Genomic DNA, 116,262 nt, shown 5'->3' with positions numbered 1-116,262 from the left:
GTCCCTGACTGGGGACAACAGGAAAGCAGGAGTCCCCGACTGGGAAAACAGGAGAGCAGGAGTCCCTGACTGGGAAAACAATATTATCTTTGATGGAGTTGATAGCTCAAATTTAGAAAGAGCACAAGTCTCTGGGGGCTCAGACAGAGCACATAATCTAGAGGGCTCAGGCTGAACACATTACCTAAAGGGCCCAGGCTGAGCATACAACTCAGAAGGCCCCGACTAGGCCCACATCTCGGAAGGAGGCCTGGACTGGGCAGACAGCTCGGAAGGAGGCCTTAACTGGGCAGACAGCTTGGAAGGAGGCCCAGACTGGGCAGACAGCTCGGAAGCAGGCACGGACTGGGCAGACAGCTCGGAAGGAGGCCCGGACTGGGCAGACTCTCTGGAGCAGGCTGGAGGGACAGGGCCCTCTCTGGAACAGGCTGGAGGGACAGAGACCTCTCTGGAACAGGCTGGAGGGACAGGGACCTCTCTGGAACAGGCTGGAGGGACAGGGACCTCTCTGGAACAGGCTGGAGGGACAGGGCCTTCTCTGGAGCAGGCTGGAGGACAGCCATCTTTAAAGAAGATTTAGAAAGTAATTCCGAGCTAAATATATTTTCTGAGTACAGAGAAACCTTGGGATAACTTAGTGGTAATTTGAGTCTGCGTAACGGACATCAAGAAGTGCTCTGAGCTGGCACAGTAGAGGGATAGATGGTTAACAGATAAAGAGAGATGTGGGTGGTCTGCCAGTCTAGAATCTTCAGAGGCAGGGTTTGCAGGTATTAGAACAGAGGCAGCACCATTAGAATCTTTATGACCAAGAAAAGGCTCTGGAGGATGTGCTGCATTCAGGACATTTTCTCTGCTGGCATCATTGCTCCTGAAGAAATATTTGTGGAGGAACCAAACAAAACAGAGAGCGGAAGTTGTTTGAGCAACTCGATTAGTAGTGTAGAGACTTGTGTAATTTGAGAACAAAGTTGTAGTATCTCATTCTGAAGCATCTGAAATTGAGGGATTTCAAACATGGTGATATATTTACTAAACCTCGGGTTTGAAAAAGTGGAGATATTGCTTATAGCAACCAATCAGATTCTAGCTGTAATTTTGTAGAATGTACTAAATAAATAACTAGAATCTTATTGGTTGCTATAGGCAACATCTCCACGCAATCTATAAATTAAATGAGATTAATTTAGGGGAAACTATAATGGAAAAGGATTTGGGACTCGTAGACAGTAGACTTAGCAATAGTGCTCAATGTCAAGCAGCAGCTGCAAGGGCAAATAAAGTATTGGCATGCATAAAAAGGGGGAAAGATGCAGGGGAAGACAGTGTAATTTTGCCACTGTATAAATCGTTGGTAAGACCTCATCTTGAATATGGAGTACAGTTCTGGCACCACTCTATAAAAAATATATTTTGCAAATAGAAAGGGTTCAGAGAAGGGCGATAAAATTGATAAAGGGTATAGAATCATTAAGTTATCTGTGTTAAACCTCATATTCCATTTAGCCGCCCAATCCTCCAGTTTATTTAAGTCCCTCTGTAGAGAAGCTACAGAGGGACTTAATCTCTGATTTTAATCTCTGATTTTATTACCTTACAGAGTTTAGTGTCATCTGCAAAAATAGAAACTTTACTCTCTAAACCATCACCAAGGTCATTAATAAATATATTAAAAAGGAGTGGTCCCAGCACGGAACCTTGAGGTACTCCACTTAAGACCTTTGACCAATTAGAAAATGTTCCATTTATCACAACTCTCTGTTCCCTATTCTCTAACCAGTTTTCGATCCAAGTACAAATTTTGATTTCTAGACCCAGTTCCCTTATTTTGTAAACCAACCTCTTGTGTGGCACTGTATCAAAGGCCTTTGCAAAATCTAAGTAGACCACATCTACTGTCCTGCCCTGGTCTAAGTTCCCACTAACTTCCTCGTAGAAACTAATTAGATTAGTTTGACATGACCTATCCCTCACAAATCCATGTTGATTCCCGCTAATAAATTTATTACGTACCAAGTAATCCTGAATACTGTCCCTTAAAATACCTTCCAGTAGTTTCCCCACTATTGATGTCAGGCTTACAGGTCTATAATTCTCTGGTTGTGATCTCGTCCCCTTTTTAAACAATGGCACCACATCTGCTATTCGCCAATCCCTTGGTACTGAGCCTGATGAGATTGAATCTCTGAAAATTAAGAATAGCGGTCTAGCTATTTCCAAGTTTAACTCCATAAGGACCCTTGGGTGTATCTGGACCTGGAGCTTTATTTATCTTAATATTCTTCAGTCGCCTTTGGACTTCTTCCTCTGACAACCAAGTATTAATTAATGGCATGGTTTCATTTCCATTTCTATGTATTACTCCTGCCATTTGTTCCTCTCTGGTAAATACTGAAGAAAAGAACGTGTTTAATATCTCTGCTTTTTCCTTAGTATCATTTATCAATTCACCCATCTCACTTCTTAGGGGTCCTATATTATCTTTTTTAATCCTTTTGCCATTTATATACTTAAAAAACTTTTTGGGGTTTGTCTTACTTTCTTTTGCAACGTGCCTTTCATTTTCTAATTTAGCCAATCTAATTTCCTTTTTGCATGTTTTATTACATTCCTTGTACCTATGGAAGGACTCCTCTGACCCTTCAGACTTAAACAATTTAAATGCACGCTTCTTCCTTTGCATTTCTTCCCTTACCTTTTTATTTAGCCACATTGGTTTAGACTTAATTCTTTTACATTTATTTCCCATAGGAATTAACCTTATACGTGTATGTTTCCAACAACATTTTAAAGACAGCCCACATTTCTTCCGTATTTTTTCCTTCAAAGGCTTTGTCCCAGTCTATGCTCTTTATAGACTCCTTTAGCATATTAAAATTTACCTTTTTAAAGTTTAAAGTCCTAGTTGATCCCTTATACTGTTGTTTCTGGAAACTAATTTCAAATGAGACCATATTATGATCACTGTTTCCCAAGTGCTCCTTTACTTGAATATTTGATATTACGTCTACATTGTTTGTTATTACTAGGTCCAGTAAAGTCCGGTTCCTAGTTAGTTTCTCAACTAATTGGGACATGTAATGGTCTTTTAGCGTGCTCAGAAACCTATTTCCCCTAGCTGTACCGCAGGTCTCAGTACTCCAATCAATGTCCGGATAATTAAAATCCCCCATAATTAAAATTTGACCCAGTTGTGTAGCCTTTTCAATTTGCTGTAGAAGTTGGGCTTCCTCAATCGTACTAATATCTGGCGGTTTATAGCATATCCCTATCAGAAACTTCTCTGAACTTTTTCCTCCGCTGGATATTTCCACCCACAATGCCTCTATATTATCACCAATATTCTCATATATAACTTCCTGAATACTTGGTTTTAATTCTGGCTTAATATAAAGACATACTCCTCCTCCCCTTTTATTTACCCTATCCCTCCTGAAGAGAGAATAGCCTTCCAAGTTGACTGCCCAGTCATGTGTATCATCCCACCAGGTCTCCGTAATACCTATAATATCATACTGCTCATTCATTGCTACTAGTTCTAACTCCCCCATTTTACCTGTCAGGCTTCTTGCATTTGCAAGCATACACTTAAGTCTATTGCCTCCCTTAGGTATTTCTTTTTGCTTTAAAAAGGGCCGCTCCTTATCAGCTATGCTTCCCTTTCCCCCCTCTCCACCCCCTTTACTCTTGTTAAATTCCTCCTTACTACTCTCAATGTCTATCCCATAAATACTTGCTTGCCCCTCCCCCCCGGAGCCTAGTTTAAAATCTCCTCCAACCTTCTAACCATCCTCTCCCCTAGCACTGCAGCCCCCTCCTCATTCAGGTGCAATCCATCACGACAATAAAGATGGCAACTGACCGAGAAATCAGCCCAGTGCTCTAAGAATCCAAAACCCTACTAATACACATACTCTGTGTTATTAGAGCTTCCGTTGTGACCCTTGTCTAGATTCCTGGGGGTAAATGTATCAAGATGAGAGTTTTCCGGCAGGTTTGAAAAACCAATCAGATTCGTGCTATCATTTATTTAGTACATTCTACAAAATGATAGCTAGAATCTGATTGGTTGCTATAGGCAACATCTCCACTTTTCAAACCCGCCGGAAAACTCTCAGCCTGATACATTTACCTCCTGGACTTTGTTTGTTTGCTGATTGCCCTGACCTCTGGATCTGTATCCTGGATATTCTTGTTTGCCGCCACCCTTTACCTTATTGCCTATTCCTAACCAGGCCTGCCTCCAGACTTCTCGCTACTTTCTGGATTGGCTCCTCCTACCTGTCGACTGTGGTGTTGTTTATAAACTTACACTACATTAGAGTTAAGACCTGGGGGCATCCGAGTACCTGTGAGAACATCAAGCTCTACAGGAAAGACGGGTGCTATACGTGAAGACCTCTACAAGCAATTCTGTAAGTTTATGATAAGACCCACTAGCGTAACACACATGTGCAGTGCTGATATGTGTATTAGTAAAAAAAAAACAAAAAAAACTTCCATACAATTGTAAATGAAACCCATAGTTTCAGATAGTCACAAAGCACAATTTATTAAACCATTGACAGCTCAAAAATGTGCTAATTTACAACTATAAATATCTAGATTGACATAATGTTTAAATGTTTACTATAGGTTAAAGGTACTAATAGAGAAAACAAAGGATACAATTTTAAAATCATGCACTCCTGAACTCGATGTTATACATTTTGATGCTTAATTACCCCTATTGAAATATTAAAAGGTAAATGAAAGATGATGTAGTTTGGTGATTGTAATAGAAATCTATAACAATCTCCAAATTATTTTATTGTTTTAACTACTACGTTTTTAATATTTTTCTAGACGTAATTATACAACATGTGATTTATGTCCACTTTTTAATTGTGATTAATAAACTTTATGTTTTTATGAAATAATCCCAAAAATTATGGAGTAGCGAGTCCAAGAATACTTGGTAAAGAAAACCCTGTGACAGGGTTGACTTACTTTGCATTCTTTTTGGGAGAGTCTACAGATTTGTCTTAAGGTGCCTTCAGCCACCAGACACTTACTGACTGTAAACAGTAACTGCTCACCACCGCCATGCCCTGAATTGTAGGAGAATTGTCATTGCTGTCACCAGGATCCTTCACTGGCACCTGGAACCATTTACTGCTGGGTGGTATATGTAACTGCTGCAGCACCTTTTTGCTAGTGACTGTAGCTGGTTCCTTCTGACCGCTTACTATGCATCAGGACTGCAGGGTAGCAGGTATTGCTTTGACTTGGAATGCTAAGTTCAACACAGGGTTTCCAAGGGATGGATTAAAAGGTTCGCTCTGTAAAGTACAGGAATTCAGCAGACATAGATGGTTTGCAGGAAGAGAGCATGATCTTTAGGAATACTAATGCCCAATTCAATAAGCAGCATAAATGGTGATACGTTGTGTATTGTGCGCACAATTACTCTGCGCATGCCCAGAACTGGACCATATGCCAAAGAACGCAGAAATTTCCAATTCATCTTTGAGCTCAATGATTTCAGTGGCAAAACGGGGAGGGGACTGGACATATGCACCTAGTCAATATACAGTAGGAGTGCGCCAAGCTCGAGCTTACACAGCAGCGTCAGATTCAAGCTTTGGGCATCTTAAAAGTACATGATTTTCAGTCTTAACACTTGCACCAACTACAGGTCTGGTGTAAGTGCTGATTACTAGTGATGACAACTGTGTATGCATGCTAGGACATGTGTTTGTAATTAGAAGCAACTGTAAAAAAGTATTATGTACAGTAGGAATTTATAACATTTGTTTATTTTTTACTGTTTTGTCTTTGTGACTTCATAATCCATATGTATTGGACTTATGCTGAAGTGCCTTGCCTGCAGAATGGACCTAGACCCGTATTCATCAACAGATGTACTGTATCATCACATCCGCTCCTTGTTGCTTAGGACGTGCGTATACCTAAAATAACGCACATTACGTTCGTTTGCTTGTCAAACCGCATGGAAAATGTCATGGGCTTTTTTAGGCCTGCTCTATTACGTAAAATATCTCAAACTGCATGCAGTATGTGCCACCTCTAGAGTCTACATAATCAGTTTTTCTTCTGGTGGTTTGGGAATTTCCAAACCACCATACATAGCATGCGGTTTGAGTTTTCAGGCTCCAAACAGCAGGATAGTAAACCCTGTGGTTTGGGGCTAAAAGCTGCATGCAATGTGTAGTTGTTTTCAAACCACACACACTGCTTTATACATTTCCCCCATAACAGGGACGCACGCAGGATTTTTAAGGGGGGTCTCCCCCCACCAAAAAACGAGAGCGCAGCTGCGCCTGCATCCGCGCCTGCATCCGCGCATGTGCAGGTGCTCCATTTCGGCAGCGCTGTACTATACAGCAGCGGTGCTGTATACGGACGCTTCTTTGACAGCGCCGTCGCTGCTATATAGTACAGTGCCGCTATGTAGGGGTACTTCTTTAGCGGAGGGGAGGGGTTTCTGGAGACCCATAAACCCCCTCCTGCGTGCGTCCCTGCATAATTGCTTAAAGCAGTTATCCCTCAAATTGGGGTGCACTGACTTTGTGATCAATGTTCCCTAAGCCACCTGCATTTTAATAGCATTAATAGCATTGTGCATGCAATCAGCATATTATTACTGCATGTACAGCACATATTAACTTAGGCATTTGAATGAGGCATTATGAAAATACCATCCTCACTGCACTTTAATTTTGACAAACATGTTGCTGTCTGAGCCCTTGGTATATATCCCCAATACAACTTCTATTTTACTCTATCAATATCCCATTGTAGAAGGGTCTACTACAATCCTGTATATATGACAATTATACATGAGGAATTCATTTCATTTCCCAAGTGAAAGAATAATAACAATTAAGTAAATGACTATAATCCACCTTGCCACATGCAACCAAATCTGCAAGAAAAACACAAGATGCCAAATGACTAAAGGAAAATAAAACATAAGTTAGTTACAAACTCAATGCATGTTTCTTTTTTTTCTTCTCCTGATTCACTAAGCAGGCAGACAATATAGGAAGGATGTAAGACCGCAACATAATATTCAAAAACATGTGGTTTAATTAATTTTATATCATGCTATTATTGTTATCATTTATTATTAATAATAATAATAATAATAATAATAATAATAATAGTATTTATAAAGTGGAAATATTGTACATAGCTTTGTAGCATTATATTTCGAACATTTTAAATAAATGTAGATACTGCATTTACATATTATAATATTTTATTACATAGAAGAATGACCCTGTAGAGGAGTTGCTGGCATGAAGCAGCTGTTTATGTCCAAAGATGTTAATCAGAATTAACACAATACATCTAGCAGACGTTTATTCATTATAGCACAAACAAAGAGACAAATTTTAAACCAGAGCCCACATTTTATAAATAACTGTTACAGGAACATGGATACAATTTCACTAAATCTCATTACATTGTTGCAAAGTTAAATAGTAAAAGTATAACCTGTACTAAATTTTGTAGTCTCCAACCTCCATGCAATGTTTACCAAATATTTGTTATTTTATATTTTTCAGTTCCTACATAAATATTTACTGATACCTAACATTTAATATTTAAGTTCCAGATCATGAAATCAATTGAATCTATGTTATTCTGTGAGGTTTCGGTGCTACAGACAACTCACTACCAGCTCTCTGCAAAGCTGAAGCTGAACGATTTGTGCATCAAATTAAGAAGAACTTGCAGGGGATGAGTGGGTGTGAGGGAGATAAGGGTATACTGTACATTGATTAAACCTAAAAATAAAGGTGAAAAGTGTATGTTTCACTTACCAAAGGTGGCTAAGGTTTTCACAAGGACAGTGAGCAGCAGAGCTAGATGGCAAGATGACATGTCTGCACTGAATAAAATAGATGGCTCTGGATCTACCTCTCTCTCTGGTGCTGAACAGGTAGTGAGCTCCACAGCTTGCTGAATATAAAGCCTCTTGCAGGAGACGAAATAGGAGCCCAACAAGTCTGTTAGAGGAACTGGAGGCATCTCAAAATGTAAAACAACACTACAGTGTGTGTCTGTGCCCCTTTTTTGTTTCCTTTTCAGTTCTTTAAGATTTCTTAATTTTTGTCTCCTGTAGCTGCTTCTTGTTTCTGATTTGATTTCCCCCCCCCCCTCATTGTTTGGTTTGTTTCATTATTTTATACACTGTTCTACCTTTCTTACTCCTCCTTCTGTGATTGAGCACATATTAAATGATGGACACAACTAGTCTGTAAGTCCCATACAGGCGAAAGGAGATAACAAACGGGATTTTATATTGTGGGAGAAGATATTTAAATAAGCTTGAAGTTATAGAGAGTGGGCATACATAGGAGACTTCTTACTTTACCACTCAAACAACCCGATCATTGAATGTTAGCCGGTACTTCTCTTTCCTATGCATTTTATGTGGAAAGTTGTTTTTTTCTAGGGAGCTATTCTACCGATGAAATGAAAATATTACAAACTACAAAGGTTGCGCATGATATGTAGACAGTCCCAATGTCCCCATAGTCTTAGGATTTAATACATTAATAAGCAGTGTCTTAGAAGAAAAATGTTAAAATGGAATAGAATTGTCCTGTGATATCATACTTGCCAACTTTTGAAAAATCCTTTAAGGGAGATTTTAGAAGTAACACCTAGGCCACCAAAGGGTGTGTCCTGCTCCAGACGAGTCGTGTGGTTATGTCCACCCATGGGTGTGTCCAACACCACCGGGTAGAACCTACACTACTGTACACAAAAAAATGAAGAAAGAAAAAAAAAAAGAATAATAATAATGACAATGTACTTACTTGTAATACAAGCCTTGGGTCTACTCACTTGAGACCCATGGATCTTCAATCTTCTTGCTGTTCCCTGATATATGGACATACTGGCTAGTGTTCCTGCGCTAATCCGGACTCATAGGCATGATGGCTTTTGCGTCATCATGTGGGTGACCTACTTCATCACATGTGCACATGTAAGCCAGCAGTTTGGGTGCCTCAGTGGCAATCTGCAAACCTAGTCTACCTTGCCGGGAGTCCAGGAGGTCTCCAAATTTTCAGGAGTTTCCCAGACATTCTCGGGGAGTTCTAGGATGCAATGTTTCCACCAAGCATTGCATCCCCCTCTACAGAATTTCTTATTCCACTTCCATCAGATAGTGTTCCCTTACAGAAAACCTTACCCATATCCCACTAGATAATCCCCTCTTTACAGAACTCACTACCCCACTTTCACCAGTCACTCCCCCCCCCAAAAAAAACTGCTCCCCACCCTTACAAATATCAGAGCATTTTCACTAGACATTGCCCTAATTCTCCTCCCCACTACAACTCAACAGGGCTTCTGATACTAGTCCCTGCTTCCTGCCTCTGCGGAATCCACCTTCAAACTTCCACCAGTCCTCACTATACTCCATCACTCACTCACCTGGCTGCAAACACAATCAGAGCAGCCTGGCAGAAGCTTGTTTTCTTATTACAGCTATCTATTGATCAAGGGTGGAAAAGAGGATAGAACAGGTAGTCAGTGTGGTTTAATATGCAAATAATGGGTACTCTTCTACTATAAAGCAACTTCACTCAAGTTTTCAAGTATCTCCAACATGTTGTTTTGAGGGTCAATAAGCATCCAACTTTCTCTACAGAAAGCCTCAAACCATAACCTATTGAGAGTACTAGAAAACCCTGCTTTAAAGTACTCATTTATTAGCAGAGACGTAGTTTTCAACTCTTTAGTTTTTCTCATTGTTTCATGCAATGTGTTTCCTAAACATGTATTTTCCTCTTTAAACCTTCATTGTGGTTGCACTATTAGAACTTAAGAGCGATATTATGAGGAAAGCCAGAGGTTCTAGAAAACAGATTTTGACAGATTGTGTTCTTCCCTGACCTGTTGCAATACACCATTTGACCGCAAGCTTTATCAATGCCTCTATTAGAAATGCTGAGAACCAACTGGCCATAATTGTGAAATGTTCAGTTCCCCTCTGACATGGCTTGGCCACCAACAGATCCTTAATATTATTGTATCTTGTTTAGGGTAGTATAAATGTATTATATTACAGAGCCTGGGGATTTAATTACATTTTATGTATATACTATGTAATAATTTAATCAACTTTGTTTTATTTTGAAATCAGACATTGACTTTTCTAATGAGCAATGTATTTAATTCAATTGTGTTATGTAAAATTAATATAATTTACCTATTTAATTTATTTTACTTACCAGCTAAATTAATAGTTGCAAATATGTGTATTGATGGAGCTTCTTCTCATATATTGTGGTTTTCATAGTGCATTTAGCAGTCTATTTATTATAGGGAGTTTAATTTTATATGGGAGTATTTATTGTGTTTAAGGCTTGTCCCTATTTTCCAAAGCCCCTTGGTCGGCGAAGGCTACCACCTGCTGTAGCCAGCAATAGCCTTCGCTGGAGTCCCCTGGAGAAATTTCCTCACGCAAAGCATGGAGAAACCTAGCCAGAAACAAGCCTCTTTACCGTGGATAGCGCCAGTACTTGTCCTCCGATCGCTATCATCTGAGGATGGCAATAGCAGAGGGAGAATACATAAAGAAAGGCTTTATTTATTTATTTATTTATTTAAATAAGGTATTTCTTTGAATTAGAATGGTCTGGCTCAATTACATTTTTATTTTATTTTTTATTTAGAGTTATTTTTTTATTTTATTTTTAACCGATCTGTAATTTTGACAAGCTGGCTCATACAAAAGAAATCTTCTCATGAATAAATGTAGGCATCTGGAGGCTGTAAGAAAGCACTAATACTAAAAGACTTGTACATTTTTTCAAATCATTTATTTATCTTTTTAGAATTGATTGAATAAAATTTATTTTGGCATACTATATTAGATCTTATTTTTTTTAACAAAATTTTCAAGCAGAACACTTTGATCAAAATTTTCATAGCTATGAATGGACATTAATGGCTTATTCAGACATGCCGTTTTTTTTGTCTTACAAATGTAAAGAAAAATAAGAAAAACATGGTTGTAGTACAGCAGGATAGAGATCAGTTGATCGCTATGCCATGCTGCAATTATAGGAAAATGCAACAGAACTATGTCTACATTTACATTGCTTTTAGACTTACTGAAGGTCAATAAAGCACATTTCTCTAAAGCTATGCAGATAAAGTGCTATTTCAGTGTTCTTGCTGTACTTAGGTTGAGCAGCATTCATCTGCTTGTAGAACACAGAGGTCATGTTAATTGTAATCTATGAAAAAGGATTGTAGGAGTGTATGTTAACAACAAGAAATTTATATAACAAATATGTTCTTATAGTTAACATTAGTTTTGCATTCTGAAATTAGTTAACTGTATTTCACATAATGGGGCAGGGACTGATGTGAGAGTTCTCTGTACAGCGCTGCGGAATTAGTGGCGTTGTATAAATAAATGGTGATGATGATGATGATGATGATTATGATGTCTAGTGTTCAGCAAGTGGCTAAACACAGCTCAACAATACCATAGACACTGTAGCAACGCAACCTAAGGGCTAAACTTCACAACTTCACTTGTGATTTGTGGACTGCAACAAATAGTAACAGATTAGTTACATGATGTGTCCATACGGCTCAAGCAACAGACAATTGCTTTAACTCGTGACAGTCTGAGTGTGTAGAAGCTTGCTGCACCTTTGTTGGATCATTCTTGATTTACGGCAAATTCTATCAAACTTTAACAGGAGATGTGGTTTGTCACAATTCACATGCAGCATATTGCAATAAAGCATATAAAACACATGTTATTTTGTAGCATGTGACACTATTTGCAAAATACATATCATTAGTGTAACCCTACTTTGTGTTTCACATACCTGAAAACAGAGAATAGTTACTTTTACTCAGGTGCTTTTCAAATGTAAATAGAATATTAAATTATCTCCAGCTCTGTCAAGGTGTAGAAACATTTAACTACAATCATGTGAAAAGAAAGTGCACACTATTTCAAATATCAGTACATAATTAATCTTCTAGTATTCAACATTTTTTTTAAAAAAACTCTGTCATGTGACAAAAACCACAAAAGGTTTTCCTTTGTCTTTTACGTATTCAACAAAAAAAATAAGCCAACAGGAAGAAGTCATGTGTGAGAAAATACATACACCCCATGATTCAGTATCTGGTAGAACCACTTTTGGCAGCAATATCGTATCATAATCATAATGGACTTTAACTTGGTCATTTCAAAGCCTTAATTCTATTTGTAAAATTCTCACCTGTTCAGGGAGGTCGCATAAGTATAGCAATAGGAAAAGCAGCCGCTGGCTTCAGCGAGTACTGAAAAATATACTTCCCAGTATGCCTGAGGAGCGGGAAGTGACGTCAGGGACTAGCAGTTGCATAGAGATGTTAACAGTGTCGGAATGGGACATGAAGGGTCCACTGTGGAAACCAATGACTGGGGCCCACCTAATGTCATGTAGCGCTGCAAAGAGGGTGCTGGGGGGCCTGGTGCACTTCAGACAGGGGGTTTATCATTTTAGACAAATTAAACACAAATTCACAGGCAAAACTGTGTGCACTACTGCCCGTAATTATGCATTCACGAGCAGTACAGTGTGAAGCCGGACATACCTCCCAACTGTCCTTGAGAGGTACAGTCACCCAAATTTAGGACTGCCTCACCAGATTCAGGACAGTTGGCAAACTGTCCTGCTCTCTCCAACCTGTTCTTGTCACTTTCACCATGTGTGGCTGCTGGTTTCTTTAGATCAGTTGCTGCTTGTCTGGATCCTTGGAAGCCCTATTGGAAAAAAAATGGATATGTGAAATTTAGAAAACTCCAACTATCCGCGGCATTAAATCAACAGCACCTACATTTAATAATTAGGCCTCTCTCCAGCCCCAACATTAAAGTAATAGTATTCTCATTTAATAAACCTATAACCCTCCCTCCAAACAGCCCCAGCAATAAATTAGTAGCATTTACATTTAATATAACCATTTCCCACGACCATCCCGGGCATTAAATTAAAATTCACAAATATTCACAAATAGCCCTCCTCCCCAAACACAGTCCCACATTCAATTAATAGCCCCAAACCACCCCAGCAGTTAAATAGCCCCACCAATAAACTAAACTAAATTTCTTCACCATCAGCCCACACAAATAAAACAGCACCCATTAAATAGTTAGCTCCCACCTAAACTCCACCATTAAATTAATAGCCTACCTCCCACCAATGTGCTATTAAGACAGAACTCCCCTCCCTTCCCTCCTATCACACAATATAGTAAGACCTTCTCCCTATAGTTTGGTATATGCAGCCCCTTTCCATATAGTTTGGTATAGGCAGCCCCCCTCCCTATAGCTTGGTAGGTGCAGCCTCCCCTCACTATAGCTTGGTAGGTGCAGCCTCCCCTCCATATAGCTTAGTAGGTGTAGCCCCCCTCCTCCCTACAGCTTAGTAGGTGCAGCCCCCCCCCACTCCTCCCTATAGCCTAATAGGTGCAGTCCCCTCCTCCCTATAGCCTCCTCACTTACCTTTATTAGCACTGGCTAGCGTCGCTTCTCGCTCCTCAGATCAGCAGACAGGAAGTGAAGACTTCCTGCTTCCTGTCAGCCACACAGTAATGTGTGACCCCATACAGTTACAGGCAGCCTAGAGATTGGCTGCTTGTTGCTGTCCATCAATGTTTTTTATCATTAATCCACCTTTTTTTAAAAAAAAAAATAATGAGAAGTGCATTGGGGACCCACTGGGGAATTCCCGGCATCCCTGCGAGCCAGTCTGACACTGGATGTTAAAGATTCCTAGTGTGAAAACCACAGAGAAAGTTGTAGCACTTGAAAACAGAATGTCTTTATGACATCCTCGTACAGGGATCACACAGGTATACCTAGGTGCAGTCAATGGTTAAACAGATTGAATAAGTCCATAGAAACAGCAGGTAGCAAATTCAGAGTTTAATGGGATTGATAATATAGATAACAGCTGAATGAATTAGATATTGAGCAGCTCTGCCCAATCACAGGAGATAACGGAATACCAGGATTGCCAGGTTTAGCAGATGAAGCAGGATACCAGGATTACCAGGCTTAGCAAGGAATCTGGAGATGCTGGTCATGCACGACAGGTTAACTGCAGATACAGGATCAGACAGGATGAAGGTGAGGCATGCAAGGGTCAGAAGCCAGGAGATCTACAATAATACCAGGGAGAAGACAGGAGCAAAGTCAAATGAAGCCGGGGTCTGGGTCATAAGCAAAAGTGCAAAATGGTGGAACAAACAGGAGTGAGATAATCCGGACAAGATCACAGGAGTTACTCAGAAAGACCAACAAGAGAAACAAATGAACTGGCACCAGTCTGTTGGAATAGACAGTCTTAAAAAGGCAAGGCACAGTTGATCATGATCCATATCAGATGAATATGGCTTAACTCTTTGCAGAGAAGAAGAAACTGTCCAGGTAAAACAACAGCACCTCTAGTAGCACAGAGCTACAGCAGTCCTAATTCAGAGTCCTCACAAGAGATATGTGTCAGAGAAATAGAAGCATGTGAGTGCTGCCAGGTAGAAGAGAGATGCAGACATTGCCAGAACCGCAGCCATATTAAGCGGCGCCAATTGGTCAGTGAGAATAAGAGTCACTGAGAGAGTGGATAATGTGGAGAATGCTGCTGCAGAGAGGGCCATGCCATTACCGGGAAACCTGTTAGGGCTGACAGCAAATATCATAAAGTTGTAGAACAGACAGGAGAGGTCTTCACCTATAGCAGCTGCCTTTCCCGTAGAGCTGAACGCACTCACAGGTACTCAGATGGCCCCAGGTCTTTAACTCAGATTACTACAAGTTTATAATATTAATGCAGCGCAGGCGAGGGCCTAATAGTAGATAGTAGCAGAGTCCAGCAGACAGGCCGAGGTCAGAGGGGCAACAGCAGGCAGCAGAGTGAAGTCCAGGCAAGGGTCAGGGCCGGCAGAACGCAACATATGCGGAAAACAGACAGAGGTCAGGGTCACAGGCAATCCAACAAAGTCCAGTAAGCAAGCCAGGGCTCATATCCAGAATAACACAAGAGCAGGAGAAAGGAGCAGGTAAGCCATGGCAACAGGAAGCTAACACCTGCAGTGAGGCTCAGTCCTCACTGCCTTAAGTAGTGAAGTAGACTAATCACCTGCAGAGTGCACAGCTGCCATTCCCAAATCAGCCATGCTGCACTCACACACACCTGCACGCGCACGCCCGACTGTTAGACAGCTGGCCAGGAGCGGCGGCAGGGAGAGCTGAGCATCCCGGTTATTGCCTTGGCAACCGGGACAAAGCAGAATGAAGTGACGTCCTGGTCGTCATGGTGACGGCCGGGACGCCAGGGGCAGAAGGAAGCGAGCTGCAGTGGCCAGCCGTGGAGCTGCAGCTCGTGACAGAGCAAGAGATAAATAGGGCTGTAAACCCCTTAGAAAGAGTTGCCAGTTTAACAGAGAAAGCTGCAAGTTTAGGAGAGAGTTGCCAGCCTTACAGAGAAAGCTGCCTGTCTAGCTTAAATATTGACAATTAATCAGGCAGAGCTGCCCACTGTGAGTATCCCTATTGTACATACTGTAGATTTTGCAAAATACCATAGCTGGGGTTGATCATCAGTACTACGGCCCACCTGAGCTATATATCTGGTCTTGAACTACCAAACCAAGACAGAATTTTCCCCCTCTCATCTTCTATACACATTTATACTCATTATTGTTAAATACTATGCACATCATTAACTCCTTCCTCATCAATTCAAGAGAAAAAGTAATTTATTAATTGTTCTTGTTATAAAGGGAGTCTAGGTAACTCTTTATCACAGTCATCATATCACAGTTGTTTTAGTAACTCTCACTACTAAATGCTAGTTCCTTATCTATATGGAGATGTTGCCTATAGCAACCAATCAGATTATAGCTGTCATTTTGTAGAATGTACTAAATAAACTAGAATCTGATTGGCTGCTATAAGCAACATCTCCACTTCTTCAAACCTACGGTTTAGTAAATATACCAGAGTTTAAGTTTTCTGATTCTGGTGTTATTCCATTTTGCTTTGCTTGTGTGCCTGTAGGTCCAACTGTGAATATTGCTTACATTAAGACCACACCTTCATTTTGAGTGGTTATATGAGAGGAGTGAGATATTTAACAGGGTACTGCTGTCAGCCACACAGTGAAGTGTCTTAACATCATTGAGGCTCTTAGTTATATGCCATTGTTCTTTTTGTCATTTCTGATTCTACCATAGTCAATGGTTTTGCTAACTTCTCTCTTGAATGTTATAACCAAATGTCATCATTGAATGCTATATCATTGTGTTCAGCTAATATTTTCTTCAGCTATATCTTATGTACTGATATGGAAGCCATAGGGGAATGCTTACTTTTTCACACATGGCTTCTACATACTGGCCTAGTCTTTGTCGAATAAATAATAGTAAAGTGAATTCTATCCTAGGTTATATGTCACATGATATCAGATTTATAAAATTTGATGTAAGGAATACAGTAGATTATAGTTATAAAAAATGTGTAGGACCAGCAATACAATCTTAGAGTTCTGCTTTTACTTCAGCAATCTGCACTGTATTTGTGAATTCGCATTTCCCAGAATGTATAGTCAATTAGTAGAGTGTAAAAAACAAAGGTCAATTGATTCTGCTGTGTGTTGTAGTTGGGATAGGAGTGGGAACATCTAAGGCCAAATTCCACAGGCGAAGCAGTCAAAATTTCCCAGCCCAATTAATACATAATACTAAATGAGGGTGTGTAGCAAAAAAATTATTTTTAAAAATTATTATTGCAGTACCGTGTTATCCAGAAAAATCTATGTGATGTTACATACTTTTGTGTCAAAAAAGACAAAAGTATCATAGGAGTGATACCTTTATTGGCTAACCCCCCAAAAATATTATTATATTTGCTAGCTTTCAGAGCACAGAGGCCCCTTCGTCAGGCAACTTTACATATAAAAGTTGTAGGGGGGTATTCAATTGTCCGTGGTTTTTTTTCCCCCACAGCATAAAAAAAAATCTCCAGATGGTTTTTAACTGCAATAGCGACCGTTTTGAGCCAGCGCAGTGCGAAAACTTGTGCAATTCAGTTGAAAAAGAGGAAATACTGCCCCCGCGCATTAAACATTGTGTTCGCGAGTTTTTAGGGGAGTGAAGGGGAGTTTTAACGCGGTCATGTATAACACAAAATAAAGGTTTTGCATACATTTTCATACATTAGATTGCATTACACATTGATAATATCTACATTACAGTACTTTCTTTAGCATATTTTTTAATTGAACTATTTTTTACCATAGAATCATCTATACCGTGTCAAAACACATTACTACATACATATTTGTTCCAAAAACATACATAAATATAATTAATGATTTTATTTTTATTTTTTTTATGTTTATATTATGTCATTATTTTTTCACAAGAAAATCAACTTTTACATGTTAGGCATTAGTGATAAACATAAGTTTAACTTTTATCTCACATTATTCCATGATTTCAAATACTTTTCAGAGATTTTTTGTTTTTAATACACCCCAAAGAGGTGCGAGATAAAACAGCATATTTGCCTGTTTTTTAACGTGCCGCGTTAAAAAATAATTGAATAGCTTTTAACGCGGCTGCCTCTCGCACACGCTATGCTTTAAATAGACATTTTACTGGACTGCGAGAGGACCGTTTCATGAAAAAAAACAGCGTTAAAATGGAATTGAGTCGTGGGTAAAGTTAACCCGCTCGAAAATTATAAAAAACAGCGTTAAAATGACTTAACCCGGTCAAAAAAGAAACTCGCTAACAATTGAATACCCCCCATAAAGTTGTCAAGTTGCCTGATGAAGGGGCCTCTGTGCTCTGAAAGCTAGCAAATATAATAATATTTTTTGGGGTTAGCCAATAAATGTATCACTCCTATAATACTTTTGTCTTTTTTGACACAAAAGTATTTAACTTCACATATAATAAATGAGGAAAATATTTAATGGTGCAGTTATGAACATTTCACTCACCTCTAAGAATCAACATTTCTTAGATAAACTACATACATTTCTAATAACCTGACATTGTTACACATCTTTCTTCTGTTAAATAAAACACACAATGGTAGGCACAATACAGAAAATGTATACATTTATTGACAGATTGCAATTTTGAAAGCAAACGTTCTGTTCTATAACTCCACCACGCACTCTGTCCCAGGATATTTTGGTAGGTTTAAGTCAAATTTCTTCTGTACATCATAGGGCAGAAATCTCCCTGCTATGAAGTGGTGTTTCCCAGAAAACTGAACAGCGCACCTCTTGGGAGCGGACAACGAAATGAGAACCTCAGGATTAATGCCTTCCGTATTCCCAGCCTCGACGTCCCAACCTGCCCGATAGACAGATGTTTATTAGTATAGAAATCCTCATATAAACACATCACACATACTACAGATAATGCAAAGACAACAGAACAAAACATGGCAATACACAATGTGCAACATTTAGAAATGCAGTTTCATTAAATGTATTGTCTCTAGAAAATTTGTAGTCTGAGACTAATCTTGTTCAAGGATAGAAACAGTATAAGGTGCCAGTTTCAGTGTCGCATACTGTGTTGCACACAGACACAGAAAGGATCACTACAGTCAGCAACTAGTGGAAAGAAAACAACAGAGGTTGGTAACTAATAAAAAATTAGTATACACATGTGAGTCTTTATAACAATGTTACCAATGAGCTTTGGTACATTCTTAGCTGTAAAGCCACTGTTTTGCATTGCCACATCCATAATTTTTCGTGGCTCGACGCTCTAAGCCCATCCCATCCAATCTTGTTTGACTCTACTCCCATACCTTGCTTGTGTCCTCCTCAGTCTTTGCCATTTTGCAGAGGACCCTGACTTAGAACTTCCGTAGTTCTACTATTTGTTTACAAATCCATTTATTTTTGTTTGGGTTTAGCCTTAACAACCTAACTGTACCTTGCTATAATTGTTTACACTCTCATTTATTTGTATATTTTAGTTTTCATTTTATGTTTTCTTATGACTATAATTTAATGTTTTACAGATATTTATTAGGCCATGTAACTTAATTTAGTTACTCCAGAGTCTCAATGATTTTATGGTAAAATCTTGTTTACTAAAAGACCAGTACATTAGCTATGGGCCCAATCCCCGTAAACCTGGATTTCACACCAATTTTCCCCCACTTTTGAAAGATAAAAAGTAATTTTGAAAAATTACCACACGTATTCGTGTCTGTATACAAAAAACAATTATGACCCCTGGGGAGTACTGTTATGTGTATGTACTTACAAAAATCACTCTGCCTAAAAGAAAAATCTGTAAAGGAACAGAGCAAATCAACTAACACTAAAAAGATCAACTCAGGAAGTCTATTGAATTTACAATATATCAAATTTCTATGTGTGTGTGATCTAAGCACAATGAACTAAAAGCTTATGTTATTTCCGGGTCACCCTCTCCCCGCTTCTCCTGAGGCCCATGCTCTTCTCGCAAAAGAGCGGAGGAAAGGCCTCTGCCCTGGTCACCAAAGGGAAGGGGGGGGGCTGGGGGGCTAGAGCAGCATCACGGGGCACCTTCCCAAATTTTTCTAAGGAGCCTGCTAATTTTTTGCCCCTGGTAATAGATAACAAGTCACTTAACACAGTAAAACTTAAGTAGAAGGCTGTAAAGGATCTGTTACTAGAATACCAGCCAAAGCGCACAATGTGGGACATCAATTTGAAAAAAATATGTGAATGGTGATCTTGTTTAAGGTAACTTTATTTAAAAGATAATTACAAGTAATTTATGCCCTAAGCAAAGGAGATTTTTTTTTTTCATGAAATGCATTTCTGGTAAAAAGAGTACAGGGGTATTTATATACATTTTCGTCTGTAGTATACACAAAAAATACAATATATACATAATGTTACATAACCAGTAGGTTTAATCCCCATGATCCCTGACATCAGGTTACAATAACCACCAGCTAAGAATATTACACACTGTTATGATAAGCTTCTGTTTGGGACGCATTAGGGAGATATTTTCTGCCTGTAGTTGGTACAAGTTAGCAAGAAAGAAGAGGAATTAACAATCTATTTTCCCTAAGATTTTGTTGATCCATCTGCTCAATTCATCCTTTCTTCCTGCTGTTGAACGGATTTTCCAGATGTAGCTGGGCAGACGTTTAATGTTTTCACATGACATCATGTCTGCTGCCGCTCATCTCATAGCTCCTTACTCTAAAGAGACCCATCAAAGCCAAAAAAAGGTACAGAAACAAAAATCCCCTAATAGTGACCTGTGATCTTAATCCCGAAATGTGTAAACACTATAGGGCTTATGTCAAGTTGAACGCAAATTGCATTCTTGGCGTATAATGCGTTTTTTTTATTATTGGACAAGCGCACAAACCACCATTTCTGAAATTACTGGTTTGTGCGCATGCTCAGGGGTGAAAAAGCATATTACATGTCAAGGCAATTTGAGTTCAACGTAACATAAACCCCCATGTGTTTTTATGCTGCAACATCTGAATGCATAATTCAACATGGGCCATAGCTTTTCAGCTTTTCTGCTCATTAACAAGAGTAAGGTGGACTTGGGAACTTTGTAATATATAAAAGTGCTTTTTACACCACAATCAGCCCATGTTAGTTTGAAAGTAGTTTCACACATTACATCCTAACACTAGGAGCCAGGTCTCCAACAGCACAAACTCTCATTCTCTGATTCCCACTTGCCATAGTTCCCCTCCTCACATCATGACACTTCTTCTCTCACATGCAGCCCTGACTCTGGCTCAGAGATAAAGGTAGGTCACTGTCTACCACAGGATCGGTGCACCTCCTGAAATACTCTGTGCTTTGTAAACATTCTGATGATCTAATTTGCTACAGGTTGTTCTATCCACATCCCTTCACAATGGAGTTAATATGAACAAGCAGGAGATGATGACTCAAAAGCACACTAAAAATACATAGAGGGTTCAAATGAGGTAGATTTTTTTAAAAAATGAATAAAATAAAGAAAACAAAACTCATTAAATTGTCTTTGTGTGTTGTTGGCATGTGTCTGAAAGGCAGCACTTTTTTGTTCATGTTTACTCACTCCAACTGCTATGTTAGATACTATGATAGTTTGAATTGTGAGTCATAATATACAGATACTCATGATTTTAGTTTTGGTATGACCAATATATTTTAATGTTTTGGTTAATGTCGACATGCATCTAAGTATATTTAAAAATTTGTAGCTGTAATCATATTATATATTATTCCTGGGTCTCCAAATTTCCCTGATTTTCTTGAGTCACTATATTTTACTTTTTACATTCATTGGTTAAATGTTGTTTTCCCCTCAACTTATTTGTTATAGTAAATCTAAATCTCTTCCCCTCCGTGAACCCAAATATATATATATATGTTACTGGGATAAAAGGGTAGTCCCAGGGTAGCCCAGGCTACCAAGTAGTAGTGTACCTTCTAGACCTATGGAACATTGCCTCCACCTGAATCTTGATAGACTTGGAATTAGTACCTCACTGTCTCAGGAAAACACTTTAGTCAACAATGATCAAACACTATCTACTGTACCCCCGTTTACCTGATGGTATCATATGTGCCTGTTGTTATATAAAGTAATACTCCACTTCACCTATTACCACCCAATGTAAAATCCTTATACTTGATGGATTGATGGGTGGATGGATTGCACTGTGATCAGTCACCATTGTATAAATTTAATCTTCAATATATATAAAATGTATTCAACTATTTTCTGTTTAAAGGATTAAATAATAGCTCTTCCTACTACACTCTCCATATTTTTAGAAATACTCATAACATTGAGAAGATTAGTAACCTCTTAGGGCAAAAACATAACTATTTTAGTTGACCAACAGGATTCTGTGGTAATCCTTGCAACCAATTAATATTGGTAAACGGGTACTTAAATTAACCTGAGAATCAAAACATTCAAACCTTGTAGCACAATTGTACCTATACTGGAACACTTTATGGCTAACAATGTTTACCATCAACAACACTAGCACTAGATGTTACTCAATTTCTCTTGTTACATTAGCATACATATCATAGTTATTTAGCAAATGTTTTTGCGTGGACAATAACAAATGCCTCTCAGTCGTAACGGTCAATGAACGCTCTAATTTTAACAGATCTAAATCTGTTATGGTGGTGCACTTATTGTAACTATCAAAGAAAAGAGAAAGAGAAAATGGTACTGACGGAGCACTCTTTTAACCAGATAATTGAATATTGGTATAAATCTGTGATATAAAATCAATAATTTTTATTGGTATATATTAAAATAGTCAAAGCGAAATATTAAAAAGTGATATAATTTGTTGTAAACCAAGTGTTTAACTGTTAAGAGGTAGATACACTACCACGCTGGCTTGCTGTTTTAAGGTAATTAATTAAGGCTGATAGAGAACATTATTATAACCTAACTTCTTTCTAGATGGCTATATGATGTTAAATGGGGACCTACTGTTGTGTCCCATTTCCTAAGTAGGAATGGTCATACTTTATATATAGTAAACCATAAGATACTCCAGTAGTCTATCCTCATATATGCAGATAGGTCACTGCTAATGGATCTAATGGACTCCTATAGTAATCTGTTGTATTAGTAATGTTATATTGGATAACACTCCCCCTCTGTAGGTTAATGTTATCTTGTTTATATAGTTGTTCTTCTTGGTTGATAAGTAACTTAATATCAGTTAGCAGTTCAGTAACCCTCAATATTGTCAAGGGTTGCTGATAAAAAACAAGATCTTATAAAGTCTGGGCAACAGGTTTAATATTATAGTGTTAACCTGTGCAACCTTATTTATAACCTTGCTTGTTGCTAATGGATAATTCCTAAAATAGATCCAAAATAAATTGCAGTGTAATCGCTACTGGGTAGATTTCTATAATGACAGCCCTAGAGCTGCTACTTTCAAGGATAGAACATGGAATAGCGCATCTTCTAATATGTTTAGAAGTTTCTCATCAGCCTATTGTTGCATATTGTAAACCCCTAACATGCAGCTCAGCGTTACGCCGACGCGCATTTCGCTTATGAGCTTTTACAAGGCAATGAACCTTAAAACAGCAAGCCAGCGTGGTAGTGTATCTACCTCTTAACAGTTAAACACTTGGTTTACAACAAATTATATCACTTTTTAATATTTCGCTTTGACTATTTTAATATATACCAATAAAAATTATTGATTTTATATCACAGATTTATACCAATATTCAATTATCTGGTTAAAAGAGTGCTCCGTCAGTACCATTTTCTCTTTCTCTTTTCTTTGATAGTTACAATATTGACACATGAGTACAGGAGCACCTCCCCTTAGAGATCAAATTATATATAAAAAAAGAAATTAATTTAAAAGGGGTTCAACAACTTGGTGCGGAGTAAAACTGAATTCTGTATGGTGGTGCACTTGTAGTCAGAAGAGGTGCTAGCTTGTTTTGATGAGGAACAATGTTGGTACAAAACATTTCCTTTTTGGTTTATGGCTGTGCGCTTTATGTATTAATAAAAATCCACCTCTCTCCAACACCTTCTCTCCCCTATCTCTACATTCTCATCCCCTGAGATGGCAGTACCCCATTTTCACCAAACCTTAGCAAACGGTGCTTGATCAAGTGGCTCCAGCAACACTACATACAACACGTCGACTTCGATGTCAGCCGTGGCACACTAAAGCAACACGAAATCTTCAAAAACTGTCCCGTAAAGCAGAACGTCACTGACGTAAATCTCGCACCTCTAATGACTTCTTCACATATACTTCTGTCTACCACTCCTATCGAAATGCTCTGGACACTGCAAAACAAACATACTTCCAATCTCTTATCTATGCTCAGGCTTCTAACCCCAAATGCCTTTTCAATACATATAAATCTCTTCTCAATCCTCCCACCCTGAACCCTCCATCTACTATCAGTGCTCAGGATCTTGCTTCCTACTTCAAGGACAAGATTGACAAGATCAGACTAGAAATGGTATCCTCTTCCTCGACAAGCAATCAGCTCAATTCCTTCCCACTACCCTCTGACACCCTCTCTTCATTTGACCCCACAAATGAAGAGGAAATTTCTATGCTCTTCTTATCTTCCTACTCTACCTCCTGTCCTCTTGATCCTATTCCCTCGCAAATTGGTAGATCCCTGTCTTCTGTGCCCATTTCACCTCTACCTCAAATCTGTAATCTCTCGCTCTCTACTGGCATCTTTCCATCACTATACAAGCATGCAGTGATTACTCCTATTCTAAAAAAACAAGATTCCGACCCAAACTCTCTATCAAATTACCGTCCCATCTCTCAGCTGCCGTGCCCATCCAAGCTTCTAGAGAGACTTGCCTACACTTGCCTCACACGCTTTCTTTCCGCTAACAACCTGTTGGATCCTCTTCAGTCTGGCTTTCGTTCTCAACACTCCACAGAGACTGCGTTGACCAAGGTTGTCAATGATCTGATCACTGCTAAAACTGAACGCCATTACTCTCTCCTAATTCTCCTGGATCTCTCGGCTGCATTTGACACCGTTGACCACTCTCTTCTCCTACAAACACTGCAATCCCTAGGTCTTCAAGACACTGTTCTATCCTGTTTCTCATCCTACCTTTCTAATTGCTCTTTCACGGTTAATTTCTCTGGAGCCACCTCTGCTCCGCTTCCCCTATCAGTTGGAGGCTCAGTGCTAGGTCCTCTGCTGTTCTCTATCTATACCGCTTCTCTTGGAAATCTAAGAAGTTACTTTGGCTTTCAATATCATCTCTATGCAGATGATGCACAAATCTATCTATCCTCTCCTGATCTCTCGACATCTGTGTTGTCCCGTGTAACTGACTGTCTTTCTGCCATTTCATCTTGGATGTCCTCTCGCCAACTCAAACTCAATCTTTCAAAGACAGAATTAATAATATCCCTACCCAAAAACAGAAGCTTCCTGTCTGACATTTCTATTTCTGTTGACAACATGACCATAAATCCCATCCTTTATTCCCCACATCGACTCTATATCTAAATCATGTTACATACATCTAAAAAATTATTTCCAGAATATGCACATATCTTACACAAGACACTGCAAAATTCTTAATTCATGCACTCATCAACCCCTGCATCGACTATTGCAATTCCCTCCTTACTGGTCCTCCCAAAATCGGACTGAAGGGCCTAAAATATATTTTGCATGTAGTGGCTAAATTGATTTTCCTTGCTAACCGTTCTTCCTCTGCTGAGTCACTCTGTCAGTCTCATCATTACTTAATCTTTCTAAAACAGAGTTAATAATATTCCCACCCACCAACAAGAGCGTACCTGACATTTCTATCTCTGTTGATAACATGACCATAAATCCCACCCCACAAGCTCGCTGCCTATGTGTAATCCTTGACTCACACCTATCCTTTGTTCCCCACATTGACTCTATATCTAAATCCTGCTACATACATCTAAAGAACATTTCCAGAATTCGCATATATCTCACGCAAGACACTACAAAAACCTTAATTCATGCACTCATCATCTCCCGCATTGACTATTGCAATTCCCTCCTTACTGGTCTTCCCAAAAACAGACTCAAACCTCTACAATCTATTTTGCACGCTGCGGCAAGACTGATTTTCCTTGCAAATCGTTCTTCCTCTGTTGAATCACTCTGTATGTCTCTACACTGGCTGCCTGTTTTGTACCGAATCCAATATAAAATACTTTTACTAACCTACAAGGCCATCAACAAAGCTGCACCAACATACATCTCCTCTCTTGTCTCAAAATATCTCCCAACTTGGAAACCCTGTTCTACACAAGATCTGCGTCTCTCATCCACCGTCATTACATCCTCCCATTCCCGGTTACAGGACTTTTTTCGGGCTGCACCCACTCTATGAAATTCTCTCCCTCGCACAGTAAGACTCTCCTCTGGTCTACAAACTTTCAAGCGTTCTCTGAAAACCTACCTCTTCAGACAAGCTTATAATATTCCTCAGCCACCCTCTTAACCTCGCTACCTTTAGCCTGTTACACAATTTCACACAAAACAACTACCCCCTGACCAACATTGTTGTGTGACAGGTTCATTTAGCTTATGAGTCACTTTTACCTTTGCAGTCCGGCTGGGCCAAAATGCAAAATGTAGACTTAAACTCATGTGTCAATCTCCCATTGTCCCATAGATTGTAAGCTTGCGAGCAGGGCCTTCTCACCTCTATATCTGTTTTACCCAGTTCGTTTATTAGTTTATTATGTTTGTCCCCAATTGTACGGAATATGTTGGCGCTATATAAATAAATGATGATGATGATGATGAAATGCACCATATGTCTTATAGTATATGTGAAGCACAATCCCTTAGTAATTAACCGATAGTAAGGATTTATGGCCAGCCTTGTAATTTAAAAACTCCTTCTAAATATATATGAGAAGAAAGACTAGTATTCTTTAGGTGTGATGATGAGGTAAGTTATCAGACTTGCATAAGTTCCCTTATCACATTATCCTTACAGACTCATTTAATGATAAACTCAGGTGTAGTAACAGCCGCAGATGGAATTTCACTAATCTATGTCAAATACGATTCTCAGCGCTTTATACAAATTTTGATGCGGATATGGTTGTAGTGTTTCAGTTCCTTCAGCCGTTATGTTGTTGCAAGTAGGATTGTGATTTACAGATATGACAGGTGACAGATACTACACTCTTTGCTCCGTGTATTGTTCATATCGATCAGGTTCCCAATATTTTTACCAGCTCTCCTCTCTACCACCAATCATATATCAGTCACTCGTATCTTACATCTCTTTCCTTTTCTTCTAATTTCTGGGCACTGAACATTAACTCCCCATCTTGTCAGAAGCCGTTACTTCCCTCAACTCCCTTTCTCACCTGTCTTGTCCTCGAGTTTAACTATCAGTTATCACAGTTAATTAGTTGTTGTATTCTGATTATCTGCCACTTGCTCTTAACTTTAGCTTGTTCCTAATTCTCTCCTGCATGTTTTGTCCTGTTTGCCAGGCCGTCTCTCTATTCGTTTTCCCACTATATACTTTTCCAGCTCATCTTAATGTAATTGTCCTGTAAAATGAATGCCTATCACTTTCCTGGGTCGTACAGCTGACATATGATGACTGCAGCACTATACAGTAGAACCTACCTCTACAGACAGAGCAATATTTCTGTGGATGAAACACAGCACTTTCTAAACCAACAATAATGGATAGTAAGTTTGCCTGGATTATTTGTGATTTTGCAACATTAGGTAAACATTGTGGTGAGAGACAGGAGCAAAGTTATACAAATTCTAACCTTTCAGTTATCAAGCAGTCTGTGTGGGCCAAATGTTTTTAATAAAATTCTATCCAAACAATCCTGAACACTGTAACTGGAATGTCCTTCTTCATATTTCGGAGACCATGGCATCTTTGTTTATTTGCCTAGCAAAAGCTGTGTGATCAACTACATATTGTTTTAAAACACAGTACATGCCACGGAGATATTATTCCATGATATGACTGCTGACATTTTAATACCACACTATCCTTGCTGCAGACAAAAAGCTTTAGACACAGTCTGTGTCTAAGCTTTTTGTCTGCAGTGAGGATAGGTATCTATGTCACACAGATACCTGTGGGTGAATCTGGACAGGTACCTGTGCAGCACTGGAAATAGCTGGCAACTTCTTTTAATCATTGAACCTGGTTAAGAAGTCATATAACAGGCACCCGCACTTGCCTATGGATCATAGTAGAAGCAGATCACAGTCTCCTGTCCTACCTATTTATCACAGTGATAGAAAACCACCAATCACTATGATTTACCAATAAAATCTTGCCGATGCAGCCGAGTGATACTGGCTGGGAGTGGTAAGCTTTATCGCACCACTTTATCAGGCCAGTGTCAGGGGATCTGCACATGCATGACCTGGCTAGCCGGGTTCACACATGTGCAGTGGACTTGGGTTTTTAGTTCAAATTTTTGAAAAAATAAATACATTTAAAAAAATGTTTAAAAATGCACCTTTTGAATTAACTCTCTTTGTTTTTGTCAAACAGCAAATAATGTCTAGGGTAAAATCCTCAATCCTTAAGAGAATGTTTGAATGGTTACTTACAGGTGCACCCTTTTATCAGGGTCTCACATCTGCAGGCCTGGCAGGACAAAACTTGGACTGAGGAGAAGGGGCCTCCTATTTTACCAGAACTCACTGCATGGCCTGTTACATGTCATGTCATCCATATAAATGTATACTGTGGTCAGGGGGGGGCAGTATATGGTGGTATGCCATACTGCCACTTCTCCTAGTGCCTTGATTGTAAAACTGTAAAATGCCATTCACATACATTGGCCATACAGCCACTTCTAAATTTTTACTTAGACCACTGTATATATGCAGATAGGGCAGCATGGTCGCTTAGTGGTTAGCACTTCTGCCTCACAGCACTGGGGTCATGAGTGGATTCCCCGTCCATGGCTGTCCAAAAACATACTTGTAGGTTAATTGGCTGCTATCAAAATTGACCCTAGTCTGTCTGTCTGTCTGCCTGCTTGTCTGTCTCTCTCTCTCTCTCTCTCTGTATATTAGGGAATTTAAACTGTAAGCTCCAATGGGGCAGGGACTGATGTGAATGATTTCTCTGTACAGCGCTGCAGAATCAGTGGCGCTATATAAATAAATGGTGATGATGATGAACAAATATTCGCACACTGTATTTTTGCACTTTGATGTATTCTATGCAATTGAATATAGCTGAAATTATTATGTTGCATATACCAAACAGGGTGCATTTGCAACCCACTTATACAAATCCAGTGCTCAGTCCTTACAGGGATCTAAGCCAAACCTATAAACACTGATCTGTATAATAAAGCACTTATCTTAGTTACACACCTGATGGAATGTCAAGACTGATAATGGGTATTTTTATCTGTTTTAGGATCCCCAAAATATTCACCCACGGTTCTTTCATTTCTTCGTTTTCTTCCTCGACACCTAACACTGCATCCACCACTAAATTATATGCATCATTAATTAACTGCACCTGTAGGACACAAGAAGAATATAATCATTCTATAGTTATTCAGGAAGGCAGTATTTCTCAAATCAGGAGCATTTATTTTAAGACTAAGACAGAACATATTAAAAAGAAAAACACACACACACACACACACACACACACACACACACACACACAGATAAAGAGTAGTACTGGAAGGGTGAGGTTTAATCCATGCTGTAAATAGTACACTAATCAGTGTATATGTTCTTGACCAACACCAGAAGTCATCAAGCAGACCTCTTGAGGCTCTAGAGAGAATATAACTATGATTATCCTAACTCCACATTCCTTCCTATAATAACCTGTTATTGTAAACATATGAAAGGATACTAATATAGCATGGGTCTTAATTGTGCATGTATACCAGTCCAAACCTCTTCAGCCCTTCTATCTCAATGTTGGACAACTTGGTTAACCTCATAAAAAGATATCAATTATATTAATTCATCCCATTGCTTACTTCTGTTGGCAGGTAAGATAGAAATGGAATATCCATCTTCTCACATTGAATTGTGAAGTCCTTGTAGAGACTATCTAATGATCGCTTAGGGTAGAATATTGTAGGTTCATAATCCTAGAATAAAAGAAGGGGTGCTAATTAAATTTCATATGGTTATGACATATACAAGTTCATTTACTATCCGGAAAAATACCTTGTCTTTGGTAGGACCATCTTTACATCAATTTTTACTTTTCCGGCTTTCCTTCTAAAATATTGCTTGGTAGATAAACTTATGAGATACATCAAGACTGCATTCATTTCATATGTCACATTTGTAGTTCTTATGTTTTTATGTCATTGGTAGAATTGCACATCATATCCGAAATCTCTCCTGCATTAGGCAAAGTAACGCATAATATTATGGGGACTGTGGACTGGTAAAATGTATCAAGCTCTAAAGAGCTCAGTTTTCATTCAATCCTATGGGAAGAGTATAACAGGAGAGAGATCTTCGGATCCCTCTCCGCAGCCTTTGTGCTGTCCTATGTGTTGACTAACTAAACTGACCCTGCATATGCGTGACCTAGGGTCCCACGTGCACAGTAAAGACTCAGGGTCAGAACCCAGAGTTATATTTAGAACACAATCATCACTGGGACAGCCTCTTATCAGATGCACTGTCCTGGCATGACTTTGTTGATAAATGGCCCCTAAGAGTCTCCACCTTAATAAGACTTTGTACTGCTTTGGATGATTCAGACTGGTATATTATATTTTAAATATTCAGCTAACTTGCAGGCAATAACAGGTAAACTGAATACAGTGTAGGGTAACCTAGATAGAATGTAAAGATGCGTATTACTTTAGAGTGACCTGAGTATTAGCTCATGTATGTCATATATGGTGGTTTTATAACGTTTGTTAAATTTTGGACTTGGACAACCTAGTCGGTTTTAATCTGTGTAAAAGGGTGCTTCCACTACTCTTCATCCAACCATTTGTTTGAAGCCAAGGTCCCTGAATTGGATACAGTTAAATTTATATAATGCAGCAGATAGGTAGACGTTATAGACATGTGAAACTCGGCCCCACTGATACATTGTAATCCCTGCCACCTTCTGTTATGTATTGGTTTAAAGGTGTATGTTTTATAACTAGGTCATTATTAGTAAAGCTTTTTTATTTGTTCCTACATTTTTGTCCCATGCCTCTGCCTTGTAATGTTTTGCCTTGGTATTTTTAACATACTTAATAAGGTTAAAAAAAAATCTTAATAAAATATAAGAATTAAAAAAATGAAGTTAACTAGTGAGAACATGAATTTCTAAATACAAAGAACTAATGGGGACACTTGAATTCAGGTTAACCAGTGATGACTTACTTTTAATGCATACCCAATATCTAGTAGTACATTCAAAAGTGTTTGAATGTACTACTAGCAGAAAAAAGTGAAATGTGGTTCGTTAGTGTAATATAACATAATTTTATTTATTTTTAAATATTCCTCACCAGAAGTATTATTTTGAGAAGATACAGGGCCGGATTTACCACTAGGCCACCTAGGCAATTGCCTAGGGCCCAGCGGTCCCCAGAGGGCCCTCGCAGGGCCGGCGAGTGAGACCAACCTTTAAAAATGGGCCGCTACTTATGGGCCAGTGATATGTGCTTGCCTCCCTGGGCTAAAGTCTGCCAACCAGCCCCTTAATAGGGGTACATGTTATGCTAAAAACTATAGTGCTATGGATTTTTTCAGGAAGGGGGCCCCAAACCAGTATCTTGCCTAGGGCCCCATGAGGTCTAAATCTGGCTCTGAGAAGATAGGAGAAAGCCTAGAGCATCCGGTACCCTGGTGGAGAGATTGAATGCAAATCCGGTTATTAATAAAGAAGGTTTTTCCATCATATGTAATAATTAAAGACAAAAAGAATAGTAAAAAACTTTTTTCTTTTTTAAACAGAGCTAGAATAGTTTAATGTGCTTAATAAAATGCGCATTAATTTACAATCAACAATTAAAGCTTTCTGTGACAAACACCAAATAGAATGGAAAACCAAAATAAAAAACACACACAAATTATTTTGTGCACAATAACAAAGATGTAATAAAGCTTTGTTTTTAGTTAAATTTTTATCCATTCTGAAATTACTTTGAAAATGTGCGGCAATTGTAGAATGTGTCACAACCTCTTGCTCAGATATGAAACTGTGCATCATCGACTCATAGCAAAATTTAGGTAGGGGTTCGGCGCTGTCACTCTAGCCTCCCGGGGGAAAAGGAAAAATAACAGAAGAGGGAAGGGCTTTTCAACCTGATCAGTCAAATGTGCACTTATAAAGATGGGCTCCCTGTTGGAATGTGGTAATAGTGTTATTCCAGCCACAGGGTTAGAAGGGGCCTGAATAAATAAAGATGAGGGGATTATTCATAACTCCAGTCAAAATAAGTTTTCATTTAAAGAAATACTATTTTACTGTGCTTATACTTTATTTATAGATTATTTCTCCTGTTTTTGAAGCAGTGGTTTCACTAATAAATTTGCTGTGGTGTTAATTTATCACAGTTATATCGACCCTGTGTCTTGTAACATCTGAACCTTCCTAGCACCAATGAAACATGCTGAAATAAATGATGCCGTTATGTCTCACAATGTACTTTGGAGCCTATTTATTAAACCTAATTTTTATGTCAATTCCCCGAAAACAGCTGATTTCAGGTGAATAGACGTCCCCATTGAGGTCTATGGGGACTGCTATGTGCTGCCGTTTAACAAGTATTGAAAATGCTTTTAAACATATGGTAATGTACGCCAGCCAGGTGGCCTCTTTGCGGGAGTGACCATAGAAAAGATAAGAGAGGGGTCTTCACAGGAACAGCAGTTCCTATTGGCATTTTTAATAAATACACACAATCTTTCAATTCTTATCTTTGCGATAAGGATTGAAAGGGATAGTGTTACAAATGTCCTCTTTAATTAATATGCCCTACTATGAGAGAGTTTACAGTTAGAAACATATGAAGACACACATCATGTAATTTATCAATAGCTCCAGTAGGTGGCCACATTAAAGTGTTTAAGCAAATACGGTACTGAATTTCTCTTGGTCTAGATTTACTGAGTCAATTCATTTACAAGAAATTGGTTTCAACTTTTGCTTCTGGATGTTCTGGAGACGTATAATTTGTGATCTGTAACACAATTTTAATATTAGGCATCTATTTACCAAAGGGAGAAAAGCCCTAAATCCAGCAAAATGGGAGGTTCTCATAGGGCTTATCCTTATTTATCCAAGGCTACTGTCAGTTGCAGCTATTGCCATATTTCACTGGCAGCAGCTATAGCTACTACAAGTAACTCATGATGGTGAAAGCAGGGGGTCAGCTAAGACAAAAATGCTTTATTATCGATTCCGGGCTTCCGGTTCCAATGCACATTAGCAAGCCAGCTCAAGCATGCACAGAGGAATCCTGCACTGGCCTGGCGAGCCCCAAGACTCCTCTTACCGCTCCCAGCCAACATCGCAAAAGAAGCTTTGTATCGTTACACTGCCCCGTTGACGGTAAATTGAGCAATACAATTTTTTTTCAGCAAAAGCACCCCATATAAAGCATTAACCACGGACAGCGGCATTACAAGTACTGCTACAGTCATCTTATCGCTATTTACATCTCAGGATATAATAAGGGTAACAAAATGGAAACAGTTATTTATGTATGTTTTATATTTTTAAACATATTTTTACATTTTTGTTTTTTATGGAAAGTGGAACTGAAAACCCAAGTCTATCTTTCAGTTCCACTGTGCATGTGACAGGTTACACATGCGCAGTGGCACCCTGGTTGACTGACAAAGTGATGAGTTTGTTACCACTGTCAGGGAGTAATGCAGCGGAGATGAGCAGTGATAACAAATCTATGCTATCGCCACTGGATGATAAATAGAACCCTGTATGTGAATGCAAAAAAGAGCTGGGATACAGGTCATTTTGACATATGTCCTTAAGCAGTTTATTACCATAGCTGCACCAATGAACCCTCATTTCTGGAGACACTGACATATTTTTAAGATCCTCTGAATATTTTTGATGTAGATGATACCCATATCTTTTAACATTGAGCAACTACCCAGTATTGGTTTCCTTGTTTGAATTTCTGAATGCTTAATAACAGCCCTGCTGTATGAGTTCAAAAAGTATTACTTTTCTATTTAAAAGTCAAATGAAATATATCATTATCAGATCCAGGCAGTGGCAGAAGTAGACATCAGAGTGTCCCCCGTGCAGTAATAGTATTTGAGCCCTTTACTAAATATTGATTACTATTCACTGAAAAATTAAATGAAAATGTAGTGGAATTTGTTTATGATGTCAAACCTGACCTATTTTTCTTTAAAAACAATACTTATGCCACATACGTGTGCTTCAGCCAAAAATACATTATCTGAGTTGAGTGCTGAGATTGTTAGTGCAGTTGCAGGGCCAAAAGCAGGTAAGAGGGGGGGGGGGGTTTCCAAATGATCTATTTGGCAACAAAGCAAAAATATAAAAACTTACCAACAACAGACACTTAGTAAGGAAATCAAGGGAGCCACATACTAAGTTCTCCCTCTTTGCTTGTATACTGAGCTATTGAATGGGAGGGTTTCCGAGCAGGCAGACATCTCACACAGCGCTAGAGGCACATGGTTATGTGGGAAAGAGCATCACACCAGGGGCGGGCTGGCAAATTTCAGCCTGGGTGGCGCACAGGCCGGCGCATTACATGACACGCCGGCCCAAACAGGGGTTAGACTGAGCGGCCCGGGGGGGCGATGCCCCCTGGTCCAGCCCGCCCCTGAACCACACGGACATAGCACCAGCAGATTCCGTAGCACTTCACAATTGGGAACAAACATTAATAAAACAATACTGGGTAATTCAGACAGAGAGGTAATAGGGCCCTGCTCGCAAGCTTACAATCTATAGGACAGTGGTTTGATCAACAAGGGCATGTGCTACATCATATTACATATTTGTCCAGCTAGTATGTAAAGGTAAAAAGTATTCAGTGGGCTGTGTGATCAGTCACACAGCAATGTTGGTCAAAGGGTTGTTGTCTTGGGTTAGCTGTGTAGAGGCTGGTAATAGGGTAACCTAGGGAAATTAGGATGGTGGTTGAGGAATATCATAAGCTTGTCTGAAGAGGTGGGTTTTCAGAGAACGCTTGAAGGTTTGAAGACTAGAGGAAAGTCTTACTGTGCGAGGGAGGGAATTCCACAAAGTTGGTGCAGCCCGAAGAAAGTCCTGTAACCGAGAATGGGAGGATGTGATGACAGTGGAAGAGAGACGAAAATCTTGTGCAGAACGGAGGTGTCGAGTAGGGAGATATTTTGAGACAAGTGAGGAGATGTATGTTGGTGCAATTTTGTTGACAGCCTTGTATGTTAGTAGAAGAGTTTTATTCATACTTGCCGACTTTAGGAAGACGGTGTCCGGAAGCTGCCTGAGGGAGGTGGGTGTTTTGGGGGCAGGGCTATGTAAATCACCCATTTTGGGGCCTCCCTCATGACGTAATAACGCAATCGTGTCATTTTACAGTGGGGGGCATGGCCAACTGCCGCGATTCCCTGAGAATCACACCATTTTGGCTCTAATTCTGCCCACTTCCTAGTGAAGTGGGCAAAGGCGGGAGAATAGTATACTCTCCTGGAATTCCGGGAGACCTACCCGGAATCCAGGAGTCTCCCAGAATGTCCGGGAGTTGGCATGTATGATTTTATTTTGGATTCGTTGAAAAACAGACAACCAATGTAGAGACTGACAGAGTGACTCAGCAGAGGAAGAACGGTTAGCAAGGAAAATCAATTTAGCCACTACATGCAAAATAGATTTTAGGCCCATGAGTCCGATTTTGGGAGGACCAGTAAGGAGGGGATTGCAATAGTCGATGCAGGGGATGAGTGCATGAATTAAGAATTTTGCAGTGTCTTGTGTAAGATATGTGCATATTCTGTAAATAATTTTTTAGATGTATGTAACATGATTTAGATATAGAGTCGATGAGGGGAATAAAGGATGGGATTTATGGTCATGTTGTCAACAGAAATAGAAATGTCAGACAGGAAGCTTCTGTTTTTAGGTAGGGATATTATTAATTCTGTCTTTGAAAGATTGAGTTTAAGTTGGCGAGAGGACATCCAAGATGAAATGGCAGAAAGACAGTCAGTAACGCGATACAACACAGATGGTGAGAGATCAGGAGAGGATAGATAGATTTGTGTATCATCCGCATAGAGATGATAGTGAAATCTAAAAGGAGCTTATTAGTCTTGAATGAGTGATTTAATATAGCTAAAGGCACCATATATATTAAAATACTGCATTATACATCGACTATTTTAGCATAGATAATACACACAGAGTTAACACTTAAGCACTGACACAGCCTGCATTTGAAGACACTTTGTTGATACCATATACACAAGGATATATCAGTATCTACACATACACAGTGTCACAAATCGGGATCTTAGCCGCACTTACCTCATCCGCCGCTGTCATATCACGGCTACCTGGGTCCCTTCTGGTCATCTGCAGCATTCCCGTTCTCCACACCTTCATTTGTAAACAAACACATACTGTCTGTCCTGCAGCATGGGCGCGGCCATCTTGGATGCAGTCAGGTGATCATTCCAAACCAACCAGATTCAGAAGCTGTGATCACATGAACTGATCAGCCAATAGTTGTTTGGGACATCCTATTTAAACCTGCTGCTGTGATCTGTTCATTGCCAGAACAACACACTTCTCTCCAGAGGATAGTTCTTGGCTCCAGTGTTCCTGACTGCATTACAAGTGCAGTAATCCTGTCTGCACTCCTAAGTGCAGTGTTCCTGACTGCATTACAAGTGCAGTGTTCCTGACTGCATTACAAGTGCAGTGTTCCTGACTGCATTACAAGTGCAGTGTTCCTGACTGCATTACAAGTGCAGTGTTCCTGACTGCATTACAAGTGCAGTGTTCCTGACTGCATTACAAGTGCAGTGTTCCTGTCTACATTTCCAGACTGCTAATTCCCCTGCTATATTCTACAATCAGCACGAACATGAGCAAGAAGTTCATCCAGGCTGCTAAGTTCTGTTTCACTCCTGCTCCAGCTAGTCCCAAGGGTCCCGAATCGGATCAAGAAATTCAGACGACCGTGACAGTTTGTTCTGGCCTAATGGATCCGCTAGGGGAACATACCCCGAGGGAGGACTCTGTCCAAATATTAGCTGAACGCATTGAGAGACAAGAAACTAACCAGGGGCAAATTTTGAGATTGCTGCAGGATGTTTCTACACATATGGATACCTTGCAGTTATTCCGCAGTCAACCATCCCATACTCCGCCTGAGCCAGTAATACCTGCTTCACTACTTACTTCATCCAGACTCCATCTTCCCACGCCAGCTAAATACAATGGCGATCCGAAGAATTGCCGCGGGTTTCTCAACCAGTGTAGTATACACTTTGAATTACAACCCGGAAATTTCCCCACTGCACGTACCAAAACTGCTTATATTGTTTCGCTACTATCAGGGCAAGCTCTGGCATGGGCATCACCGCTCTGGGATAAATCTGACCCAATTTTATTTGACATTGATAGCTTCCTGTCTACCTTCCGCAGAATATTCGACGAGCCTGGAAGAACAACGTCAGCCGCTTTAGATATTCTGCGCCTTCGGCAAGGGCAGCAGTCTGTGGGCCAATATGTCGTTCAATTTCAAACACTTTCCTCTGAATTATCTTGGAATAACGATGCTCTTGTTGCGGTTTTCTGGCAGGGCCTGTCTGACCACATTAAGGATGTATTAGCGTCTCGGTACTTACCTACAACGCTAGACCAATTGATTACCACCTGCAATCGGGTTGATCTTCGGTTCAGAGAAAGAACTCTAGAAAAGAGGAAGCTGAAACACCCCAAGTTCCACCCTATTCAACGGGTCCGTGTACCGTCTCCTTTCCCTGAAGGACCCATGCAATTAGGCAAAGCACGTCTTTTACCCACCGAGCGAGAACGGCGAGTTAGAGAGAAACTTTGCTTATACTGTGCCAGTTCCGGACATCTGTTACATCATTGTCCTCGTAAGCCGGGTAAACACAACCTCCTAGCTGACAATGAGGAAGTGAGCCTAGGAGTGGCTCTTCGCTCCCCACAAGGCAAGGACTGTATTATCCCAGTCACTCTGAAACACGCTCAAGGCTCCCAATACATTTCAGCCCTGCTGGATTCTGGAGCAGCTGGGAATTTCATGTCTGCCAGATTAGCTGCTGAACTAGCCATTCCACTAGAGAAAATTCCAGTGACCATCTTTCTCTCTGCGGTTGACGGTAGCCGTATTCCAGGGGGTACCATTACGCATCAGACTTCTCCAGTGACGCTCCAAATAGGAGTTCTGCATTCCGAGTCTCTTACCTTTTTGGTCATCCCAGAAGCCACTAGCCCTGTGGTTCTCGGGGTTCCATGGCTTCAAACGCATAACCCCCATATTGACTGGTCGACTCCACAAATCCTGGCGTGGGCTCCAACTTGTTTCGGGTCCTGTTTACGTGTTCTTCCACATTGCTCCACCTCTGATAAGGAAGTTTTGCCAGTTCCTTCTGCCTACCAAGAGTTCACAGACGTTTTCAGTAAGCAGGCCGCTGAAACTCTACCACCTCATCGGGATTGGGACTGTCCCATTGATCTTGTTCCGGGTAAAACCCCACCGCGTGGCAGAGTCTACCCTCTTTCTATCCCTGAGACAAAATCTATGTCTGAATATGTAAAAGAGAACTTGGAAAGGGGCTTTATTCGCCCATCCTCTTCACCGGCAGGAGCCGGGTTCTTTTTTGTAAAAAAAAAAGATGGTGGATTACGTCCCTGCATCGATTACCGAGGTCTCAACGACATTACCATCAAGAACCGGTATCCTCTGCCCCTCATCACCGAGTTATTTGACAGAGTCAAAGGTGCGCAAATATTTACGAAGTTGGATCTCCGCGGGGCCTACAATTTGATCCGTATCAGGCGTGGCGATGAATGGAAAACCGCCTTTAACACCAGGGATGGGCACTACGAATATCTTGTCATGCCATTCGGTCTGAGCAATGCCCCAGCGGTTTTTCAGAATTTCATAAACGAAATCTTTCGGGACTTACTGTACCATACTATTGTGGTATATTTGGACGATATCCTCGTTTTCTCCTCTGATATCCAGTCCCATCGCAGACATGTTAAAGAGGTCCTCAGCCGTCTCAGAAGGAATAAACTGTATTGCAAGCTTGAAAAATGCACCTTCGAAGTTGAATCCATTCCATTCTTGGGGTATATCATCTCGGGCACTGGTCTCCGTATGGACCCAGAGAAGGTGCAAGCTATTCTTAACTGGCCTCAACCATCTACACTAAAGGCAGTACAACGATTTCTGGGATTTGCTAACTACTATCGAAAATTTATTCGTGGCTACTCTACTGTAGTAGCACCACTCACCGCCCTCACCAAAAAAGGAGCTAATCCTGCCAAGTGGTCTGAAGAAGCCCAATCTGCTTTTCAACTTCTGAAACAAGCATTTATTTCTGCTCCCATACTGAGGCAACCAGATTTAACCTGTCCATTCTACTTGGAAGTTGATGCCTCATCTGTCGGAGTAGGGGCAGTTCTCTCCCAAAAACCAGCTGATGAGCAATGGCATCCCTGCGGGTTCTTCTCCCGAAAATTTTTACCAGCTGAACGAAATTATGCCATAGGGGACAAAGAGCTGCTTGCCATCAAATTGGCGCTTGAAGAGTGGAGACATTTACTTGAGGGAGCTCGTTATCCTGTCACAATATACACGGATCACAAGAATCTGCTCTACCTTAAAACTGCACAGTGCATGAATCCACGTCAGGCCCGATGGGCACTATTCTTTTCTCGATTTGATATCCATGTCACCTTCTGTCCCGGTTCCAAAAATCGCAAGGCCGATGCTCTGTCACGTTCTATGGTAAAAGAAGAAGATTCCATCATTGTGGATCCACGGCCTATTATCAGCCCACTCAGCATCGCAGTCAGTAGACCCGACAATACACCTCCCCAGGGGAAAACTTTTGTTCCTGAGAATCTGCGGAAAAAATTGCTCCAATGGGCACATTGTTCCAGATTTGCCGGTCATGCTGGCATCCGCAAAACTCAATCTTTCATATTGAGAAGCTACTGGTGGCCTACGCTTCATCAGGATGTTCAGCAATTTGTTTCCGCATGTGGCAGCTGTGCCCAACATAAAAGTTCAAGACAATCTTCAGCTGGTCAACTTTTGCCTCTGCCTATTCCCACCAAACCCTGGACCCATATTTCTATGGACTTTGTTTCCGATTTGCCCAATTCTAATAATTTCAATACCATCTGGGTCATCGTTGACCGATTCTCTAAAATGGCGCATTTTGTTCCTCTCCGTGGACTCCCATCAGCACCTATCCTGGCTCAGCAATTTATAAAGGAGATCTTCCGTTTGCATGGGTGTCCTGAAGAAATCGTCTCAGATAGAGGAGTTCAGTTTGTGGCGAAATTCTGGAGATCCTTGTGCCAAGCACTACAGATCAAACTAAACTTCTCTTCGGCCTGTCATCCCCAATCCAACGGGCAAACGGAAAGAGTTAATCAAGACCTAGAAACATTTCTCCGTTTGTACATATCCTCTTCTCAAGACGACTGGGTAGATCTGCTTCCTTGGGCAGAATTTGCTCATAATAATCATTATCACGAATCCTCTGCTTCCACTCCATTTCATACGGTCTATGGCCTACACCCCAGGGTACCCTTGTTTACTCCACTTCCTACAGCCTCAGTACCTGCCTCTGAAGTTTTCCTAAAGAATTTTTCAGGCCACTGGCGCCAGGTACGGGAATCTCTACTTAAAGCGTCCCAACACTACAAAATTCAGGCCGACAAAAAGCGACGAGCCATTCCAAGCTTGAAACCCGGAGACAGAGTCTGGCTGTCTACTCGCAATCTATGCCTCAGAGTTCCATCTATGAAATTCGCTCCTCGCTTTATTGGACCGTTTAACATCTCCCGAGTCATCAATCCAGTGTCCTACAAATTACATCTACCATCTTACCTCAGGGTACCCAACACCTTCCATATCTCTCACTTGAAACCACTGGTGCTAAATCGGTTTTATACACCCAAACTGGTTTCTCCTGAAGTGCAGACTGAACATGGTGACGAATAGGAAATTAAAGAGATCTTGGACTCTCGGTTTCGACATAAAACCTTACAATATCTAGTCGACTGGAAAGGCTATGGTCCAGAAGAGAGGGCCTGGATCAAAGCTTCTGATGTTCACGCTCCATCTCTCATCAAAAAATTTCACCGCAAGTTTCCAACTAAGCCCCAATCTAAGTGTCCAGTGGCCACTCGTAAGGGAGGGGGTACTGTCACAAATCGGGATCTTAGCCGCACTTACCTCATCCGCTGCTGTCATATCACGGCTACCTGGGTCCCTTCTGTTCATCTGCAGCATTCCCGTTCTCCACACCTTCATTTGTAAACAAACACATACTGTCTGTCCTGCAGCATGGGCGCGGCCATCTTGGATGCAGTCAGGTGATCATTCCAAACCAACCAGATTCAGAAGCTGTGATCACATGAACTGATCAGCCAATAGTTGTTTGGGACATCCTATTTAAACCTGCTGCTGTGATCTGTTCATTGCCAGAACAACACACTTCTCTCCAGAGGATAGTTCTTGGCTCCAGTGTTCCTGACTGCATTACAAGTGCAGTAATCCTGTCTGCACTCCTAAGTGCAGTGTTCCTGACTGCATTACAAGTGCAGTGTTCCTGACTGCATTACAAGTGCAGTGTTCCTGACTGCATTACAAGTGCAGTGTTCCTGACTGCATTACAAGTGCAGTGTTCCTGACTGCATTACAAGTGCAGTGTTCCTGACTGCATTACAAGTGCAGTGTTCCTGTCTACATTTCCAGACTGCTAATTCCCCTGCTATATTCTACAATCAGCACGAACATGAGCAAGAAGTTCATCCAGGCTGCTAAGTTCTGTTTCACTCCTGCTCCAGCTAGTCCCAAGGGTCCCGAATCGGATCAAGAAATTCAGACGACCGTGACACACAGCAATGTTTAAATGCCCCATCTGTGTGACATGAGGAGGCAGCCAGTATCTATATAAGCAGATCTTACAGAATGCTAAACACACAGCTCTACGGGGAGGTCTCCTAAATAGCCGGCACATGTTTGTGGTTCCTCTTCTGTGTCCAGGGTGTGCAGCAGTGGCTTTGCTAGGGTCTGGAAAGATCTAGGGCACAAGACCAGCCAGACTTGGCACATAAATATTCACATTCACCATCATGTCTGCACTTGTCACCATTCTTGTCTCTCCTACTCGCTTATCCTCAAGAGGCCGCACAAAGATGACTCACTGTCTTTAGTTTTTACCATGGGAATACATCAAGATTAAAATCTTACTTCATTTTTCTTTCAAGTTTTATTTTACTTTGTAGAACAACTGTTGTGTTCTATTTTAAAATTAATTTCAGTTATCTCTCCCTGTCAAAATTTTGCACTTCCTAAAATGTTGCGCCAACCCCCAAAGTCTTGCGCATTAGGCTGCGCGCTGCTCAGCCTATTGGATAATCAGGCTTTGCTGTTATTACTTTGCCCACACATGCCATAATTCAAATTATCATTGATTTATGCAATGAATTTTGCAGCACTACAAAAGTAGGAGAACAATTAGAAATAAAATTACTAATGACAAACAATAAAATAGAAGGTGAGAGGACCCTACATGTAATCACGTGTCATCATATGTGATCACTAACACTATGCCTCCCAATTGCCACTCCTGATACTTGACCTCAATACCATCAATGTGCCCACATGACACAATATGCTCCCAAATGCTAATACTGTATCCTCACATTCCATCAATGATGCTGTGCCCCCAACATGCATTACTGACATTGGTACCCAACATGCTAGTACAAGGCACTGCACATTCCAACAACGATGAGGTGCCCACACATGCCGCTACTGAAGATGCCCTTCAATATGTCCCTCTGCCCCTACATGCCACGTTGTGCTTCAACATATTATCATTCATTACTGTGTCCTCATCACTGTACCGCATTGCAAAATTTGGAGGAGGTACCGGCAATGGCATGTTTAACCTCTGATGCTGATCATAAGAACAGCAAGTTATACCGGGTGGTAGCATGTCAGGAACATATTGTATACATACATTAAATAGATACTTTATATACATTCTGAATATTGATGGTGTTAGGAGTTTAAAATGCATTAGTACCACAGTCTAATTGGCATCTATTAAATCCTGGAGGCACACAGCTGCACACCATATTTACTGCAGGCTACTGCAGCAGAGCTTCATTGACAATTTGTGAAATGCGTGGATTGGAAAGCTCTCTTGCAAATACATTATATAAGCACTATACAATTTTGTGAGTGTTCAGTATTTATATATGTATGTGAATATTCCTGCTGGCAGTAAATTAATGAACTGAACATGTGCAAATCTTATTCTAATATGAATGGAGAATAGCCAAGAGTTAGGTGCAGACAGAAGATAATATTTGTCTATATGTTTCACCACTAAAACGTATAGACAGTACAGTAATGCATCCTTGTATCCTGCATTATTATTACACATTTGGGTACAAAAAAAAAATCTCTGACCTCTGATTTACCCAGTAATAGCTGTTATTTCTGTAACTGGCATCATACTTTTATAGAGTATTGTAATGTGAGAATAATGCTTTAAAATTCCAGAAACAGAGTTATTAAGCTGCCACGGCAATGTCCGCTGTGATAATGTTTAAAAACCTTCTGTCAAATAGTCAGGATTTTTTCAAGTTCGAAATTATCTGGTAAATAATTTAGTAAAGATAATATAATTATTCAGCGTAGTGCTCTTAGCACAATGCTGCATTCCTTGCACAAAACAAGACCTCCCAGCTGGGATCCCAATAAGTCTGCACCTGCTCCCTGAAACCCCAGGTGTTTGTCAGTCATACTGTGCAAAGCATGATTGTTGTCTATAATTCCCCATATATAGCAAGGGAAGTATAGGAATGTATGCAAAGACTATTAACTAGTTCCATAAATGTGTGCCATAACTAATAGTCATTTCAGTAAATGAAAGGAGTTTACATGAGTAGTGAAAAAGTATTGGTGAAGCACACATCATCATCATCATCATTTATTTATATAGCGCCACTGATTCTGCAGCGCTGTACAGAGAACTCATTCACATCAGTCCCTACCCCATTGGAGCTTACAGTCTAAATTCCCTAACATACACACACACAGACAGACTACGGGCAATTTTTGAAAGCAGCCAATTAACCTACCAGTATGTTTTTGGAGTGTGGGAGGAAACCGGAGTACCCGGAGGAAACCCACGCAAACACGGGGAGAACATACAAACTCCACACAGATAAGGCCATGGGAATTGAACTCATGACCCCAGCGCTGTGAGGCAGAAGTGCTAACCATTTAGCCACCGTGCTGCCTTGTGCTGCACACAGACTGAAAAATAAAACATTGAAAGGGCAGAAGGAATCTATACACTGATTATAGAGACAATAGAGAACATGTCGTTACTACCAGGCATTTTAAAAGCTTAAAAGAAATGTGTGTGTAGTTACATGAGCTCCATAACACAAAACTACTGATCTCACTGTAGAATGTTGAAGGGGCTCCACAATTCTCTGCTCCATTGTCATTTTAATATCTACCCAACAAGGGTGGTGTCATTTCTACAATGCATTAATTACATGTTTAGCAAGCCAACACAGTTGTCTGAACTGCAGTATGTATAGCATATGTTCCTATCTCCAATGACGTGTGATTGCTGCATTATGAAGAAGCATGTTCAGAGGCACATAGCAGTCACATGGGCTATTAAGGCAGGTTGCTTGTTTGTAGTTAAGGCATAAAATAAAGGATATAAATAGCTACAAAACGATTTTTAGACCCAGGTTTATTGTCATGTACTACTCAATGTTGGTTATTTGCTAACAAAGTGCAAAAGCATCAATGTGCAGTTCAACATAGCAACCAATCAGCAGATGGCTTTTATGGATGTAAAATGAAAGCAGATTTCTGATTCATTGTTACCACGATGTTATGAAGGAAAAGACTACTTATTTAATATAAGCAGACAGTAAGATTGGCAAGTATGTGGGTGTTCTCAGTGTTTGGAAAACACTGGCCCTTAAACTTAACACTTTAACCAATAGTTATGGCCTGTAATATTCTTGTGTGCCATCTGCCAACTGACCCACCCAGAATGTATGATGAGAAATAATTTGTAGCTCTGTCTTGTCGATTTATTTCTTTTTAAAAAGTTACTTACAAAGGTGCGCAGATTTCGGGCACAAACTAGGCCAATGGCACCATTCTGTTCTGAACCACAAATGATCAAAACAGTTGGCTGTTTTTTTGGAAGTCCTTTCAATGGATATACCTGCCAAATAAAAGAGAAAGATCTCTTACTCACACATAGCAGTACAGGAAAAATGATTATTTTCATGAAGGTGAAGTTAAAGAATGAAAATACTACAAATGATGATGAATAAAAATAATAATAATACATTAACTATTATTATTATTATTATTATTATTATAATTGTTTGTGCCAACATGCAGCAGGGAAGAATTTTAGAATTTGTTTACACAATAAATAGACAAACAGTTCAGTTACCAGAGATGTAATACACCAAAGACAATTCAGAGAGATGCCATAATGGAATTAATCTATACAAGACAATGGTAATCCCATTAGTGGTAGTGCAGTATCAAAAAATAATTACATATTATGGCCTTGAATTAAACTTTGAAAAGTCCAGCTCTGAGCAGCAACACTCTGCTTTGTTTCACTTAGCTAGTGCTAAATATAAATAAATATATATATATATATATATATATATATATATATATATATATATATATATATATATATATATATATATAAAATATATAAATGCTTAGTGGCATCTGTGTGTGGAAAAAAAAACCAAGTTGCAGCACCACCTGCTGGGCAGAGTTATACACTGACCTACTAAATTCTTAGTGTGTGTGGGGAAAAAAATTCAAAAAGGGCTGAAATTTGGTAGGGCTCAAACTCATTTTCGTGAGGTAATTTTACCTCATGAACACACATGTGTAGAGGCGTGCGTTAGTGTGTGTGTGTGTGTGTGTGTGTGTGTGTGGAAAAAACTATTTTCTCAGAAAGGGCTCATCCAATTGACCTGAAATTTGGTATACTGACATTATTTGACAAAAAAAATAGAATAGTCAAGTCAGTTACCTTCCATCATCCCCCCTTTCCCCCGTGGGAGGGGTAGTAAAGGCTAAATTTACGAGTTGAGGGGTCAAACTCATTTTCGTGAGGTAATTTTACCTCATGAACACACATTAAAAAGGCCGCTTGCGTCGGGAACTAACGCTCTTCCCCTGAGGAGGCCTGGGCTAGGTTCAAATGCATACTTAAGACCTTAAGTAGCTTGATTTGACTAGAATGCATGAGTATCATGCACGGGTTAACCTGTATATATATATATATATATATATATATATATATATGTATTGTACAATGAAAGATAGATAGCACTTGCTGCCCCTTACGCATGGAGAGGTGGATTGGGAGCTAGACAGTTATGTATGTATAGTAGGGGCATGCACACATAATTTTAGCACTGCTCTGGGAGATGCAGCCTATTCACAAGAGCCTGCATCTCCATATACGCCTGTTATGAGACATATTGTGTATTTGTTATGAGGCATATCTGTTGTGGCTACTGAAAGTCTGGTGTAAAGATACATACTGATAATGAAAGTAATTAGCATCTATCTGTTCTGTGTAGTAAAAACTAACTGAATAATTAAAAAAAAGTATGCCCCTCCCCCCAAAAACAAGTAACACACAGAATAGCATTGGGAGCTCTGGGGCAGTTGAGGTCTGGTTATTAGTTTCAAGTCTGAAAATCATTTAATACTTTTGTAGAACTAGCAATTCCAAGCAAGCCATGATGGTCATTGATTGTTTAGATATGCTGGCGATTGCAGAACTACCCTCAAAATATTGCCAAAACACTTTAGCTTACCCAAGATGCTACTAAATCTCTTATCCACTTCCTCATCATATCCCACATTGAGTACTGCAACCTCCTAATATGTGGCATTCCCTTTACCCATACATCCCCACTTCAGTCCATGTCCTCCAGAATCAAGTTCAAATTACTCGCCCTTACATACAAAGCCATCAACAACACCATCCCTTCATACATCTCAAAATACTCTCCTTCTCGTCCTCTTAGATCTACCACTGACCTGCAGCTTGCCTCGACTCTGGTAATCAACTTTCTCTCCAGACTTCTCCCATATTGCTACTCACTTATGGAATTCCCTACCACACCCCAATCGGACTCTCGTAAAGCCTTAAAACTTTAAACTCTCTCTGAAAACCCATCTCTTTAGAGCTTTCCCTACTCACACCTTTACAATCTACACTAAAGCACCATCACAACTGTCCATATCTCCACTCTGAGCCACACTCGCTCCTTTTGTTTCAGCTGTGCTCTCTTCCAAATAGAATCTAAGCTCTCTAATGAGCAAGGTCCTCCATAAGCTTTGTTTTCATGTCTGTATTTATTTTATCTAACATATGTCTGGTGCTGCAGAGCACTGTGACAAATTAATAATAATATTATTATTATTATTATTGATATAGCTTCACCAGATAGTATTAATTGTTTGTGGAAATTTCGATAGCTAAAAACAATTAAACTCAGTCTGGTTTAAAATCTAGTTAAGTGGTGTTTCCCTGGGCGCTAATGGGAATTGGAACTGCAACATGAAACATGAAATAAGCACATTTAATTGTAAAAATGAGTTGCAACTCAATTGACAATAATCAGTGACATGTCAACATGGCTCACAGAGTGAAACACAGCATCCAAAATGTGACACACTTGGTTATGCTAAATGGATAAATATTAAACATTAAACAAAATAAAGTCCAAATACAAAGTCCTGTGAGAAATAAATTCCCATTGCCAATCCTTGTATGGCTAAAAAATAAAAATATATAATAATGAATCAGTCCGTGGACAATAGCTGGATAGTAAACAAATTCCTTATTCGAGACCTAGGCAGTAGTGTCCAACGGATGAAGACCAGAGATTGAGGCTGGTAATCGGACTTACCCTTGAAGGTTTCAGGGCTACAGCTTAGCTGCAAAAGCTTCCGTATACCTAATCCACTTCTGTGTATGCCTCTAGCTGGTTACCGTGGGGACGCAAAAAGCGTCCTGCTGCCAGGCGGATGACTCAATGTTTCCGGGGTTCGTGTTTTGGGTCTGAGGGGGGGGGGGGCTTATTGAAACCTTCAAGGGTAAGTCCGATTACCAGCCTCAATCTCTGGTCTTCATCCGTTAGACACTACTGCCTAGGTCTCGAATAAGGAATTTGTTTACTATCCAGCTATTGTCCACGGACTGATTCATTATTATATATTTTTATTTTTTAGCCATACAAGGATTGGCAATGGGAATTTATTTCTCACAGGACTTTGTATTTGGACTTTATTTTGTTTAATGTTTAATATTTATCCATTTAGCATAACCAAGTGTGTCCCATTTTGGATGCTGTATTTCACTCTGTGAGCCATGTTGACATGTCACTGATTATTGTCAATTGAGTTGCAACTCATTTTTACAATTAAATGTGCTTATTTCATGTTTCATGTTGCAGTTCCAATTCCCATTAGCGCCCAGGGAAACACCACTTAACTGTATATCAGGGTTGAGCTACCCTTCTCCCGGCAATCTATCCCGTCCCCCTCCCCATCTATCCACCCCAATCCTATTTCCCGAGTGGCTTCTTTACATTATACAGGGAGCGCTGATCCAACCCTTACCTCCGTGGTTTAAAATCTAGAATAAATATGTGTTCCCAGATATTACACTAATATGCAGACTGATTGCCAAACAACCCGTCAATGAATGCCCATCTCTTTACCAGTTTGGCCACTTTGTGTCCTATTTGGACTCAGATCTGGTCATTTGTAAATCAGATCACAAACTATGTAGCCAACATTAATTATTAATGCTACAAGACTTTTAAAATATTTGCAGTGAGTCTATTTGTATATGGGTACCCGGGCACGCTTGAGCTGTCAAGCACTACCTAAGTAAATACAATTGTATGAAAGCCCCCACAATCTGTAATTATAGTCAGGACTGCCATAGGAGATGTGTGGTAAAGAGACACAGGGAGGGGAATGTGTGGTACAGGGAAGTGGAAACTTAATTTTCTTCTGATGTTTGTCAGACTATTGTTTTTTTTCACTTCATATTGCCCCCACTTCCTGTCCCCTGCCGCAGTACTGAGGGAGGTTGCCGCTGCAGAAACTTGCTCCAGGCTTCATGGGTCCATGCTACACCATCTCTGTCCACCAGGCCCAGAGAGACAGGATTCGAGGAGAGATGGGCCCTTGCTAGTTTAATTTGTACTGGGCCCCACATTTCACATGGCAGCCTCAATTATAGTACACACCTTTGTTACTGCTATTGCACAGCTATGTCCCAATATCTCAATAAGCTGCTGCTTTCCAAAGCGATAATCTTCCAGTAATTCTGCTTCTAAGGCTTCAGCTTCCTGTTTACTAAAGTGAAAAGAGGCAAGTGTTAACACTGGAAACCAATGTTTGAAATCAATCAGATAACGTAATGAAGAGAGAATATATCCTTTGCAGATCAACTGTTATATGAATTGTATGAGTATTATCTGTATTATAAACACATATTAATAAAAACATAAAAGTAAAGTAGATTTTTATATAAATACTGAACTATATTATTTAGCATATTTCTTTATCTTATATTATTTTGCTTTATAGCCAGTAGTCGAAAATAAAAAATTTGAGCTACCAGTATGTATCACCTCTATACATTTCATTAGAGTTGCAGTAAGATAGTGTGACAGGATGGACCGCCTATGCCACCCTGTCTGTTGTTGCTGGGAACAGACTGGGCTTACTTTGCCACCATACCCTTTCGTAATCCAAAAAGCGCCCTCTTTCCGCAGTAGGAGGGGCTTAAGCTGCTATCACCACTGGACTCCTATACCGGCTAGTGTATCTCGTTGCTGGTGTACCTGGGCTGGTACTCCTGACTTCTTACTATGGATCAGGGATGCTGTGGATGGATCCCCCCTGGCCTATCACACTAACCAGGGCTGCATGGGTAGCAAGCAGAGCGGTGGTACTGGAAAAGCTTGGGTCCAAACTACAGAGTCAGCCGGAGAACGGATTAGATTTTAGGGTCTAATTTGTAGATCACAGGAAAACAGCAATATTGAAGATGTTTGCAAGCAGGTATTTGAAGCAAGATGGTTTATTTGCTCACACACACTGGTGGAAGATACCAGTGTGATCAGGTCAGATGAAAATTCAGAAGAACACTTACATGTTCACAGAGCTCATCTTTTATACAGTTCAGAAATAGTCTATTTTTAGAACCAGGAAGTACTCTGCTTCCCAAAGCATAGATTTACATGCATTTCAAGGCTAACAAAATTTACACTTATCTGTGAAATTCACTCTGGCAAAAGGCCATACAATAATGACCCCCTGCTGGGCCTTTGGCCAGAGCAGACATGACACGTCATCACAAAACTTTGTTAGCCATTCCTGCTATCAGACTTCCTTACACATGTGCCTAATTAGAGGTTTCTACAAGCAACCTTATAAATCCTAAACAATGACACTTCCATACTAAATACATCCCAATACACACAAGACCTCCATCCACAAAGGCCTATTGTATCAGATATATACATCAGAAATAAGGCATATCCTTTAGTAAGGTGAAAACAGGAATGACCAGTTTGTAGCCGGCTCTCAGTAATAACAATTTCCTATATCACAATATAGACAATATCAAAAAAACTGGCATTGCCATACATAAATAAGTGCCCCGTGCTATTAGCTTTAAATACATTTTTACCAAAAGTTATTTAATAGTGATCCAGTCACAGATAGTATTGATCATTACATATAATTCATGCGTGACTATTTGCAGCATGTGTAATAAACGCACCTGTGTTTTACTGATCTTAGCACAATTGTTGCACTTCTTACTGGATAGTCATGAAAGTAATACATCAGACTGGCTAACATAGATCATGTCAGCCAGTATACCAATCATCATGGAGGTGTACTGTAGGTAATGGATAAATGATCTGTATATAATGGGAATTTGACTATATAAATATTGATGAAGATTCCTCTGGCAGAATCGAAACGCGTTGGTTGGAGCTGCAGTCATTTATTCATCTTGGGGATCCATGGTTGTCTGTCGGTAGGATCATGGACTTATGTTATTCACCTTGTTGTTTACTATATACTTTGAATCAAGAATTTTTCCGGTACGCGCATAGGAGTACTCAGCTCATGTTTCACATTGTTTTAATGATACCTTTGGTATCCCTGTTAATAAATGGTATTATACTATGCCTGTTACATTTCTCATTTTGTGAGGTTGCTGGACATTTTTGGAAGCAAGCATCATGAATCCATGATTTGATGTGCCCAATTCTAAGGGGAATTCTGTAAGCATAATCCATTAGGGGACTCCCTTCACGTAGTTCACTGAATCTAAGAGGACATTATATAATACTCACTTGGAAGAGGGTTTTCTCTTTGAAAGATTTATTCAAATTTGTGTTTTTATATTACTCTACTACTCTATGTAAGTTCTTTAATCGATTTTAGAAGCCTTTTGGAACATTCCATCTACTGTGAAAATTCTGTCTGAGACCCATTCTAGCGCTCTAAGGTATTTTCATTTTGTGTTTTGTATTTTGGGTATCTGTGGTAATCCCTTTATATCTTGGGCAGCTTTGGGTTATACATTAGCGCTCAATCCTGAATTTACTGACTTCACTGTTTATATAAATATACTAGACAGATGGTTTTGATACAGTCAGCATTCCAAATATTTGATTTTCAACTCGTAAAATGTATGCACTAGTGGCGTCACTGAATACGGACCTGCTCCAATTCTTGGCATCACAGAGCAATTTAAAAGAAGCTTTATTAACAATGATTGGATGGCTTTCATTGCTCGGGAGTAAATCAAATTAAACCCACATGCAAACAGATTTTATTTTGCATTAAAATATATTTAAAACAAATTAGGGCAATTCCATGCATGTATATACACACTAGTATAATGACAATGTAATAAAATACTTAAAGATGCAAAAGTTACATATGTAATAAAGACCGTCCCTATGTTCCCTCACTCTTATGATGAAGTGAAGACATAAACAAGGTTGGAACGATGAATAATATAGGATAAACCTTTAATGAAGCAAGTGGTCCAATAGTGGTGATAGATGGGACATTGAAGTGACATTTTTACTCTTTCTACCATACACATTTTTCAATGCACCCATAATCTTGCAATAGTGGGCATGCTTATTTTACAGGGGCAGTTCCAAAAAACAGTAAGATATATATGCATGAGGTAGATAAATAGGAGAATTTGCCCAATAGAAATGTTTTGCACAGATGCATTTTTGGAAAATACCTTTATTGTACTGTAATTGGGGTTGATACATTATTTCAGTTTCACCTAGATACAATGGAAGAGAGAGGAGACAATATTTTGCTAGTTAAACTAAACTGGGTCCACACAGCAGCTGTCACTTCTGCAGATGGGATCCCGGGGGCATCATAAATGGGCTTTTCCTAGGTTTGGAAGTCCTGCGTCTGCAATTGAGTGGCCAGGAACCATGAAATGATTCCTAGCTATGTCTCTGAAACCCTCATTGACAGCTGCGTACAATGTATGGGGTGGTGGCAAGCTGACCTAAAAACCTATGTATATTTTTAAGATTGTTCAGAACAAAGCACACTTTCTTCCATCATAAATTTATTAAACAAGATTCCTATGTGGTTAAGGACAAAGCAAAAAGTTAGTGAGAGAATGCTTAATGCTTGATAATGGGAAAAAGGAATACACCCACTGTGGACATCCTGCTTCTTGTTATTAAATCAATTCTATCATTTAAAGTTTTGGTTTAGTGTTGGTGCATCAGATATTCAGCCCTGGAATTCACGTTCTTCATTATGGACTACACTTAAACTTGCTACATGTAAACTTTCAAAATCCAATGTTTCCCTCCTGTGGCAAGAAACAGGAATAACATTCAAATGCTTGATAAATTACATTTTACTACAAAGCAAGTGTATAAAAAAAATATATACCATTTTGTATATGTGTGGTTTATTTTTTCCTCATACTTTGGCAATGTACAAAATGAACTTGCCTGAAGTGTACAAATAATAAGGCATCTCTGCAGTACACTGAAGCAGCTTACTCTCTAAATATGTCCCTGTGCAACTAGGACAAATCCTGGTTCATATTCCCTTTTACAGCTGGGGCCTACAGCAAATGTGTTGTGTGCACTATATAACTAAGTGTTCCAGATGTGGGCCCACTATGCCACTAGCTTCCTATATCTATCTCTCTGCTGTAATACATAGTGGTGAATCACGTGGCTACACACAGTCATTTCTGGATATGATGGCTTCTGTCATACAGTCTTTCCCAGTCAACAGCTCCAAGCACATCGATTGGTGAATGACTGGAAATCTCCACCAAATGGAGTGTTAGGAACTGTCTGGTTGGTGTGACTGACAGCAGAAAGCTTCTCCAGCACTCCAAGAGCCAGTGTAGGAAGGGTAAGTAATTCATTTGGGTCAGCACCAAAGATCTGAGATCAACATTCTTCCGCCAACAAAGGTTTGGGGCCTGCATTATAAAGCAGATATCTAGGATCTGTAAAGTAAAGCCCACCAGAGGTCTACTCTCTGTATTGCATAAATCAATAAGATGCTCCTGTATTGCATATCAGTCACTTGAATGCTCTCTGTATTATATGTGGATCACTCGAATGTTCTATGTATTGTATTGAGATCAGTAGAATGCTCTTTGCATTACCTAGAGTTCACTAGGATGTTCTATCTATTGTAAATTGTTTATTAAAAATCATCTCTGTATTGTACAGAGGCTCCTAGAATGCTCTGCGTATTGTATATATTTACTAGAATGCACTCTATGTTGTACATATGTCAGAATGCTCTGTATATTGTACACACAGATCATTCTTTGTATTGTATGAAAGTCAGATGGGGCTGGTAGATGTAGCACTTGATTATAGCTCTTGATATAACAATTTTTCTTATTTAATTTGCTATATAAAATCACTATGCCCACACAGTTTTTGTCATGTCCATTTTCCCATCACAGCACTTCACTTTTTCCACATTTTGTTATGTTACAACTTTATTCCAAAATGGAATAAATTCCTTTTTTCCCCTCAAAATTCCATAATGGCAACGTGAAACGTTTTTTTGGGGATTTTTGCAATTTTATTAAAAATAAAAAACTAAGAAATCACATGTACATAAGTATTCACAGCCTTTGTCATGAAGCTCAAAATTGAGCTCAGGTGCATCCTGTTTCCACTGAGCATCCTTGAGATGTTCCTACAGCTTAATTGGAGTCCACCTGTGGTAAATTCAGTTGATTGGACATGATTTGCAAAGGCACACACCTGTCTATATAAGGTCCCACACTTGACAGTGCATGTCAGTGCACAAACCAAGCATGAATTCAAAGGAATTGTCTGTAGACCTCCGAGACAGGAATGTCTCAGGGCACAAATCTGGGGAAGGGTACAGAAAAATATCTGCTTCTTTGAAGGTCTCAATGAGCACAGTGGCCTCCATCATCCGTAAATGTAAGAAGTTTGGAACCACCATGACTCTTCCTAGAGCTGGCCGGCTGTCTAAACTGAGCGATCGGGGGAGAAGGGACATAGTCAGGGAGGTGACCAAGAACCCGATGGTCACTCTGTCAGAGCTACAGCATTCCTCTGTGGAGAGAGGAGAACCTTCCAGAAGGACAACCATCTCTGCAGCAATCCACCATTCAGGCCTATATGGTAGAGTGGCCAGACGGAAGCCACTCCTTAGTAAAAAGCACATGGCAGACCGCCTGAAGTTTGCCAAAATGCACCTAAAGGACTCTCGGACCATGAGAAACAAAATTCTCTGGTCTGATGAGACAAAGATTGAACTCTTTGGTGTGAATGTCAGGCATCATGTTTGGAGGAAACCAGGCTCCGCTCATCACCAGGCCAATGCCATCCCTACAGTGAAGCATGGTGGTGGCAGCATAATGCTGTGGGGATGTTTTTAAGTGGCAGGAACTGGGAGACTAGTCAAGATAGAGGGATAAATGAATGGAGCAGATTTTCACCCAGGATGTCTCTGTACATTGCTGCAGAGTGCTCTTGACCTCAGATTGGGGTGATGGTTCATCTTTCAGCAGGACAACGACCCTAAGCACACAGCCAAGATATCAAAGGATTGGCTTCAGAACAACTTTGTTAATATCCTTGAGTGGCCCAGCCAGAGCCCAAACTTGATTTCGATTGAACATCTCTGGAGAGATCTGAAAATGGCGGTGCACCAACGCTTCCAATCCAACCTGATGAAGCTTGAGAGGTGCTGCAAAGAGGACTGGGTGAAACTAGCCAAAGATAGGTGTGCCAAGTTTGTGGCATCATATTCAAAAAGACTTGAGGCTATAATTGCTGCCAAAGGTGCATCAATAAAGTATTGAGCAAAGGCTGTGAATACTTATGTACATGTGATTTCTTAGTTTTTTTTTTTATTTGTAATCAATTTGCAAAAATCTCAAAAACACTTTTTTCACGTGGTCATTATGGGGTATTGTGTGCAGAATTTTGACAGAAAAAAAGGAATTTATTCCATTTTGGAATAAGGCTGTAACATAACAAAATGTGAAAAAAGTGAAGCACTGTGAATACTTTCTGGATGCATTGTAAATATAGAACACTTGCAAGTAGATAAGATAATAAGGCCTATAAGTCATAGTTGAAAAACACCTTTTAAAAGATCTGCCCTCACTTTTGGGGGTATATTTATTAAACTGCGAATTGTAGAAAGCGGAGATGTTGCCTATAGCAACCAATTAGATTCTAGCTTTCATTTATTTAGTGCATGCTACAAAATGACAGCTAGAATCTGATTGGTTTCTATAGGCAACATCTCCACTTTTTAAAACTGGCAGTTTAGTAAATATATTACCCCTTAGTGTTCAAACCATGTTCTCAAAGCCTCCTTGAAGCATAGTGTACTATGTTCTTCAGGAGTGCTCCCATAGAACTCCATTATATTGCACTAAGCATTAACGGTTATGTATGTTGCAGGCAATATCGAAATTGACCTCTTTTAATGGTTTCAATTTGGTCTATGACTGTATAGTAGCCTGTAAGTGTTGTGTGACCTTTAGGCTAAATTATATTATTATACTCTGCGCAGCGCCCCTAGCAATAGCCAAACATCACAACAGTGAATTTAATGCAATACAGCTTGATAGATAATAAGGTGTCCCATGCCGAAGCATGGGGGCCCAATAACTTGTGATAACTGGGGAATAAATAGAGTAAAGCAAAAAAAAAAAAAAAAAAATCTTCCCAGCCTTACTGTATCATTCCAAATGGTATATTATATATCAACATGTCATTCTAAAATAACATGTACAATAAATGGCACAATAAATGACTCAGTGACATTTTGCAGAAATATTATGAACATTTGGTGACAACATTACAGAATAAGTATTATGCCCCCTATATACACATCGGGAAGGTTATTGAGGGACACCACAAAGAATAATACATTTCAATTCCTTAAATTAATATAATATTTAAGAGTTAGTATCGAAAGCTGTGAGAAATAAAGCAGTGAATGACTTTCACAATATCCTAAGGGTTAAAACACATATAGGCCTATCCATGTATCTGGCTAAGTGTCACAATGTCTACAAAATGAGCTTTTAATGATATTACTACCCACACACATTAACAAGATTTCAGTTGATTATGCAGCTGCCTTGGGAGCCCCTCCAGAAAGAAAGTAATATTAATTTTATTTGTCTTTGTTCATCCGCCCAAGGCACATTTACAGTATAGGGGACTAGCTCAGTTTCTGTGCTGGATTTTGCAAGGGGCCTGTGAGACATTAAATATATTACAAACAGGGTTCCTCAAACACTTTTCACTTAATATGCGGTAAAAGCAAACTTACTATTTGTGTACAAATAGTATCAATATAAGACAAAATTTGCAATGAATCCAAAACACACAGCAGACATGATCATGTGCATTACTCTGAAATATATTTAAACAACATAAAACCCATATTTAAATATATATATATATATATATATATATATATATATATATATATATATATATATATATATACACATACATATACATACATACATATACATATATTTATATACATACACACACATACATACATACACATATATACATATACACACACACACACACACACACACACACATACACACTGGCCTAAAGTCACTTTGTTATGTGGTTAGTCTAAATTTAAAGCAAGCCACTCCTTAAATATTTAAATGTAAAAAATACCCATTTTTGTATGTTTTATTTTTTTTAGTAAAATTTTTATTTTAGAATAGATCTACCAGACTGAGGCACACCATGTGGCACATGCAGGGTCAGTGGAAGGGTATTTGGCACCATAGGGATTAGATATTGGTCCACCCTGCTTGACGTATATGTGTACTTCTAATCTCTACTTTTGGGAGGTGCTGCCACAATCTAGAAGGTTTGGAGAGAGTTAAAAATATTTCATAGAGATGCACTGTGAAAAATTGTAAATGTTTATATTATAATACAAGCTCGTACTACTATTAGTATAACCCATTTTATTAAAACAAAAGTTTAAGTATTTCTTATAAAATACTGCTCAGTATTTTAATAAATCATAGGAACAAAATGAAAGTAGGAGTATCTTGCATGTGGCAATATTTGTGTGCTTGAAACTTTTCTTTACATTCTATGGAGTGTTCCTATGTAATACACCTCCATTGAGCAGCATATGATACAAACCCGCACATCATACAGGTCTCCCAGAAGTCAGCAGAATAATGTCCTCTGGCTGCTGTGGTTGATGTATCCCAGTCAAGGGCAAGTAACCAGTGTAAAAACTGCAAAGATGCAGATATTAGGCAAGGCAGACACATAAAGTATACCTACATGCTTAGACTTTCAAGGATAGTTAAACCATTTTATACTTAAGTATCTGCATATCACAACATGTATGGACCCAAATCAAATGTTGGTTGTGAAAGATGGTTGTACATTGACCATATGCAACTCTGTACAATGTTAGATATAGCTATTGTCTAGCCGCGTTTATGGTGCCCTGTCTGATAAAGCCGTTCATCCCAATGGACACTGAATGGACGGATATGTATGTACATGTATGGCCAAATCTGGCAGAGATTCAGCTGCCTGTCAATTGGCCCAAGTCAGGTAGTCCAGTTTATGGCCATCTATGCGGTCCACCCTCTATAAGAACAACAAGCAAAAAAACAGGCATTACAGACCCTCTTAATGTAATTTGCAAATGCTCAGCCTGCTTGTTGCTATAAATAGGCCCAACATCAGACAGTGATGTGGGCTACGTTTTGTATATTTTCAGTACTATTAGACATATAAACAGAAGTATCTTGGTCTCCCAAGATTCAATTTATTGAAGCACTCAGCCCTCTGAGAGTAAATATTCTATGACTATGCAGAATCGTGTGGATTCGAATAATCCAGAACTTGACACTTCCAAATCAACATGATTCAGAATATATAGGTACATAGTGCACAATGAGGGGTCTGTTTATCATTGGTGGCCAGGGCTGTGCATTAGTTAGCATTATGCAATGTTGCTTATCCCTGCAATATCAATGCTCATCTGTGGTCACAAAGTTCCTTTCAGAAGCAGCTTACCGCTGCAGCGAAGGGCTGCCAGCACCATCCACCTTCTAATATTTCATTTGAGCATGCGTGGCTAAATGTCCATGCATGCGCATTTTCATGTACTAAGAACATATTGCCTATTTTTTTTTTATTTTTTTTTTAAGACATATGTTCTCTATAATTTTATTGGGACTTTTTTCCCTTTATTCCTAGAGTGGGACAAGCAAGTCGCTTGTGTTTCTGGCAATGGTTTAAATAACATTAATTAAATAGAGCAATATCGGGCGCTAAGTAATCTAATGATATTAAGAATAAGCACAGAGGACCGCTGCTACCTTAGGATAGATATTTGGATCTAGCCAAAACAATGGAAGATAAAAGATGAACAGGAAGCGCTGGTACAACTGTAGCAAATTTAATTATTATACACGAAAAATAGCCTTAAGAAGGCAATGCACATGTAAAACACCAGTGCTGACTAACGCCCACACAATAAATTGCAATCAGAGTTGTAAATAGGAGTTAAAACACCAGTAAGATTGGCACAGTGTGATTAGATAAACTGATACAACAGTATATCTATAACTTATAGCACTCAGTGGCAGTATTATATATATATATATATATATATATATATATATATATATATATATATATATATTTGTTACTAACTGTATATCGCACCGTGGTCCGGACCACTCAAACAAAACCAATAGAACAGGTGATAGTAAAAACATAACAGATCTCCTATACAAAATTAAAAACACTCGGACTCTATCAAAAAATAATTAACGTAATTAGCACATTGCTAGTACAGGACTCCTCGTTTGTGGAAAGAGGCACATAGATGATCAATCACAGATGTCTTTCCAATTGAAGCACTGATATTCAGGCAGATTAAGCCAACTAAAGTGTAAAAGCTGAAATTAGTTCATACACATGAAATAGGGGCATCGGCTACCGGCAATGCAGGTACAGTTCAACAGACCATTTTGTGGCCACCAGTTTAGGCTTACAGCCACTCTTCAGCAATTATTCACGTTACTGGTAATGAAACCTGTATAGAGTTCAGTGGATAAATCCTACTTTTTCGGCACTCAAGATATATAGCGCCACCCGACTCCAGCACCGGAGTTTGATAAGCCGTCCGTACTCAGCTTCTAAATATTTGTAAGCATAAGCAGCGTATAGCTAAATAGGTAGCTCAAATTTTCAACAGTGCTTGTAGTGAGCGAATAAAAACTTAGCTTTGTCGATCATCCGTAGCTAGAACTTGATGTGCGGCAGTCGATAGAAATATATGTGCCGTGAAGAGAAAGTCCAACAATCCGGCGCACAGTACCCTGGGGAATGGCAGGGCGGGGTCAGCTAGTCAGCTGGTTACAAGGCAGCCAATACTGACGTGTTTCTCCGTGTAGTACGGCTTCATCAGAGGAATAGTGAAAGGTTTAAATAACAAGCCCATCTTAAAAAGTATTTATATAAGCAATAATACTCTTTTTTATGTGTATATGTGTATGTGCAATGTATGCAAGTATGTTTTATAATTATTTATGGATTTGTGTTATTGGGAAACATATAGATTTTACTGGCAACTGCATAGATAGGAGGGGAGGAGCTGCAGTCAGCCAGGGAGAGATTGAGGGAACTTCAGCTTCTTAGTTCTCTATGCTTTCCAGCTGTGGGAGATAGGCAGATCCAGTGCCTAACGCCATCCTGAGATGGCATTAGGTTTTAAGGGTCGTCTGAGAAAAGCAAAGCTTTTCTCTGCTTGATAAGCAGAGTCAGATTGCAGTCCCCATACAGGCGTATGGGTATAGTGCTAACCTGTGTTAACCTGCAGTAAATAGGTTAAAGCAGGAGAAATTTGAGATTAACCCCTTGATAACTTAAGTGAAGTCCTGTGATAAAGGTGGATAAATAGACCTCTCTGTTTGAATTGATGTTTCATTTCATCATCATCATTTATTTATATAGTGCCACTAATTCCGTAGCGCTGTACAGAGAATTCACTCACATCAGTCCATGACCCATTGAAGCTTACAGTCTAAATTCCCTAACGCACCCAAGCAATTAACCTACCAGTATGTTTTTGGAGTGTGGGAGGAAACCAGAGAACCCGGAGGAAACCCACGCAATCACAGGGAGAACATACAAACTCCTCGCAGATAAGGCCATGGTCGGGAATTGAACTCAAGACCCTAGTGCTGAGGCGCAGAAGTGCTAACCACTAGGCCACCGTGCTGCCCATTGCCATGTAAGCCTGGGTACACACTATAAGAAATTTATAAAGATGCAATAGTTTAAGGGATTTTACCAAGGACAGGCAAAAAACAAAGGACCGATCAGCATGTCATTTCATGTGTACAATCTATACCCATTGTACACGATTACCTTCAGATCTGTGCTCTTCACGTGTCATAATCATCGGCTGCAACAGTGACAAAAGTCCACAGTGACAGATGTCATAACATGCACCCCTGAGCTGTCCTCTGCTGGTCACAACTCATTGCCTGGAGAGAAATTCTCAACTACAGTATATACATGCTTTGGTATGGCTGTGAGAAAATTAGCTTTTTCTTTTTCTTGTGTCTTGTGCTTTTGTGGTAGTTTAGGCTTACTGATCTATCCTTCCTCCTGAGCGACTTCCTTCACCTCTGCCAGATGAGCACTTGCTAGGCACAGCAAGTGCTGACCTATACTCACAGGAAGTGAAGATAGGTCAGTATGTAATGTAATATAATATGTAATAAAATGTAATGCAATCAAGACTGTATTGAAAAGACAGCCGTGAGTGCAGACACACTGCAGAATTGGAACAACATTGTTCCATTGTTGAACAAGATTTTTAGTTCAGTTTAAAAATCTCATTCAACGATAATATGTAATTTGGAACGATAATCGTTTATCGTTGCAGGGTAGACACTATTGTGATTTTGGACCAACCAGTCGTATATTCAGCGCCATCTTTTCCATTGGGCACAATGGGCAGATGCCCGGGGGCCCCACTGGCAAGGGGGCCCCAGAGGCAGGGCTCTTAATTAGAATAAATAATCCTGCAAAAGAAAAAACCTGCAAAAAAACCTTCAAAGGGTCACTGAGCAAGTACATCTATCTATCTCTATATATCTATATGTGTATCTCTATACATATATATATATATATATATATAGGGGCCCCGGTGCACTGCTTTGCCCGGGGGCCCATAATGTTGTTAAGATGGCCCTGCGTATATTGTGTGATTGGCACGATAATCGGCTGAAAACACTGGGCCTGAGTCATTAAGGAAAATAAGGCAAAAAAAGGAAGAAATGTTCTCCGGGACAAACCATGTTACAATGCAAGGGGTTCAAATTAGGTTATTATTTTGCACATAAAAGTTAAATACTGGCTGTTTGTTCATCTAGCACACAAATACTTGATAGCTTTATTTTTGCACTAAAATTTATAGTTGATCTAGGACATGTCCTATCCAAACTATAAATCTGTCCCCACGTTTTAAATTTAACCTTCCCCTCCAAAGCAGCATGGCTTTGCCCAGGTGCAAAGTTAGTCCTTTTTTATGCTTTGCTCTCCTTAATGACTCATACCTACTGCGTTTAGCCAGCCTAAGTGTAAGGAGTAAACACGCTGTAAAAAGAGTGTCAGAGGCTTCACTTTCTGGAACTGCACTCCTCCTCATATTTAATTTTTGTAGGACATAAATTAATATTCTGCCAGTTGTGGACTCGTTCATTTTATTCCTCCCTATGGCATCCATTCCCCAAATAGAGCTTTTTCATTTTCATTCAGCTTCATGGGTGAATAAGCAAATTGTGTATTAGATTATAGAAGGGCATTACGCTTTTAATTCAATTTTGAAAAATAAAGTATGTTTTCCATGAAACTGGCAGTTTCAGGTTTCGTTCCTTACAGTATTCAGGGAGCATAGGCTCATGAGGTGTGACTAATTGCTTGTAATGCCAATTGGGTAACAGAAAAGTGTAGGAAGGGTGGTGACTGGGGTTAGTACTTCAATTCCTGAACAGGGCCTTGTCTGTGTGGAGTTTGTATGCTCTCCCCGTGTTTACGTGGGTTTCCTCCGGGTACTCTGGTTTCCTCCCACACTCCAGAAACATATTGGTAGGTTAATACAAAAATTAACACTATTCTGTGTGTTAGGAAATTTAGGCAGTAAGCGCCAATGGGGCAGAGACTGATGTGAATTACAAATATTCTCTATGCAGCGCTGCGGAATTGGTGGCTCTATATGAATAGATGATGATGATGATGATAAATAAGCTGAAACAGGCCATTTGAAAGTTTAAAATTACTAGAGATGGTCACTGACCCCCGTGTTTTGGTTTTGGATTCGGTTTTGGATCTGGATTACCGTCGTGTTTTGGTTTTGGTTTTGGTTTTGCAAAACCGCCATTGCGTGTTTTGGTTTTGGTTTTGGTTTTGTTTTGCTATTTTTTGGGAAAATCCATGTTTTTGGGCCTAAATTAACCCAATTTAGTGCTCCAACTGTTTTAGAGACAAGTAATCTAATTGTTGAGGTAATAAATCATCCAAAAAAACAGTTTAATTCTTCGTTGGTAGGCCTATTCTACACACAAAACAGATTGTCTTCCTCTCCATCTATGCATATTGGCAATGCAGCCATCGTCTTTGAATGTATATTACACCCTACACTTATAGTTAAATATGTAAAGAAATGGAAAAAGCCAGGTTGGTTTTTGTCTCTCAAGGCCCCCCTCCACTTGTATAAAATACCAAAAAATTCAGCCATTATAGACTGTACAATATTAATTGACATGGAGAAAGCCAGTTTGGTTTCTGTCTCTCAAGGCCCGCCTCCACTGGTATAAAATACCAAAAAATTCAGCCATTATAGACTGTACAATATTAATTGACATGGAGAAAGCCAGTTTGGTTTCTGTCTCTCAAGGCCCCCCTCCACTTGTATAAAATACCAAAAAATTCAGCCATTATAGACTGTACAATATTAATTGACATGGAGAAAGCCAGTTTGGTTTCTGTCTCTCTAGGCCCCCCTCCACTTGTATAAAATACTAAAAAATTCAGCCATTATAGACTGTACAATATTAATTGACATGGAGAAAGACAGTTTGGGGTCACTCTGTCTCTCTAGGCCCCCCTCCACTTGTATAAAATACCAAAAAATTCAGCCATTATAGACTGTACAATATTAATTGACATGGAAAAAGCCAGTTTGGTTTCTGTCTCTCTAGGCCCCCCTCCACTTGTATAAAATACCCAAAAATTCAGCCATTATAGACTGTACAATATTATGAAAAATGGACAAAGCCAGTTTAGGGTCACTCTGTCTATGACACCCTACCCTTAAGGATAAATTGCCCTAACAGCAGCCTTTCAAGATGGTATGTGATATGGAAATGCCACAAGTCCCTTTTCTCTTTGGGGGTAGATTGCACCCTACACTTACATAGAAAGTTTTAAAAAGATGTTATCGGCATCATCTTCAGCTTAATCCTCACCCTCATCAGTGTGTACGTCATCATCACAGACTATCAATTCATCGCCGCTTGAATCCGCCATTAGAGAACAGTCAGTGCTTGGATGTCTTGGATGGTGAAGGCCTTCCTCGTGGAAGATGTAGTTCATTTTTATAAACATCATTTTCTCCACATTTTTGGGAAGTAACCTTCTACGGCGATCACTGACTAAGTTCCCTGCTGTGCTGAACACTCGTTCAGAGTACACACTGGAGGGTGGGCAGCTTAGGTATTGCAAAGCAAGTTTGTACATGGGTTTCCAAATGGCCTGCTTTTCTTCCCAGTAAGGAAAGGGACTGTCTGACATTTCCATATCAACTACCTCTTGAAAGTAATCCTCCACCATCCTTTGCATGTTTATACTCATATTGGATGGAGTTATGGGCAAAGTGACACATTTTTTTGAAAAATCCTTCAAACCAGCCCAGATGTTAAATTGTTCTCGTCTGCCCCCAGTGTCTTCCCTGCTTCTTTTTTGGAAATTTAATTTTTTACGAGCAACAGCTTGAGAAAGTGAAGGAGGACACGTCGTCAAGCCGAGGCCCAGTTCAGCGGCCAACTTGCTGAGCAATAGCTCCTTGCAAAAGTTCACATCTTGCTCATTTACAAGTAAAGACTCAATGTAGGTTTTAAACCTTGGATCAAGCACAGTGGCCAAAACGTACTGATCCGAGTTCAAGATCTTAATAACTCGAGGATCATTGTGAAGCGAATTAAGTACTTGATCGACAAGGCCAACATACTTTGCTGAATTGCTTGCTTTCAGCTCCTCCTTCATTTTCTCAAGCTGCTTTTCCAATAGTCTAATTAAAGGAATGACTTGGCTCAAACTAGCAGAGTCAGCACTGACCTCACATGTCACAACTTCAAATGGTTTCAGCACCTTGCACAGCACTGAAAGGATTCCCCACTGTGCAAGAGTGAAATACATCCCCCCTCCTTTCCCAATGTCATGACTTGTGCAATATGCTTGGATGGCTTTGCGCTGTTCCTCCATCCTCTGAAGCATGTACAGGGTGGAATTCCACCGAGTTACCACCTCTTGCTTAAGTTGGTGGCAGGGCAAGTTAAACTGCTCTTGGAGCTGCTGTAATCTCCTACATGCTGTGGCTGAATGCCTGAAATGGCCTGAAATTTTACGGGCCACCGAAAGCATCTCCTGCACCTCACGGTTATTTCGTAGGAAGCTCTGCACCACCAAGTTGATGGTGTGAGCAAAACAGGGAATATGTTGGAAATCACCCAGCTGTAATGCTCGCACTATATTGTTGGCGTTATCTGAAATGACATACCCTGGGGAGAGTCCGAGTGGTATAAGCCATGCATCAATCACATCTCTCAGTTTGCGTAACAAATTGTCAGCCGTATGCCTGTTAGTGAAGCCGGTGATACAAAGAGTGGCCTGCCTGTGACAAATGTTACGTAGTGGTGTACATGCTGCTGCTGTTCCTGCTGGTGAAGGTGAATGACCAACCCAGTGGGCTGTCACAGTCATATAGTCTTTGGTTTGGCCACTTCCACTTGTCCACATATCTGTCGTTAAGTGAACAGTGGGCAGAATGGCATTTTTCAGCGCAATCTCTACATTTTTACACACTTTTTGGTATAGTTGTGGAATAGCTTTACGGGAGAAATGGTGTCGCGATGGAATTCTGTAACGCGGACACAAAACCTCAATTAACTGTGAAAAACCAGCTGCGTTTATTGTGGAGATTGGACGCAGATCTAACACTAACATTGCAGCCATGGCGTCTGTGATTCGCTTGGCGACTGGGTGACTGCTGTCATATTTGCTTCCCCTCGCAAATGATTGTTTCACAGTTAATTGCTGAAATGTAGGACTGCTCATTTTATTCACCTGCCTCTGGGATGACGATTCACCCCCAGCAGCAGCAACAGCAGCAGCAGGACTAACGCTTTCTTCAGAGGAATCAATAATAGTGCCGGAGTCATCCAGCCTTAAGTGGGATGCCGGGCTAACTCCGAGCGCTACTGAGGATATTGATGAGGATGGTGTGGTGGGTGTATTTTGTAGCCGTCGGTATGTCGGTGAGCGGAGGGTCTTAGCTGATGAGGGAGTGCTTGTATTCTTTTGGGAAGAACTTTCAGCTTTTCCCAACACTTTGCCATGAACTCTCGTTAAATGGCGTAACATAGACGAGGTTCCAAGATGGTTAAGGTCCCTCCCTCGACTGACTGTGGCTTCACATACAATACAAATGGCTATACAATTGTTGTCTGGATTTGGGTAGAAATAATTCCACACATAAGAAGTGGATTTTTTTGTTTTATGCCCAGGCATGACAATGGCCTTTTTCTTGTCACGTGCCAGAACTGCTGCCACTGGTGCAGGACTTACACAAACAACCTCATCCTCATCAACATCCTCATTAGCGCCCTCGTCGCCTACACAAATCTCCCCCTCATCCTCTTCTAATTCCAAAGTGGCATCCTCAATTTGGGTATCACCGGCTACACTCGGGCTATTAAGGCACACATCAGCAGAATGCTCACGATTAGACATCCCACTGTTGGATGGACTCTCCACAGGGATTGTTGTCATTTGTGAATCAGAGCAAATATTCTCCTGTAATGCCTCACTGTTATCTTGCAGCTCGGCTTTGACGCGTAACAGTAGTTGTGCACCAATTGTAGGCTGGGTAACTTTTTGGGATCTGCCACTAATAGCCAAAGGTGAAGGCCTCATTCTCTCTTTGCCACTGCGTGTGTAGAATGGCATGCTTGCAATTTTTTTTTTATCGTCACTTAACTTTTGCTCAGTTACACTTCTTTTTCGCTTCAATACAGTAAATTTTTTTAGGGTTTTTGTTTTTTGCACTAATTTGAAAACACTCTGTTGTTTGACATCGCCTTGGCCAGATGACGTACTGGGAACACTAACATCAGGACTGGTGACAGAACCTGGTTGCTCATTTAGATCATATGTGGACTGCTTTGAATCCATTCTGAGCGCAAACCACTGGGGAGTGCTAAAAATTATTTAGTAGATTCTGCTGACAGTTATGACTTTTGACAGCCAGAAATATTAATGCACAATTAGGGAGGACACCCCAAAAGCACTGAGGAGTGCTAAAAATTATTTAGTAGATACTGCTGACAGATATGACTTTTGACAGCCAGAAATATTAATACACAATTAGGGAGGACACCCCAAAAACACTGAGGAGTGCTAAAAATTATTTAGTAGATACTGCTGACAGATATGACTTTTGACAGCCAGAAATATTAATGCACAATTAGGGAGGACACCCCAAAAACACTGAGGAGTGCTAAAAATTATTTAGTAGATACTGCTGACAGATATGACTTTTGACAGCCAGAAATATTAATGCACAATTAGGGAGGACACCCCAAAAACACTGAGGAGTGCTAAAAATTATTTAGTAGATACTGCTGACAGATATGACTTTTGACAGCCAGAAATATTAATGCACAATTAGGGAGGACACCCCAAAAACACTGAGGAGGGCTAAAAATTATTTAGTAGATACTGCTGACAGATATGACTTTTGACAGCCAGAAATATTAATGCACAATTAGGGAGGACACCCCAAAAACACTGAGGAGTGCTAAAAATTATTTAGTAGATACTGCTGACAGATATGACTTTTGACAGCCAGAAATATTAATGCACAATTAGGGAGGACACCCCAAAAACACTGAGGAGTGCTAAAAATTATTTAGTAGATACTGCTGACAGATATGACTTTTGACAGCCAGAAATATTAATGCACAATTAGGGAGGACACCCCAAAAGCACTGAGGTGTGCTACAAATTATTTAGTAGATACTGCTGACAGATATGACTTTTGACAGCCAGAAATATTAATGCACAATTATGGGGGACACCCCAAAAGCGCTGGGGAGTGCCAAATATGAAGAAAAAATAATAAACCTCTATCCTCCTCTCTGCACTAGCGATTTTGGTTAGAGCAATTGCAAGAACAATATTGTATTCTCTGTCCCTGCTCTAATTAGCCTATGACTACACCCTGCTCTCTCCCTCTGTCAAATGGCGATGGATTGCTGTGGAGGCGTGTATTTATAAAGTTGAAGTATCGCGAGAACCGAGTCCCGAGATCCGACGACGTCACAATGACGTTCGGCCTCGATTTGGATTCGGAATGGGCGGGAGAGTACCGAGCTGCTCAGCTCGGTACTCGGATACCCAAAGTTCGGGTGGGTTCGGTTCTCGGAGAACCGGACCCGCCCATCTCTAAAAATTACCTTGGCACAGTTCTTAAAATTGAGAGCAGGGTCCTTCTGTCATACCGCTCAATATTTCAAAATCAAACATGGTGAGAATATAACTCATGACTCAGATTAATTTAAGCCACTCCCATGATCCATTCAGCAACGCCCCTATGTAGTTGTGCAACATTTTCACCAATCAGGCAGGCCACGCCCTGTTTTGCCCAGTGGAAATAGGGACTGATGGGGATGTAATTAGGAGTACAAGCCTAGCAAAAGGCCTGTGTCTGGCAAAACACATTTAAAAACTGAACACTCAAGATAGGAATTAAAGTCAGTTTCAAAATAGTAATCCAATAAGAAATGCATTTTTTAAGTACACTATTATTGAGAACTGGTGCCCAAGCAGTGGCCTGTACTTGTACAGTGACATCAAGGCACTTGTAAATGCTATTTGACAGTTATATAGCACTATGTAATGAACAAAAAAATGTGCACATTTCATATAATCAGTCATTGTAATAATGGCCACCCAATGACTAATGTTATTAAAGTTTTTCAACATTCTGTTTAGGCTGAAGTCAAAAGTTCACTATGTACAATTTAGTTTTACATTATCTAACAAAGATCAAGTAATTAATCTTATTTCTCTATCACATTCTATAAAAACTAAGCACTAGTGTGACCTAAACAGATAAATTACATTGACTATGTACTGGTATGTACTTCCATTAATTAAAACTCTGCTTAAATGTGAGTGCAACACATCATTATTTTTATTCATATTTTCTAATTGCTAAGGAAAAGATTTATAAATATCTTACTCATTTTCATGCAGTCTTAGGGGCAGATTAAACTCCCCGCGTTGTTCTAAAGACCATTGCTGTTACTAAGGTAATTTCAACGCTTATTTATGCTCACAGCTTTATGAGCCACGAGCAAAAATCGGTGTTAAAATTACCATAGTAATGATAATAGTGCGTTGCCCACATTGTTCTAAAGAACAACGTAAGGAATTGAATCTGCCCCTTATTGTACAGTTTGTCACACTGTTGAATCCAAAGTTTAGGACATTGATGAAAAGATGCAGGGTTCAGGGTAGGCATGGGTATAGAAAACATATATGGCCGCTGTTAGAAAAGAGAAGAGTTACATTATAGGTAGATATCACACAATGGGGTATTTCAAACAGTCTGGGTCATACAAAACCTTTTGTGATGTTATATCTGAAATACTTGTACATTTATATGATACACAGGTTTATCAGGTTAATTAAAAAAAAATTCCCTATATTTAAATATTGTAGCAAGTACTTCATAGATTACACTATGCAACACTGTATGCTTAGACAGAGGGGAAATTCAATTGGGTGCATTACTGCTGAAAGTACCGCAGCCTGCGCTCTATTACCGTTACTACAGTAGTAGTGCGCTCTATTACCGTTACTACAGTAGTAGTGTGCTCTATTACCGTTACTACAGTAGTAGTGTGCTCTATTACCGTTACTACAGTAGTAGTGCGCTGTATTACCGTTACTACAGTAGTAGTGTGCTCTATTACCGTTACTACAGTAGTAGTGCGCTCTATTACCGTTACTACAGTAGTAGTGTGCTCTATTACCGTTACTACAGTAGTAGTGTGCTCTATTACCGTTACTACAGTAGTAGTGTGCTCTATTACCGTTACTACAGTAGTAGTGTGCTCTATTACCGTTACTACAGTAGTAGTGCGCTCTATTACCGTTACTACAGTAGTAGTGTGCTCTATTACCGTTACTACAGTAGTAGTGTGCTCTATTACCGTTACTACAGTAGTAGTGTGCTCTATTATTGTTAGTACAGTCTTTTTTAATGCTGAAATCCGGGGTAAAATGACCATAATAGAACTCACTATTACCATAGTAATGATAATAGAGCGCACTATTATCATAGTAACGGTAATAGTGTGCAGGTCGCATTACTTTCGGCAGTAATGCATCCAATTGAATTTCCCCCAGTATGTCACTTAATTATACACAATATTTATGCTTATTCACCTAATAGGATGCATGAAAGCTCACAGGAGGCCGTTTAAGCAGAGCATTGGTGGCATCTATGGTCTATAAACTCTAAAGACTTTGATTTCTCCACGTTTTGGTGGACAGTGGCCAAATTGGAGTATGAAGGGAGGTCCCTGGTCTCCAGCGAGGGGGATTAGCGTTGGATGATGCAAGGCACAATTTGGTGACCCCACTAAGGAGACAGAGGCCACAATTATGTAGTACCCCCAGAGAGGGGTATTATCAACGGGCAGTTCCCACCGTCAGGGAAATAACAACTGTTGAAGTAATATGCTGGAGGCATTTGGAGAAGAACATGTAACCGTTATGATACCTGCTGGTAGAGTGATGCTTTTGCATACGGTGCTCCATTGGAACCGTTTCGCAGCACCAGTTTCACATTTCTTCACTGCTTTGCAAAAGGACGTGTGGCAATGCCTACTCCGTACTCCTTACCTGGGACCCCACTTATGAGACTAAGGGCCACATGTGAGACCCATAAAAAATACACTATATGTACAAAAGTATTTGGCCACACCTGTTAATTATTGAATTGAGGTGTTTCAATCAGACCCGTTGCCAGATGTGTATAAAATGAAGCACCCAGCTATGCAGTCCCCAATTATAAATATTTGGGATACAAAATGGGTCGTTCTGAAGAGCTCGGTGACATCAAGCGTAGTACTGTGATAGGATACTTACTACCTTTGCAATAAGATGGTTTGTGAAATTTCATCCCTGCTGGATATTCCACCGTCAACTGTAAGTGATATTATTAGAAAGTGGAAGTGTTTAAGAATAATAGCAACTCAGCCACGAAGTGGAAAACCACATAAAATTACAAAGCAGAGTCAATGACTGTTAAGTGCATGGTGCATAAAAGTCGCTAATGTTCTGCTGATTTCATAGCTGAAAAGTTCCGAACTTCCACTGGCCTTAATGTAAGCACAAAAACTGTGTTGCAGGAGCTTAATGGAATAGTCTAGCACAGTGATGGCTAACCTGTGACACTCCAGGTATTGTGAAACTACAAGTCCCAGCATGCTCTATCAGCTATCAGCTAGTTATCTACTAGCAAAGCATGCTGGGGCTTGTAGTTTCACAACACCTGGAGTGTCACAGGTTAGCCATCACTTGTCTAGCAGTTGCATGCAAGCCTCACATCACCAAAACCAATGCCAAGCGTCGACTGGAGTGGTGTAAAGCACACTGACACTGAACTGTGGAGCAGTGGAAACATGTTCTGTGGAGTGACGAATCACATTTCTCTGTTTGGCAGTCAGATGGGCGAGTCTGGGTTTGGCAGATGCCAGGAGAACGTTACCTGCCTGATTGCATTATGCCAACTGTCAAGTTTGGTGGAGGAGGGATAATGGTATGGGGCTGTTTTTCAGGGTTTGGGCTAGGCCCTTTATGTCCAGTGAAGGGCAATCTTAATGCTTCAACACACCAAAGTCATTTTGGACAATACTATGCTTCCAACTTTTTCAAAACAGTTTGGGGAAGGCCCTTTTCTATTCCAACATCACTGTGCCCCAGTGCACAAAGCAAGGACTACAAAGACATGGTTTGATGAGTTTGGTGTGGATGAACTGGACTATCCTGCACAGGCCTGACCTCAACCCCATCGAACACATTTGGGATGAACCGGGATGGGGATTGCAAGCCAGGCCTTGTCGTCCATCAATGCCCGACCTCATAAATGCTCTACAAAATAAATGGACACAAATTCCCACAGAAAAACTCCAACATCTTGTGGAAAGTCTTTCAGGAAGAGTGAAAGCTGCAAAAGGTGGACCAACTCCTAATTAAAGTATATGTATTTGAATAATACAATGTCATTGCAGTTCCTGTTGGTGTAATGGTCAAGGGTCTGAATACTTTTGTCCATATAATGTATAATGTTACCCACCACTGAACTAAACAATTGACGTTTCAGCGCCTGAGTCCTCTTCCTCCTATGCTCAACACAGGTAGATAATTCACTATTAGTCAGCATTTCCCTAATTACAGATTTGGCAATACAAACAGAGAGCTGAAAAATTATACAGAACCACCCAAAGTCATAGTTGTTTCAAATCCTTAGACCAGTGGTTCCCAAACGTTTGCAGTTCGCGGCACCCTTAGAGTCTCCATACTTTTTTCAAGGCACCCCTCCCTCCAAAATAATTACTGAGCAGTCCCATTTTAAAAGTAGTTGGGTCAAAAAAACGTAATAAGTATTTAGGGCAGGACAGAAATACTTATTTAGTTGTATGCAAAAATAATACACATAAATCCAAGGGAAAAGAATATTTTTATATATTTTTTGCAATTATATTTCTGTCAAAAAATAATTTACAGCTAACTCACTTTGTGCCCTCCTTCATCTCCACACACTCTGTGCCCTCCTTCATCTCCACACACTCTGCCCCCTCTGCATCCCGGGACCAGGAAGAGAAAAAAAAAAACTAACAAAGAAAAAAAAACAAAAAACTTACCAATCCTGCAGCGCCCGGGACCCAGCATCCTCCTTTTTCCTGCCTCCTGTCACCGAATGTCGGGCGTGATGATGTCATGCCCGACATTCTTTTTTTTTTTTGTTTGTTTTATCTCTTCCTGGCCGCGGCACCCCTATCACACCCCTGGGAGCTGCAACGCACACTTTGGGAACCTAAGCCCTAGACAATACACAAATATGGTGCATATGTAAGTACTATGGATTATGGTGGCCACTGTATATGTACATATGTATGTATAAATAAAACACTATGGGCCTTATGTAGAGCTGGATACAATTTCCACTTTAGTGGAGGAACATTGTCGGGTCCCACTGAAATTGCCAATACCAGCATTCTGCTATTGCACTATAGCATGGTCCCCCTACCATATTGACAAGCAGCCATAGATAGGTTAGCACAGGTCTGCATTCCCTAGGAGCATAGGGCCTGTAAAAATAGATATAAATAATAATTTTGTCTCTGGTGCACTACAGGTTCCAGCATGCCATTAAGTGGTTAGGCAAGCTGATGCTTGTAGTATGACAAGCGCCAGTATACCCATGACTGCCCCCCCCACCTGATTTTGCCAACACAAGCCTAGGCTGACAGAACTATCACATACTTGCCTACACTCCCGGAATTTCTGGGAGGCCCCCGAATTTCGGGGAGGCCTCACAGACTCCAGGAAGAGTAGGCAACCCTCCCAGACCCCGTAAAATGACAATATTCACGGCATTAAATAGCGGGGTGTGTGGCTTAATTGCCTCATTAAGCCCCACCCCCGCAATTCAATTTCTGTATTTTATGGTAGGGGCGGGGCTATAGTGACGTTATTACATCGTCACGTCCCCTCCTACCCTCTGTCACATGATCTGTACTTCGATCTCCCGGAGTACAGATTTATAAAATAGGCAAGTATGAACTATCATCATCAGACAGATGTGATTCTGTGCAGGTACAGCATACACTTGTGACAGAAATGCAGCTCCTAGTCACCAATCCATGAGCACACCCAGTACAGTTCAAAAATACTGGTTATACCCTATCAATAGTCCCACAGTGGGCGGCTGTTGTTGGGCAGATTAGGGGCAGTATCCAGATTGTTATAGGTCATAAAATGATAGGACCTAACCCTACCTGTCCTCCTCCATGCCTGTTGGGGACCTAGGAGTCTAATCCAGGGTACTGTATAACAATGACCTTGTTGGCTACACATGAAAAAGGTATTATATCTGCATATGCTAATTGTTTAACCCAGACCTATTGTTCTCTTTTATCCCTGATTAAACACTCCACCTGACAACATTTAAAAATTACTTATCTAATTTATTGAACAATTAACTGAAATACGCACGGCATACAATAACAATGCACAGGAACAACAAATGACAAACTGTAAGGCAGCGAGGCGAGGACAGTTCAGAGTACACAGAAAGGGGCAATGGATCGCGAGTGTCATTATGCTTCAAGTCGCACAAGTCCAAAAATCGAACAGCGTGGTTTCACAGAGCCCCTAAATGATTATCAATAGAATGTTGTCAGAATTAGATTCAATTTGTCCGAGCAAAAAAATAAAAGATTTTTTATTTTTACATAGCAGCAGCATAGCTGACACAAATGAACTGCTCTTGTTGTATCATATTATTTTGCCAGCTGCTTTTTTTAAACCTCTATTCCCTGCTTTCAGAATGGGCTCAGCTGTAAAGCTGTGACCCAGTGCAGCAATGTGGAAATTGTAGCCTTTAGGTGAATGAATACAGGTCGATGGGCCTCCACATGTCAAACAACACGCAAATGTTTGTTTTCAACATGTTCCCCATCGTTTGATTGTTCCCCCAGGTTGTTCCTATGAAACCAAATGATTCAATAAAACAGATTTTTAAAAAATTATTTTATGCTTCTCCAATGAGCAGTTGATTTCCTTTTATAGAATTTTTATAATACGAATGTTCACTCCAGAACTAAGCGGCTTTTGTTTCACATCAACATCCTACAGCATGTACAGGAATAAATTCCCATTATGCAAATACAATAAAACAGTGAAGACCTGGCCTGGAAATCTGGGACTCACAGCATTAATTCCCATGGGTAATATACATGCCATATATATCTCATCTGCTTGTCCAGATTGCCTGTTCTCTTTACTAAATTGCTTTTGTTCTATGCCTGCATGTGAAACCCATATTATTTTATAAATCCATTATATTTATATATTATATCTATATGAAATATCACTTTAAAATTATAAATACATACTTACCAAAATGCATAAAACACTTTGTAGGTGCAACTTTATATGTTACACACAGCACCCTCTACGTAGACCAAATTATCTGACCACAGGAAATGGTAATAATACATGGAAATTTTGTTTGAAGCCAAATTCAATTATTTACCATATTTATTTTGATTGGCTTGAAAAAGGTCTAGATGTAGAACTAAAGCCTCAACCAGCAACAATAATCCTATTACAACCTAATAATTTCTCTCCAGTCACCTGTCATTGTTGTTCTTGATGGTACATGATGGAGCACATTTCTTTTACATGATCAGTACAATCGAGCGCCTGTCGCTCAGTGTTTCAATAAAGCCATTCACCACTTACTGTGACGCACTTCAATAGTATAACAATGAAGCAGCCCAGACTAGCCCACAGAGATATCAGGAAATTCCAAGTAAGCCCCATTGCCTGACAACCCTGCCCCCAGCCCTACGTAATAACTTCCCTTGTGGCTTTGTCATCTGTTCCACTTTGAATCTAGACAACTGAGCTGGAGGAGTTGGTAGGTAGTTGGAGAATGGGCTAGTTAAGCACTAGTCACTCCCTCCATGGTCTGGCCATGCCGTCTCTGGTAGTGTTTTACTTCTTGTACATTTCCTGGTGGGAAAATTATATTCAAGCTCAAAATTGGGGTCATTGGGGTTAGTGCAACGTAATATCATATCCTCACTGCTTGACATCATATAATTGGACCCAGTGGTCAAAGTGGCCTAGTATACAGAGGTATGCCATACAGTCACTTATCCTACTGCTTCATTATAAAAGTATCAAATTCCATTTGTTTACATTTTCTATACCACCACTTCTAAATTTCCACTTCATCCACTGATTTGACCCAAAGATACGTTCTCCATCTCTACATATAGATGTTCTATTTTTAAGGCTGCCATGTGCTTTGGGTTTCCCAGCACTGACCCCTTTTACCACACAAAATCGTTAACTCACAATATTCATTTTCTCATAATTTAAACTCTTGATGAACCCAAATTAGCAGGTAAATTGGAATAGGTCCATATATGTAATACTTACCGGCTCCACAATTCTCTGCGCTGCCAGCCGCCTGTCACTTCCGGATTGCATTAGTGCTGATCATGTGATTCTCGGTGGGGAATTCAAAACTCCTCCTTCAACTGTATATAAATCATGCTCAGACACAAGCCCTGTATCAGAGCAAAAGGTTACTCACCTGACTTCTGGCTCCCTGTGTCTGCTCCTGTGTTGCTCCTTGAACCACCTGACGACTACTATTGTGTACCAGACCCGGCTTGGACCTCACTATTCTATTGGATCCTCCCTTGGCACGGCTGTCATCTGTTACTGTCAGGGCCAAAACTAGGGCTGTGCAACAGGGGTGACAGCCTAAGGTCGGGGGGGGGGCGCAATTTAGGAATATTTTAGGTTAATTTGGTTAAAATTGAGGACTAGGGGAGGGCGGCATTTGTCTCTCTCGCCCCAGGTGCTAGAATTCTAAGTTACGACTCTGGCTATTGTGTACCAGACCTGGCTGTTCCTCACTACTAAGCAGGTACTTATTACCCGAGCATGCCAGGGGGCCTGGCCCGGCCCTCACTGACCAGGTTTCTTTTTTTTCTTTAATATTTGTAATTTTTAAACCTAAATTTTTCTCTTTCTTTTTGGATTTTTTTTTTTTTTTTTGCAGAGGGGCTGCACCCCTGTGTTGGTGGGGGGAGCAGGGTAGTTCAAAAATAAAACTAATTATATATACTCACATGATTGCGGCACGGGCGTCCCTCTTCCGTCCTCCGTTCACACTGAATGTCGGGCGTGACTTCATCCAGTCATGGCACAGTGATGAAGGGGGGGAGCAGTATGGCACAGTGATGAAGGAGAGGGGGGGCAGGATGGCACAGTGTGATGAAGGGGGGCCAGGTGAAGGGGGAAAAGCAGCATGGAGGGCACAGTGTGATCATAAGGGGGCACAATGTGATGATGAAGGGGTACAGTAATGTGTGTATGATGGCACAGGGGGCTTGTGGCAATGCAGTGTGAGGTAGGTGGTGGCTAATTAATGGGTGCAATTTTGTTTGTGGGGTGATGGTGGGGCAATTTAATAGTGATGACTATTAATCTAAGATGGGGTGGTTTGGGGGCTATTGAATGTGGGGGTGAGTTTGGGGAGAATGAGGTCTCTTTATTAAATGTGACTATGAATTATTTAATGGCAGTGATGGTTGTGGGAAATAGGTATATTTTTTCTGTTGGAGGGTAGCCTAGCGCTTCTCACCTGGTAGCCACGCCCAATGATGCATAGCCATGCCCTCACTTGTATGAACACACCCACTAGCACTCTTGCGCTGCCCCCCAAAATCTTTTTACATTCTCAACTATAAGGGGGGCTCCATGAAGTTGTTGTACCAGGGCCATGAATTCCTCTTGACTGCCCTGCCTTGGACATCAGCTACAGGTACCCATTCAATATTATCTTGCCGCTTGTCTGTCTCCCACGTCTGTAAGCTTATCAGGGGCCACAACCTGCAGTTTCTCAGCAGCCAAGCCCATCCTGCCTTGCGGAAGTACTTGGTGGAGACCTGAGAGGCTGTTAGACTCCACGCCCTGCTAAGATGGTTCAAATACTGACTGTGGGTCTCCCCTGAGCGTAACAATGTATATGAAAAGAGGATATGAGAATGGGCGCAAAAAGGATTGGGATGGAATACAAGAGGGATACAATAATGTTGTTTTGTAATGTCTGATGGAATCTGTTCAAATGGCTGGGTACAATGGTAGATAATGCCTCATCCTTTATAATAGATGCCAGTGTTTACTTAGAATTTTTTTTATTTGTGGGGCTGAACTAGAGTACGGTTTAATAAATGAAAGATTTTGTGGAGTTTCTTTATTATTTGGACTGCTTTTTGTCTATCCAAAAAACCTGGACATTGATATTGCACTGTTTAACACTGTTGATCTTTATATACAAGTCTATGTGTACACAGGGAATATATCCCCATATGGTCAAATGCAATTAGCTACCATCAGAGGTTATATACAACACTGTGTATCCCTGCTTTTTTTTGTGAAACTGTATATGTATTAAGTAAATATGCAAGTATGGGGAACTACACATTCTTGTGATTATGCAACCATGTGAACAGATCCAGACATTACAAAATGACATTAATGTATCCCTCCTGTACACCATTCCAACCCTCTTTGCGCCCATTCTCATATCCTCTTTTCAAGTATGCAAATTTGGGGATAATCAGGCTTTCCCCCTTCTGTGATAGTGGCAGCATTCAGTACCCCTTTTTCCCCAAACCCTCTAGAGAGCGCTAATCAATTTATTCCCTGAGGTCCATATATATGTTTTACCATATTTAGGACTTAAAATAATGTATGAGGTGGCTTTTATAGCTGCAAGGGTGCCCTGTTTTGTCATTTCAAAATTATGGTGGTTAGCAATGCTGACTCACAGTGCTGATAATTGGCTTCTGACAAAATGGACTTCATTATATTCCATGAAAAGTGTAGCTCAATATGTGGCTCTATACAAATAAATTATGATAATAATATGATATATGATAATATGTTCAGCATATAAACATTATGAGCCTGATTCATTAGCAAATGCAAGGTGTGTGTTTTAAAAAAAACGTACCTACATTGGGAATAAATATGTCCGTATTCACAAGAAGCAGATGTAATGATTCGTCTGCTGTTGAATACAGGTCCGCTCTGCTGTAACAGACACATACACTGCAGGATACGTCCAATACACATGTGGAATATAAAGTCCAAAAGGAACGCACAGAAAAATAAAACACCACAATAGTCATTAATGACAAAACATTAAAAATAAAAAAAGAAGGTTTTTTCCCCCCATAAAATACATTTATTAGGATGTTGTGAATGTGTACTGTACATAAAATGCATTTTTACAGTTGCTCTTGATTGCAAACATATGTTCATGCTTGCATACGTGCAACTGCCGTCACTAGTAATCAGCACTTACACCAGACCTGTAGCCGGTGCAAGTGAAACAACTGAAAAAAAAAGTACACAAAGCTTTAATTGGACACTGCTGCGTGTGCTTAAGCTTGGCACGTCCTTACTGTACATTGACTATGTGCATACGCTCATTCCCTTCCCTGTTCCACCCATGAAAAGTAGGCTCTAGTAAGGGTCCTTTGCGCACGAAGATAAATTAGACATTACAGTGTTCCCTAGCGTATGCTCTGGTTCTGGGCATGCGCAGTGCAATGTTACGCAAAGTACGGCATATATCAGCATTTACACTCCTTAATAAATCAGGCCCTATAATTCTATAGAGTGAAATGAAAACTCTATTTCAAGAAATCATTATATAGTATATACTAAGAATTACATCCAGCATAAACAGAAAGGGTAGAAGTACAAATCTTAAAAATCAAGGACTGCAAATAGATATTAGTGATAATGGGAAATTATGGTAATTGTACAGCAATTTCTAGTGTTTTAAATTATTAAAAATTCAATGATTCAGATATGATATATTATGAACATGTCTTGATTTATAGAACATTTAAAACTAGAGATGCTCAAGCTCGGTTCCCCGAGAACCGAACACACCCGAACTTAGCAGATCCTTTTGCGCGCCCTCGGAATTGAAAACAAGGCAAAACGTCATTGCATCTCTTGAGATCTGGGTCAGTTGGAAAGAAAGAAAAGACATAGCTCTTAAACCTAGGATCAAGCACAGTTACCAAAATGTAATGATCAGATTTCAAGATGTTGATACTTCTTGGATCCTGGTGAAGCGAATAAAGTACTTAATCTACAAGTCCAACATATGTAGCGGAATTGCTTTGTTTCATTTCCTCCTCCTTCAATTTCTCTTGCTGCTTTTCAAAAAGTCTAATTAGGGGAATCACTTGACTCAAGCTAACAGTGTCTGCACAGGTGGCTACTTCGAGTGGTTTCAGCATCTTACACAATAGGGAAAGAATTCTCCACTGCACTGAACTAAAGTACATTCCTCCTAAATTCTATTCTTATTGCAGCTGCTGCATTCTCCTACATGCTGTTGCAGAATACCAAAAATTACCCTAAATATTTCAGGACACAGACAGCATCACCTGCATGTTATTGTCATTTTTTTTAAAAAGTTCGGTACCACCAAGTTGATTGTATGAGCAAAAGAGGGAATGTGATGGAATTTCCCCCGCTGTAATGCTCTAACAATATTTGTGGCATTATCAGAAATCACATATCCTCAGGAGAGTCCAAGCAGGATAAGCCATGTTGCAATGACATCCCTTAGTTTTTCAAACAGGTTGTCAGCCGTATTACATCTGACCTGCGCCTTGTCTCGTCTCTGATAACTAACCTCTCACTCCCGCCTACAAGACTTCTCCCGTGCTGCTCCCCACTTATGGAATTCCCTACCACGCTCAATCAGACTTTAACACAGCCTTCAAATCTTTAGATGCTCTTTAAAATACCATCTCTTTTTTTAGAGGTGAAATTATCCTCGATTACACTATTCACACTAATGCACCATCACAACTATCCCAATCTCCATTCTGAGCCACACTCGCTCCTTTTGAAGAAAGAAGAAAGAAGACTCTTAGTGAAGCAGATGATACACAGAGTAGCCTGCCACAGAAAAATGTGACGTACTTGGGTACATGCTGCTGCTGATCCTGCTGGTGAAGGTGAATCACCAACCCAGTGGGCTGTCACAGTGATATAATCTTTAGTCTACCCAGTTCCGCTTGTCCACATATCTGTGGTTAAGTGTACAGTGGGTAGAATGGCGTTTTGTAGCCCAATAATTACATTTTTACGAATCTTCTGGTAGAGGTGAGGAATAGCTTTTCTAGTAAAATGGTGTTGTGATGGAATTTGGTAATGGGGACACAAGACCTGAAAGTAATTGTCTAACACCAGCTACATTAATAGTGGATATTGGACGCATATCTAAAACTAGCATAGTCACCATGGCGTCTGTGATCCGCTTTGCGACTGGGCGACAGCTTTCATACTTGCTAAGGATTGTTTAACAGTCAATTGTTGTAAACTACTAGTAGTCTTCTTCTTGGTCTGCTTCTGGGTTGAAGATCCACCCCCAGCAGCAGGAGCAGCAGCAGTGGGTCTAACGCTCAAGGATTCTTTGAGGAGTCCTGGATAGGGGAGGAGTCATCTTGCTTTAGCAACTTGAATGCAGGACTAACTCCGATCACTTGTGAGGATATTGATGATGAAGGTGTTGGGGGTGTAGATTGCAGGTGCTGGGATCTAGATGAGAGAAGGGAGGTAGCTGATGCTGGACTGCTTGTTGTTATTGTTTTAGCATAAGTTTCTGATTTTCCAAAGAGCTTTCCATGAACTCGCTTCAAATGGCGTAACATATATGAAGATCTTAGATGGTTAAGGTCCCTACCTCTACTGACTGTGGCTTTACAATGTTACAAAAGGCTAGACAACTGTTGTCAGAATTTGGGTAAAAATAATTCCACACATAAGTGATGGATTTTTTGGTATTATGCCCAGGCATGACAATGGCCTTCTTATCACTGGCAAGAACTGCTGCAGTCTTTGTTTGAAAGTGTATGAAAATAACATTGTGATCCTTGAGTCAAAATTGACTGCAAATGACTTGAAATTAGTGTTATTGAGGCTAATAATAACGTAGGAACAAAAAACGAGCAAAATTATGCGATTTTAGCATATTTTAGCTATTTTTCTAAAAAATACAGATCCAAAACCAAAACACACGAGGGCGGTCTTGCCAAAACCAAAACCAAAACACGAAGTTAATCCAGATCCAAAACCAGAACATGGGGGTCAGTGGACATCTCTATTTAAAACAAATATTCTAACTGTAGAAAAATTAATAGTAAATAATAAAAGTAGATATATAATATAAAAGATATGATAAATTAAGCATATACCCTTGTGAGAAGGCACGGAGGTCTGGGTCTAGAGGGTCTAGACAAAATAAAATAGGCATAAAGCAGCTCCATATTACATTCTCTTACTTTTGCATGTATTGAAAACAATTATAATCATTAATTACTCTAGAATACATGTATTTCTTTTAAACAGATGAAACATTGGGAAGTTGGGAGCACGAAACTCTGCTGATGGCGAAGATGAGGGAGAACATAAGCAGCCTGATGGGGCAAAAAAGTAAAATCTGGACCTGCACATAAAATAATTTAACAAACCTTGACACTAATAGTAGAAGACAAGTTACATAAAGCAAAACATGACAAGACCCATGGAGAACTGATAACCACAGTCACATATATCACATAACAGCAAGGAAGACACATTCTATAAAGGATAGAGAACCCTGCTATAATTCTGAAAAATGTGGCAATTTTCTTTTAGTTAAAAATACTGTGGGATGCTAATGCAATCAGCACCGTACCAAAAATAGAAATGTTCTTATCATGTTTGCTTAATTTTAGGTTGTTTCAATAGGTACATTACACCTCTTTAAATAAAGCCTAAATGCCTTTGCTAGTCCTGCAATCTTTTATCAGACAGCAGGTGCCAAGAATCCTTATAATAAGACACATGCATGGAAAGAGGGGAAGATGTGTGCTAATTATATATTCAATTTCCAGACATCACATAGATGAGGACAGGGAGAGGAAGCAGCTTCCTTTCAGCCATCTCCGGCTGAGAAATAGGGCTCTGCATGTGAGCAGTAAAGGAGGGGTCTAGCCTCCAGAGTATTTATAGGGAGAAAAGCCTGTTTAATATGCACACTATGTGACACCTGGTGTGTCAAAGTAGGGATATTAAAAAAGGCATAATGTGCACTCAAAGAAGTATTGTAGATAACTATATTCTGTCACAAGTCATATTCTGCCAGATTGATGACAAGTGACCAGAGCTGCCCAACCTAATGTTTTACCCTGTACTTCACAGCATATGTGAAAACTTTGGGCCTGATTTATTAAGGATCTTAACTTGAGAAACTTCTTATTTCAGTCTGCTGGACAAAACCATGTTACAATGCAAGGGGTGCAAATTAGCATTCTGTTTTGCACATAAGTTAAATACTGACTGTTTTTCAATGTAGCACACAAATACTTGATAGCTTATTTGTACACTGAAATTTAAAGTTGATATTTGTGTGCTACAGTATTTAACTTATGTGCAAAACAGAATGCTAATTTGCCCCCCTTGCATTGTAACATGGTTTTGTTCAGGAGACTGAAGTAAGACGTTTCTCAAGTTAAGATCATTAATGAATCGGGCCCTCTATCACTAAACTTAATTTGCTTTTGCCAAGCTTACCTGTTCATTGTGAATCTATAGCAGATATCCATATCATTCTATGCCGATACCAGACACTTTAGCTTTTTTGTAAAGCTAGCCTCAGCTGCTTTCAGAGATTCACGGTCTGTCAGTAATCCTGAGCCATTATATGACCCTTACAAACACACACTGCTCTTCCCGCACAACCCCTGCACTCTAAGAGATGCTCTAACTAACACTGGGTATCATGGAGGTAGTTTCCATGGCAACCATGTAATTATCACACACATTCAAGCAGGTGACAGTAGAAGAAATAGGGAGAGAACGCTCTCTGAGGTGTCTCAAAGCATCTAAGCCAATGGGTCATCATTAAAGCACCCTAAAGCTAATTATTTCTATATTGAATATTTTTTTTTAATCTCTGTGGCTTCTCACTAGTTACCCTGCAGAAAAATGCTTGAATGGGACAAGAGCATGTGTGACAAAAGATGTAGATATGTAGATAGCAGTGTTATATATAACTTTGGCACAGGCAATAGAGCGATATAAATGCAGCAGTTGCTGTGTATCCCTGAAGTGACAGTTGATCATACAATGCTACAGCTGCAAGACCTCTGCAGGAGTGATAAAATACAGGAAAAAAAAACCAGGTCAGACCATTAGCACTGCTGACACAACGACTCCCAGAATTCATTACTTTTTCAGTAAACTAGGTGGTAATGAGTCACTGTAACTCTACGTAAGTCAAGCCTTAATTGCCAACTCTAAGGAGAATGTCACCTAAAAAAAAAACAAATTGGTTACTATACATTTAAATATGATTTATGGTTGTGCAACAGAAGTGTAAAATATATTAAAATTACAGTGATAGCGGAATCAGTGATACATTGTAATAAGAGGCTCTGGATTGAGTGACCCTTATATTTTGTACATAAGCCTGAACACTGTACCTAAAGACTTTGAGTCTTAGGGCTAGATTTACTAAGCTGCGGGTTTGAAAAAGTGGGGATGTTGCCTATAGCAACCAATCAGATTCTAACTGTCATTTTGTATAAAGTACTAAATAAATGAAAGCTAGAATCTGATTGGTTGCTATAGGCAACATCCCCACTTTTTCAAACCCGCAGCTTAGTAAATCTAGCCCTTAGGGTCTTTGCCTGTGAGTTCTAGAATATGCTGGTGTGGGTAAGTGGAGACAGTGGGAACTGTGAATGAATAAAATGTGTATTTCTAACTGTGGGATCTATTTATCAAATGTAAACCCTAAATCCTGCGAATTGGGATTTTTCACAGGATTTAGGGTTTCTCCCTCTTTACCAAAGCCCCTAGTTGGTGAAGAATATCGCCGGCAGTACCATTGCCATAGGCCTCATACAATGCTTTGTATGGGGAAGCCTGTTTACCAAGGAATACTGATGCTGTTCTCCAATTGCTTAAAGCATCTCAGCATGACGTTAGCCAGGTGTGGCTAGAGGAAAAAATGCTTTAATAATAAAAAAAAAAAGGCATTTTTTTCAGGGCTTTTTTATTGTTTTTTTTTCCTATTTCTTTACTTTTTTAAATAATTTTTTAACTAGAATCTGGAACTGGAAGTTCCACTGTGCATGTTCATCTCTTTTCTTGGCCCTTACTAAAGTGATCATTGACCTACTTATGGCTAAACCAAAGGGTCACTTCTCTTCTATCTGTTGAGGTTCCTCAAGGCTCTGTTCAGAGCCCTCTGCTTTCCTGTCTTTGTACCTCTTCTCTTGGTGAACTAATATGCTCCTTTAGTCTCCACATCCATCTCTATGCAGACAACACACAAATCTACCTCTCCTCCATTGATATCTCTCCCTCTCTGTTATCCCGGTTCTCCAACTGCCTTTCTGCCACCTCCACCTGGATGTCCCAATGCTACCTAAAGCACAACATGTCTAAAACAGAGCTCTTCATTTACCCCTACTCTAGTCTGTACAAGATTATATATATATATATATATATATATATATATATATATATATATATATATAGCACCCCCTCTGGTGTTGTTATTGATGGCTCCCAGTGGCTGAGTGTGTGATTCTACAATGGGACCCAGAGGAGACACACCCGAAGGGTTGCTTAGCAACAAGGCTGTTATGGGAGGATCAGAACCTGTATGGCAGTTGGGAGTGTGACAGTTGGTGGGAGACATCCTGCAAGCCAGGACCCAGGCGGTAGGAGGGAGGTCCTGGGTCTTTGAAGGGGGGTAATAGCTGAACGTATTAGTTGGAGCACCTGATTTTCAGGGAAGGAAAGTATTCTGAATTAGAACCAGAAAGAGTCCTGTAAGAGACCCCAGGACAGGGGAAAAGCAGTGCAGAGCAATGCTGCAAGGAGCAGTGAGCTGCAGTTGAGATTTAGACAGTGAGTGAAGATTGCAGTGAGCGAGAAATGTGAGCTAAACAGCCACCAATTTAATTGTGACCTCCCCATTAATATTCTGTCCGTGTAATGATTAAGAACTGTGCAGGAGGAGACAGGAGGTGTGTTTAGGAACTGTACATATTTATCACCGAAACAGTTTAAGAATATACTGGAGTGAAGAAGGAGTGTAAATAGAGAGATTATATTTTGCCATATAGAGATGGTCTGGCGCCCAAATTATTGAAAAGATCTGATTATACTGCACCACCAAATTACATCACCTGTGTCCCAACATCTTTCTAGAGACTTTGTAACAAATTAACCTGCGGGGACCCCCTGGGCTGGAGAAGGAGAACTGTGCATCTCACACTGCACACCAGGACAGGGGGTTATATACACATAATATATATTTGAGGTTTTTTAATAAAAAACCTCAAAATTACATTCACATTCCGTTCCAAAATGAATCAGGCCCTATATGAGTGACCTCTTTCCTTAGATCGCCCTCATCACTTACCATCCACTTTCTCTCTTGCTTTCTAGATCTATCAAGAAAGGTTCCCCTTGACAGAAGCAGAAAATTACTACATTAACATCAGGTAATGATAATTACAACATCGTCATTTTTGCTGATTATAAAATGGAAATTCAATCAAAGGAAAATTTGGAAAGGAAAACAAGTAAGTGTTGTTTTTCCTATTCCATTACTCCTCTGTTAGAAGATGCTCACAAAGTTTATGTGCATGAATAATGCTCTGAATAGACATGAACAAAATTTTGCAGAAATCAATCTTGTGGCCAGACAGTGCATTCCACAGAGATTTGAAGTCTTAACAATATAATCTTTGATTTTCACCCTCCACACTGTTGTATTCTATATTTGTGGAATTTACAGTCTATTAGTAGAGATGGGACAACAACAGTGTCATTATTCTTCTCTGTGTTACTTAAGGACCTTAAGTCCAAATTTTGCTAAACTGTCGTGGAATAGGGATTTTCCTGAGCTCAGCTCCACCTTGCTTAGGTCCAAATATTGTTGTGCAAATCAGTCACCTTCATCGTTTCTTTAATGTGCTAGAGAAGAATCACAAGTCTTTAAAGCCTGCTCTAGACATCTTCTGTATAGAAGGATACCCAGAATACAGCGGTCTTTCCAATGGAAAGGTACCTATTCAGGACCCATTGCCACACAATGTTCTGCTGTGTAGCATGGCACCACCTGAATATGTAATCCAGTCTGTTGGTACTCATTGTTCTATACAATGTTTAATAAACAGTCAATATATTGAATTAGATGATGAATGTAACACTTACATTCTTGGTAACAATATGCAGCATATCATTAACTATTACTAGATTTAAGAAATCAATCCAGTTACATATATTCAAACAATAAAAGCTAAACTAGGTAGCTGCTTGTAAACTAAACAGGAGTGAAATTGCGATAAAAGTTTGTGCAAATTTCCGGCAATACATCTCTGAGTTCCACTTTTTCTTCATAATTCTGCAGAATGAACTGTATTTGTAAATTTGCATTTTGTGAACTTCAAATGTTAGCTATTCAACTCTTGAACCACAATGCTCATGGAGACCGAAAATAAGGCTCGATCATCCTCATTTTTGCTCACACATCCTGGGTGTGAAAACTGTTCCATGAGGAATCCCTGGATTTGAGCTTGAAGAATCTGAATTTGATAATGTATCAAAAGTTTACTATTCAGTCACTCAGCAAAACTGATTAAAATCAGAAGATTGTGCTTACCTGCTATCCTCAGGTTCAATTAACTGGTGCTGGACAAGACTATGCCTCCATTCATCCAAATTGCTTCCAATTAGCAGCCACCTGACTCTGTTGTAAACTCCAGAAGAGCAGGAGGAGGAGGAAGAAGAAGAGGAAGGTAGTTGGTGAAGAGGGGAGACTTTGAAGAAGAAGGGTAACTGAGAAGTTGTGGGGCAAGAGGAAAAGTGGGTTGTGAGGGGCACAGGGAAAATGATAGAAGATGGTGGAGAGGCAGATATAGTAAGTTGGGTAAACAGAGGCAGACAAGCACACAAAGGGGAGTGGGGGGGGGGGGGGGTTCAGACACAGATAATGTAAGGGCAGAGACACAGAAACACAAAGGGGGTGGGGTGGGGCAAAGAGAGACAGAGGTGCACATACTGAATTAGAGCCAGACTCACAAAGACTGGAAATTAAATGGAGAGATGCACACCAAGAGGAGACACACACAAATGAGGGGGAGGCCTTCGGGACAGAGGCACATATGCCAGGCTTTTCCATTAAATATAATAAAGCCAATACAAAAAATAAAAAGATTCAAGAGATTGCAACATTATGCATAAAATTACAATATCATCAAATGAACTGAAGTGCTTTAAGAGAGCTTACTAATTTGTTAAATTTTTCATTATTTTTGCATTAAAAAATAGTATTTTATTGTCGTTTGTACGATCAGTAGAAAGTGAGCAGCTATTAGGCAGTGGCGTACGCAGAGGGGGTTTCTGAGTCTCCAGAAACCCCCCCCCCTGCGCTAACTAAATGGGCACTATAGCGGCACTGTCTTATACAGCAGCCGCGGCGCTGTCAAAGAAGCGTCCGCGGCGGTGCTGTAGTGTATACAGCACTGCCGCGGACGCTTCTTTGACAGCACCGTGGCTGCTGTATAAGACAGCGCTGCCTAAACGGAGCTGTTGCGCATGCGCAGTAGCTCTCGCGCGGGTTGGGGTTTTTTTTTGGGGGGGGGGACAATTCTCCGTGCGCCCCTGATTGGGGGGGGATCTGTAGATTGAGGAGACAGAGATGCGCGCGCGCGCACACACACACACACACACGCACGCACACACACACACACACACACACACACACACACACACACACACACACACACACGACATTGAGAGACAGAGGGAGAGTAAGGCAAATACAAACGTAGACACAGAGACAAAGGTAATGGACATACATGGTAGTGATGGGGCAATTCAAACAATGAAGGAAGTAGGGGAAGAAAAAGAGGAGCTCAGATACAACATAACGACGAGTAGAGTGAAGTCAAAGAGTGCACTGTGCACAGCAAGAGGCTACTTCCCCTATGTAAACAGAGTGGCCACATGATGCCTGTATATGGTAAAAACTAGCATCAGTCAACTGTGCAAAGCATGCTGCTCCCACTGAGTGCACCCTTCTGGGCCACATCATTTCTGCACTGGGCTAGCTTGGCCCAGTGGCCTATTAAAGAAATATAAAAGAAACAAAATGCAGGTAGCCCACAGACTTGGCCCAATATGGGACTGACCCTGCGGGCAGATGGCCCCAGCCCACCCATAATCCTTAACACAGCTCGGGAATACCAGGTTGTGGTCCAGAACAAATTAATGAAAGATGTGGGCTTGGAACATATGAAGGGCTCCTTTAAGTGGAAACCTATGGAGAGGTTGCAGATATTTCTGCTGCTCGTGGTCCCTAAATATATATTTTTAAAAAGGACAGGTAAAGTCGGGTGATCCATCATCTGTCATTTCAGAAGGATAATTTGGTGAATGATGGGATTAGTGAGGAGATATATTCAGTACACCTCACTTGATGCAGACATGTGGCGATGGAGCACTATTAGCAAGATATAGAGTCCGCTTCTCGCTTGCTCCCTCTTCATGCTGAGTGTTTCACTTGCTAGGAATCATATCTGAGTACACATTTGTGTGGAATAATACTTGTCTATGGGGTGTTCAATATAATATGCCTTTTTGACACTTTCAGGTCCTTTTTATTATGGATGCTAAGGGAGTTTACGGGGTTCAATACACTAACTGGATGACTTTTTTCATGAGGCCAGGGGACTCGTCATTAGCATAAGATAAAACAGAACACCCAAGTTAATACGAGCATGTCAGGTGAGAGTGGGTCCACTGCTGTGACAGGAAGATTCAAGTTCTCGGTCTCATTTACAGATTATATCTATTTTCAGACCATGTACGGCTAAGCTCTATGTGCCAGGGGCAGAATATGGGTCACACTCATAAACTGGGGCACAAACAGAAGCTGACGTGTGGGGTTTAACTGACAAGAGATGATCAAGCGTATTGGGAGATGGGAATCAAATAGCCTCAGATAATATGCAGTGCTCCAATCAGTGTTATAAGAAAAAATAAATAAAGCAGAGGGAAGATGAGGTGAGTTATATGTGTGTGAGACAGAAGACAGTAAGATTATTATTATCATTTATTTATATAGCACCAATCATACACCAATCGCAGTGCAGTACAGAGAATATGTAGTCATTCACATCAGACCCTGCTCCATTGAAGCTTACAAACTAAATTACCTAACACACATATTAGGGTCCATTTTGTCAGAAGCCAATTAACCTACCAGTATTGGACTGTGGGAGGAAACCAGAGTACCTGAAGGAACCTCCACACAGATAGGGCCCTGGTCAGAATCAAACTCATGACCTCTGCACTGTGAGGCAGCAGTCTACAGTGAAGTTATGGGGACATGGCGAAATATACATATGTGACCTAAGGAGGTTTTAGAAAAAGGAAGGAAAAGGAGAGTGAAAAAGGAAGTTGTCAAATACTAGAAGATGATGAAGGAGTTGGGCAGCACGGTGGCTAAGTGGCTAGCACTTCTGCCTTACAGCACTGGGGTCATGAGTTCAAATCCCAACCATGGCCTTATCTGTGTGGAGTTTGTATGTTCTCCCCGTGTTTGCATGGGTTTCCTCTGTGTGCTCCGGTTTCCCCCCACACTCCAAAAACATACTGATAGGTTAATTGGCTGCTAACAAATTGACCCTAGTCTATGTGTGTGTATGTTAGGGAATTTAGACTGTAAGCCCCAATGGGGCAGGGACTGATGTGAGTGAGTTCTCTGTACAGCGCTGCGGAATTAGTGGCGCTATATAAATAAATGGTGATGATGATGATGGAGTGATACATGCCTGTTCAATAGAAAGTGTATTAAGATTATCAGTGGATTGTCTGAGGGCTATCATAATTGATACAAGGTGTAATACGTTGGGTGAAGCAAGACATGTAAGTGGGTGGTAGCTGCATGGTTTTTATATATTTCAAAGTGGTTATTTGTGCTTTGTTCTGTTTGCAGATCCAGATTAGAGCCTGGTGTAGATTCTTAGAGCTGCATTGAGCAGGGATCAGAACAGATGGAAAATAGTTTGGATGGAGGGGAGGTAGTAGATAGATAGCTAGGAATATGCAGAATCCAATGGGCTGCTGTGCATCCACATAGAAGACAGACAGAGGCTGGCCATTTGCTCCACAGCTAGTAGGAGAAGTTTGGATAAGACCAAAACAAACAGTCCTATATGTATGTGGTGGTGAAACACATTCAGTTGACATGTCTGACATGTGATAGTGTGTATCTGACAGACTGGACTAGATTTATAGGGATCACTTACAGTCGGACATACGTCTTTTTTGTATTGGTAAACAAAAAGGAGTAGGCATACGTCCTGGCGTCTCCTTATACCTGGAGATTTACAAGATTTTTACAATTCCTACATATATTGTTATCTTCCCCAAAATACTTTAATAAAAGAAGGAAATATAAAACGAAACATTTAAAAAAAGATTTAAAAGCATTTGTGAAAAAAATTATGTAAACATGGCCTTATTCTGCCCATTGTAATTTCATTAGAAAAAAAACTAGAGCAGAACAATGAGTCATGGGGAAATGATTCATGTTGGTAGGTATGTAAGGCTGGGTACACACTACAGATTTTACGAACGGCTGAAGAAAAGTCCCAAACAGCATGCATATTCATGTGTACATACTATACATGTTCTAAAAGATTTACCCTTAAGATCTGTGCTCCTTATCATACCAGTCAGCTGAAAAGATCATGACTCTGTAAACGCTATGGAGATCTGGATCGTGAGTGCATACACACTGCAGGATTGGAATTCCATAGCTGAATGAGATTTACAGTTCTGCTGAACAATTAAAAGCAAAAGACGGAACCTCCTAAAAATTCTGAGACGCAAATTTTCATTAACTAAAGAAAGGTCTGACTAACACCCCCGGTCATAGTGCTTACTAAAGAAACAACTACTCCCCCCCTTCCCATCCTTCCCCACCCCCTTATTTTATTTCATTTTACATTACTTTATTTAATTTTACTTCAATTGTTTTTATTTTGTGATTGTAGCTCATACTGTTCAGTTACATCCATATTTAAAGGTATACATGATTTCCTAAAATGTATTCATAAATTTTAAAATAGCACAATTTTTCAATTGTCGTTACTGTTTGATGTTGATATTTAATGCCAAAATGTCATGAATATCTTAATTATTTCCGAAAACATTGGAAGATGTAACAGAAATGTCATCACTGATTTATTGTATTTGTATCTGAGAAAAATATTCAATAAAAAGATCTAAAAAAAAAAAAAAAAAAAGCAAAAGACGGTCAGTGCTTTGGAACGTTTATCGTTCATCATCTAAGTATACACACTAATGTGATATCGGACTGAATGGTTGTTTATCGGCCAGATAATTGGCTGAAAACACTGTAGTGTGTACCCAGCCTAAGAATTTGTGACAGACTTTTTATTAAACATGTCAGCATGTAATGAACAACTTTCTTTTACTGAATAGACCCACTTTATAGAACTCCCTATTAGCATAAGGTGCTAAATAATGTGACGTAGTCAGATAATGATTCTTCAATAGGATGTGTGTGTGTGTGTGTGTGAGAGAGAGAGAGTGGGGACAGTTTTTATTGTTTGTATGGCCATTGATAAATGCATTTTGGAAAATTAAATTGTTTGCAGTTATAGGACACAGTAAAACGCCTTACCGATGAACCAGGTTGCATGAGAAATTTTCATGCGCTGCAAAACCTCAGCATAAAAATGGAGTGGGTTTTAGTGTAAAGGTGTGGTTTCTGTGTGAAACCAAGATACAACATTTAGAAAGTTAAGTAGCACATAGTTGCGTACTCTCCCTGAATGTCCGGGAGCCCACTGAATTTCTGGGAGTTCAGGCAGACCCCTCCCGGTTTCTAATCGGCACAATAGTAAAGTGTGTGTGTGTGGGGGGGGGGCGCTTAGGACATGAATTGCACATCATCGTGGCCCTGCCCTTTGCTGTAATTGGTCGAAAACAGTGATTGATGGTTCAGGGGTGGGGCCAAATGATGTGACCAGCCGGGCCCCGCCCTAAACACGCCCACCTTCCCCTGATCTCCCGTGGAGTTTTTTAAAATGTAGGCAAGTATGAAGTAGCACTTGTGACAAACTCACACAGTTAAGACACTTGTCCTATACAAGCTCAGACTTGGCGCATCATGGCATTCTGGGTATATTTAAATTACATTAAATTGACAGTGTAGCTTTTAGTTATTATCCTATGACAGGTTATTAAAATTTAAGTTTTATGTTGTCTGCGCTAGTTAATGTTAAGCATGGGCTTGGCAATAAGCTCTGCCCACTTTTCACACCGAAAAGTTATGGCGCACTTCCGGGCAACATTATTGAGAAAGATTTTTTCACAAACAATGCCCCCAAATTTTCTCAAAAGCTGCTGCAAACAATACACACATCCTCAACCTTGTGGCAGGTGAGGTACAAGAATTGGAAATAAATGCAAGGAGACCGTTCTCAGCAGGAAAGAAGCTTAAGGAATTGTGTATTTGTTTCTACATGTATTCTTATTAATATTAATTGTAAGCATCATTGCTTTCAAATGTGCATATATTACTTACAAAAAGACTAAAGATTTGAATAAATTTTATAGTCAAGTTTCTTCCTTGTATTGTTTCGTATTCTACCATACCATTACCAGCAATTAGAATAGTTATAATGTACTGTAAGGCCAAAAAAAATAACTGATAATCATGAAGAATAGAGTCATAAATTATTCTGACGCCACGAATAATGTGGACACCAAATATATCAATCAGTCTTTAACGCTGTGTATGGTGTTGGAATGACTTTAAATTTAATGATGACCTCAAATCCTATAATTTTGTACAGCAATTTCTCCCTTTTCAATATAAGAAGAACAGTTAATTGAAATGCATGGCTGTATTTTTCATTGTCTCAAAGAACCTCCCATCTGCAAAGACTTGTTTTCAAACAGTTCTAAAATTAAGTGTTATAAATATTCTCTAGGAATGCGCAGTATAGCCGTATGAGTGATCCTGTTTTGCTAGATTATATTGCTTCTAGGCTTGAGGAACAGACAGCAGAAAGGGTTAATATGTGATAGAAAACATTAGTACAGGACTTCTGGCACTTTTTTTAGCAACTGGTTGGAAAGGAAGCAGAAAACAACTGATAATTACTGTATACCATCACAAATCTCTGCTAGCTCCTCTTGCAGCGTAAGGAAGCATAAGACTATTAATTAGATACTTAAATAGTAAGACATACTTACAGTACTGAAAAATATGGAGGACTTTTTGCATAACCGATTATTGTGTATATGTCCCACTAATCACCACAATTAGTGTGTTAACAAGATACATTGCAGCTGAGACCTTTTTCAGTAAAAAAGTTGATCATTTGAGTAACCCTGTAAGAACCACAGCTGAGTAAACACAACACTCTTCAAGCATTTCCCAGATCCTGACAATGTGAGCTTGCCAACTGCACAGCTCAATTATTCATTTCCATGACACTTGTAGAGTAATTGTGTTATTGTTCTTTTCAGCTCAGTGTGATGATGACACTTAATGATGTCATCCGCCAACAATGGAAAAATATTATTATAGACAACAGATAGGAGGTAACATATTCTTCGTCAGTTAATCATTTCTGTGAAATCTGTCTACAGTATAGATATTAAATATAAATAATCATTTTACTCTGATTTAGCGACTTAAATAAATAAAAGGAAAACCCCTTTAAAATGATCTATTGTAGAGTGTACTGTGTATATATATATATATATATATATATATATATATATATCTCCACACCATATTTATTAGCTCCTAGCAGCTGAATCTCATTTATGCATGCATAAGGATTTATTAAGATGGCAGCTGACAAGAGTCTTACCTGATATACCTTAAAGGTTCTTGTCCGTCCTTGTTTTCAAACCCTGAGTTGCTCATTTTCCTGTCTTGTGGCTACCTCAGTGTGTCTCGGTGTCTAGCTGTACACAGCTGAGTGTCTCTGTGTGGCTGTGTGTAGAGATACAGGGAGACAAATCAGCCAGTGAGCAGCTAGCAGCAATGTCAGAATTCCACCGGATTGGATCTCTCTTGCAGGTGCCCACTGTTCATGATCATTTAACCCTTTGGAAAGAAATTTCATATATATATATATATATATATATATATATATATATATATATATAATATAGAGAGAGAGAGAGAGAGAGAGAGAGAGAAATAGATAGATGCATTTTTCCAGCTTAGGACATATGTATATATAAATATATATATATATAGTGTCCTAAACTGGTAAAGTGCTATCTATCTATCTATCTATATATATATATATATATATATATATATATATATATATATATATATATATATATATATATATATATATATATACACATTTGTTGTATTCCCTCATATGTGGTACCCAGTAGTGTGTTCCTAAGAAAAAAAGTTATAGGGCTTTCCAAGTCATGAAGGTGACCATGTTATGGCACACAAAGCGTGCTACAGGGGAATAAAGCAATTGGTCAAACATAATAACTGGTGTATCTGTGTTAATAGGTGGGTGTGGTTTAACTGAATGTAAGGATTGTAAGGATAGTATATGAAACAGGTGGGAAATGCTCGTCATTTAAATAAACTCTATACAGTTGATTCCTCTTCTTCATTGTGCAAAACCTCTCTTACTGTTTAGCTTTACACTCTATGCCATGCGTAAATAAAGACACAGACAACCATTTACATTTTGGCAAAATAGGTCACAGTTTATTGAATTAAATAGTAATATGGTAGTTGACTCGCAATTTGCTTTTGCCGCTAACAGCTAATAGCAAACCAAACAGTGTATGGCCACAGGCACTAACTACTGGTACTAGGACATAGTCCCTTACGATTGGCCGGTGCTAAATCTGGCATCATAGTGCATACTCCCCCTCTGGGCTCACAATGATGTGTCCACACAAAGCAGGTCAAGGGGTCCTCCACACAAACGGACCAAGAACCAGGGTGCTTCTAAAGGGACAGTGACTTGCGAGCAATCAGCAATAGCACTGTATGAATTAGTCGCTGACTGCAAAAGTTTTCCTGCCATTTTGAAGTCCTTTAACAGATGAACAGCCCACCACCAAGTGACCTAACCAGGGCGAGCTCAGGAAGGACAGAAACCTCCCGTGGAGCAGAAGGACAAACAAAGGAAAGCGGCTTCGAAAATAGTCAAATATCGTCCTCTGTGATACTAACTCCATCTGGTCTGTATAGTGGGACCCTAGCTACCATAATTAATGGGTGGTCCCTTGGGGACCTGAGGGAGAGTGTCACGAAACCTGAGTTTGGAGAAAACCTAGAAGCCCCACTCTAGATAGACTTGGCAGAGAAGTATTCACCAGGGATCCCCGCAAGGGAATATGGTCCTCTAAGGGGGATTAGAGCAGGGTGAGATGGAACTGTGGAGTGGAGCAGGACTGCTGGACGATAAATGCAGAGGTTCAGGTGTACAGCAGTGAACCGAAGCACTGCCGTCTTTAGAAAGCAAATAACTAAGTACGGGACTGATTATAAGGCACAAGGTTCCCGTAACAATACCGCAGGTCTTGATCTTGGAACAGGTAACACAGTATACCAACTGAGAAGTGGTGAACTGCACAGAACTGATGCACTGAGATCTCTGGAAAGGAAATAGCTTGAGAATGGGACCAATGATGAGGCACAAGGTTCTTGCAATAATACCACAGGTCTTGAGTGTGGAATAGGTAACACAGGATACCAATATGCAGATGGGAGCTAGAGAGAACAGCGTCTTAACAGGTAAGGAGACCTGAAGATCTGGCACCTTAGTAGAGAAACAGGTGCTTTAAACAGACAGAGCTGACAGGCAATTAGCCAATCAAGAGAATGCAGGAAGCTTTGAAAAGACCAGGTGTGCGCATGCTCAGTTCAGACAAGCAATTGAATGCAGGGAGCGAGAACCAAGGGAAACTGGTAAGAACAGTGACCAGAATGAAAGGTAGCTGGTGCAATGTGTGACAGTAACCCCTGTCGAAGTCAGATAATTGGATATGTGTCACGGGCACTAGGAGTCTTTACCCAGGAATCACCAGATGATGGACTTACCAGAGCAGTATAGGTGGTAATATGGTACTCTGGTAGCAGGGTGATCACGGAACAGGAGACAGCAGATGGTAGAGAATGCTCGTGAAAAGTCTATGACTAGCAGCACTGGTAATATGTAATAATAGTACACGAGGAACTGAATGGACAAGGGAAACGTGAGGGTAGTCAGTGGTCTGCGGATAGCAAGTTATACCACTGCTATAGTGAGGAGGAATGTCCAGAGGTAACGAAGAGGTGATGAGAGTCAGCGGTCTGCGTTAGCAAGTTGTACCGCTGTCTAGGTGAAGGAATGGAATCCGGGTGGAGGTATCCGGGAAGTCAGTGGTCTGCGTTAGCAAGTTGTACCACTGCTATGTGAAAGGATACTGGAAACAGGTGACTCAGGAAACAGGGAACAGTGGTCTGCCTCTAGCAAGTTGTACCACTGAATATATATGTGAGGTGGAGCACGGGGAGAGAAATGCAATGCAGAGTATACACGGGCACACTGAACTTGATCCCACGATGATATGCACAATATAGTAATGACTGAACAGCACTGCACAATAATACAAAGTCACAAGAACTATCCAGGCAAAAGGTAACACAGTCAAATGATGGCAATAGTCTCAGCGGATAGTAAACTCCAGAGGAGAACAACTCAGTCCCGCAAGATATGCAATACACCAGCACAGTCAATGAGAAGTATGCATACCGTGGTTCAGGAGAGCAGGCTGTCAGACAGAAGTGCAGAGATACCTGGACGGCGGGAGGCCGGCAGGATACGAAGTCCCAGGAGGGTAGAAGCGGAATCTAGTAGGTGCAGCCCACAGGTAGGTGAACCAGTAGGAATAGAAACAAATACTCAGGAAGCAGTAGTATATAGAACTGGACACTTGGAGAACACTGAAGAGTAGAGATGATCTAGACGAGATGAAAGCAGCGGGGCGTTGATCCAATGCAGACAGGCGAGTTGACACAAGCGGAGACACTGTAGAAGCACGGGGAGCGGATCAGCTGGCTGCAGACGCGAGGAGTACTGGAGGGTTGCGATGAGCAGGGAACTGCAGATACACGGAGGCAGCGGATAGGAATCAGCTGGAGCAGTCACGATGAAACACGGGAGAGTTGAGGTGAGCAGGATACTGTAGATACACGGAGGCAGCGGATAGGAATCAGCTGGTGCAGTCACGATGAAACACGGGAGAGTTGAAGTGAGCAGGATACTGTAGATACACGGAGGCAGCGGATAGGAATCAGCTGGTGCAGTCACGGTGAAACACAGGAGGGTTGAAGTGAGCAGGATACTGTAGATACACGGAGGCAGCGGATAGGAATCAGCTGGTGCCGTCACGATGAAACACGGGAGAGTTGAAGTGAACAGGATACTGTAGATACACGGAGGCAGCGGATAGGAATCAGCGGGTGCCGTCACGATGAAACACAGAAGAGTTGAAGTGGACTGCAAACTGAAGTAGCACAGAGGCAGCGGATAGGAATCAGCTGGTGCAGTCACGATGAAACACGGGAGAGTTGAAGTGAACAGGATACTGTAGATACACGGAGGCAGCGGATAGGAATCAGCGGGTGCCGTCACGATGAAACACAGGAGAGTTGAAGTGGACTGCAAACTGAAGTAGCACAGAGGCAGCGGATAGGAATCAGCTGGTGCAGTCACGATGAAACACGGGAGAGTTGAAGTGAACAGGATACTGTAGATACACGGAGGCAGCGGATAGGAATCAGCGGGTGCCGTCACGATGAAACACAGGAGAGTTGAAGTGGACTGCAAACTGAAGTAGCACAGAGGCAGCGGATAGGAATCAGCTGGTGCAGTCACGATGAAACACAGGGAAGATGAAGTGGTCTGGAAACCACAAACGAACAACAGGAATCAGCAGGAGCTGAACACACGAGGAAACACAGGAGCACCTTCAGAGGCTCATGGGGAATGAGACTCCAAGATCAGGCAACGAGGTATTGACCTCAGGTGCTTTAAATAGGGAGTGTTGCCTGATCAGCCAATTAACTAAAAGGAACATGAACTGAAGGTTTGAAAGGGCTGCACATGCGCAGACCCTCAGGATGGTGGACGGCCACGGTTCCTAAACACACGAGAAGTAGCACTCACAGTCCGGTGAGTGACAATATGGTCATTTCACATTAATATCTATCAATCCGCATACTTTTGTAATTAGCTCATATTAAAATTAGTTGCAACACATAGTTATTTGTAATGAAATGTAGCAGAGGTTATGGTTAAATATTATAATGTTATGTACACATTAGTGAGATCTAAGGTTAAGGTCACAGGAAAGATATCATGTCTGGTATCATTCTAATCCCCTATTTATTCGCAGACATCCCGTTCATTCGCCTAAAGGATCGCATCTTGCGTATGCTAGTTATGAATGATAGGAAATAAATTATCTGAAATGGTATTGTCTGAGTAAATGTAAATAGACCAGTTTGAACTAGTTCTTGGCGGGAAGATTAGTATACATTTTCTGGAGAGCTGACCCCCCACCTTTGGATGACATCGTTTGAACTGGCCAATGACCTGCATTACACTGGACCTTCCTGAACTCTGAACCTATGGAAACATGCCAAATCATTTGTATTGTTTTCACTGTATCACTGACCGTATATAAGCAGGGGCTCTGGGACCAGTATTCAGTCTCTCTAACCACAGACTTCAGGATTGAATAACTGTATACTGGATCCAGGGTGCCTACCAAGTAACGGCTGTACTTATTTTATTTGGATTGTTACTCTGCTATGTTTTGCTATTAAATCACATTGTGCTTTGGAATCACATCACTGGAAGTGGACAATCGTTATTTGATAACGACTAGACGCACATAACACCCCCCTTTTTAAAGGTGGCTACCGGACACCTAAGGCCTAGCTTTGTTGGGATACTTGGCATGAAATGTGTTGACCACAGATGGAGCATGAACATAAGAAGCATCCACCCAGGACCGTTTCTCAGGTCCATATCTTTTCCAATCCACTAAATACTTTGTCTTACCCCAAAAGGTTTTGGAATCCAGGATCTGGGAAATCTCAAACTCTTCAGATTGCTGAACAACAGGAGGAGGAGACAAATGCTTTCGGAAGAAAACCAGTTAATGATTAGAGGCTTGAGGACAGAAACATGAAAGGAATTCGAGATGCGGAGTGAGCTAGGCAGCTTGAGTTTGACGCATACTGGGTTGAAGACCCAAAGAATTCTGAAGGGTCCAATGAATCGGAGAGCGAACTTCATGGAAGGAACTCATAGGTGGATATTTTTTCTGGACAGCCACACCTTGTTCCCAACCTTGAGAGGAGGAACTGCCCGACGTCTTCTATCAGCAAACTGTTTATAACTGGAAGAAGTCTCAATCGTCTGGTTCCAAATAGCAAGGAAATCGCAATGGATGTCATTAGCAGCCGGAACCTGGATGGGAGGGAGGGCTGAAAACTTCGGAAGATTAGGATGAAGGCTATGAACAATGGAGAACGGAATGGAAGAGGTGGATTCTTGATACAGGTTGTTATGGGCAAATTCTGCTCATGGTAAAAGATTCACACAATTATCCTGGAACCCGAGGAATATAGACAAATAAAAGTCTCCAAATCTTGGTTCACTCTTTCAGTTGAACCATTGGATTGCGGATGTAAGATGACGAGAAGTTCAGCTAATATATCCAGGAATTTACAGAGAGCTCTCCAAAATTTGGATGGAAATTGGACTCCCTGGTCGGAGACAATCTCAAGAGGACATCCATGTAAGCAGAATATTTCCATGACAAAAATATTTACTAAATAGGCCGCTGATGAGAGGCTAACAAGTGGGATAAAATGCGCCATCTTCGAGAAACGTTCTATAACCACCTAGATGGTGTTAAACTTCCTGCAGGGAGGGAGATCAGTGACAAAATCCATGGATATATGCAACCATGGTTTGGATGGAATAGGAAGAAGCATGTAATGACTAGCAGGAGACTGGCGAGAGGTTTTATGTTGTGCACAAAGATGACAAGCCGCCACAAACTGTTTAACATCCAACCTAGGGGTGGGCCACCAATAACTCCAAGAGATGAGTTCAATAATTTTGGTGGATCCGCCATGATCAGAAAATCAAGAACAGTGAAACCAACGCAAAAGCTTCTTTCGAAGATTCCGAGGCACAAAACTTCTCCCAGGAAGCAGTACTGGGTCTGGAGACATAGATGTGGCCTGAAGAAATTTTGGTTCCAAAATAGGCCGATTATCAACATCTGGAGAATCAGGTTCACAAGGGATCGTCCCTGATAGGGCATCAGCTTTTTAATTTCTTGGGCCTGGCTAAAAAATGACACATAAATTAAAACAAGAAAAGAAGAGAAAACACCGGGCCTGGCGTGGGTTAAGACATTGCGCAGACTGGAGATACACAGGTTTTTGTGGTTGGTAAAAATGGTCACCGGAAAACATGCCCCTTCCAGGAGATACCTCCATTCAGAACTTGCCAACTTCATGGCTTAGAGTTCTCTGTCACCGCTATTATGGTTCTTTTCACCCGGTAGGAATTTGCATAAAAAGAATGTGCAAAGATGAAGCTGTTCTCCAGCAGAGGAGTACTGGAATAGAACTGCGCCAACTCCCACTGCTGAAGCGTCCACTTCAACAAAAGACGGTTGATAGGGATCAGGTTGTTTGCAAACTGAAGCTGTAGAGAACACCTTCTTGAGGGTGCTGGAAGCAGATAGAGTCAGTTGGGACCAATCCTTAGTGTCTACGCCTTTTTTGGTCATAGCAATAATGGGAGCCACAATAGAAGAATAACTTTGAATAAACTGTGTATAATAGTTGGTGAACCCTAAGAAACATTGAATCTTGATAGATAGATATGAGATAGAGAGAGAGAAACAGAGAGAGAGATAGAGAGAGATTAGATAGATAGACAGCATGGTGGCTAAGTGCTTAGCACTTCTGCCTCACAGAGGGTCATGAGTTCAATTCCTGACCATGGCCTTATCTTTGTGGAGTTTGTATGTCCTCCCACACTCCAAAAATATACTAGTAAGTTAATTGGCTGCTATCAAAAATTTACCCTAGTCTCTCTCTCTCTCTGTCTCTGTCTCTGTGTGTGTGTGTGTGTGTGTGTGTGTGTGTGTGTGTGTGTGTGTGTGTGTGTATAAGGGAATTTAGACTGTAAGCTCCAATGGGGCAGGGACTGATGTGAATGAGTTCTCTGTACAGTGCTGCGGAATCAGTGGCGCTATATAAATAAATGGTGATGATGATGATGAATGGCCTTCAGGCCTAACGGAATAAGCCACTCAATGATGGCTCGCACTTTCTCAGGGTCCATACGTAAGCTGTCTCTGAAAACAATGTATCCTAAAATCTAAGTCTCTGTGGCTTCGAAGACACATTTCTCAAGCTTGCAATAGAGGTAATCCGGGGAGGCAGATCCAGGGAGAAAATTAAAATATCATCCAGACAGACTACTTCTGAAGAGTGGTGAAGGTATCTGAAGATCTTGTTCATAAAACTTTGGAACACCGCAGGAGCGGTACTAACCCCAAAGAGCATGACCAGATATTCATAATGCCCATCTCTGGTGTTAAAAGTAGAGATGCTCAGGTTCGAACTGAACCCACCCGAACTTAGCAGATCCAAGTATTGACCTGAGCCGGCTTGGTACGAGGCAAAACGTCATTGTTACGTTGTAGGATCTTGAAAGTTTTGGATTCTATAAGTACCGCCCACCACGGCAATCCAGTGCCATTTCACAGAGAGACACAGAGGGGGTAGCACGGTTCTTGGCAGTATGTAGTGCAGTTGGGCAGCATCATAGCTAGAAAAGAAAGAGGAGAGGTAGCAGTGTTCTTCAAATTCCCCTGTGACATTCTGGCAGTCTTCTTCTAAATCTGCACTCACATTGAACTGTATTATATAGCTAACACACAAACAGGAGAGCTCTAATGCTCCATTGCTAATTGTCATTGCTGAAATAGAAATAATAATGCTGGCAGTCTTGTTCTAAATCTGCAGTCACATTGTACTGTGCCATAGCTCACCCAGAAATAGGAGAGATGGCAGTGTTTAGTGCTGAAACAGAAATTCAAATAATAAGACTGCCAGTGTTTTTAAAAGTCTACCATGATATTTTCGTGTGCCATAGCTCACTCAGAAAAAGGAGAGGTGGCAGTGTTTAGTGCTGAAACAGAAATTGTAATAATAGGACTGTCAGTGTTCTTAAACGTCCCCAGTGACATTCTACTGTACCATAGCTCATGCAGAAACAAGAGGGGTGGTAGTGTCCTTGTCACTCTCCAGTCTCTAGTCACATTGTTCTTGTCACTCTCCAGTCTCAGTCATGATAATACTAATCCCTCTACCTCATATGCTAAAGCCTATTTTCAAGTGCATAGTGGTTTTCAGTAAGGGAAACAAAAATATAATTAAACAGCTTGTACCTTTTTAAAGAAAATAACACCTCTCTAATAAAGGTGAAAGTTCACTGTAGAAAAACATAAAATTGCCAACATGGCATTCTACCAAAAATATTACCAAACATACCAGCATCAGCTAGCTTCCTTCTCTCAGCTAAATCTCAGCACCTGCAATCTACACTGTCATCATGTCCACCCTCATCATGTGTACATCATCCTCAAACAATAGTAATTCATCCCTGAAATCCACCATCACAGAAGTCTGTGTACTATGATGTAATTGCCAGTAATGGCCTTTCTCGTGGAATTTGTAGTTCATTTTACGGCACAGCTGTCATGATTTTTGGGCAATTCTTTTACACCAGACCAAATGTCAAAATGTTGTGCTGACTCATCTGCATCACCACAGGTTGTCTAGAAGCAGTTGCCAGAGAAACTGAAGGAGACGTTGTTGTGTCATGTACCACTTGAGATGCCAGCTTGCTGACCATCATCATCATCATCATCATCATCAATTTATATAGCGCCACTAATTCCGCAGCGCTGTACAGAGAACTCACTCACATCAGTCCCTGCCCCATTGGGGCTTACAGTCTAAATTCCCTAACACACACACACACACACACACACATAGACAGACACACAGACTAGGGTCAATTTGTTAGCAGCCAATTAACCTACCAGTGTGTTTTTGGAGTGTGGGAGGAAACCGGAGCACCCGGAGGAAACCCACGCAAACACGGGGAGAACATACAAACTCCTCACAGATAAGGCCATGGTCGGGAATTGAACTCATGACCCCAGTGCTGTAAGGCAGATGTGCTAACCACTACGCCACCGTGCTGACCAGGAGCTCATTGCATCTCTTGAGATCTGGGTCAGTTGGAAAGAAATAGAAGACATAGCTCTTAAATCTAGGATCAAGCACAGTTGACAAAATGTAGTGATCCGATTTCAAGATGTTGATAACTCTTGGATCCTGGCAAAGCGAATAAAGTACTTAATCTACAAGTCCAACATAGTTAGCAGAATTGCTTTGTTTCATTTCCTCATTCAATTTCTCTTGCTGCTTTTCAAAAAGTCTAATTAGGGGAATCACTTGACTCAGCTAACAGTGTCTGCAGTCTCTTCATAGGTGACTACTTCCAGTGGTTTCAGTACCTTGCACAACATGGAAAGTATTCTCCACTGGGCTGGACTAAAATACATTCCCCCTCAAATTATAGTCTTATTGCAGCTGCTGCATTCTCCTACATGCTGTTGCAGAATGGCAAAAATTACCCGAAATATTTCAGGACACAGACAACATCTCCTGCATGTCACTGTCATTTTTTTAAAAGATCTGTACCACCAAGTTGATTGTGTGAGCAAAACAGGGAATGTGATGGAATTCCCACCACTGTAATGCTCTAACGATATTGGTGGCATTATCAGAAATCGCATATCCTCAAGAGAGTTCAAGCAGGATAAGCCATGTTGCAATGACATCCCTTAGTTTATGAAACAGGTTGTCAGTGCTATGCCTCTTAGTGAGGCAGATGATACACAGAGTAGCCTGCCTCTGAAAGATCTGGTGTTGTTTGTTAGATGCTGCTGTTGTTCCTGCTGCTGAAGGTGACTTACAAACCCAGTGGGCTGTCACAGTCATATAATGTTTAGTTTTTCCAGTTCCACTTGTCCCCATTTCTGTGGTTAAGTGTACAGTGGGTAGAATGGCATTTTGTAGGCCAATTATTTTCTTTTTTGTAACCTCCTGGTACACTTGAGATATTGCTTGTCAAGTAAAATGGTGTTGAGATGGAATTTGGTAACGGGGACACAGGACCTCAATTAAATGTCTTATTCCTGCTGCATTAATGGTGGATATTGGACACAGATCTAATACTAGTATAGTTGCCATGGAGCCTGTGATCCGCTATGCAACTGGGTGACAGGTGCCATACTTGCTTCCACTTGCAAAGGATTGTTTAACAGTCAATTGTTGTAAACTACTAGTAGTCTTCTTCTTGGGTTGAAGATCCATCCCCAGCAGCAGGAGCAGCAGCAGTGGACCTAACGCTCAAGGATTCTTCTGAGGAGTCCTGAATAGGGGAGGAGTCATCTTGCCTTAGAAACTTGGATGCAGGACTACTTCCAATCACTTGTGAGGATATTGATGATGAAGTGTTGGGGGGTGTAGATAACAGGTGCTGGGATCTAGCTGAGAGAAGGGGGGTAGCTGATGCTGGATTGCTTGCTGTTATATTTGTAGCATAAGTTTCTGATTTTTCCCAAGAGCTTTCCATGAACTCGCTTCAAATGGCGTAACATGGATGAAGTTCCTAGATGGTTAAGGTCCCTACCTCTACTGACTGTGTCTTTACAATGCTACAAATGGCTAGACAACTGTTGTCAGGATTTGGGTAAAAATAATTCCACACATAAGAGGTGGATTACACTGGTGCATGACTTGCCACAATAGAGTTCATTAATAGAACTGTTTGCTTTCGCGCCTTAAGCTCATTGTTAGCTTGTTTTGTGGGAACCCTAACAAACCAAGCACTTCAGCCATAAAAGTGGCACTCCTTGTTGCTGGAGCACTTGCTTTGTTAAACTGTACATGTCCTTTTCAATATCTTACATAAAGGTGGGTGGGAGGACCCAAGGACAATTCCATCTTGCACTACTTTTCTTTTTTTTCTGCCACTGCTGTGTGGCATTGTTTCCTAGATATGCTATGGAATGACGTGTGTTTGTGTCGATGCTCTTTCGCTTAGCATCCAGCCAGCTCGCTGCAGTCTTTGTCCGAAAATGGATGAAAATAATATTGTGACCTGTGAGGTGTTCAAAATTGACTGGAAATGACTGGAAATTAGTGTTATTGAGGTTAATAATAATGTAAGAACAAATGAAGAGCAAAATTATGTGATTTTAGTATAATTTAGCTATTTTTTCTAAAAAATACATTTCCAAACTCAAAACCAAAGCCAGAACACGCAAGGGCAGTTTTACCAAAACACAATATTAATCCATATCCAAAACTAAAACACGGGGGTCAGTGAACATCTCTAGTTAAAACTGGTTTTCCAATTATCTCCTTTTCTAATTCTGATTAAATTGTATGCACCCCTCAGGTCTAGCTTGGTAAAAATTCAAGCCCCTTTTATCCGGTCAAACAGTTCAGTTATCAAAGGAATTGGATAATTATTTTTCCATGTGATGGCATTAAAACCCCTATAGTTGATGAACGGACGTAATGAGCTGTCCTTCTTTTTTACAAAAAAAGAAGCCGACACTATCTGGGGAGGAGGAAGGACGAATTAACTCTCTTTGAAGGTGTTCTTTGATGTAAACTGCCATGGCCTCCATCTCAGGAACTGACAGCGGATAGACACGGCCCCTGGGTGGCATTTTGCCAGGAAGGAGATCAATGGGGCAGTCTCAGATACGATGCAGAGGTAAGTTCTCAGACTTCTGTTCATCAAAAACATCAGCAAATGAGGAGTATTGGGAAAGAAGAACTGCTTTAGTGGATTCTTCAATAGTAGCAACAGAATGTAAGGGCTTATCATGTACCAGGCACTTGGACTGACAGGATGGACCCCAAGACAGAACTTGAGCAGACGGCCAATCAATATGAGGAGAATGCAGACAGAGCCAAGGTAAACCAAGAATAACCATACTGGAGGTGTGCAACAACACACAGAAAGATATTTCTTTGAAATGCAAAGCCCCGACTTGGAGAGACAATGGTTTCATTCGTGTCAGAATTCTCTCATTAGGAATCTGACTCCCATCAATGGCTGTGAGCACCACTGGGGTAGGTAGTAACGTGGTAGGAAGTGTCAAGGATTCTGCTAGATCAGAAGAAATAAAATTCTCGGCTGCCCCAGAGTCTAGAAGAACAGGCAGTTGTTTAGATTCCCTGGAACCATGAAGTGTAATGGGAATTAAACAAGCAAACAAATTATTAAATTGTGGAGTGGACTTGAAATCTGACCTCTCAATCACAGATTAGGGTTTGGCATTTCCCTGGCATTTAGAGCATGAGAACAAGTGATGCCCAGGTTCAGCACAATAGAAATTCTCCTCCTTCTCTCTTCAGGAGAGAGCCTAGAACGCCCTAACTGCATAGGCTCCTCTGTGGCACTAGAGGTTAGGCTCTGGCTGAGCATTAACACAGGATGCCGCCGAGAAGGTTCTTTCTCTGAAACCCTCTCTTGACATTGTATGTCAACACGGTGGCACAATGAGATCAGAGCGGCTAGGGTAGTAGGCAGTTTCTGCGAAGCTAAAACATCTTTAATTTGGTCAACCAGCCCTTGGCAGAATGTTTCCACGAGGGGTTCATTATTCATTGCAGCTTGGATGAAAGTGTATGGTACTTGATAACGTATTGAGTAAGGGTACAGGAACCCTGTCGAAGTCTGAGTAAAGTTGAAGCGCCTGAGGAAACATGCCCTGAGTCATCGAAAATTTTTCAGAAGGTTGCAGTAAATGCAGCACAATCCTGCAATAAAGAATCGTTCCTCATCCACAGAAGGGAAGCCCATGCCAGAGCTTGTCCAGAGAGAAGCGATATGATGTAAGCCACGTTAGTGCGATCAGTGGGAAAATGTTGCGGGAGTAACTCAAACTGAATTGAATATTGGTTCAAAAACCCTCAACAAAGTTTACGGTCACCATGAGTAAGCAAACGTAGAGATGAGGAGGATTCAGTCTGGGTAACTTGACTGGGTTAGGAAACCGGTGGTGCCTGGGAGACCAGTAAAGCAGTTTGCAGAGAATCTAACCTAGAGGCTAGAGCCTGTAGGCATTGATGAAGTTGCGGTTGAGTAGCATTCAGATGTTCCCTGTGACCGACCAGGTGTTGCAGCATGTCTTTAGCAGATGGTTCCCGATCGGGGTCCATTCCTAGTTTCGCCAGATCTTACTGTCACGAAGGCTGAGTTTGGAATAGACCTCGAAGCCCGGCACTAGATAGACTTACCACCAGAGAAGTGTGGAGTAGAGAGGTATTCACCAGGGATGGCCGCTAGGGAATATGGAATTAGCTGCTCTCTAGCCACAGGTCGCCGTCCTCTAAGGGGGATTAGAGTAAAGTGAGATGTAGCCGTGGAGTGGAGCAGGGCTGCTGGACGATAAAAAGTCTTAGAAAGTGAATAGCTGAGAACAGGACTGATTATGAGGCACAAGGTTCTTGCAATAATACCACAAGTCTTGATCGTGGAACAGGTAACACAGGATATTGATGTGCAGGTGGGAGCCAGGGAGAACAACGTCCTAACATGTAAGGAGACCTGAAGATCTGGCACCTTAGTAGAGAAGCAGGTGCTTTAAGAACTGACAGGCAATTAGCCATTCAAGAGAATGCAGGAAATTTTGAAAAGACCAGGGGCTAGATTTACTAAGCTGTGGGTTTGAAAAAGTGGGGATGTTGCCTATAGCAACCAATCAGATTCTAGCTTTCATTTATTTAGTACCTTCTACAAAATGACAGCTAGAATCTGATTGGTTGCTATAGGCAACATCCCCACTTTTTCAAACCCGCAGCTTAGTAAATCTAGCCCCAGGTGTGCGCATGCTCAGTTCAGACCAGCAAGTGAATGCAGGAAGTGAGAACCAAGGGAAACAGGTAAGAACAGTGACCAGAATGAAAGGTAGCTGGTGACAGAGAGTCCTCATGGTATGGGCATATCTGCTGACCCTACAGGAGAACCTAGGGATAACATTAGATCAGCTATTACGCCTGTATGGTATGCAGGTCATCCCTAATGAAGATCACAAATCTAAGGATTTCCTCACAAACCAGTGAGGTGAACCCCATCTTGTCTAACAAGGGATCCAGTTCCCCTGTAATTCAAGGTATGTTCAATTCCCAGTGCTTTTGAGAGTCCTAACAGCCCTGGCCCTCAGTCCCAGTTCCATTTATTTAGTTTGTATCGTGGGGATTCATCACAATGGGCACATATATCCCCCATACTCCTGGAAGGTGAAACCAATCGTGACAGATGAATGAACCCTGAATCAAAGGTATTCCATAACCACTCCCCAGAGCTCCTTAATGAAAAGCCAGTGGACCATGTAGTTTGCAGCTATCGCCACCTGCATGTCAGGAGGGCCTCGAGCCAAAACCTTTTAGACTAACATGGCCATAGAATTGGCCAGCACACCCCCGTAAAATTAATCAAGGAATCTCAATGGGGCCATGAAAGGATGACCGCCCATGGGTCATATGTTGCCTGGATGTCCAGACACAAATGAATGACCAACCACTGCTATCTGTGTCGTCCCTGACCCCACCTGCAAGCAAAATACCTTCATTCCAAATGTAGTCCGGATGGCCAAATATATGACATACACCATCAAAAGTCACAGGAAAAGGAGGGTGGAAAGTGGTGTGGGGTGTGGAAACCTGTAAGTAGATTAAAAAAAAACTATGAAACCTCAGAGGCATGTAGCTAATCAAGTTTTTGACTGAGGCATAAATTGGAAAAAATTCCTTCATGCTCTTTCTAAAACCGGCAAGCAGCAAAGTCCTGGGTTACTGACGGAGGGTCTAGAAGGACCGAGCTTACAGCCATCGTCTCATCGGTCTAAAATGCAGTTTAGAAGCATCTAACTTTTATCAGCATGGGGGCTTAAGCGCAGCAATAGAAGAGCCCTTCTCAGCTGAAGCAGTAGCCGCCCCAATCCGAAAAAAATGGGTGCTGGGTCTAGACCCTAGAAAGGAATGGGTGCAGTGGGGACACCCACGTACTCCAAAGAATGCTGGAAGAGTATATGTCACTAAAATTTAGTGAGGGGGGATCCATCAGCGAGAACCAACCAAAGTTCCCCCCTTAGGGATTAACCACAACAAATGGTGTACACAATGCCTATAAGCCTGATATATGTCTAGGAGGCACGGACTTCCATCACCTTAAGTGTTGTAACGCAGCGATGAAAGACCCATCTAAAGCCGCAGCATTAGCTGTCCCAATCCTAAGCAACTGGGAGTTATCAAGCTTCCAGCCCACGCTGATAAAATCCATGGACTTCCTAAAAGTGCATCACAAGAACATTTCATCAGAGGAGAAGACATCCTTCTGGGTTCACTAACTACTTGCTGTACAGAGGCGACTGGAGATACGGTCGGATCAGCCAGCAGAGGGCCAGTTACATAAACACAAATACCAGATGTGACATTCATGAACCTGTGAATTTGGAATAATATGTGTGCCCTCAATTACCTGTGTCTAGCGAGCCACCATGAGTTCCTGTAGATATCGCTTCAATGGAAGACCCTGCTAAAGCCGCAACAACCTAGTTCTAAGCCTAGGTAGCCCGAAACCTAGTTCTACGTCTATAAACTCAATGATCTGCTTAGAAAGAGTAACAAATTAAATTAAGGTCACAGGGAGAAAATTCTATATGTAACAAAATATGTGACATCTCCCTGTGGACTAAAATCTGCCTACTTCTTACCTAAGGTGACCGGTCATATAGTCGGGTCTGTATGTGAGTCAATGGCAACCCAACACCCGTTACATAACTGGTCGTTCTGGGACCTCTGACCTCTAGTCTGCCAACAAGTACTTATATTTTATTTTCAAAAAGAATGTTATAATATGTCCTAGGATTAGAAAGTAGTGAAGGTAACAAGCGTGACATAGTGGCACACAAACCCTAAATGGCCATAGAGATGTTATCTAAAGTGAGTGAAAATGTTTACAATAAATTATTCACATGTATGAAGTGTAGTGAGTTAAAAATTGTACTTGGGCATGATCACAATGTTATTGCTCCCCTAAATAGTATGACATACTATGCCTGCAAAATAGAAACAGTGTAAGGTACTTTAAGCCTTCATAAGACCCTCAATAGTTACGGAATAAAGAGCTGACAGACATGTTTTGGAAACATGAAATTATTAGAACCGTGAGTCCCCAGATCAGGTGATACAAATTTAACTCCGGACGAATGAGGTGAAATTTGCCTGGGCAATAGGGAACATGGATTGTAGGGCCCAAACAAGGGAGCCTAGATCACACTCACTGGCTTTCTGAGTCTACTTACAATAGCACCCAGAATAGTTTCAGTCTTGCAGCTTAGGAATGCCCTGTAATAAGCGAGACACTGAGCAATGGATAGGTATAATAAACCTGTAAGCCACATACTATAGGTGTACCTGCCTCTGGTATTAGATCTTTCCTATAACATGCATCCCTTTAATAGAATAAAATTAAGTTAAGTGTACATAGAAACTTGTCTGTATGTAATATATATATATATATATATATGTATAATATAATGTAAGTGTTAGCTATGCAATATGCATAAAGGAAAGTACAGATAAATTGTCAAAAGATAAAATAACATGATGAATACGCAAATATCAACTACAAAATCAAGCCCTTTGGTAATAATGGCACAAAGTACAATCATATTTAACCTTATTAAAAACGAAAACCTCATCCTGCCGATGGTGAGGCAGGCCCCTATGTAGAAAATGTCGCTCATTGCTGGTAACCATTGTGACACCATCCGGTGTAGGAAACATCATCCTTTTGCTAATGAGCAGTGTGACCCCACTTGGTCGCATCGAGGCCCATCAGATTTCTAACATCCGAAAAACTCAGAGTGAAGCTGGGTTTTGTTGGTTATACCTTCTGATGCTACTAAAGGTGTTCAGCTGTGTTAATGTGAATGATAAGCCACAACGCTTTTCTAACTTAAATAGGTTGCTGTTTATTTAAAGATGATAACACAGTAGAATGCAGTTACTCACAGTTGCTTGTAGTACAGCAGTATTCAACAGTAGCAACAGTTGCAGCAATCAGGCAGTAACAATATTATGCAGTGGCAGTGTTCAGTGATGAAACAGAAATAATAGGGCTGGCAGTGTTCTTAAAAGTCTCAATTTCCATTGTACTGTGTTATTATAGCTCACACAGAAACAGAAGAGGTGACAGTTTTCAGTGCAGAAGCCATTGTTCATTGTCAGTGCTGAAACAGAAATATTAGGGCTGGCAGTGTTTTTAAAAGTCTGCAGTCACATTGTACTGTGTCATAAAAATGGATTCACATCAGTCCACAGAAGACCAGGAACACTAAGCAGCTGCTGGCACCAGTCATGATGATAGTAATCCCTCTATGTCATCTTCTAAAGCCTTTGTTAAAGTGCATAGTGTTTTTAAGTCAGGGAATTTTTTTTTTTAAAAAAAAAAACATTTTTCCTTGGTAAAGAAAAAAACACCTGTAATCAAGGCAAAGTTAACTGCAGAAAAAAATAAAACTGCCAACATGCCATTCTACACATGCAGTGGCAAAGAAAGAATCAGGCCTTCGCCTTTCTCTATGAGTGCTAGTTCAGCAACTGTAATTGAGGCATCTTCTTGTAAGGTCAGTCATGACTATGCAAGACCTTGTCATTATGACTCAAAAAGTGGTGCCCAAATACTTTTACGTGTGAAAACCAAGCTGGAAGAAAACAGTAGGACATTAGAAGAAACTGTATGTTCAGATTCAGAAATGACACAAATCCCTGAGGAGAATCTAACCACAAGTGCTATGTGTAAGCCTGACCTTTCTGATACTGTACTCATTATGAAGCCTTTTTTCAGCATCTCTGCAGATGTGTGGATGAGCATCCCAGTGTAGCCGGTGATACACAAACTGAGGATGTCTACATCTGCAATGAACTATCGTGTGTTTGTGTCGTTGCTCTGTCGCTTAGCATCCAGCCAGCTCGCTGCAGTCTTTGTTCGAAAGTGGATGAAAATAATATTGTGACTTGTGAGGTAGTCAAAATTGACTGGAAATGACTGGAAATTCGTGTTATTGAGGTTAATAATAATGTAGAACAAAAAAAGAGCAAAATTATGTGATTTTAGCTATTTTTCTAAAAAATATAGATCCAAAACCAAAACACGCAAGGGCGGTTTTGCCAAAACTAAAACCAAAATGCAAACTTATTTATGTTTATGGATTAATTTAATTTTATTTCATTTATTACATTATATTACATATATTCCATAGCTCTATGATGGCTAACCTATGACACTCGTGTCACTGGTGACACGCTGAGGCAATTGGGCTGACATGCAGGGCCGGCGCTTCTGGATGTGCTAGATTGGCAGCTCCCGACTTCCTCCTGCCCCCGATGCTTCCGGCTCCCGACTCTCAGCTGTGGCTGGCGCTTTCCCTCCCTCCCAGCGCTCCCGGCGCTTCCGATGTAACGTGATGATGTCACGCGCATCCGCGTAGACGGCTGCACGGTCTTTCTTCCCGAGGCGGCAAGCAAATAGCAGGTAAGGAAATACCTGCGCAGGGGGGGGGGGGGGTTTCAATGACTAAAAAAATTACAAAAAAATACTGGGCAACGGCTATAGGAGAGACGAGGAAATAACTGTGGGGGGACAACTAAAACTGGCTGTGGGGGGAGAAAGAAATACCTGCAGGGGGTACAATGACTGTGGAAGGGGGTAATGCAAATATCTGCAGGGGAGAGTAAGGAAAAATGGCTAAATGCAGGGGGGGTAATGAAAATATCTGCAGGGTAAAGTAAGGAAAAATAGCTGCAGGGGGTGGGGGCAATGGCTGTCGGAGGGAGAAATGAAAATGGCCAAAGGTGGGTAATGAAATGAATTTTACTATAATTAGTTAAGATTTTTTTTATATATACATATATTTTTAGAGATATTATCAATTACATAAATTTTTATACACTTTACTACCCACAGCGCTGTTTTTCTTATGGTTAGATGCGTGGTTTAGTAAGAGGGAGTGCAATAGTCCCTTTTAACAGCCATCATCTTGACTTTTATCTTTCTCCAGGTTTCTTTTTCTGGAGGCTGTGTTTATCCTGTCCTGTCATCTGGAGCCTCTTCTACTGTTCCAAGCCAAGTCTAGTTCCTGCTCCACAGACTTGCTGAGTTATGCCAAAAGTGCTGCAGGTAGGTGCCTGTCTACTGCTAGTTACAGAAGGGAGTACGTAGTGTAGTGCTTTAAATGATTTTGAACAGGAGTCTGTCCAACAACACCGTTACAGAGGTAATAAAGCGGTCAATAGGTTTTTAATTACCTCTGTATCAGTGTTGTTGGACTGACTCATGGTACAAAATAATATAAGTTAATTTATGAATTAACTTTTATAGAAAATGCCCTGATTTTTATTTATGTATTGTTGCAGCCCTGAGATGGAGAATCCAAAACATAAAAAAGCAAGATTGAATGATAAAGAGAGTGGTAGTAGCAGTAGCAGTAGCAGACCCTTTCAATACATATGGACAGAGATGTATGGCATTATAGACAGAAAAAACAGATCATTGTGCATACTATGTAATGAGACAGTAGTAAGCAGAACGTGGAATATAAATAGACATTTTGAAACTAATCATCGCCAGCTCTTGGAAAAAAGACTGGATGAAAGGAAGGAATACATTTCTAGGCAGTTACACGTCTATAAGAGCCAATCAAATTCTCCTTAAATTTGTAAGAGGCTCTACAAATTTAACAGCAGCAAGTTTATGCGTTGCTCACTCCATAGCTCAGCATGGAAAAGCCCTCAGTGAAGGAGAATTTATTAAAGAAACTCTTCTAAGGTGTGCACCAATTTTATTTCACGATATGCAAAATAAAAATGCTATTATTAAGCGAATTTATGAGCTACCAATCAGTAGAAATGTCATCAAAGACAGAATAATGAGATTGAACACAAACATACAGCATCAATTAAAAGGAGACTTAGATAATTGTAAATATTTTTCAATTTCTCTTGATGATACTACTGATGTCACATCAAATGCTCGGTTGGCCATTATTGCTAGATATTCAGATGGTCTCACTATGAGAGAAGAGTTGATAAAGTTAGAATCAGTGCCAATAAGTACATCAGGGAAGGAAATATGTAAGGTTGTTATACAAACATTCCGTGACCTAAGCATTGATATGTGTAAAGTTGTGTCAGTGACGACAGATGGGGCACCCAATATGGTGGGAAAAAGTGTAGGATTTGTGAAGTTGTTTATGGAAGCTATTGGACGTCCACTTGTGCCTTTTCATTGTATTATCCATCAGGAGGTGTTGTGTGCCAAGGCGGGATTCACAGAATTAAATGATTTAATGTCAGTTGTAACAAAAATAGTGAATTTCATAGCTCCTTGACCCCTTCACAAGCGAGAATTTTCTACACTTTTACAGGAAGTTGATTCAACCTACAGTGGACTGCTGATGTTCAATAATGTGAGGTGGCTAAGCCGAGGGAAAGTACTTGAGCGATTTGTGGAGTGCTTTTCAAAAATTAAGGTTTTTCTGGAGAATAAAGATCTTGCAAACTTTCCTCAGCTCAATGATCATAAGTGGGTCAACTCATTGATGTTTTTCACAGATATCTCTGTTCATATGAATGAGCTAAACTTACAATTACAAGGTTTTGGCAAAAGTATTGATGTTATGTTTGGATACATCAAAGCCTTTCAAAGTAAACTTAAAATCTTTAAGCGAGATATAGAAAGTAAAACTTATAAGTATTTTCCTCGAGTAAAAAAGTATTTGGAGAACAACAGCACAACTGTACAAAATGAAATAGAGCCCATGCACATGAAGTACCAGCATATTGTGAACTCGTTACTTGACCAGTTCGGTGAAAGATTTAATCAATTTAGAAGCCTAGTCTACAGTACTTTAGAATTAAATAGTTTCGAACGGATGCAAATTGATGATTTGGAGATGCAACTTGCTGAATTTCAAGACAGCATCTGGATTCAAGTGTTTGTCGATTTGAGGTCCAGACTTGCGAATCTGGAAAGAAATCGTTTGGAGAATGAAGAAGACTGCCACTACGAACAGGAAATTTGGAGTGTTTGGAACAGATTACCAGACACTTTTAGCATCCTGAAAAATCTAGGAACAATTTTTTCCTCAACATACTTTTGTGAGACTTTATTCTCAGCATTAAATAATATTAAAACAAATAAAAGAAACAGACTGACAGATGAAGTTAGCAGCGCTTGCTTGGTCCTGAAG

The 116,262-nt window shown here is 40.4% G+C and overlaps 1 protein-coding gene across 3 annotated transcripts; it reads right to left on the bottom strand.

Annotated features, from left to right (window-relative positions):
- Positions 1–18,151: 18,151 nt before the first annotated feature.
- Positions 18,152–94,801, bottom strand: YJEFN3 (YjeF N-terminal domain containing 3). Of its 3 annotated transcripts, XM_075190887.1 has the most exons (7): positions 94,647–94,801; positions 87,386–87,472; positions 49,141–49,249; positions 44,940–45,050; positions 29,582–29,695; positions 28,953–29,103; positions 18,152–18,408 (listed from the first exon to the last, which is right to left on the bottom strand). In XM_075190887.1, exons 1-7 carry the CDS (start codon positions 94,700–94,702, stop codon positions 18,209–18,211), a joined length of 828 nt encoding a protein of 275 aa, XP_075046988.1. In that variant the 5' UTR covers positions 94,703–94,801; the 3' UTR covers positions 18,152–18,208. The 3 variants fall into 3 exon arrangements, with proteins under 3 accessions (XP_075046988.1, XP_075046996.1, XP_075047003.1); XM_075190895.1 differs by lacking the exon at positions 87,386–87,472; XM_075190902.1 differs by lacking the exon at positions 87,386–87,472 and having other exon boundaries at positions 94,656–94,800.
- Positions 94,802–116,262: the final 21,461 nt, after the last annotated feature.

Source organism: Mixophyes fleayi, chromosome 1 (assembly GCF_038048845.1).
Source record: "Mixophyes fleayi isolate aMixFle1 chromosome 1, aMixFle1.hap1, whole genome shotgun sequence".
NCBI lineage: Eukaryota > Metazoa > Chordata > Amphibia > Anura > Limnodynastidae > Mixophyes > Mixophyes fleayi.
The sequence above is the reverse complement of the archived record's forward strand: the minus strand, read 5'-3'. Positions and strand labels throughout refer to the sequence as shown.

Excerpts from the sequence above, each read along its gene's own strand:
- YJEFN3 (XM_075190887.1), bottom strand. The coding sequence starts at position 94,702 with ATGAGCAACTCAGGGTTTGAAAACAAGGACGGACAAGAACCTTTAAGG. Across the intron at positions 49,250-87,385 it reads ATTGAACCTGAGGATAGCAG|TAAACAGGAAGCTGAAGCCT; the intron begins GTAAGCACAATC and ends TTTTCACTTTAG. Across the intron at positions 29,696-44,939 it reads CCCGAAATCTGCGCACCTTT|GATTATGAACCTACAATATT; the intron begins GTAAGTAACTTT and ends CTTTTATTCTAG.